The 144,179-nt window shown below is 39.9% G+C and overlaps 3 protein-coding genes and 1 non-coding gene across 7 annotated transcripts in view; 3 read left to right on the plus strand and 1 right to left on the minus strand.

The window, feature by feature from the left end:
- Window positions 1-5,075: 5,075 nt before the first annotated feature.
- On the minus strand, window positions 5,076-59,666 carry TRMT2B (tRNA methyltransferase 2 homolog B). 4 transcript variants are annotated; one of them, XM_059157566.1, is made up of 15 exons: window positions 59,382-59,664; window positions 57,420-57,646; window positions 51,872-51,986; window positions 50,046-50,315; window positions 49,288-49,342; window positions 46,494-46,628; window positions 45,598-45,697; window positions 44,522-44,592; window positions 20,987-21,133; window positions 18,258-18,352; window positions 17,528-17,742; window positions 17,052-17,153; window positions 16,137-16,253; window positions 15,591-15,690; window positions 5,076-5,705 (listed from the first exon to the last, which is right to left on the minus strand). In XM_059157566.1, exons 4-15 carry the CDS (start codon window positions 50,309-50,311, stop codon window positions 5,579-5,581), a joined length of 1,530 nt encoding a protein of 509 aa, XP_059013549.1. In that variant the 5' UTR covers window positions 50,312-50,315; window positions 51,872-51,986; window positions 57,420-57,646; window positions 59,382-59,664; the 3' UTR covers window positions 5,076-5,578. The 4 variants fall into 4 exon arrangements, with proteins under 4 accessions (XP_059013549.1, XP_059013550.1, XP_059013552.1 ...); XM_059157568.1 differs by having other exon boundaries at window positions 5,565-5,705; window positions 16,127-16,253; window positions 59,382-59,666; XM_059157567.1 differs by lacking the exon at window positions 46,494-46,628.
- Window positions 27,862-27,965, plus strand: LOC131822357 (U6 spliceosomal RNA). The gene has a single exon (XR_009350229.1). It is a non-coding gene; the product is annotated as a U6 spliceosomal RNA (small nuclear RNA).
- Window positions 59,667-77,617: 17,951 nt separating the features above from the next.
- TMEM35A (transmembrane protein 35A) lies at window positions 77,618-90,193 on the plus strand. Its single transcript, XM_059158289.1, has 2 exons — window positions 77,618-77,878; window positions 88,383-90,193. Exons 1-2 carry the CDS (start codon window positions 77,759-77,761, stop codon window positions 88,788-88,790), a joined length of 528 nt encoding a protein of 175 aa, XP_059014272.1. The 5' UTR covers window positions 77,618-77,758; the 3' UTR covers window positions 88,791-90,193.
- Window positions 90,194-91,718: 1,525 nt separating this feature from the next.
- Window positions 91,719-144,179, plus strand: part of CENPI (centromere protein I) — a 77,300-nt gene continuing 24,839 nt past the window's right edge. The window contains exons 1-19 of the mRNA XM_059158128.1: window positions 91,719-91,790; window positions 93,889-94,115; window positions 95,120-95,257; window positions 99,288-99,406; window positions 99,693-99,800; window positions 117,821-117,869; window positions 118,133-118,179; window positions 122,873-122,962; window positions 123,511-123,639; window positions 123,863-124,030; window positions 124,176-124,296; window positions 125,786-125,877; window positions 128,355-128,472; window positions 128,559-128,623; window positions 134,418-134,512; window positions 139,890-140,025; window positions 140,933-141,057; window positions 142,477-142,525; window positions 142,641-142,859. Of these exons, the coding sequence (XP_059014111.1) occupies window positions 93,902-94,115; window positions 95,120-95,257; window positions 99,288-99,406; window positions 99,693-99,800; window positions 117,821-117,869; window positions 118,133-118,179; window positions 122,873-122,962; window positions 123,511-123,639; window positions 123,863-124,030; window positions 124,176-124,296; window positions 125,786-125,877; window positions 128,355-128,472; window positions 128,559-128,623; window positions 134,418-134,512; window positions 139,890-140,025; window positions 140,933-141,057; window positions 142,477-142,525; window positions 142,641-142,859 (2,082 nt within the window). The 5' untranslated portion in view covers window positions 91,719-91,790; window positions 93,889-93,901. The remainder of the gene's footprint in view (window positions 91,791-93,888; window positions 94,116-95,119; window positions 95,258-99,287; window positions 99,407-99,692; window positions 99,801-117,820; window positions 117,870-118,132; window positions 118,180-122,872; window positions 122,963-123,510; window positions 123,640-123,862; window positions 124,031-124,175; window positions 124,297-125,785; window positions 125,878-128,354; window positions 128,473-128,558; window positions 128,624-134,417; window positions 134,513-139,889; window positions 140,026-140,932; window positions 141,058-142,476; window positions 142,526-142,640; window positions 142,860-144,179) is intronic.

Raw genomic sequence — 144,179 nt, forward strand, 5'->3', positions numbered from 1 at the left:
AAGCCAAGAAACAGACTCTTAATGATAGAGAACAAACTCGTGGTTACCAGAGGGGAGGAAGGTAGGGGTGGGTTAAATAGGTGATGGGGATTAGGGAGGGCACTTGTTGGGACGAGCACTGGGTGGTGCATGGAATTCTTGAATCACTAAATTGTACACCTGAAACTAATATTACATTGTATATTAACTAACTGGAATGAAAATAAAAGCTTTAAAAAATGGGGGTGCCTGTGTGGCTCAGTCGGTTAAAACCTCTGCCTTCGGCTCAGGTCATGATCCCAGGGTCCTGGGATTGAGCCCCACATTGAGCTTCCTCCTCTCTCTCTGCCTGCCTCTCCCCCTACTTGAGATATCTGTCAAATAATAAAAATCTTTTTAAAAATGTACCAAAAAAGGACATGGGAGCCAGCCTCAAGGGACTATCACTGGACAAATGAGAAGATTTGAGCCAATATTACAAAAAAAATGTCTGAACTGAGTGTATAATACTGAATTTAAATATGAAAAACACTGAGTCAAGTGACATGAAAATAAGTCAGTAAAACTAGCTACTACTGGAACTATTACATCAACTTCTTACTCTGAAAATTGGTGTTCAAGGAGAAAGAATAAGGTTTTTACTTCCCCTTTTTGATTCATATTCCACAGATGAGGAAAATCTCATCAAAACACAAGAAACACAAAACACAAAACAGCTAAGAAATATAGACTGGGTGACAGAATTAGGAAATCAACATTTTCCAACTCCACTTAAATCACCAAGCCAGGGAATACATTTTAAAAATCAGAAAACCAAATTACTAAATAAGGAAACAATAACCAACATATGATGCTAAAATCTTTAGTTTCTGGGGGACAGGACAATCACAGTATACCAAAGTAACACCCCACAGATTTCTTATTAATAACAAAGAGAAAATCACATGGAAAGTTCAGAGGGCCACCACCTAAATCATCACCCTAAGAGTGGACAACTGACACTACGTGCCTCCTGATAAGATGTGACTGTCATAAAGCACACAACATTGCTTATGAAGAATTCTTATCAAAATATGGTTTAATTTAATCAAATCAAGCTTCTGAGCCCAAGTACTTCACATTTATGGGAAATTCAGGGGCTGGAAGGAAGAGCTAAAGACCACCATAAGGAAACAAAGCATCCTATCCCGGGAGGGATATAGGATCAGTCCTTAAAGCAGGACAGTCACAGAAAAACCAGGATGGCTGGTGACACTACAGTCATATTCCTAATGTGGGGCAGAGCCAGTCTCTAAATGCTAGTACCATTAAAAAAAAAAGTGGAGAGACTGTTGTAAATTAAAAGAAACACCACACCCAAATGCAACCTATAAACTGGCTATAAAAGACATTTAGGAGGGTGCCTGGGTGGCTCAGTGGTTGAGCCAAAGGCAGCTTTGGCTCAGGTCATGATCCCAGGGTCCTGGCATTGAGCCCCACATTAGCCTCCCTGCTCAGCGGGGAGTCTTCTTTCTCCCTCTCCCTCTGGTGTGCGTGTACTCTAATAAATATATAAAATATATATTTTATATATTAAATAAAATATATAAAATAAATTTTTATATATTTATCTAATAAATATATTAAATAATTTTTTAAAAAGACATTCGGGGTGCCTGGATGGCTCAGTCAGTTGGGCACCTCCCTTCAGCTCAGGTCATGATCCCAGGATGGAACCCTGCCTCGTTGTTAGGCTCCCTGCTCAGTGGAGAGCCTGCTTCTCCCCTCTCCCTCTGATGCTCCCTCTGCTTGTGTTCTCTCTCTCTCTCTCTCCCTGTCAAATAAGTAAATAAATATATACATACATACATATACACATAAATACATAAATAAACTAACTTAAAAAAAAGACATTTAGGAGACAGCTGGGGTAATGTGAATACAGAGCAGTGCTACTCAGCCAGCCTAGAAATGTAAATGAACAATGTCACTAAGAACATTGTTTTTTTTTTCAACTGAATTTTTTTGTGACAAAACTTTCTCAGTGAAGTAGGCAGCGCATTGACTTACTACAGTTCAAGCTCCTTAACTCCCTGTGTACCATCAGGTAGTTTGCAAACCATACTTCAGGAAGCACTGGTTAGATATTAGACAATATTTGCAAAGATTGGTGAGGCAAAAATAGGTGAGGTGAAAGACCTGCGGATCCCCTTACCCAAGAATTCAACACTGCCACAGGATGCAAACAGCAAGAGGTTCTTTATTGTTTCGCAGGCGCCTGCAGGTGGTCAGCAGCTCCTGCTAACTGAGCACACCAGGCTGGGGTAGTGCAGGATTTTTATGGACAAACAAGTTTCGGGAGGGGCTGAGCTGACTGATTGATAGCTTGAACAGGCATACTTGGCGTCAGTGGAGTGGATCAGGGGACCCACGTGCGAAAGCAGACAAAGCAATCTTACAGAAGCAGAACTGGCCAGTTAGCCCACGCATGCGAATGAAAGCACTATCAGGATATTGAAGGCCTGGTTACTATCAAGCCAAGGCCATTTTCCCTTTAATGAGGTCCTAACATAAAGACAATTGGGAGTCTCCTGGTGAAAAGTTACATTCTTGCTATCAAACGTAAGGTAACTTCTTTGTTGTAAATCTCAAGGACATTTGCAAACCAAGGGAGACTCCTACCCTGCAGGACTGTGATTTCTGCAAGTTAACTATTTATAATGCTACACATATGGAGGGGAGCGGGTGAAGGGGGGGGTGCAAGGCGCCAGCTTTTGCTTTGTCCTCAGCCAGCCTCTTGCTCCTTAGAGTTGAGGGTTTAAGCAATTTTTCATTTCTTAGCAAAGCATTAGAAGCATTATTATACAGAAGCCAGAAACAGCCGGGTTAAACACAGATTTTCGCTATTCGTTATCCTGTTATGCTGCTTGCTGACTCCCTTATCTATCGTCAGCTAGCTACAGTTTCTCAGCATAAGCTGGTTATAAAAAGAATGTTAAAACTTATAGGCTATAGTATAATTCTGACCTGGGGTCCTTCAAGGTACAGTTAATTTCTTTCAGCTGTGCTTACAGTATGATGTATCATAGAGTTACACAGAAAAAGGTCCTGCTTAGAAGATGCATGCTGAGGGATTAAAGGTGAAATGTCATGTCTACAACTTACTTTCAAATAGTTTACCAAAGAGCAGATACACAAAGCAAATATGGCAAAATGCTAACATTTGTTGAATCTCGGTGAACATACTGGTGTTCGTTGCACTAGTCTTCCAACTTTCTTGTCTATTTCAAAGTTTTCAGGATAAAGATGACAGAAGCATGATTCTAAAATCATCTTACAAGATAATGACACCAACAAAATTAGCAGGAAGCTGATTATTTACAGCTAATTCTATATTCCTTGGGGAATACCTAAGTTAAAAACATAAAGATAAGTAAAATTAGCCAGAATAGGCAATGAAAAGTGCATTCCAAGCTGAGGAACAGAGTATGAAAAGGACCAGAATAGAAGAAATTTATCTTTTCCAGGGAAAGGAATTTAATGCATATAGAAAAATGAGGCTGTTCAGATTATGAAGGGGTGTTGAGGGTGCATCAAGAATTTTGGACTTTTGGGGCACCTGGGTGGCTCAGTGGGTTAAAGCCTCTGCCTTCAGCTCAGGTCATGATCCCAGGGTCCTGGGATTGAGCCCCACATTGGGCTCCCTGCTCAGCAGGGAGCCTGCTTCCTCCTCCCTCTCTGCCTGCCTCTCTGCCTACTTGTGATCGCTCTGTCAAATAAATAAATAAAATCTTTAAAAAAAAAAGAATTTTGGACTTTTGGTGGCACCTGAGTGGTTCAGTTGGTTGGGTGTCTGCCTTTAGCTCAAGGTCGTGGTCTCAGGGTGCTGGGATCAAACCCCCCCAGGGTCAGGCTCCCTACTCAGCAAGGAGTCTGCTTCTTCCTTCCCCTCTGGCCCTACCCCTCAATCATGCTCTCTCTCGCTCTCTCTCAAATAAATAAATAAATAAAATCTTAAAAAATTTTTTGGAAAAAAAAAAGAATTTTGGATTTTTTAAAAGCAGTAAGAAGCCAATAATATTTTAAGCACTGGAGAAACACAATGACATTGGCATTTTAGAAAACGCACAACGGCTGCAGAGAATGGAATGGATGGGGGCAAGAGTGGATAGAGCAGCAGCAGTTAAGAAGATGGCCTTCTGAGGGGTGCCTGGGTGGCTTGGTGGGTTAAACGTCTGCCTTCGGCTCAGGTCTGATTCCAGAGTCCTGGAATTGAGTCCCGAGTGAGGCTCCCTGCTCAGCAGGATGTCTGCTTCTCCCTCTTCCTCTGCCCCCAGCTTGTGCTCTCTCTCTCTCTCTCTCAAATAAATAACAAAATAAATAAAATCTTAAAACAAAGAAGATAGCCTTTTGGGCAATAATGTAGTAAGAAATTATGGAAACCTACAGGGATGGAGATTTGGTAATATGTTGGGTGGGGGAAGGAGATAGAGAAGAAGGACTCAGATATAATTCCCAAGTTTTCGACTTGAGTGACTGAGTAGATTGGTATATTCATCAGGACTGGGAATGTAGGAGCAAGAACAAGTTTGGGGGACAGATGTGAAGCTTGCAACATTAGACATTGAGTTTGGAGTATCTAGAAAATATCCAGGTGGAACCCCCTTTGTAGGCAGTTGGGTATGAGACTGAGAGCACTAACTCTGGTTTCTGGCTTAGATAATTAATAGATAGTTTTTCCATTTACAGATATGGCCAACAAAAGGAGAAGATAAAAGTCGTTGTCCCATTACATAAAATGAAAAATCAGGCAATGAAAATAAAACATCTGACTTCCATAAGTCAACACTTTTTTTAAATCACTTTATTTCCTTCTAGCATTTTTAAAAAATGGATATGTATATAGTAGCCTTAATAGCCACATTTTTTTTTTTGAGAAGGAGCCTTCTCCAGAAGTGTTTAGGATTGAGAAAAATACTAGTTGACCCAATATCATTTTGTAAATCAGATTTTTGTACATGTCCTTAGGCTATTAAAAGATTCAAAACATAATCTAAATTGTTGGGGAAGTAACCAAGGACAACTCTAGAGCTGAAGAAATTATGGACCAGAGAATGTCAGTTTCCATATCCAGTTTATTATAGTATATACTGGATCATTAGGGGATTCTGGAGCTTTCTGTGTTCACACTACATAGCACAATTATAGGTATTCAGTCTCTTCTTTGAAGATCTTCTTTCCCAGTGTCTCTACTATAACCAATTCTCCTTCCACAGTTGAGAGCTGATTGGTGCTATTGTTCCTACCATTTTTAAAGGGTATTCTAGAACTTTAAAGCCTAGAAAACCCAAAGGAATGAAGCTCTGAGATCATGCAGTCACCCCACAATCACATTATAGCTTACTCTGCTTTTTTTTTTTTAAGCTAGATTTTGGGTTACCTGGGTGGTTCAATGATTAGGCCTCTGCCTTTGCCTCGGGTCATGGTCTCGGGGTCCTGAGTTCGATCCAAAGGCTGGTTTCTCCAATAATGCTCTGAGGATCTACAATGTAGCAAGATGCCAAACCCGGAAGGAACTGAAACTTCAGCCTTAACAGCCTGCAGTCCCGCAGGAGGCTGCTTATCGAGTGAAGAGGAGCACCAGCTCACAGTGTGGGGTGTGGGGGAACAGATCCACAGGCACAGCTTTTCTCAGGACAAAAGGCTCACCAAGAAGCTTCTTAGCCGAGTCTGGAGGACAGCACAGCCTAGAGAAACAGAGCATAATAGCAGTTTCTCAATACCAAGGAGAACCTATAGGAACACAACTTCTTAAAAATTAAGCCGTTCCGGGGCACCTGGGTGGCTCAGTTGGTTAGGTGTCTATCTTCAGCTCAGGTCATAATCCCAGGGTCCTGGGATGGAGCCCCACATCAGGCTGCCTGCTTCTCTCCCTGCTTGTGTGCTCTCTCCCTGCCACCCCCCATCAAATAAATAAAATCTTTAAAAAGAAACTTAAGCCCTTCCCTGTATTCTGACAGTCCCTTATGTTTCTCTCAATAATAGCATTTATCATATTTAGTGTAACTAACCTGGGTTTTTTTTTTAAACCTTCTTCTTCAGTGGACTATAACCTTTTCAAGGGTGGAAACAAGGCAATAACTGCTTATTATTCATCTCTGTGTTCCCAGTTTGTGATACAGAGTTCAGTAGTGAATGGAGCAAGCTGTCTAAGTCATATATGCTTCTGTATAATTTGTATATGAAAGGTAATTAACAGATATTACTTGATTAAATTATTCTACTGAAATGTTTCAAAGCAGATTACTCTTTTCACTTATCTCAAAGATAGTCAAGTAAAAATAAGCACAAAAATTCACCTATAAACTCACCAAGAACCACTGCTGACTTCTCAGGATGTATCTTTCTAAATATGTATATTTAAATTGGTTTCTTAAAATGGAGTCACACTGTACATATTGTACATAATGCTTTACAACTAGTTTCTTCAGTTCATCATAGATCATGTCCATCTTTCCACTACATGTCAGGTTACCTCATATTTATTGGCTATATGGTATTCCATTAAATGTGTTAATCATAGTTTATCTGCCTAATCCCTAGCTACTGGAAATTTAAGCTGTTCCTAACACTTTGCTATTTCAAAAAGTCCCTCCATGAGTATCCTTAATAGTTACATCTTTGCATACGTTTTTAGTTGTTTAGTAGAACTGCTGAGTTGAAGGGCCTATATGTTTGTAAGGCCCTAACATATATACCACTAAACTGTTCTAAATAAAGGTTGTAGCAATTTATTCTCAAACCAACAAAAGAGAAGAGTTCTTGTTTCCCTGGGTGACTCTCAACAGTTTAAATAGCACTGTCCCACTGAAATCAGAATAAGGCAAGATATTCACTATTCCTTCTATAATGGAACATGTTCTTTAAAAATTTTTTTAAAGGTTTTCCTTATTTATTTGAGAGAGAGCCCAATGTGGAGCTTGATCCCAGGACCCTGAGATGATGACCTGAGCCAAAGGCCAACCCTTAACCAGCTGAGCCACCCAGGTGTCCCTAAAATGCAACATTTTCTTATCCAATGTAATAAGAAAGAAAAAACGTATTGGAAGGAGAACTGGTTTTGGGATGGTGGTCACATGGCCAGCTACCAAGCAAGATGATCAACTAGAAAACAAATAAAATGAATAAAAGAATGAGGAAGCTGGACACAAAGTTGGCAATAACCACTTAGAAAAAGTAATGAAAAAGATCCCATTCATAATAGCAATAAAAACTTTACAATATCTTATATTAACCTTAAGAAGAAAAGACCTATATTGGAAAAAATTAGAAAAAGCTTTATCTATCTAAATAAAGATATATAGATACAGATATAGATACAGATATAGCTTTAGAGAATTATGTAAGACTGGAGTAATTCAGGGTGCCTGGGTGGCTCAGTGGGTTAAAGCCTCTACCTTCAGCTCCAGTCATGATCCCAGAGTCCTGGGATGGAGCCCCGCATCGGGCTCTCTGCTCAGCAGGGAGCCTGCTTCCTCCCCTCTCTCTGCCTGCTTCTCTGCTTACTTGTGATCTCTGTCTGTCAAATAAATAAATAAAATCTTAAAAAAAAAAAAGACTAGAGTAATTGAAGAGACATACCATATACTTGGACAGAAAAAATACTGTAAAGATTTCAATTCTCCCTAAATTAATAAGTTCAATGTACTTCCAATTACAATCCCAAAAGGATAGTTTTGATAAGTTGATTCTAGAGCTTTCTTAGAAAACAGCTGAAAATGTTTAAAGTAAATATCCTTTTTTTAAAGATTTTATTTATTTATTTGACAGAGAGAGAGAGATCACAAGTAGGCAGAGAGAGAGGCAGAGAGAGAGGAAGGGAAGCAGACTCCCTGCCTAGCAGAGAGCCCGATGTGGGGCTCAATCCCAGGACCCTGGGATCATGACCTGAACCGAAGGCAGAGGCTTTAACCCACTGAGCCACCCAGGTGCCCCAAAGTAAATATCCTTTAACTTAGCAACTCCACAACAGGAATTTATCAACTATACATATTATCACATACACTTACTCATCACTTATAATACCTACATACTGCATATTATGTACACAAGGATATTCATTGTAACATTGTGGTAACAACAGAATAGAAACAATCTCAAAATTCATAAGCAAAGGACTAGTTAAATGACATATTTAGGTAAGTTAAAATTACATAGCCTATTTAAAAAATTAAGTAGACCTGTAAGTATTGATGTAGATTCTACATCATTGTAGAACAATCTCAAAAATCTAATGTTAGTGAAAAAAAGTGAAAAGCATGGTGCAGGCGTGCCTGAGTGGCTCAGTCGGTTAAGCATCTGCCTTACGCTCAGGTCATGATCCCAGGGTCCTGGGATCGATAATAAGTCAAAATAAATAAAATAAAATAATAATAAAAAAAGAAAAGCATAGTGCAGAATAGTGTTTTAGTCTGTTTCTATTTGTTAAAAAAAAGAGGATGGTATGTATACATACACATATGTGTACAGACACACATACACACACACAAACTTGTATAGTCACACAATCTCTCTGACAGGCTACACAAGAAACCTAAGAGTAGTGACATCTGAAGGATTAGGGGTCAGGAGTAAGAAAGAGAGCCATTACTCACTGTATATTCTTGTATTATTTGAATTTTTCTACCATATGCACATACTGTCTTTTTTTAAACAAATATTTTATTTATTTATTTGACACAGAGAAAGAGAGAGAGAGAGAGAGACAGCAAGAGAGGGAACACAAGCAGGGGGAGGGTAAGAGGGAGAAGCAGGCTTCCTACTGAGCAGGGAGCCCAATGAGGGGCTCGATCCCAGGATCCTGGGACCATGACCTGAGCTGAAGGCAGATGCCCAGTGACTAAGCCACTCAGGCGCCCCATATACTGTCTTTTCAAGATAAATTTTTCTTACCTTTTTGAGGTCATGTTTATTGTTTTACTCACTATGTTAGCAGAATGCTAGCTTTACTCTAAATCATTACATTTTTGAATTTATTGTCTTGCATAATAAATATTTTCATTATATTAAAAAATGAAATAATAGGTATTCAGTGAAGTCTCCTTCCCAGCTAGGACACCCATCTTCACAGTTCTCTCTCACCATGGATAGCTACTATTATCAGTTTCTTATATAAATTACCAGTTTCTCTATGCCGATACAAATATAAATCCATATTCTCCTAGTCTTTTGTATTTTTTTACAAAGACAGTTTACAATTATATAAACAATTCTGCACACCTTACTATTTCCACTTAGTAACAGACCTTAGAACCAAAATCAAAAGCTACAAAAAAAAAACAACAGTCTGGACATACTGAGAATTAGTATTCTTGGGGTGCCTGGGTGGATCAGTTGGCTAAGAATCTGCTTTCAGCTCAGGTTATGGTCCTGGGATCAATCCCCGCATCAGGCACTCTGCTCAGTAAGTCTGCTTCTTCCTCTCACTCTCCCTCTGTGCAATCTCTCTCAAATAATTAAATAAAATCTTAAAAAGAAGGAAATTAATACTCTATGCTTCAAAGGACATCACCGAGAAAGTGAACAGAGAACCCACAGAATGGGAAACAATTTTGGCAAATCATGTATCCGATAAGGGAGTAGTATCTAGAATATATTAAGAAATCTTAAAACTCAATAATAAAGAGACAATCCAGTTTAAAAATGGGCAAAGAATCTGAATAGACATTTCTCCAAAGGAGATTTACAAATGGATGACAAGCATATGAAAAAATGCTCAACATCATTAGCCACTGGAGAAGTGGAAACGAAAACCACAAGGACATACCACTTTTTATCCATTAGAATGAATATAAAAGACAGACACTGACAAGAGTTGGTGAGGATGTGGACAAACCGGAAGCCTAACAGGCTGCTGGTGGAAATGTAAAGTGGGACAGCTCTTTGGAAAAGAGTCTGGCAGTTCCTCAAAAGGTTAACATAGAGTTACAACATGACCTAGCAATTCCACTCCTAGGTATGCATCCAAGAGAAATGAAAGCAAACATCTACAGAAAAAATTGCATATGAATGTTCGTAGCAGCCTTATTCGCAAGAGGTAAAAGGCAGAAACAACTCAAATGTCCATCAATTAACACATGAATATATAAAATGTGATATATTAGGGTGCCTGGGTGGCTCCCTGGGTTGGTTAAACATCTGCCTTCAGCTTGGGTCATGACCTCAGGGTCATGGGATCAAGCCCCGAGTTGGGCTCCCTGCTCAGTGGGGAGTCTGCTTCTCCCTGTCCCTGTGCCCACACCCCCTCTGTTAGTGCTCTGCCTCTCATTTTCTCTCTTGAATAAAAAAAAATCTTAAAAAAAAAAGAAAATGTGATATATCCACAAAATGAAATATTCAGCCATGAAATAATATCCATAAAGACATAAAGTAGATTAATGGTTGCCTAAAGCCTGGGGCTTGGGGAAAAATGGGAAGTAACAGGTGAGAGGTACAGGGTTTCTTTCTGAAGTGAGGAAAATATTCTGGAAATAGTGGTGATGGCCACACAAGTCCAAGAACATACTAAAATCCACAGAATTATGCACTTTATTTATTTATTTTTTTTAAAGATTTTATTTATTTATTTGACAGAGAGAAATCACAAGTAGATGGAGAGGCAGGCAGAGAGAGAGAGAGAGGGAAGCAGGCTCTCTGCTGAGCAGAGAGCCCGATGCGGGACTCGATCCCAGGACTCTGAGATCATGACCTGAGCTGAAAGCAGCGGCTTAACCCACTGAGCCATCCAGGCGCCCCGAATTATGCACTTTAAATAGATGAATTTTATATGTGATTATGTCTCAATCTGTTTTAAAATAACACACCTTAGAGATCTCTCTAGATCTGTACACAGAACATCTGTATTCCTTTTTATAGCAGCACAGTATTGCACTGTATGGATAGAGCGTTGATTTTAACCAGTTCCACACTGATGGACTTTTAGGATATTTCATCGCTTGCTGCTTTAATATTGCAATAAATAACTTTGTATCTATGTCATTTTAGGTGTGTGTCAGTACATTTGAAAGAACAAGTCTCAGGGAGACAAACCGTAAGACTCTTAATCACATGAAACAAACTGAGGGCTGCTGCGGGGTGGTGGGGTAGGAATAGGGTGGCTGGGTTATGGTCATTGGAGAGGGTATGTGCTATGGTGAGTGCTGTCAAATGTGTAAGCCTGATGATTCACAGACCTGTACACCTGAAGCAAATGATATATTATATGTTAATAAAAAAAAAAGAAAAAGCCTCAGGAATGGAATTTCTGGCTTAAGGGGTATATATACACATTTACAATCTATATAGCTAAATTTTCCTCCATAAAGATGCTGCCAATTTACATTTTGACTAGTAATTTTTTAGAATTCATGTTTCCTCTTAGGATTGCCAACAGTGTATTATCAAACTTTTGAACTTCTTTCTGCCAATCTGAAATATAAAAAGTGGTATCTCGGGGTCCATTTAATTTGCATCTCCATTATAATAAAAGAGACTGAGCATCCTTTCATAGTTCATAAATTTATATTCTTTCTTCTGTTCATTTTTCTTGTGTTTTCTTTTTATTTCAAGCTTTTATTTAAATTCCAGTTTGTTAACATATAGTATAATATTAGTTTCAAGAGAATTTAGTAATACATCATTCACATTCAATACTCAGTGTTCATCACAAGTGCCCTCCTTAATCCCCATCACCCATTTAACCCATCTCCCTGCCCACCTCCCCTCCAGCAATCCTGTTTGTTCTTCCACAATTAAGAGTCTCTTTTATAGTTTGCCTCTCTTTTTTCCCCCATGTTCATCTGTTTTACTTCTTAAATTCCACATATGAGTGAAATCATATGGTATTTTGTCTTTTTCTAACTGACTAATTTTGGTTAGCATAATACACTCCAGCTCCACCCATGTCATTGAAAATGGCAAGATTTCATTCTTTTGGATGGCTGAGTAATATTCTCATGTGTGTGTGTGTGTCCATGTGTATATATTCACACACATATATACACACCACATCTTCTTTATCCATTCATTGGTCAATGGACATTTGGGCTTTTTCCAAAATCTGGCTATTGTGGACATTGCTGCTATAAACATCAGGGTGCATGTGTCCCTTCAAATCACTACTTTTGTACCCTTTGGGTAAAAACCTAGTAGAGAAATTGCTAGATCACAGAATCGCTCTATTTTTAACTTTTTGAGGAACCTCCATACTATTTTTCAGAGTGGCTGCATCAGTTTGCATTCCCACCAACAGTATAAGAGGGTTCCCTTTCCCCACTTCCTTGCCAACACCTGCTGTTTCTTGTGTTGTTAATTTTAGCCATTCTGACAGGAATGAGGTATTATCTCAGTGCAGTTTTGATTTGCATTTCCCTGATGATGAGTGGTGTTGAGCATGTTTTCATGTGCCTGTTGGCCATATGCATGTCTTCTTTGGAAAAATGTCTATTCATGTCTTCTGCCCATTTCTTAACTGGGTTATTTGTTTTTTGGGAGTTTGGTAAGCTCTTTTTTTTTAAGATTTTATTCACCCATTTATCAGAGAGAGAGAGAGAAAGCACAAGCAGGAGGAGCAGCAGGCAGAGGGAGAAGCAGGCTCCCCACTGAGCCAGGAGCCCAATGTGGGACTTGATCCCAGGACCCTGGGAGCATGACCTGAGCCAAAGGCAGCTGCCCAACTGACCGAGCCACCCATGCATCCCAGTTAAGTTCTTTATACATTTTGGATACCAACCCTTTACCAGATATGTCATTTTTAAAAATCAATCTCTAAAAGTTTATTATAAATTAAGGAAAAAATTCTTTATGATATAAACTACAACTATTTTTCCAATTTGTATACTGTCTCCCATCTTTGATTTTGGTGCTTTTTATCATAGAAGTTCTTGATTTTTTTTAACAGTTTGAGATTCACATACCATGCAGCTCACTCATTTATACTGTTCAGTGGTTTCTAGTATACTCACAGAGTTGTCCATCTACCAGAACAATCAATTTTGGAATATTTTCCTTAACCCAAGAAGGCATCATGCACTCTTTAGCCCTCCATCCCCATTTCTCTGCAACCCTCCAACTCTCAGCCCTAGGCAACCACAAATCTACTTTCTCTCTCTTGATAACTGCCTAGTCTAGACATTTCCTATAAATGGAATCATGTAAGATGTGGCCCTTTGTGTCTGGCTTTTGGATACCTGTCCTTTATTATAAAAATGATTTGCAAATGTTTCCTCTCATTCTATGAGTTGTCTTATCACTTTCTTAATATTATCATTTTGTAGCACAAAAGCTTTTTTTTTAACTTTGATGATGTCCAATTATACACGCACACATCCGATACATGTATTTTTTGCTGTTACTGTTGTTGCTTGGGTTTTTTTTTTTTACTTCTTTTTTATACTTCTTTTTTTTTTTTAATTTTTGTTGCTTGGGTTTTTGATGTCATATCTAAGAGAGCTTTGCCTAACCCAAGGTCAAAAAGATTATTCCTGTTTCAACTCTTACATTTAGTTCTATGATCCATTTTGAATTCATTTCTGTGTATGGTGTAACAAAGGGAGAAGTTATTTTTTTTATGTTGGCAAACTTAACTACCTTTCACTATATGGCTTTTGAATGTTCATAGTTAGAAAGGGTACTGCACTCCAGGATTATAAAGAAATTCTCTGATTTCCTAGGGTACATTTATGGTTCTCCTTTTTACATTTCAATTTCTGACTGCTTTTTCCTGGTGTAACAGGTGTGAAATACAGATCCAACTTTTTTTCACCCTCACTACCCAGTTGTCCATCACCATTTATTGAACAGTCCATTTTTTTTCCCATTGGTGTGAGGTGCCACATTTATCATACACTCAAAAACATTTTTAAATAGTATAACAAAAATTAAAGTAAAGGACAACTGGAAGAGGTAAACACGTAAGAATAGACAAGGAAATGAGACTGTGAAAATACATGGGCCTGTGAAAAAGCATGGGCCATGCTTTTATTTTGGGTAAAAGCTCTTTGACAACTTTCTCAATTCTTTTCCATGGTTACCAATCTGTGTAGGTTTACTTACATCCTTTGCAATTAATAGTATCCATTTTCATTTTCCCAGAAAATTGCCCACCTAGGTTTTCAAATGTATTGTAAGCAAGATGTACAAAGTACTTTCTCATTATTTTTAAAAATTTCCTCATAGCTGTAGTTCTGCTTTTTCTCATTTAAAACTTTCTATTTTTATGTTTTATTCTTTTATATTCTTGATTAGATTTATATATTTTTTAATTTTCTTCTTCTAATCTTCTAAATTCTTCTAATTTATTTTTCATCTTTTAATAACATCTTCTTGCTTATTTGTCAAGTCTACCAGGCTTTTTTTTGTTGGGTAGTTCATTCATTCATTTCTGGATTTTATCTAACATTAATTTTTCCCTTCAGTTTCCTTTAGGTTTATTACTTTTTTCTAGATCACTGACTTGACAACTCGGCAAACTTAACTACCTCAACAGCTCAATTCATTTACTTTTTTTTAAAAGATTTTATTTATTTATTTGACAGACAGAGATCACAAGTAGGCAGAGATGCAGGCAGAGAGAGAGAGGGGGGGAAGCAGGCTTCCCACTGAGCAGAGAGCCCGATGCAGGGCTCGATCCCAGGACCCCGAGATCATGACCTGAGCCGAAGGCAGAGGCTGTAACCCACTGAGCCACCCAGGTGCCCCTCAATTCATTTACTTTTAATTCTCACTTATTTCATCCAAGTATATCACCCCTACTTCATATCCACCTATGTTGCTCAAATATTGCAAATTGTATTGCTTATGTAAAAGGGAGAGAGAGGGAGGGAGGGAGGAAGAGAGAGACAGAGAAAAGGGAAAAAACTTTTCAAAATTCAAAAGAATTGACCAGGGTCAGAACTGGAGTGAAGCAAGAGGCATTCACCTTGGGTGCAAAATTTAAGAGGGTGTCAAAAAATTCAATAATCAAAACAAATAATATATTTTAATGCAACATTTTAGAAAATAAAATTGGAAAAAACCTGCAGACAGACTCCCTGCTTTTTAAAATAAAGTTTTATTGGAACCAGGACCAGGATTAGAGTAAGGTGAGTGAGACAGGGTTTAGCAAGCACAGGAGTGGATCTTGCTTTTTTTTTTTAAAGATCTTAATGTGTTTTTCATCATGGATTTCTTGGGACTAATTTTGACTTTTGAAAGTGATGTATTATAAGTATATCTTAATTACCGAGATTTTGTGCACCCTCTCACTAAATTTTCCACCCAAAGTAAGTGGCTTTACTTGCCTTACTCAGGACTTGGCCCCACAACTAACTGTTGATGTAGTATAATGACTTCCTTCTGTTTCTCAGGAAAAAATAATTTAAAAAAGAAGTCAATCGGGGGTGCCTGAGTGGCTCAGTCATTAAGCATCTGTCTTAGGCTTAGGTCATGATCCCAGGGTCCTGGGATCAAGTCCTGCATAGGGCTCCATGCTCGTGGGGAGTCTGCTTCTCCCTCTCCTCTCTCTCCATCTGTCCCCCCTTCTCGTGCTCTCTCTCCATAAATAAAATCTCTAAAAATATTTTTAAAATATAATTAAAAAAGAAGTCAAGACTCACTCAATGATATTCCTTGTGGCTTCACCATGGGGCTTGCAGGAAACAAAAATCAGTGTGTGGATAGCCCTGCAGTTTCGAATGGCTCGAACCACCTGATAGTCTGAAGGAAGAAACACATTGCTATTACTATAACTATTTTTGTTTTGTTTTGAAGATTTTGTTTATTTGAGACAGAGAGGGCGACAGAATGAGCACAAGTGGGGGCGGGGAGGGGCAGAGGGAGAAGCAGGCTCCCCACTAAACAGAGAGCCCCACATGGGGCTCCATCCCAGGACCCTGGGATCATGACCCGAGCCAAAGGTAGACACTTAACAAATGGAATCACCCAGGTGCCCCGCTATTAATGTAATTAAACTATCATGGTCCGGGTTATCAGAAACTACCACCTGGCTAGCACCTAGGATTGGTTAGGAATAGAGAAGTAGGTTCAGAGCCAGCCCACTTGGAGCCCCTTTAGCACTGTATGGGAGAGTAAGGGACTAAAGACGGTGGACACCATAAGAACACCCAACTAGCTGTGTTAACAGGAAAGCTACCCATTCTTACGCAGTCCTGCCCGAGCTGGGTTCACCACAGCAATGACCTGCCCATCTTCCTTTGATTTTAGTAGCTGTGGTAAAATCTTCTCTGCTCGACCAGTGTGGAATTCACAGTTGGTGATGCCTATAGAAGAGAGGTCCACATGACAGAATTCAAAACTCAAGCCCAACAGTGAGGGAAGGGGTGGGGGGGGTGTTTCAGCTTTACAGAAATGTACAGGAGCCAGGGCTCTGCCATCTTCCCTTTGGGTCTGGCACACCTCTGAATGACAAGGAAAAAAACCCACTTTGGACCTGCCTCATTGTTGCTAACACACTTTCTTTTCCAGTATCTTAGTAGGCCTTTCAGCTTGAGATACTAGAACATGGTATTTTAAAGCTTAGCAACTTGTAGCATGTAAGTACCTATACCAAGAAGAAAACCTTGACTTTTACTCAAGTGCTCTTTCTGCCAAATTAGAGAATTTCAGAGCCTCAAGGGTTGTCTGGAGGTAGGGTAGAGGAAACAAGGAGACCTGTTTTCTACATCAGAGTTTGGCATATGATTTTGTTCAAAGAAAAGGTTCTGTTGCTAATAGTTGTTTGAAATCTACTGTATTATGTTATAATGCCTCATGAGTCTAATGTCATGAAGGCTCTTCTATGTTCCCAAAGTTTTGCTAAGTTCTCCTCCTATCATGTAGGCCTGTTCATTGCCTCAGGCTCTTCTTCTGGACAGAAGAAAAAAAGGGGGGTGGAGATTAGCTATTGGGACCTCTTTTAGAAAACCTTTAGGACCCAACTCTAATCACTCCAAGACACCCACCCTCCCTCCCTCTGCACAGGTCATGGATACAGCCAATACCCTTGCCCACACAATCCTTTACACAGCACAGAAACAACTGCAGCTCTTCATTTTGTCTCCAGAATGTGAGCAATGTACCATTGAAGGCTGCAGTCCACCTGGCATCCTCTACTGCCTGCTCCACCAACTCAATCCCAAGGATCTGGGAGGCATACTGAGCCAGAGACAAACCAATCACACCTGAGGAAGTAAGAGGATAAGAGGAGGGTATTTTAGGATTTGTTTCTTTTATTTATTTGTGAGATAGAGAGAGAGAGAGAGAGAGCACACAAGTAGGGGGAGCAGCAGACAGAGGGAGAGGGAGAAGCAGGCTTCCCACCAAGCAAGGAGCCCAATGCAGGACTTGATCCCAGGACCATGAGATCACAAACTGAGCCAAAGGCAGATGCTTCGCTGACTGAACCACCCCCCCCCCCCCCCGATGTCCCTATTTGAGGATTTTAAACCAGTGATGGTGTGTCTGCACCATCACCATCGCCTCCCCACCTGGGCCCTGGCTGCTGGGTGGATGGAAGCTAAGCAGCATGTAGATTCTGCCCTGAGCTGTCACTTGCCGGTTCCACAGCAGATATCAAGGAGAATGGTGTTAGAGTTCACTCTGCTCAGCTCCCCCACTGTCCTATACAGCACCTCTGCACCAGCAGTGTTAATCTGGAAAAAGGCATCTGGAGAGATGCGGATCTTCAAGCCCAGGAGATCTTCAAATAGGTGGGGTTCCCCAAACAGGAGTTGATAGGGGGACTGCTGATGGCTGCAACGTGTCACAGTGCTGGAAAAGAATCCTTTTTAAAGATGTTACTTATTCATTTGAGAGGGAGAGCACAAGCAGGGGGCAAAGGGAGAGGGAGAAGCAGACGTCCCGCTGAGCAGGGAGCCCGATGTGGGGTTTGATACCAGTACCCGGGGACTACAACCTGAGCCGAAGACAGCCGCTTAACCAACCGGGCCACCCAGGCTCCCCTGGAAAAGAATTTTTAAAAAAGCATTTTGGAATAGCAGGCCGTTCCCTCTCTAGTGGTTTGGGGGGTGGGCAGCATCTCCGTGCAAAGATGCAGCCTCCATGGCATGGCCCTGAGAGGTCTGGAGGAATTTCCTCTCAGAGGATAGAAGTATATGCAGATGCCCTCTCATCTAAATCCAGCCTGGCTTCCGGGACCTGACTGGTGTACAAGAGCTGGGATCAGTTAGTCCAGTTCCTCCACAGTCAGAAGCCCTCCCCTCAGTAAGCCACAACTCAGAATATGGCAAGCCATCCTGCTTGCTGTCTGGCTACCCCAGGTTTACCTTTCCTGGAAGTAAAGTGATGTCAAGTCGCAGACAGCTCCTGGCCCAGTGGTGAAAAACTTCTTTATAGCCTCCTTCTGAACCCCAAGCTCCTCCTGCTCAGATCACAAAATCAGAGGAGTCAAGCAAAGACTCATCTCAGACAAATTTTCTCTCCAAGCTCTACAGCAATTAGCTCTGCAGTAGTCAAACAAGAAGGCACATTTCTCAAGTCCTATTATAAATAACACAACATAAAGCAAGGTTCTGTATGACAGAAAAAAAAAAAAAACACAAAAAACGATATTTTCCCATCTTGGCAGAGACACTGCTTTGCTTATCAGCTTTTGACAAATCCTATACAGTAGACATAGTGCTTTCTCTAGTTTAAGCCTCCTTAATAGTTTTCTAAAGAAAGTGTGAGAGTCATCCCTATTGTAAACAAGGAGCTAAACTAAGCTTTTGTCTCATTATAAAGAAGCAATAACTTTTCAATTTCCTTTATACCTCTCTACTTCAAATATCTCAACCACCCACCCAAACACCACCTCAAAGAAAAGAAAGAGGGCATGGAAGGGAATGATCATGGTAACTAAATTCTTTCTTTGGATTCCAAACATTTTCAAATTTTTGAAATTTTGAAATTTGAAATTTTGAGCCTAAACATTAGCTTGACACAGGATATACCACAATAAACTATGTCGGAGTTCTAGAGTTAAAAGGCCATGAATTGTATTTTGGGGATAAATACCCAGTAGTGTGATTACTGGATCATAGGATATTTCTATTTTTAACTTTTTGAGGAACCTCCACACTGTCCATACTGTTTTCCACACTGGCCATACCAGTTTGTATTCTTACCAACATTGCAGTACCCTTTTCTCCACATCCTTGTCAACACTTATAGTTTCTTGTATTTTTAGTTTTAGTCATTCTGACAGGTATGAGGTGATTATCTCATTGTGGTTTTCACTTGTATTGATGAGTGATATTGAGCATTTTTTCACGTGTCTGCTAGCCATCTGTATGTCTTCTTTAGAGATACATCCATTCATATCTTCTGCCAATTTTTTAATTCAAGAATGCTAATTCAAAGGGATACATGCACCCTGATGTTTATAGCAGTATTATTTACTATAGCCCAATTACAGAAGCAGCCCAAGTGTCCGTCAATGGATGAATGGATGAAGAAGAGGTGGGGGGTGTGTGTGTGTGTGTGTGTGTGTGTGTGTGTGCACGCGCGCGCAATGGAGTACTATTCAGCCATCAAAAAAGAATGAAATCTTGCCATTTGCAACAATATGGATGGAGCTAGACAGTATAAATGCTAAGTGAAATAAATCTGTAGGAGAAAGACAAATCACATATGATTTCACTCATATGTGGCATTTAAGAAACAAAACAAATGAGCAAAGGGAAAAAAGAGAGAGAGACAAACCAAGAAAACACTCTTAACTCTAGAGAACAATCTGATGGTTACCACAGGGGAGGTGGGTAAGAGGACAGGTGAAATAGGTGATGGGGATTAAGGAGTACAGTTGTGATGAGCACTGGTGGTATGTATGGAATTGTCGAATCACTGTATTGTACACCTGAACCTAATATAACACTGTATGTTAACTACACTGGAATTAAATAAATGAATGAATGAATGGGTTTTTTGACATATGTAAATTAAACTTACTAATATATTTTATTGTTATCTCACCAGTACTTATTGAATCTCCCATTAAATTAACATTGTATATTTTCCTGTAGTTCTCTCAGCTATTAGGTGTATGTAATTTTAAATTGTTTTATTTTCCTTTTAAATTGAACCTTCTAGTCTTCTTTTTTTTATCTCTAGTAATACCTGCTGCCTTAGAATCTACTTTCATATTAACAGTTCTGTTTAAACAAATATGAATATTTGCATATGCATAAAAATATGCATAAAAATAAAAGGCCAGGGATGGTGTCAACTATACTCAATTTTTTTAATTACAAAAAAAAAAAAAGGTCAGAAATCAATGACGTGGGTTTATGCCTCAGCTTGGCTATTCACTGGCTCTTCAACCTTGGGTACTTCATTTTTTTAAAAATATCTTATTCATTTATTAGACAGACACACAGAGAGAAAGCACAAGCAGAGGATGCTGCAGAAACAGAAGGAGAAAAGGCTCCCTGCTGAGCAGGGAGCCCCACATGGGGCTTGACCTGAGCCAAAGGCAGATGCTTAATGGACTGAGCCACCCAGGTGCCCCAAACTTGGGTACTTCTATGCCTCCATTTGCTCATCTAAATGAGGATGACAATACTTTTCCTTCTCTTGCCTACTTTACAAATGGGTTGAGATGATCACATTAAGTATAGGAATACTTTAACATAGGAATGTTTGAAAGCCCTAAGTGAATTACAAATGTAAAGTATTATTTGAGTTATGAAACTCTGACTATATTCTCCTCTCTTTAATTGGCTTTTAGAGTCAGTAGAATACCTACCAACTTCCACTTGCAAAGTTCTTTTGAAAATACTTGGGAGTCCTTACCTGATAATTAACTTGGTAACCTCACCTCAGTCTGTGGTTTCATTATGCCAGCAGTGCCATTAAAGAGTATCCTCGCTATCTGCTCCTCCTCACTCACTACTCCTCTTCCCAACCCACACATATAGTCTGTGGATGTGTAGTTTCTGCTGTCTGACCTGAAACTTCCCAAACCAACTGTAGGATAGTGTAAATAAGCTGCCCCTTACCATTCTGTGAGTCTCACCTGTTTTAATTCCTGGGGATGGAAAGTGATGATGGCCATTGTGTGCCCTTGGCTATTGGTGCGCACTATGAGCTCACGCCAGTACCCACCTTCATGAAACAGAAGGCAGGGTTCCAATGGGGACTGCCGAAGGAATACTTCATAATACTAGGAAGAAAACAGTATTGTTACACAGACAAATCTAACAAGTTTCACAGCTGATTATTCCTGCTGAGTGATTGTTATAGGCTAAATGCAACCAGCCCATGTGTATGTTGAAGCCTTACCCACTGTATCTCAGAACATGACCATATTTGGAGATAAGGTCTTTAAAGAGGTGCTTAAATTAAAATGAGGCCCTAATACAACTGACCGGTGTCCTTTTAAGAAAGAGAAAATTGGGACATACACAGAGACACCAGGGATGCCCAAAGAGATGAAAGATCATGTGAAATCACAGAAGATGGCCACCTACAAGCCAGGAGGCAGGCCTCAGAAGAAACTTCTATCTAGGACTTCTAGCCTTCAGAACTGTGAGAAAATACCTTTCTGTTGGTTAAGCCACACAGTCTGTGGTCCTTTGTTATGTACCTGGCAGACTGATACACATTTTGGTACCAAGAAGTGGCATGCTATTGTAAAAAATATCTAAACCTATGGAAGTGGCTTTGAAACTGGGAATGGGTAAAGGCTGGAAGCCTTTTGAGGTGCATGCTGGAAAAAGCCTAGATTGTCTTGAAGAGACTATGGGTAGGAATATAGATATTAGAGGTGATCTGGTGAGATCTCAGGAAGAAATGACAAGCATGCTATTGGAAACTTGACCAAAGTTGATTGTTATAAAGTGAAAAAGAACTTGGACGAATGGTGTCCTAGTGTTGGGTGGAAGGTAATAATTCTAAGTGCTGAACATGGATATTTTTTTTTTAAACTTTTTTTTTTTTTTTTTTTTAAAGATTTTATTTATTTATCAGAGAGAGAGAGGGGGAGAGAGTGAGCACAGGCAGACAGAATGGCAGGCAGAGGCAGAGGGAGAAGCAGGCTCCCTGCTGAGCAAGGAGCCCGATGTGGGACTCGATCCCAGGACGCTGGGATCATGACCTGAGCCGAAGGCAGCTGCTTAACCAACTGAGCCACCCAGGCGTCCCCTGAACATGGATATTTAGCTAAGGAGATTTCTAAGCAGTGTTGACGGTGTGGCCCGGTTTCTGCTTACTGCTCATAGCAAAATGTATAGAGAGGAGAAAAATACATTGAAGAAGGAATTTTTTTAAAAGATTTTTATTGGGACGCCTGGGTGGCTCAGTTGGTTAAGCCGCTGCCTTCGGCTCAGGTCATGATTCCAAGGTCCTGGGATCGAGTCCCACATCGGGCTCCTTGCTTGGCGGGGAGCCTGCTTCTCTCGCTGCCTCTGCCTGCCTCTCTGCCTGCTTGTGTGTACTCTCTCTCTCTATCTCTGGCAAATAAATAAAATCTTTAAAAAAAAAAAGATTTTTATTTATTTATTTATTTATTTGATAGACAGAAATCACAAGTAGGCAGAGAGGCAGGCAGAGAGAGAGGGGGAAGCAGGCTCCCCGCTGAGTAGAGAGCCTGATGTGGGGCTCAATCCCAGGACCCTGAGATCATGACCTGAGCTGAAGGCAGAGGCTTAACCCACTGAGCCACACAGGTGCCCCTGAAGAAGGAATTATTAAGGGACGCCTGGTTGGCTCAGTTGGTTAAGTCGCTGTCTTCAGCTCAGGTCATGATCCCAGGGTCCTGGGATGGAGTCCCGCATCAGGCTCCTTGTCCAGCAGGGAGCCTGCTTCTGAAGAAGAAGGAGAAGAAGAAGAAGGAGGTGAAGGAGGTGAAGGAGAAGAAGGAGAAGAAGGAGAAAGGAGAAGAAGGAGAAGGAGAAGAAGAAGAAGAAGAAGAAGAAGAAGAAGAAGAAGCAGCAGGAGGAAGAGGAGGTGAAGGAGGTGAAGGAGAAGGAGAAAGGAGAAAGGAGAAGGAGAAGGAGAAGAAGGAGGAGGAGGAGAAGGACGAGGAGGTGGTGGTGAAGGAGAAGAAGGAGAAAGGAGAAAGGAGAAGGAGAAGGAGGAGGAGGAGAAGGAGAAGAAGAAGAAGAAGAAGAAAAAGAAGGAGGTGAAGGAGAAGAAGGTGAAGAAGGAGAAAGGAGAAAGGAGAAGAAGAAGAAGAAGAAGAAGAAGAAGAAGAAGAAGAAGAAAAAGAAGAAATAATTATTGAGCAAAAATGAACCAGAACTTGAAGATTTGGAAAAATCTCAGCTTATCCATATAATATGAAGCCTGTTCCGCAGGCAAAACTGAGGTTAAGGCTGGACAATCTTTTTTTTTTTTTTTTTTTTTTTTTTTTTAAAGGCTGGACAGCCTTTTGATAAAGACATTACAGGTGTGACTCATGGATCCAATCAGCCATCTCAGCAGAACCCAAGAATACAGAGAAGTCTGACCAACAGAAACTGCTAGCTTAGACTAAAGCAGACATAAGGTATAATGAGGACAGGCATAAGATATAATGAAGGAAGGCTATCAGACTTCTGGGATTCCACTAGACAGGACAATAGACCTATCTGACTGCCAACAGGTGTTATCACTCAAGAAAAAAGAATGACCCCCAAGGCAATTCAGAGATCAGGAGGGCTGAGGCTGATGCTGTGCCCAGAGGGGACAGGCCCCAGGACAGCAAGGCTGTATCCTCACTTTCAGTGGGCCAGACTGCCAATGTCCAGGGCCTGAAGCATCAGCCTGACACATCAACGCACCAGTAGACCAAAGGACAAAGCATCAAGCCAAAAATTCTAATTGAGCCTTAAAATCTAAAGGAATTTGCACTGCTAGATTTCAAACTTGCTTGGAACCTATAATATCTCTCATCTTTCCAATTTCTCCCTTTTGGAATGGGAATGACCACCCTCTTGTCTATCCTACCTTTGTATTTTGGAAGCTGATAACTTGTATGGTTTAACATGTTCACAGCTGAAAAGATTTTTAAAGATTTTATTTATTTCAGAGAGAGAGAGAGAGAGCGAAAGAGAGAGCATGAACAGTGGGCAGGGCAGACAGAGAAGAAGCAGGCTCCCCACTGAGCAGACAGCCCAACGAGGGGCTCAGTCCCAGGACCCTGAGATCATGACCTGAGCCGAAGGCAGACACTTAACCGAATGAGCCACCCAAGTGCCCTTGAAGGTTTTTGCCTTAGGATGAATTATACCTTGAGTCTCATCCACATTTGATTTAGATGATATTCAGATAAGGCTTGGGATTGAGGGTTGATGTTGTAATGGGTTAAAAATCTGGGGCTGGGGGTGCCTGGATGGCTCAGGTCATGATTCCAGGGTCCTGGGATTGAGCCCTGCATTGGGCTCTCTGCTCAGCAGAGAGCCTGCTTCTTCCCCTCCCCTCTCTCTCTGCCTGCCTCTCGGCCTACTTGTGATCTATGTCTGTCAAATAAATAAATAGAGTCTTTAAAAAAATCTGGGGCTGATCAAAAGAAATGAAATCTTGCCATTTGCAACAATGTGGATGGAACTAGAGTGTATTATGGTGAGCGAAATAAGTCAATCAGAGAAAGACAATTATCATATGATCTCTCTGATATGAGGAATTTGAGGGAGGGTTGTGGGGGGTAGGGAAAGAAAAAATGAAACAAAATGGGATCGAGAGACAAACCATAAGATACTCTTAATCTCACAAAACAAACTGAGAGTTGCTAGGGGGTGGGGGTAGGGATACAGTGGCTGGGTTATGGACATTGGGGAAGGTATTGCTATAGTGAGTGCTGCAAAATGTGTAAGACTGATGATTCACAGACCTGTAGCCCTGGGGCAAATAAATACATTATATGTTAATTTAAAAAATTAAAAAAATAAAAAATCTGGGACTGTTAGAGAGACCTGCCTGGCACATGACTCTTAATCTTGGGGTCATGAGTTCAAGCCCTATGTTGGGTGTAGAGCTTAAAAAATTAGGAGCTGTTGGGAAGGGGTGAAGGTCTTTTGCATATAAGAAGAGCATAAATTTGGAGGGTCCAAAGGATAGAGAGTTATAGGCTGAATTGTGTCCCCCTAAAATTCATATGTAGGAAGTCCTAATCTCCAACACCTCAGAATGTGATTATGTTTAGAAATAGGGCCTTTAAAGAGGTGATTAAGTTAAAAAGAGGTAGTTAGGGGGTGCCTGGGTGGCTCAGTCATTGAGTGTCTGCCTTCGACTCGGGTCATGATCTCGGGTCCTGGGATCGAGCCCTGCATCGGGCTCCCTGCTCAGTGGGAAGCCTGCTTCTCCCTCTCCCACTCCCCTTGCTTAAAAAAAAAGAGGTAGTTCAGATGGACCCTAATCTAATCTGACTGTTGTCCTTACAGGAAGAGGAAATTTGGACACAAAGTCACCAGGTATGCAGGTGTAAACAGAGAAAAAAGACTGTGTGTAGAGACATAGTGAGAAAGTGGCCATGTGCAGGGCAAGGCAAGAAGCCCAGAAGGATCCAAACCTGCTGACACCCTAATCTTAAACTTCCAGCCTCCAGACTTTGAGGAAATGAATTTCTGTTGTTTAAGCTGCCAAGTCTCTGGTATTTCGTTATGGCAGCTCTACCAAACTAATACAGTGGTGTAAGAAACGTGATCCCTGCCCTGCGACCTTACAGAGGAATATTACCCATTGTATTCCAAACACTAAGTTCCATGAAGGCTTAGAGCTGTAGCCTTAGTGTGGCACACAGTAGGTGCTCAATAATTGTTATTCAAAGAAAGTATGACTGAATGAACAGGAAAGGTGTTTCTATGGAGAGTCTCAATTTATTCTATATAGAGTATGAATCACAATAATCTTCTATTTCTGTGAATTCTTCCTGGAAGCAATTCCTAATATAGCACTAGGTTGCCATGATTCCACTCTTACTTATAATTACCTGATAGAAACCCATCATTTCTATATTCCGTCAGATAACCAGGTACCAACTACACCACGGCTTATCTGGATGCTTCATTTCCTCCTTGTGAGTACAAGTCAGAGGCAATCCTGATTTAGTGGTCGGGAGAGCAAAAATCCTTAAAGCTAAACTTTTTCAAACACAAGCCAGTTGCTATCACAACAAGACACATGTGTTCTAGTTCCACTGTATTTTCAAATATAGCCCAAGTGATACATGGAAGGAGGAGTTATACCAAAAAAATAATGCTGCCTGAGAGGGTAAAATCAATTAAGGCTGCACTTAATCACTTTTGCTATGCTGTCACATACATGCAATAGAGGACACACTTAACTACACTGAACATATTTTTCAAATTTTGAGGTTGGTGACTTGAAAAAAGACTGGTTCATCTGTTTGTTACTGGCTGGTTAGAAAGCAATGCTTTCTGGAAGCAAGATTCAAAGGTCACTGGGGTCCTGGAAGGATGGGAAATTGAAAAACTGAATCTGACCTAAAAGATAATGGTAAATAGATGGGAAATACAACTCCGCCACTGTATGAACTGAGACCTTGGTTTCTTCATTTATAAAATGGAGACTGAAACTCCAATTCCTGTATAGCAATCCCAAGGAATAAAGAATGAGAGGGACTTCTGGTTAAAATAACAGAATAATCCTCATAGAAATCCTACTAAAATGGGGTTGCCTGGGTGGCCCAGTCAGTTAAGTGTCCGACTTTTGACTGTGGCTCAGGTCATCATCCCAGGTCGTGAGATCGAGCCCTGCATTGGGCTCCATATTGGGCAGGAAGCCCGCTTAAGATTCTCTCTCTCCCTCTCCCTTAGCCCCTCCCTGTCCCTGCATGCAAGTGTGCTCACTCGCTCTCTCCTAAAGAAATCCTACTAAAATGAAATAAAAGAATAAAAAAGACAAAAGCCTATTTAAGCTCATTACTTACCAATTCTCCCTTCTCTTTCTCCTGCACCATCATTTTCCTGCCATCATGTTCCTATAGAACATCTCCATAAATATATAAGCATGCTCTTACTCTTCCACATTTAACAAAGAAGGGGAACTTCCTGACCCCACTTTCCCTACCAGTCACTGTTACATTTCGCTGTTCATCTTTGCAGAAAAACTCAAAAGAACCGTATATATTCACTGCCTCCCACTCCTCTCCTTCTGTTCACCCACTAGAATCGGGTCCCCACCACTCCACCAAAATGGTTCATGTTAAGGTCACCAATGATGTCCTTGTTATACAATTCAACATCCATCCATCCCACCACTACCATCACTGCTCTACATCATCTCTCACTTGGATTACTGCAACAGCCTCCCAACTGGTCTCTCCTTGTTTCGATCCTTTCCTCCAATAATCCATACACAACACAACAGCCACAGTGATTCTATAAAACCTAAATCATATCATGACATAACCCCCACACCAACAAAACCTCCCATGGCTCAGAATAAAAGTCAAAGTCCTTACAATGACCACCCCGGGGCACTACATAACCTTGCCTTCATTCACCATCTCACCCCATGTCCAACACTTCTGGGCCTACTTTCAGTTCCTCTAAAAAGCCTGTCATGTTCCTACCTTAGGATGGGTTTTCTCTTTTTCCAGAAAGCTCCTCCCTCAGACCTCTACATAGCCCACACCCTTTCAGCCTCTAAGTTTTAAATGCAAGGTTTCCCATCCTCAGCGCTACTGACATTTTGGGTTGTCTGATTCTTTGTTGTGAGGAGCTGTCCCATGTGCTGGAGGACGTTTAACAGCATCTCTGGCCTCTACCCACTAGATGTCAGTAGCAATGCCCAATCATCCCCTAGTGATAAAAACCAAAAATGTCTCTAGAAAATGCCAAATGTCCTATGCAAGGTAAAACTGCCCCTCCCCGGTTGAGAGCCACTGCTTTATTCAAATATTGTCTTCTTCATGAACCCTACCCTTGACCCCATCTAAAATTACAACCCATGCTCGCTTCAGGAGTATATATACTAGGATTGGAATGATATTGAGATTAGCATCGCCCCTGTGCAAGAAGGACACACAAATTCATGAAGCATTCCATATTTTTATCATCACAAAGGATAAACACTGAATAGAATCAAGATTTAATGCTCTACCTCTTCTCTAAATAAGCTTACTTAGTATTTTTAAGTTCTAGAACAACAACAAAATTACAAGCTATGCTTCCGCTAACCCTAGCATTTCTTATCCTCCTGATACTGCTGTACTTTTCCCATGGCACTTGTCTTAATCTGGCTGGGCCCCTATAACAAAAACAATGCAAACTGGGTGGTTTATAAACAAGAGAAACTTATGTCTCACAGTTCTGGAGGCTGGGAAGTCCAAGATCAAGACGAGACGCTGGCAGATGCAATATCTTACAAGAATCTGTTTCCTCACATTCCCTGCATATTTTCAGGCCACAATGGTTTGAAACTTGAACTCAATCACAAGAAGAAATTTGGAAAGAACTCAAATACATGGAGGTTAAAGAGAATCCTACTAAAGAATGAATGGGTCAACCAGGAAATTAAAGAAGAGATTTTTTAAATGTGTGGAAACAAATGAAAATGAAAACACAACTGTTCAAAACCCTTGGGATGCAGTAAAGGCGGTCCTAAGAGGGAAGTATATAGCAATACATGACTTTCTCAAGAAATAAGAAAGGTCTCAAGTACACAGCCTAACCTTACACCTAAAGGAGTTAGAAAAAGAACAGCAAATGAAGTCCAAACCCAGCAGGAGAAGAGAACTTCTAAAGATCAGAACAGAAATCAATGAAATAGAAACCAAAACAACAGTAGCACAGATCAGCAAAAGTAGAAGCTAGTTCTTTGAAATAACTGATAAGATCAATAAACCCCTGGCCAAACTTACCAAAAGAAGAGAGAAAGGACCCAGATTAATAAAATCATGAATTAAAGAGTAGAGATCACGACCAACACCAAGGAAATACAATTATAAGAACATATTATGAAGAACTATATGCCTAGAAATTAGACAATCTGGAAGAAATGGATTCATTCCTAGAAACATATAAACTACAAAACTAAGACAGGATGAAATAGAAAACCTGAAAAGGCCAATAACCAGCAAGGAAACTGAAGCAGCAATCAAAAAACTCCCAACAAATCAGAGTCCAGAGCCCGATGGCTTCCCAGGGGAATTCTACCAAACATTTAAAGAAGAATTAATACCTATTCTTCTGAAGCGGTTTCAAAAACTAGAAAGGGAAGGAAAACTTCCCAACTCTATGAGGCCAGCATCACCTTGATCCTAAAACCAAAGTCCCCACCAAAAAGGAGAATTGCAGACCAATATCCCTGATGAACATGGATGCAAAAATTATCACCAAGATACTAGCCAACAGGATCCAACAGTACATTAAAAGGATTATTCATCAGGACCAAGTGGGATTTATTCCTGGGATGCAAGAGTGGTTCAACAACAGCAAATCAATGTGATACATCACATTAATAAAAGAAAGGACAAGAACCATATGATCCTCTGAAAAGATGCAGAAAAAGCATTTGACAAAATACAGCATCTTTTCTTGATTAAAACTCTCCAGCATGTAGGGATAGAGGGAACAAACCTCAATATCATAAAAGCCATAAACAAAAAGCCCACAGCAAATATCATTCTCAATGGAGAAAAACCGAGAGCTATTCCTCTAAGGTCAGGAACACAACAAGAATGTCCACTCTCACCACTATGACCCAATATAGTACTAGAAGTCCTAGCTTCAGACAACAAAAGAAATTAAAGACATCCAAACCAGGAAAGAAGAAGTCAAACTCTCACTCTTGGCAGACGACATGATATTTTATGTAGAAAACCCAAAAGACTCCACCCCAAAATTGCTGGAAGTCATATAGCAATTCAGGAACGTAGAAGGATATAAAATCAATGCAAAGAAATCAGTTGCATTTCTATACACTAAAAATGAGACAGAAGAAAGAAATCAAGGAATTGATCCTATTTATAATTCTACCCAAAACCACAAGATACCTAGAAATAAACCTAACCAAAGAGGCAAAGGATCTGTACTCAGAAAACTATAGAACACTTATGAAAGAAATTGAGGAAGACACAAAGAAATGGAAAAATATTCCATGCTCATGGATTGGAAGAACAAATATTATTTAAATGTCTATGCAACATAGAGCAATCTACACATTCAATACAATCCCTATCAAAATATCATCAACTTTTTTCACAGAGCTAGAATAAATAATCCTAAAATTTGTTTGGAACCATAAAAGACCCCAAACAGCCAAAGAAATGTTGAAAAAGAAAACCAAAGCTGGTGGCATCACAACTCTGGACTTCAAGCTGTATTACAAAGCTGTAATCATCAAGACAGTACTGTACAGGCACAACAACAGACACATAAATCAATGGAACAGAACAGAGAACTCAGAAATGGACTCTCAACTCTATGGTCAACTAACCTTCAACAAAGCAAGAAAGAATGTCCAATAGAAAAAAGACAGTCTCTTCAAAAATATGGTGTTGGGGAAAATTAGACAGCCATAAGCAGAAGAACAAAACTGGACCATTTCCTTACACCATACACAAAAATAGAGTCAAAACGGATGAAAGACCTATATGTGAGAGAAGAATCTATCAAAACCTAAAGGAGAATACAGGCAACAACAACCTCTTTGACCTCAGTCACAGCAACTTCCTGCTAGACACATCTCCAAAGGCAAGGGAAACAAAGGCAAAAATGAACTACTGGGACTTCATCAAGATAAAAAGTTTTTGGCCAGCAAAGGAAACAGTCAACAAAACCAAAAGACAACAACGGGAGATATTCGCAAATGACTTATCAGATAAAGGATGAGTATCCAAAATCTATAAAGAACTTATCAAACTCAACACCCAAAGAACAAATAATCCAATCAAGAAATGGGCAGAAGACATGAACAGACATTTCTGCAAAGAAAATACAAATCAAAGCCACAATGAGATACCACCTCACACCAGTCAGAATGGCTACAATTAACAAGTCAGGAAACAACAGATGCTGGCGAGGATGTGGAGAAAGGGGAACCTTCCTACACTGCTGATGGGAATGCAAGCTGGTGTAGCCACTCTGGAAAACAGTATGGAGGTTCCTCAAAAAGTTGAAAACAGAGCTACCCTATGATCCAGCAACTATACCACTAGGTATTTACACCAAAGAAACAAATGTAGTGATCCAAAGGGGCACCTGCACCCCAATGTTTATAGTAGCAATGTCCACCATACCTAAACTATGGAAAGAGCCCAGATGTCCATCAACAGATGAATGGAAAAAGAAGAAGATATGGGGTGTGCGTGCGTGCGTGTGTAATGGAATAGTACTCAGTCATCAAAAAGAAAGAAATATTGCCATTTGTGACAATGTGGATGGAACTAGAGGGTATAATGCTAAGTGAAATAAGTCAATCAGAGAAAGACAATTACCATATGATCTCATTCATGTGTGGAAATTAAGAAACAAAACAGAGGAACATAGGGGAAGGGAGAAACAAAAGATAAAATCAGGGAAGGAGACAAACCATAAAAGACTCTAAACCATAGGAAACAAACTTAGGGTTGCTGGAGGGGAGGGGAGAGAGGTGGGGGGATAGGGTAACTAGGTGATGGACATTAAGGAGGGTACATGATATAATGAGCACTGGGTGCTATGTAAGACTGAAGAATCACTGAACTCTACCACTGAAACTAATATTACACTATATGTTAATTAATGGAATTAAAAATTAAAAAATAGAAAATAGGGGTGCCTCAGTGGCTCAGTTGTTTAAGCATCTGCCTTCGGCTCAGGTCCTGAGATGGAGCCTCACATCGAGCTTCCTGCTCTGCAGGAGCCTCCTTCTCCCTCTCCCTGCCACTCCCCTGTTCGTACTGGCTCTCTCTGTGTCAAATAAATAAATAAAATCTTTTAAAAAATTTTAAAGTAAAAAAATAAAAATAAACCTGTTTCCTCACTAATGACTGTCTTTTCACATAACCTCCCATGGAGGAAAGGACAAGCTAGCTCTCTGGGGTCTCTTTCATAAGGGCACTAATCCTAATCATAAGGGCTCTGCCCTCATGACCTAACCACCTCCCAAAGGCCCCACCTCCTAATACTATCACCTTGGGTGTTAGGATTTCAACATATGATACTTGGGGTCACACATAGTTTCAGACCACAGCCACACTTATCACCTTCAAACATACCATATAACTTATTTTATCATGTATTTTAAAAGTCTATCTCTCTAACTAAAATGTAAGTTCTACAAGGGAAGGGATATTTTCTTCATTATTATACCCTAAGCACTTGTAGGTACTCCACAGTACTTGTTGAATTAATACATGAAAGGAAGAACAAAGATAATGATAGAGTAGAAAAGAGCAAAATAAAGTCTTAGGAGATGGAAAGCAGACTCAAGTGCCAACCGAAGCAAGATGAAGGAAACAATATCCAGACTGCCCTACAAAGGGGGACCTGATGAGATATAAGGCTTATCTGCTACATACAACCCTGGAAAGTCTCAAACTGGAAGGTCCAATTAAGGCACAAGGCTTGAAAGAGGGTATGGGGCAGAGCCTGGGTGGCTAAGTCGGTTGAGCCTCGGACTCTTGAGTTCAGCTCAGGTCATGATCTCACAGTCCAGAGATGCAGCCCCATATCACACTTCATGCTCAGCGTGGAGTTTGCTTGACTCTCTCCCTCTGTTCCTCCCACTGCTGCTCTCTCTCTAATAAATAAACAAAATAGTTTTAAAAAAGAGGGTGTGACTGAAAGTCTAGACACAAAACTGGTAAACACCCTCATCCTACCAAGAACATCCATCTTCCTGTAGCAAGAGACTGGAGATCTTTTTCTCAGGAGAAAATGAACCCACAAAAGCCCTGAATTTGGAGGTACCAGGCATTGTTGTAGTAACAGAGGGGTGGGAACAGGCAGATTCCATTAAGTCCGTAATCTGAATGGTGGAGATCCTACCCCTTTTCCTTGCCTTAATTCTAAAAGCCAGCAGCGAGGCAAGAAACTTCGAGATAACTCTCTCAAGAAACAAAATAGCTCCAGAGGAAGGATCTCCTTAGACAAACATATGGGGACACCCCAACATAATCACCAACAGTAAAGACAAGAATCAACAAACCCACTTATGCTGAACTACCATTCAGGTTTTTAAGACCTCACTCTTAAATAATAGTCAAGTATCATCAGCTCTTTGGTTAAAGTCTCCATTGTGAAAGACAATGACCAAAACAGGAAAAAATTCCTGAAGGAACAAACAATTCAAAGAACAGAAAACACACACACACACACACACACACACACACACTACATTACTTAATTATATTACGAAAAAAAGTAGTTATAGAAAAGGATCAGAGAACAAGAAAAATCTTTTGAAAATTAAAGGTAGGATAATGGAAAACACTTCATTAAAGATGTTGGCTTTTATATTAAAAAAATTTAACAGAAAGGAAAACAAAAAGGCAGAGATAGAAAATAGGAGAAGAATGAGAAGCAGATTACTGGCTCAATCCATGATGTCCTAAATTCAAATAATAGGAGATATAAAGAAAATACAGAAAATGAAGTAAGAAATAATACAGGAAAAATTCCCACATCTGAAAGCATTAGCTTCCAGATTGACAAGTCCTAATTTGTACCCACCAGAATGAATGAGAAACAAAGGCCCACTAGGTCATGAAGTTTCAGAGATAAAGAGATTCCCTAAGAGCTTTTAGAGAAAAAGAGGAGAGAAATTACCTACAAAGGATCAGGAATTAAAGTAGCATTTAGACTCACACAACACTGGTGGCCAGATGACAAAACCGTATCTTCAAATTTATAAAAGCAAATTATTCAAACCCAAATCTAGAAATCTAGAAAAAGTTTCAGTGAGATGTCAGGGAAGAAAAGACACTTATAGACATGAAAAGATTCTAAAACTTTACCTCCTAGGCACCCTTCCTCAGGAAGCTAATAGAGGTTGTATTGTGGAGGCCAAGAAAAACAAGGCTGTACCCACCTCGAGTCTAGCCCTGACAAAGTGCAGCCATCTTGATGTTCCAGATTATCACAAAATATTTCTTGGGTTCTGATCTACTCAGGTTAGCACTTTAAACAGTCTCTCTCTCCTTTAATGATTGATTTTAACCCCTGGATTCAGCTGCCTCTATCTTTCATAACTCCCCTACACATTCCTTAACTGATCAATGTTGACCCAAGTAAGTAGGGACAACTCTACACCCCTACTCAGCAGGAAGAAGTTACAGAAGATGAGACCTTCCACCTTCAACAACCTTAAAGATTTAAGGGTCAAAATTGTTCGGGGGAAATGTGGAGGCCGAGAAAATTAAGGCCATCCCACCTCAAGTTTAGCTGATGTGGGAAACAGAGGCAGAAGAAAATCATTAAAATTCCTCACCTACTGACAAGCCCTTGAAACAGACAGAGTGGCTCTCCCCTGGGGACTTAACTGCCCTCACCTTGAGGTTTTGCTAAGAACAATCCTAGCCTGACCGACCCCCTACTCCAACAGGTCCGACCAGAATCCTGTAAGTCTACTTTAACAATTCCTTTAGAAAACTTTATCTCTAAACCTCCAAGATAGTGTGGCGAATCATTCCCAAGTATATGGCCCACTGATATACATCTAAAGGGTCTCACAAGAAGATTTTTATTATTGGTAATAAATAACCTCTCTCCCAACAATAGCTAGCCCCTCAAGGTCCTGGAGACCTTGTTTCCGAAAGTCCTTAGAGACTTACACTATCCCTAATCCCCTTTGTCCTCACCTACCGCCAAGTCCACCCCTACTCTGCCTTTAAAAACTCTGACTGTAATCTGGTTCAGGGTCCAAGTCCCTACTCCGCTGTGTCAGGTATACTTGGGCCCAAGCTTATGCTTGTCAAATAAACCCTCATGTGATTGCATCGGTGTTTGGCTCCTTGGTAGTCTCTCGGATGCGAAAACTCGGGCACAACAGTATTCCAGCCAAATGGGGGTATAAACCAGAAAAAGGAAGACAGGAGAGCAGCAAAAGGAGTCCTGGGATAATAGCCATGCAGAAGGCCTCAGGAGCCTAGGATGGAAGATTCTAAGAAAAAGGTCTTTAGGGAAAAAACAACTCAAGTTTTTGAGCATATGGAGAATGCAGATGAATGTTTGACAGAACTTTTAGAGTACTTGGAAAAAATTAGCAATTAGGTTCTAGAAAACTAAACCAATGGAAAAATAGGGCAATTATCTATGCCAATAAAAAGTTCTAAAAATCCATTATACCAAACAGAAGCATGCGGCTATTAAAAAGGGGGGGGGGAGTGCAGCGGTGCCTGGTTGGCTCAGTTGGTTAAGTGTCTGCCTTTGGCTCAGGTCATGATCCCTAAGTCCCAGGACTGAGCCTGGCATTGCGTTCCCTGTTCAGCAACAGGGCATCTGCTTCTCCCTCTCCCTTTGTCCCTTCCCCCACTCATGCTCTCTTTTTCTCACTCTCGCTCACTCTTTCTCTCAAATAAAAAAATAAAATCTTAAAAAAAAAAAAAAAAAGAAGCGCAGGGGCGCCTGGGTGGCTCAGTGGGGTAAGCCTCTAACTTCATTTCAGGTCATGATTTCAGGGTCCTGGGATAGAGCCCCGCATCGGGCTCTCTGCTCAGCAGGGAGCCTGCTTCCTCCTCTCTCTCTGCCTGCCTTTCTGCCTGCTGGTAAATTCTGTCAAACAAATTAATTAATTAAAAAAAAAGAAGTGCAATATTACAAGAAAAAAATCAGGTACAGGGACGCCTGGCTGGCTCACTCTACTCTTGATCTCAGGGTTATGAGTTCAAGCCCCACATCGGGTATAGAGATTACATAAAAATAAAACCTTAAAGGGACACCTGGGTGGCTCAGTCTGTTAAGCATCTGCCTTAGGCTCAGGTCAGGTCCCAGGGTCCTGAGATTGAGTCCCTCATGGATTTCCTTGCTCAGCAGGGAGCCTGCTTCTCCCTCTGCCTGCTGCTCCCTCCCCTTATTTGTGCTTTCTCGCTCTCTCTGACAAATAATCTAGAAGGAAAGGAAGGAGGGAAGGAAGAAATCCTTAAAGAATTTAAAAAAACCACAGGTGCAGAAGAGGGCCCACATTAAACTCTTTCAGCTAAGAAAAGCTTACTTTTTTAAAAAATAAGCAAAATCAAAACTTGTTACTTATAGAAGGAAGGAAGGAACAGGGCAGAAGGGACAGAGATGAAAGCTAGACCTCTATAGACCTTATTTTGTAGATCTGACTTTGGAAATATGTAAATATTTTACAAAGTTGTAAAATTAATCAAAATGAAAAAGAACTTAACCTCTAAAATGTGAAAATAAGCAAAATGAAAAAAGTTAAAAAAGAACCTGTGTATCAAGTATCAAGTTAGTGGCTTTTTTTTTTTAAAAAGACTGTATTTATTTAGAGAGAGAAACAGACAGTCTGAATAGGGGGAGGGCAGAAGGGGAGGGAGAGAATCTCAAGCAGACTCTGCACAGAGTGCAGAGTCCAACACGGGGCTTGATCCCAGGATGGGGCTTGATCCCAGGACCGTGAGATCATGACCTGAGCTGAAATCAAGAGTCGGATATTTGACTGCCTAAGCCACCCAGGCACCCCAAGTTAGTGACTTAACTACAAAAAAAGGTAGTATTTCAAGAGGCACAATAATGTGACAAAAAGAACTGGATAGGGCGCCCGGGTGGCTCAGTGGGTTAAAGCCTCTGCCTTCTGCTCAGGTCATGATCTCAGGGTCCTAGGATCGAGTCCCACATCGGGCTCTCTGCTCAGCTAGGAGCCTGCTTCCCCCTCTCTCTCTGCCTGCCTCTTTGCCTACTTGTGATCTCTGTCTGTCAAATAAATAAAGAATTGGGAGGGAGACAAACCATAAGTGACTCTTAATCTCACAAAACAAACTGAGGGTTGCTGGGGGGAGGGGGGTTGGGAGAAGGGGGTGGGATTATGGACATTGGGGAGGGTGTGTGCTTTGGTGAGTGCTGTGAAGTGTTTAAACCTGGTGATTCACAGACCTGTACCCCTGGGGCTAAAAATATATGTTTATAAAAAATAAAAAAAAAAGAAAGAAAGAAAACCTTTAAAACAAAATCTTGAGCTCTTTTCAGTTATCACTTATTGGTAAGTAATATTGGTACTCACATTCTGAAATTGTTATATATATATGGAAATATATATATATATATATATATAGTAGGATAGAATAAATAATTATGTTAATGTCAGGACTCAAATTTTCATTCTTAAGACAAAAGATAAAAATATAAAAATCAAAAGATTTCAGTAAAAGTTCTGTCATTCTAAATTTGATTTTAATATATCAAATGAACTAACATTTTCTCCCTAAAAAATATTCCCTGGCTCTGCCCACTAGAAGGCCTTAAAGTCTTACCAACCCAGTATAAGTAAGCACACCTAGCAACCATACTGTGCTTCCAAATACCATTTCCCACTAAGAGACAAGGATTCTTTGAAGAAATGGCTGATTCCCAGTCTCAAGCAGAAAAGACTAGATGTGCTAGAAATATCTTATCATTCCAGAACTACCAGGGCCATCCAAGGCTGAGACAACTTAAAGCAGTTCCAGTTGGCTAAAAATGGAACAATTTGTGTACCAAAAAATAATAGTAAATTCAGTGGACTAAAACATATCAAGTATGTTAAAAATCCATGATTGCAGGGCACCTGGGTGGCTCAGTGGGTTAAGCGTCTGCCTTCAGCTCAGGTCATGATCCCAGGGTCCTGGGATTGAGCCCTTGGTCAGGCTCCCTGATCAGTGGGGAGGTTGCTTCTCCCTCTCCCTCTGCACTGCCCGCCCCCCGCAGTTTGTGCTCACTCTCTTCTCTGTCAAAGAAATAAAATCTTTTTTTAAAAAAAATCCATGATTTCATAATGATACTGAAACAAACAAATTTAACTGAACATCTTCTGAAGAAGGTGAAAGAACCTAGGATTTAGGGGCACCTGGGTGGCTCAGTGGGTTAAGCCTCTGCCTTTGGCTTAGGTCATGATCCCAGGGTCCTGGGATTGAGCCCCACATCAGGCTCTCTGCTCAGCGGGGAGCCTGCTTCCCCCTCTCTGTCTGTCTCTCTGCCTACTTGTGATCTGTCAAATAAATAAATAAAATCTTTTTTTTAAAAAAAAGAACCTAGGATTTACCCTGTCTTGATTGTATCAGTACATCAAAGTAACCAAACAGCTGATAAGGAAAAGTCATTTTTAGAAGAATTCTAACTAATAAATGAAGACATGATAGTCAATGATCACCAATGACTCAAAACTATTAGGTGAAAATCTGATAGGAAATTTTTTAATGAGTGGATCAGGCTGATGACACTGAATTGATGATTCAATTTTAACATCACTGAAAGAGAGCCCATCAGACATATATGTATTAAAAAATTTTCTCACCTCAAGTTAAATCTGAATCTAACGATGTAGATCTACCAGTTTATAGGAAATAGAGAGGACAGAGGAAAAACATTAAATGACATCATGAGAATTCAGTGAGCAAAATCCAGAACAAGAATTTCCACAGGAAAACCAACCAGTTTCTTCAAAAAATAAATTGCAAGGACAAAAAAATTAAGAGGGAAGGGTACTTACAAATTAAAAGAGAATGAAGAGACATGTTAGTAAAATGCAATGTGTATGCCTTCTTTGAATCCTGATTTGAATAAACCACCTATAAAACTCCAACTATTTATGTGATACATCAGTGTCGGACCTAAACATTTACTGGATATTTGATGATATTATGGGATAAATTTTTATTTCTGGATGTAATAATGGTATGAAGTTATCTTTATATTTTTTTAAAGATTTTATTTATTTATCTGACAGAGAGACAGAGAGCACAACTAGGCAGAGTGGCAGGCAGAGGGAGAGGGAGAAGCAGACTCTCCACCGAGCCAGGAGCCCGTTGCAGGGGATCATGACCTAAGCTGAAGGCAGCCACTTAACTGACTGAGCCACCCAGGAGTCCATTTTTATTTATTTATTTAAAGATTTTATTTATTTATTTGACACAGAGAGAGAGATAGAGACAGACACAGAGATAACACAAGCAGGGGGAGCAGCAGAGGGAGAGGGAGAAGCAGGCGTCCACTTAGCAGGGAGCCTGATGCGGGACTCCATCCCAGGACCCTGAGATCATGACCTGAGCCAAAGGCAGATGCTTAACAACTGAGCCACTCAGGTGCCCATGAAGTTATGTTTAAAAAATTAAGTGGGAATGCAAGCTGGTGCAGCCACTTTGGAAAACACTGTGGAGATACCTTAAGAAATTAAAAATCAAGCTACCCAGGATGCCTGGGTGACTCAATCTGTTAAGCAACTGCCTTTGGCTCAGGTCATGATCCCAGTATCCTGGGATTGAGTCCCACATTGGGCTCCTTGCTCAGCAGGGAGCCTACTTCTCCCTCTCCCTCTGCCCTAGCTCATGTGCACTCACTCTCTTTCTCTCTCTCTGTCAAATAAATAAATAAATAAGTAAAATCTTTAAAAAAAAATAGAGCTACCCTATGACCCTGCAATTGCACAACTGGGTATTTACCCCAAAGATACAGATGTAGTGAAAAGAAGGGCCATCTGTACCCCTATGTTCATAGCAGCAATGGCCACAGTCGTCAAACTATGGAAAGAACCAAGATGCCCTTCAACAGAGGAATGGATAAAGAAGATATGGTCCATATATACAATGGAATATTATGCCTCCTTCAGAAAGGATGAACACCCAACTTTTGTATCAACATGGACGGGACTGGAGGAGATTATGCTGAGTGAAATAAGTCAAACAGAGAGAGTCAATTATCATATGGTTTCACTTATTTGTGGAGCATAACAAATAGCATGGAAGACATGGATAGTTAGAGAGGAGAAGTGATTTGGGGGAAATCAGAGGGGGAGATGAACCATGAGAGACTTTGGACTCTGAGAAACAAACTGAGGGTTTTGGAGGGGAGGGTGTCGGTGGTTGAGTGAGCCTGGTAGTAGGTATTAAAGAGGGCACGTAAAAAAAAAAAAAAAAAGGCACGTATTGCATGTAGCACTGGGTGTGGTACATAAACAATGAATCTTGGAACACTGAAAAAAAATTAAATTAAAAAATATTAAGTTTGTTCTTTTAGAACTCACACTGAAGTATTCACATTTTATATGATATATAATATCTGGAATTTACCTCAAGCTAATCCAAATGGTTTGGTAGAATGTGGGATGGGTGAGAGTATAGATAAAATTAAGACTGGACACATACTGATAGTTGTTGAACCTTGGGAATGGGTATATGGAGTTCATTACACCATTCTCTACTTTTATATGTTTGCAATTTTTCACAATATTAAATGAAAGGAAAATTTTTACAATGAAGGAAAACAAAATCTTAGTACATGTACTTGGCTCAGGAATGAATCTATGACGATCTACGTGGTCATAACAATAGAAACAATAAATATTAATTTAGCCAAGAATTGTGCTATAAATATCGAAGAAGGGCACTTCAGGAAGAGAAACAAAGTAAGGGAGAGAAATTCTTATATGCCATAACTGGAAGTCAACAAATAATAATATGTAACTTGGATAAAGCAAAACACATCAGAATAATGTACTACTTAGAAATAAGAACAACAGGGCTCCTGGGTGGCTCAGTGGATTAAAGCCTCTGCCTTCAGCTTAGGTCATGATCCCAGGGTCCTGAGATCAAGCTCCACATCGGGCTCTCTGCTCAGCAGCGAGCTTGCTTCTCCCCTCTCACTCTGACTGCCTCTCTGCCTACTTGTGATCTCTCTCTGCCAAATAAATAAATAAAATCTTTAAAAAAAAAAAGAAATAAGAAATAAGAACAACAGAAGAAGTACCTAAAATAAATGCTGTGGTTTCTGGAAAGCAAGACTCAAGAGCAAGGAAGGGTAGGACAGAGGAGCATCACTTTTCCTTACTAACCTATTACTATTTGACTTTTTTATTTTATTTATTTGACAGAGAGAGAGAGAGGCAGGCAGAGGGAGAGAGGAAGTTGGCTCCCCACTGAGCAGAGAGCCCTATGTGGGACTCCATCCCACGACCCCGGGATCATGACCTGAGCCAAAGGCAAATGCCTAACCGACTGAGCACCCAGGCGCCCCTACTATTTGACTTTTAAAATTATGTACTTGTATTTCCTTGATAGCATTTTATTTATAAACTGCTTCTTAGGTCTTGGAGCTCTGGCTATCAGCTCCTATAAAATTTGTATTTTGACTCAAGACTCAACAAGAGATACTGAAACCTCAAATCAGGGCAAACTGGGGTTATCCTGTCATCATAATGGAATGCAATGTCACTACCAGGCACGAGGAAAGAGAGATCAAGGTATTTAAAAAATGAAAACAACCTAGAGCTATTCATATGGTATTATTTTTATTCCAGTGGACATCTGGCCTATATTTGAGTACCTACTAGATTGGTTCTTAGATCCCAGTGCAAATTTTGCAGGGAAAGGGAATCCCTCTGGATAGATGTGGAGGGTAAACAATTTGCCTCACAGAAGCTGGAAGGGCTAGCAACTGGGACAAATATTGCAAAGAGGTATCCATTCACCAAACATTTGATGAGCACCCACTATATGTAGGAATCTATGCTAAGTGCTGGGCTACAAAATTAAATAATACACAGTGGCTACCTCTGCAGTCTTGTGTGGGAAGCACTGACACACAACAATGCAATCTGATGTAACAAATGCAACAATAGGAGATAAGCAACGGGAGATTAGATGAGGGTACAGAAAAGGGGGAGGCCTAATCAGACTGAGGAGTCAGATCAGGTTTTCTACAGGATCTAATGCTTTAAATGAATCTTTGAACATAAGCAGAAGCCAAGGGGAGAACACTGAGGGCACCGTGGAGAAAGGACAGGTTCAGGCAGGAGTGAGATAGCTCAGCAGGGTAACTTGAGTTCCACACGAATGGAGAGATGAAAGCAGATGAGGATGTGGCAGAAGATGAAGCTAGGGAGCTTCTCATGAAGATCTGTCAGTGCAAAGACAACAAATTTAAGCTTTATTCTAAAAGCTATTTGGTAACTACTGAAGAATTTTAAGCAACATTGTGGTATGATTTTATCGGCATTTTAAGGACACCTCCGGCTGCATTGTAGAGAATAAACCAAGGTAAGGGGCTGGAACTAGTGAGACCTCTGTAGTTTGTTGTAGTAGTTTAAGCAAGAGAAGATGGTAGCTTCGAATTGAGTGGTAGTGGTGGTAACGGTGGTGGGAATAGAAGAGGATGGAGTCAAGGTATTTTTAGAAAGGAAAAATGAGGGGACTTTGAGACTGATTAGATATGGCTGGAGGAGGAAGGTGAGGATTAAGACAGAGGAGTCTAGGATGACGTGTTTCTAGTACATGGTACTACCATTTCCTAAGGTGAGAAAAAAAGAAGCAGATTCTCAAAGAGGATAAATTTGGTTTAGGGCAGTATTTCTCAACTAGAGGCAACTTTTTCCCCCAAGAGTCATCTGGAGATATTTCTGGTTGTCACAACTAATGACATCTAATGGGTAGAGGCCAGGGATGCTGCTGAAATCCTATAATGCACCTAACAGCTCCACGCAACAAAAAATGATCCAACCCAAAATGTCAATAGGGCGGAAGTGGAGAAACCATGATCTAGGGCAATGCTGATTTGAATGTGTAGGCCAGTTAAGTAAGGAAGTTTGAGAGACTTTTAGAAATGCACCTCCCAAAGTTCAAGAGGGAACCAGAATGCAAATATAAGTTTATCGATTTGTAGATGGTCATTCCACCTACAACTCTACTTGGGTACAATCTCCCATGAATGTTTTGAAAAGAAGGTTAAGGACAGAGTCCTGGGGGGGCTACCAATGCTTATAGTAGGAAAGGAGAGGGGGAAAAGATGACATGGGAAAGACTAAGAAGTGGCCAGCAAGACAGGAGGAAAACCTTCAGAGAAAGAAATCAAAGAAAGAAAATGTTTCAAGGAGAGAAGAAAGATAAATTAGTGTCAAAGGCAGAGAAAAGTTGAGTGAGTTAGGGAAAGTTTCCACTGGAGTTGGCAACAAAGAGGTCACTGATGACTTTAACAAGATCAGTCTCTATGGGGTATTAAGGGCGGAAGAACCATGAGATTTTTTTTATAATATTTATTTATTTGACGAGAGAGAGACAGCAAGAGAGGGAACAGAAGCAGGGGGGTTGGAGAGGGAGCGAAGGCCTCCCACCAAGCAGGGAGCCCAAAGCAGGGTTCGATCCCAGAACCCTGAGATCACGACCTGAGCTGAAGGCAGATAAGAACAGAGCCAATATGGGTCATAGGGAAGGAGGTACAGAAACAGGAGAAAGAGGGTACATAATGAAGGAGCAAGGATCTAATGGAGGGGGGAGATGAGTCCAAAGTGGTGTTTCAAGGAAGGATAGACAGACTTAGGGAAAGGCCAACCTACCTCTTTCACTGAAATAGGAGAAAAAGAGGGATAAGATTTCAGTAAAATTGGTAGATGTTAGAAGAAGCCAAGAGAGCTTTCATGTGATACCCTTAACTTTTCAGGGAAGAATGAGGTACAATCATCTGCTAAGGGCAAGAGCAGAAGTGAAGGGGAGGGAATTGAGGAGAGGTAAGGGTTTCACTGAAGAGAATAGGAGAAGAAATTTGATGAGGCCCATATAGAAAGACTTCTGGAGAGCAATTCTAAAAGGAAGCTGCATCCTAGCAGCAAAATCTTGGAGGTCAAGATGTGTCTTATTAGAAGGCACCACCCAAGTGTCAGGAATTTAAATCACTAGGAGGGTGGGTGCTGGTAAGAACCAATAGGGAACAAGAGTGTCAGCTGGGGAGTGCTGCTCAGTCCTCATGAGCAAGGCTTTTGACTTGCTTTTTTAAGTTCCACAGGGGCAGGTACCATGCCTATGTGAGCAATTGGATCCCCAGCACCTGGCAGAGTGCCAAATGCATAACAGGCTCTCAATAAATAGTAGGTGCATGAAAAGGGAGGATATAAAAATGTCTTAGAGGCCAACCTCACCATGTAAATGCCTTACCACTTACATCTCCCATGATATTTCTCAGTTCTGCTCTGCCAAAAACAGTAGCCTTCCAAATATTTCAGACACTTGTCACCTATTAGAATGCCCTCACCCGTACCTCTTTTTCCTAATACTTCCTTCTTATTAAATTCCTTGGATGGGGCAGTTGGGTGGCTCAGTCGTTAATCGTCTGCCTTCAGCTCAGGTCATGATCCCAGGGTTCTGGGATCGAGCCCCCACATCGGACTCCCTGCTCAGCAGGAAGCCTGCTTCTCCCTCTCCCACTCCCCCTGCTTGTACTCTCTTTCTCACTGTGTCTCCTTCTGCCAAATAAAATCTTTTAAAAAATTCCCTGGATGCCTGACATGTGCAGTAATGGATGAAGTTCTCTCTCCTGCTCGCCACCCTCCCTAAAATGAAACCCTAGCAATATTCTCTCTGTGTTATAAGGTTCACTTTCAGAAGACAGCCCCTCCTCCCCTGTAGCACCAGAGGCCGCTCTATTATTAAAATGTCAGGGACATTACTGTTACAGATTGCAATGCCTAGGGTTATCTTCAGCCAGCCCTTGTTTTTCATTACCTGTGCCACTTGACTGTGTTTCTCAGGGATGTTTTTCAGATGGTTAGACCGTACACAGACGATGCTTCTGTCTAAAGAAAGAAAACAAATTTGATTTATATGGTTTTCCTGATGAAAGATTATTTAGAAATATCTGGCCATTCAAATCCCCTCCTTCAGAGAGGCATATGCAGATTTAAGAAGTACCTAATTCAAGCTCAAGTTCATTTTTCAGAGAAAACCTGTTTCCTAGTCTAGCCATTACAAAACTGATTCTTAACAGAGCTAGTCTGCAATATTTTCTCTCTTGCCACAAATGCACAGTATGACAAGGTCTGCTTTCTGTTCAGATTTTAAGAGGGAAATAAAATGTAATGGGTTTTGTTTTTGTAACTGAATAATAGAACACTGATGTCATATACTCATTTAATGGAGCACATGATTGGGGGGGGGGACAAGTGCCTGCCCTAATGAACTGTAGTTTAAGGCATATGGGTATTAAAAAGTGTGACTAATAAAAAAAATAATGGTGTTTCAAGTGTATTTATTGAAAATGGGCAAATGGAAAGTTCAGGAATGGAATCTGGGAATGGGTATAGGGATTAAGTCTCGGAAATATGCCACTGTGAACTCCCTTACCACCACTCACCTCCTTTACCAGTTACTTTAAGGCATATTTATCACAGAAAGCTCTAGTTTTCAGGGATATGGAGATATGAAATAGAAAAGGCAACTCTCTAATAAAGAGGAGACTGCTCCCAGTACGGAAAAGGAGCATAAAATGATGATGAGGACAATGGTGAGTGAGCAGTGGCAACATTAACACTTACTAGGTGCTAACTGGGCTTCAGGCATATGACTTTTAGAGGAAGAAAGGGTGAAAGTTGTGATTCCCACTACTACGTGACAATGGCCACCCTCTAGAAGGCATTCAAAATTAACTTTGTGATCCCGTTCTACATCCATGACTTCATCCTTCTCCTTCAAGGCTGCCGTGTTTTCCACTCCTCTCCACGCCCACTGATGCTGTTACCGCACCTTCCCTCTCCTCACAGCCCTTGGTTTGCTATTTCTACTAGTCATCGCCTTCAACTGACCTCTCCAAGTTCCCAGGTAGTACCCCACAGTCTTTGGGTTGCCATCTGGACCTCGGTTCACAGAGAAGGTGGACTTATTTCGGTAGCCATTGATGACAGGCTGAAGAAGGCAGGGCAGGAGAAGCACAACAGGACAAACAAAACCAAAGAGAACAGCAATAAAAGGAACGTGAGAATGTTCTCTGGATAAGGACAAATAAATGGTGCTTGTTCGGAAGGTGTGGTATTTGTGAAAGTGCATAGCTGAGGTCAGGACACTCCACAGACACTCCATAGTGGAAAAGAGTTTCAATCTTGCCGTGAAGCAGGGGTCAGCAAACTTTCTCAGTAAAAGCCAGATAACAAGTTATTTTAGGCTTTACAAGTCATATGGTCCTTATCACAACTACTTAACTATGCCATGCAGTGCAAAAGCAGCCCCAAACAATCCATAAACAAGCAAGTTCAGCTGTGTTCCAATAAAACTTTACAAAATAAAGCAGGGGTGGGGGGACAGATACAGCCTAAGAACCATAGTTTGCCAACCTCTGCCATAAATTAAGTTCTGACTCTTTGAGGCCTCATTAGGTTTCCAGTCTGAAATCTTTCTACAGAGGTAATACTGTAGTGGTTGAGACAATGAGCTTTGCATCAAACAGACCTGAGTGTGAGCTTCAGCTCTAGCACTTTCTAGATGTGTGTCCTTGGGCAAATTACTTAATCTCTTCGAACATCAACATCTTTATCTGTAAAACCATAGTGTCCACCCCTTAGGGTGCCTATAAACAGTCAGTGATAATGCATGCTAATCACTTAGCAGAGGGCCTCATCCCCAGAAAGTGCCCAGTAGGTACTAGCTGATATTATTAGCTATTAAGGGGACTTAGTAGATGAAGGATAGGGAAGTGATGGCTTACAGAGGGGATAATAGGATGGAGAAGACAAGAGAGCCCCTCAACTCTGGGTGCAGATGTTGTCACATTGACTCCATTGAGCTTCTGGAGGTAAGACTCCAGTCTCTGTAAAATTTTCTTCTGAGCTTCAAATTTAACCTGCAAAAGAATGTATGTAATGAAACAAAGAAACTTATGCAGTATCACCACAAATGGAAAACAAAGAGGAAAAGAGTGAGCTCTTGTGTAAGCTCTTCATTTTAACGGATCTTTCAAGATTGAACACCCAAGCTGTAGGTCAGTGCTGTGATAATAGAAATGTTTTATGCTGGTATTATGTGCTATATAATTTAGTAACCACTAGCCACATGTGGCTAATGAGCACTTTAGATGAGGCTCATGTGACTGAGGAACTGAATTTTTAATCTCATTTCTCTTTTTTAAAATATTTTATTTATTTATTTTGACAGAGAGACACATAGGGAGAGAGGAAACAGAAGCCAGGGGAGTGGGGGAGGGAAAAACAGGCTTCCCGCCTAGCAGGGAGCCTAATGCAGGGCTCGATGTGGGGCTCGATTCCAGGATCCTAGAATGATGACCTGAGCTGAAGGCAAATGCTTAACAACTGAGCCACCCAGGCACCCCTTTAATCTTATTTAATTTTAGCTAATATATACAGTCAGTCACCTCTGCTGAAACAGGACATATGCATTTCTATGCTATGCTATGCAAAATCACATGAAGGAAATTACAGGGCATTAAGAATATACTTATCTTGATGAGCACTAATATACAGAATTATTGAATCACTATACTGTACACTGGAAACTAATTTAATGCTATATGCTAACTATACTGGAATTCAAAATTTTAAAAAAATCAAAGAGCTCATGGGAAAAATGGGGTTAGGCACACACATTCCACAACTTTATCAGTAACGCACATAGAAAGGATAGGAACCTAGCAAAAAGGGTAATACAGTTTTACACATTAAATGGCTAAGAAATGAGGCACCTGGGTACCTCAATTGGCTAAGCGTCTGCCTTCGGCTTGGGTCGTGATCTCAGGGTCCTGGGATAGAGCCCTGCATCAGGCTCTGGGCTCCCTGCCCAGTGGAGAGTCTGCTTCCCCCTCCCCAACCCTCCCACTGCTTGTGCACTCTCTCTCAAATAAATAAAATCTTTAAAAATAATAAAAAATTAAAAATTAGGGGTGCCTGGGTGGCTCAGTCATTAAGCATTGTCTTCAGCTCATGTCATAATTCTAGGGTCCTGGGATCGAGCCCCACATCGGGCTCCTTGTTTGGTGGGAAGCCTGCTTCTCCTTCTCTTACTCCCCCTGCTTGTGTTCCCTCTCTCACTGGGTCTCTCTGTCAAATAAATAAAAAATATTTTTAAAAATCTAAAAATTAAAAATAATAAATGGTTAAGAAATGTATAGATACATACTACAGTAAGAATGGTCCTTTACCCTGACAAAGACCTGAAGTTTGCTTGTGGAGGTGGCTGTCCACTTGTGAATGATCCTGAAGCAGTGAAAAGATGGTTATGTGTCACACACAGAAAGATCTAGCAGCAGACATGGATGAGAGTGGCCCATGCCACATTCAGTGAACTATGGGAACCTGTAGATGTTTGAGACGTGTGCATGTGTTCGTTTTATGTATTCTGTTTTTTAAGATTGTATTTATTTATTTCACAGAGAGAGAGAGAGATCACAAGTAGGCACAGAGGCAGGCGGAGAGAGAGGGGGAAGCAGACCCCTGCTGAGCAGAGAGCTGGATGTGGAGCTTGATCCCAAAACCCTGTGATCATGACTTGAGCGGAAGGCAGAGGCTTAACCCACTGAGCCACCCAGGCACCCCCATTTTATGTATTCTTAATGCAGCTAGTTCTGCTGAGTACAGTTTGTTTCTTTCATCTGGTGTTTCTTGTGGACAAAAAAAAAAAAATCACTTGTAAGCCTCTGTGAAATTTGCATTATGTTCAAATTGTTCCTTAATCTATCAATCCCTTGGAACAAATTTGTATTTTTAAGATAAGCATTATAGCAGAATTGACTGTATTTGAAATCAAATAGCCACATGTAGCTCATGGCTACCAGGCTGGAAAGTGCAGCTACGTATAAAGCAGCAAGAGTACTTACCACTCACATATACAGAGAATAACAAAAAAGCAAGGAAGAAAGGAAACAGGCATTTCCTGATATGCCTTCAGAGTTTGGAAGACCTAACAGGTGTAAAGTTAAAATTTCAGATCCATATTACTCAGCCACCAAAAAGAATGAAATCTTGCCATTTGCAATGACATGGATGGAACTGGAGGGTATTATGCTAAGCAAAAATCAGTCAGAGAAAGACAAATAGCATATAATTTCACTCATATGTAGGATTTAAGAAACAAAACAGATGAACAGAGGGGAAGGGAAGGAAAAATAAATTAGGATGAAATCAGAGAGGGAGACAAACCATAAAAGACTCTTAACTCTAGGAAACAAACCGAGGGTTGCTCGATGGGAGGTGGTGTGGGGATGGAGTAACTGGGTCATGGGCATTAAGGAGGCCACTAAGTGATGAGCACTGGGTGTTGTTTGCAACTGATGAATCACTAAATTCTACCTCTGAAACTAATAATACAGTATATGTTAATATAAAGAAACAATTGCATTTGGAAAAAAAAACTTTTCAAGATTCATTAACATACTGATTTTAAGCACCTGTTGGGGCATCTGAGTAGAGCTGTCCAGTCAAGCTTCCTACAAGGCTGGCACCATTCCCCCTGATGGAATCAGGGAATGAAAACGTAAGCTGGGTACCAACCTTGAGCTGTTCCTCGTAGCTCAGCCTCCAGAGTGGTGTCACAACGTCAGCTAGCCTTTAAAAAAAATAATTCAGGCACTTCATTCATTATATAAATATGTACTGAGCACCTACTATGCATAAGTACTTCCTGCCACCATTTTCTCTGGCATTTTACTTATTCAGGAAACCTAACTCTCATGCCCCTGGGGAGATACAGTCTGGGAGAAGAGCCCATTTTGGTGCTGTCTACTTAACAAAGCAGAACAGATGGGCAAACTTAATATAAGAAAAATCCAGATTTATCAGGAGGTAATTAATCATATTACAAAAGGCTTCACTGTTGGGTTCCTTTAAATAGCTCACCTCCCTAATGCTTTTAAAATATAATTTGATTTAGAAAATACATTTGTTGCATAAAATGAGGTATATTTGTGTTTGCATGGTTGCAACGGGACTATTCATTTGTAAGCCATCTGATCGCTCCCTGGATTCCTGGTTTTCAGTGTATCTGCCCTGGACCTTTATAGAGACAATGTCCCAGTTTAATATCTCATTTCTGTGAAAAACATACTTAGAGGCAAGGAGAATATTTTCTGCCATCACAAAGCATTTCCACCAACATTATTCAGGTGTCTTCAAAGTTGCCCTGGGTATCCTATCTTAGGCGCCCCCTTGAACACTTGCAATGCCATATTAGTTGCATCAGGAATACAGAATTTCATTAGGCCCAGAGATTCAGACTTGCTAATGGAAAACGGTATCTGCCTGGACCTTACCTTTCCTGCCAGGAACTATCAAGTGGTCCAAGGTAGCTTGGTTTCTTCTGACTTTTCTGTCCTCTTTGACACTTCTTGGTTATCACGTTGGTGAAGTTTCCCCCACATGCTGAGCCCAAAAAGAGCTTTGACCAACCTGGGTGTTTTGTGGCACACCAGGGGAGCAATCCTGGTTTGGAGAGGGGACCCACCCTGGAGAGGAAAGACCTCGGGCTATGCATTGGGACTCTTCTTTTAATCTCTGCCAACCACAGAAACACTGACATTCACCTGCATGAAAGGTAAACAAACAGAAGTTGGGAAACAGAAGCACAACTCCCAAACCCCTTCATTCATTTACAAACCCTTACAGAAGCTCGGCACCCAGCACAGTGCCTGGCACGGAGTCAACACTGGGTAAAAGCAGGCCTGCTGAATGGAACTGAATTACTGCATATCAGGTACTGGCTTAGGTTCCCAAAATAAAAAGATAAGGAAAATATACACTTTGTCCTCCAGGGAAGAGTTTAACTCTCTGTATACACTCCAATGGCTAGACCCACTCCATATTCTACCCTCCGACCCAAAAACCAATCGGTGAACTACTATTCAGTAAGTGCTATGTGCAAGACATCGTGCCACACAAGATTACAATCTAATAGAGAAGATCAAGTCCAGATGCAGGAAAAGATGACAATAAATAACACAATGTGATTAGTTCCTGACAAATGCCCAGGAAAAGCTTCCCAGAGCAAGTAAGCCTTGTACCAGGTCTTAAAGGATGGTAGGGAGGAAAATCAGATATTTATAGGACAATGGCTAGACCAGTTTGGCTAAAACAGTAATTCATTTTGGGGAACAGAGGAAATGAAGTTGAAAAGTTATATCAAAGTGAAATCTAGAAGAAAGTTAATGCCTGAATTATTATATTAATATTATAATAATACTAATTATTATATATTATATATTATTACATATTATATAATATATGATATATAATATGATACAGCATTTATTACATACAATATATATTATTATATATTAATATTATTATTTATTGTGAAGGCAACAGTGAGTTGATGGAGGCTTTATATAGAGAAACAAAGCTGAAATAGGGAGGTTAATAAAAAGAACTTCAACAGGATGTCCACTCTCACCACTGTTATTCAAAATGGAACTAGAAGTCCTAGCCTCAGCAATCAGACAACAAAAAGAAATAAAAGGCATCAAAATCAGCAAAGAAACAGTCAAACTGTCACTCTTCCCAGACAAAATGATACTCTATACAGAAAACCCAAAAGACTCTACCAAAGAATTGCTAGAACTGATACAGGAAGGGGCGCCTGGGTGACTTAATCGGTTAAGCAGCTGCCTTAGGCTCAAGTCATGATCCCAGGGTCCTGGGATAGAGCCCTGCAGCAGGCTCCCTACTCAGCAGGGAGCCTGCTTCTCCCTCTCCTTCCTGCTTGTGCTCTCTGTCGCACTCTCTCGCTCTCACTCAAATAAATAAAATCTTCACAAAAAATAACTTCTTAAAAAAAAAGAACAGATACAGGAATTGAGCAAAGTTGCAGGACATACAATCAATGCACAGGGGTGCCTGGATGGCTCAGTCGTTTACGCATCTGCTTTTGGCTCAGGTCATGATCCCAGGGTCCTGGAATTGGACCATGTCTGGTTCCCTGCTCAGCGGGAAGCCGGCCTCTGCCTCTCCCACTGCCCTGCCACCAGCTTGTGTACTTGCGCGCTCTCTCTCTCTATGGCTCACTCTGTCTCTCAAATAAACAAATAAATAGTCTTTTAAAAAAATCAATGCACAGAAGTCAGTTACATTTATATATACTTACAATGAGGCAGAAAAAGAGAAGCCCATGGGGTGCCTGGGTGTCTCAATCAGTTGGGCATCTGCCTTCAGCTCACTTTGCCTGCTGCTCCCCCTGCTTGTGTGCTCACTCTCTCTCTCTGTGAAATAAATAAATAAAATCTTTAATAAAAAAGAAAAAGAAATAGAAATCAAGGAGTCCTTCCTATTTACAACTACACCAAAAACCTTAAGACACCTAGGAATAAACCCAACCAAAGAGGCAGAGGATCTGGGGGCGCCTGGGTGGCTCAGTCATTAAGCCTCTGCCTTTGGCTCAGGTCATGACTCCAGGGTGCTGGGATCAAGCCCTACATCAGGCTCCCTGGTCCAAGGGAAGCCTGCTTCTCTCTCTCCCACTCCCCCTACTTGTGTTCCCTCTCTTGCTGTGTGTCTCTCCATCAAATAAATAAATAAAATCTTTTTATTTTTTATTTTATTTTTTTTAATAAAATCTTTTTAAATAAAGAGGTAGAGGACCTATATTCAGAAAACCATAGAACACTTATTAAAGAAACTGAAGAACACACAAAGAAATGGAAACATTCTATGCTCATGGATTGGAAGAAGAAATATTGGCAAAATGTCTATGCTAGGGTGCCTGGGTGGCTCAGTCTTTAGGCACCTGCGTTGGGCACAGGTCGTGATCCCAGGGTCTTGGGATCAAGGCCTGCATTGGGCTCCCTGCTTGGCAGGAAGCCTGCTTCTCCCTCTCCCACTCTCCCTGCTTGTGTTCCCTCTTTCTCTGTGTCTCTCTCTGTCAAATAAGTAAATAAAATCTTTAAAAAAATAAAACAAAATAAAATGTCTATGCTACCTAGAGCAATCTACACATTCAGTGCAATCCCTATCAAAATATCATCAACTTTTTTCAGAGCTGGAACAAATAATCCTAAAATTTGTATGGAACCAGAAAAGACCCCAAACAGCCAAAGGAATGTTGAAAAAGAAAACCAAAGCTAATGGCATCACAATTCTGGACTTCAAGCTGTATTACAAAGCTGTAATCCTCAAGACAGTATGGTACTGGGCCAAAAACAGATACATAGATCAATGGAACAGACTAGAGAACCCAGAAATGGACCCCCAAATATTAGTTGACTATGGTCAACTAATCTTCTACAAAGCAGGAAAGAATATCCAATTTTAAAAAGACAGCCTTGGGGTGCCTGGGTGGCTTAGTTGATTAAGCATCTGCCTTTGGCTCAGGTCATAATCCTGGGGTCCTGGAATTGAGAACCACATCAGGCTTCCTGCTTAGTAGAGTCTGCTTCTCCCTCTCCCTCTGACCCTCCCCCTTCCTTGTGCTCACACCCTCTCTCTCTCTCAAATGAATAAAATAAATAAAATAAAATAGTCTCTTCAACAAGTGATGTTGGGAAAACTGGACAGCCACATGCAAAAGAATGAAACTGGGCCACTTTCTTACACTGTACACAAAAATAAACTCAAAAGGGATGAAAGACCTAAATGTGAGAGAGGAATCCATCAAAATTCTAGAGGAGAACACAGGCAGCAACTTCTTTGACCTTGGCCTCAGCAACTTCTTGTTAGACGTGTCTCCAAAGGCAAGAGAAACAAAAGCAAAAATGAACTATTGGGACTTCACCAAGATAAAAAGCTTTTGCACACCTGAGGAAATAGTAAACAAAACTAAAAGGCAGCATACGGAATAGGAAAAGATATTTGCAAATATCTTATCAGATAAAGGGCTAGTATCCATAATCTGTAAAGCACTTATCAAACTCAACATCCAAAAAACCCAAAAAAATCTAGTCAAGAAATGGGCAGAAGACATAAAGACATTTCTACAAAGAAGACATACAAATGGCCAACAGACACAAGAAAAAGTGCTCAACATCACTCCAAATCACTCCAAATCACACACAAATCAAAATCACAATGAGATACCACCTCACACCAGTCCAAATGACTACAATTAACAAATCAGGAAACAACAGATGTTGGCAAGGATTCAGAGAAAGGGGAAAGTTCTTAAAATGTTGGTGGGAATGGAAAGTGGTGCAGCCACTCTGGAAAACAGTATGGAGGTTCATTAAAAGTTGAAAATAGAGCTACCCTATGACCTAGAAATTGCACTAGATATTTACCCAAAGATAAAAATGTGGTGATCCAAAGGGGTACCTGCACCCCAATGTTTATAGCAGCAATGTTCTACAATAGCCAAACTATAGAAAGAGCTAAGATTTCCACTGACGATGAATGGATAAAGAAGATGCAGTGTGTGTATATGCACAATGGAATATTACTCAGCCATCAAAAAGAATGAAATCTTGACATATGGAATGACATGGATGGAACTAGAAGGTATTATGCTAAGCAAAATAAGTCAATCAGAGAAAGACATATACCATATGATTTCACTCATATGTGGGATTTAAGAAACAAAACAGATGAACATAGAAGAAGGAAAGAAAAATAAAGTTAAGGTGAAAATAGAGAGCAAGGTAAACCATATGAGATGCTTAAATCTAGGAAACAAATAGAGGGTTGCTGGAGGGGAGCTGGGTAGGGGAAAAGGTAATTGGCATTAAGAAGGGCACTTGAAGTAATGAGCACTGGGTGTAATATGCAACTGATGAAACATAAATTCCACCCCTGAAACTAATTAATACAGTATATGTTAATTAAATTGAACATATAAAGAATTTAAATCAAGAATTTAATAAAACTCTATTATTCTAATCTAATTCTAAATCAAGAATTTAATTAAAAAATAAAAATAAGGGGCGCCAGGGTGGCTCAGTGGGTTAAAGCCTCTGCCTTCGGCTCAGGTCATGATCCCAGGGTCCTGGGATCGAGCCCCGTATCAGGCTCTCTGCTCAGCAGTAAGCCTGCTTCCTCCTCTCTCTCTGCCTGCCTCTCTGCTTACTTGTGATCTCTGTCTGTCAAATAAATAAAATCTTTAAAAATAAATAAATAAAAATTAAAAATAAAAAAGAGGGGGAAAAAGTGAGCTCAGGAGGGCCTGGGTGGCTCACTCTTGGTTTTGGCTCAGGTCATGATCTCATGAGTCATGGGATCAGGCCCTGCATCAGGCTCTGCACTCAGTGGGGAAACTGCTTAAAGAATTCTGTCCCTCTACCCCTCCTCCTACTCACATATGCTCTTGCTCACACACTCTCTCTCTCAAATAAATAGATAAATCTTTTTTTTTTTTTAAAGTAAATTCATGTTTGAGGCATGTGTTTTCAATGGTAAGGAAAATACCCAAATGGAAACATCTAACAAGTAGAGAAGCAATACTACGAGTCATGAGAGAAGTTGGGATTAGGGATTTGATTGAGTGTCTGTAAGTACAAGTTGTAAGATTTTTTTTTTAAAGATTTTATTTATTTATTTGACAGGCAAAGATCACAAGTAGGCAGAGAGGCAGCAAAGAGAGGTGGGGGAAGCAGGCTCCCCGCTGAGTAGAGAGCCCGATGCGGGGCTCGATCCCAGAACCCCAGGATCATGACCTGAGCCAAAGGCAGAGGCTTTAACCCACTGAGCCACCCAGGCGCCCCAAGATTTTTTTTTTTAAGAGCTTTCAGGGGCACCTGGGTGGCTCAGTTGGTTAAGCGTCTGTCTTCAGCTCAGGTCATAATCCCAGAGTCCTGGGATCAAGCCCCACATTGGGCTTCCTGCTCTGTGGGAGCCTGCTTCTCCCTCTCCTTGCCACACCCCCTGCTTGTACTATTTCTCTGTGTCACATAAATAAAATCTTTTTTAAAAAATTTATAAATAAATAAATGCGAGCTTTCAGTAAAAAGAGCAAAAGACCAATGACTACACCTGGGAAAAAGGCAGTATCAGGAGAACAAGAAGAGATGCTTGTGACCCAGGAGAATGTGGAGCTTAGAGGCCAAGGAAGATGGCTTTAGGTAAGACCCTGACATATCCAGTAAGTCCGAGGCCAAAGAAGGGAAATAAGGCAGTACTAAGTGGCAGACAGGAGGACCAAATGAAGGTCTGAGATCTTAGGCATGTAGACCCTAGAGTCAGGCAGACCTGAGTGGTTCCCTGACTCCATCACTTACTAGTTAAGTGAGCTTTGGCAAGTCAATTATTCCCCATGGCTTTCCTTTTTTTTAATCTGTAAAATCAAGATAATAGTAGTACCTACCTCATATAGTGGTTGTAAGAGTTAAATAAAGGATAATTAATAAAAAGTACTCAGCAGATTAAAAACAGATGATGAACAAAATACATACACATACATACATACAAATGATGTTTGGTAAGCTCTGAGCATAGCACCCAGTACCTAGCGAAAACTCAGTTAACTGTCATGATGCTTAAAGACAGTAGACGACTGGGTGGTGGTGGCAATACTGATGGGGGGGGAGGTCAATGAGGAGTAACTATAAGACAAAAGCTGCAAGAACTAGAACAGGTGAGGGCCACACTTTGGAAGGAGGAAGGGATCCCTTTGCCTCCAACACAGGAGTCAGTGCTGTTGCCTTTTTACTTTATGGTGCCTGATCATGGCTGTGTAACTTGTTTGGGTACCAAGGACATGTGAATGGACTTGGCTGGACACCTTAATGATGAGCTATGAAATTACCTTTTTGCCCTTGTCCTCTACATTGGATTATATTCCAATGTTAAGTCATACCTTAATTCAGAACACACACACACACACACACACACACACACACACACACTATCCCCGATGTATGTAACAGATTTATTGACAGAAATTCCCCTATGGCTTCCTCTTATTACTGTGAAATTCGTATGCTATGTCTACTGGGTACTTAAAGGATACTGACCTGGGTGCTATAATATTTAGCCCATATACCATTATGTGTGTTTACCAAACACTAAAGAAAGTAACTGTCACAACATGGAGGCATTTGCAGGGTGCAGGGGGGCACTTCACAAATTTCTAACAAAACAGATTTAAGCTGCTCAAAGTTGAGGTGTTCATAGATAGTACCCAGGAAAAGGCAAGTTACTAAGAAAATAGGCTTTAGGTGCGCCTGGGTGGCTCAGTCATTAAGCATCTGCCTTCAGCTGAGATCATGATCCCAGGGTCCTGGGATCCAGCTCCCCACACTGGGCACCCTCCTCAGAGGAAGGCCTGCTTCTCCCTCTTCCACTCCCCCTGCTTGTGTTCTCTCTCTCGCTGTGTCTCTCTCTGTCAAATAAATAAATAAAATCTTAAAAAAAAAAAAAAAAAAGAAAATGGGCTTTGGAGCCATATTCTAATCTCAGCTCTGTTGCTCACTAGCTATGTGACTTTCCAGCAAGTTACTTAAGCATTATGAATGTCAGTGCCATCATCTATCAAAATAGGATGAGAACCAGGGTGCCTGGGTGGCTCAGTGGGTTAAAGCCTCTGCCTTCAGCTCAGGTCATGATTTCAGGGTCCTGGGATCAAGCTCCGCCTCGGGCTCTCTGCTAAGCGTGACGCCTGTTTCTCCCTCTCTCTCTCTGCCTGCCTCTCTGCCTACTTGTGATCTTTGTCTGTCAAATAAATAAATAAAATCTTTAAAAGAAACAAAAAAAACAGGACGAGTACCACTTACCTTTCAGGGTTGTGCTAAAATTAAACGAGCTCGGACACCTGAGCTCGGACACCTGCTGGCTCAGTCCGTTAGTTATGCATCTGCCTTCGGCTCAGGTCATGATCTCAGGGTCCTGGGATCCAGCTCCCCTCACTGGGCTCCCTCCTCAGAGGAAAGCCTGCTTCTCCCTCTTCCACTCCCCCTGCTTGTGTTCTCTCTCTCGCTGTGTCTCTCTCTGTCAAATAAATCTTTTAAAAAAAAGAATTAAAAATAATAATAAATTAAATTTTAAAAAAGAATTAAACAAGTTCATATATACAAAGTGCTCAGGACAGCGCCTAACAGCAGGAATTTGATATGTGTCATTATCTCTCCTTAGGCTCTGATTCAAAGCACATCACTTGACTTCTTTATGCCTCCATGTGTCCGACCTACAAAACTGGCGAGATGTAATAAAGCATGTGAGTGCTGCTAGGATAAGTAAAATATGCGGGAAACTTATAAAACAAAACACAAACAAGACAACTTTCATAACATTCTGCTTTAGTGCCTGCTGGAGTGTGGTGGACTTAAGGCCTGCCCTGGACCACCTATTAATACCATCAAAAGTGTGTGATCTGTGACAAACATTTTTCTAAAGTGAGACAAAAGTATGTATTTGATATGAAGAAAAACAAAAACTGGAGAGAGGAAATGAGTGAAGAGGTAGGAGACAAAAAGAAGGACGGGGCAGAGTAGAGGCAGACTGAAGGGGGAGGGTGTGCTGCAGGCCCATTTAGGGGTTGGCAGAGGAGGGACAGGGGAGCTGAGGACTGAAGACAGCTATCTGTACCCCACAACATTCAGACTTATTTTGAGTGTGTGGAGTCCTCTCACTGGTGAATGCCACCATGACTGTGCTCCACTTGCCCTATATCCCAGCAGAGGGGTCTTAATGCATCTATGTTTCTTCCTCCAAATTATCAGATATGGTCTAAAATAGGACCCTACTATTGCCAACAAGTCACGGCTCCTGGTAAAGACCTTTTTACCATATTTAGTAATTTCTGTAGTGAAATATATTTTTCAAGGCAGCATAATAATACCAAAGTGAATTATGTTTCTTTGTTTCTTGATGTCAGAGGGGGCATTTGCCCACAGAAAAGTCTGGTTTCATTTCAGAGATTTTCCTATCAAAAAAAAAAAAAAATGCCCACCAAGAGGCCCAACACCCTCTTTTAGGTGCAAAGCCTCTGTGTGTCTCCAGTTCTGCCCGAATAAACTTCTTGGGAAAACCAGAAAAAAAAATGCTAGGGTTAAAAAAAAAAAAGTGTGTGACATCTACTCAGTTTCTCCTATAGGAATTAATCGGAAAGGGACTCTGGGTCCAGAGCTGCCAGATAGGAATGTAGACTAAGTCTCTAGGGTTGGAATAGCTAACCTGCCTGAAATGCTCAGAGAGGTTCCAATCCGAGACTATGTGGTCGGTCCTGATGCGTGTGAGGCCAAGGAGCTTCTTGGACCAAAATGTTTACACACAGACCAGGGTCCTGCTTACATTCTCTGTTCATCCTTCCTTCAGCTGGCCTGGCCCCCGACAAGGTTCTCGGCAAAATGAGACGGACATAGGGGTGTATTGCAGAGTCCTCACTGCATTGCACGTTCAATCAGGTCCTTCCCCCACCAGACCCCTTCACCAGCCCCTCCATCCCCCTCTTCTTCGGGGAAATTCTACCCACCATGTCTGCAGGAAAGACTATCACTGAATTTGGGCCAAGAGAGGGCTGAGGTCACATCACAGGCGGACGCCAGGCTGGCCGCAACCTTGGACAGCTAGCGTTCTGTCCCGTCCGTTCCCACCTCCTCCGGCCTCAATTCTCCGCCCCGCGGGCAATTGGGTTCACTAAACAGTTTTCTCTACCGTAAGGGTTCCATCGGGCTTTCTGAGCTCTTCACGTACCCCCCTCCCCATACCTTTGCAACCAATAAGTCCTCTTAACAAACCTGAGGCGGCACACGAAAAAGCCAGCGGGCGGCCTGGATCGCTGCCGCTGGGGAGAGTCACTTCCTGGTGCGGCACCGCGGCTCGACTCCCTACGCACACGCAGCCAGACCCGGGCAGGCGCAACAGGACGCGGGGCTCCTCCCAGGCGCGGGTCAGCCTGCCCTGCCAGGGCAGCTAGTTTCGGGGAGCCCTCCTCCCTACTTTAACGTGGCCCTTCTCTAGAGACCTTTTCAAAATCACCCAACGCCCTGTTGCCCCCTCACCCCCCAATCCCCCCCGCACCAAGGTTTCTCCCCAAGGTGCCCTCTCCTCCCCTCCCAGCGACCCCGCCCACCGCCTGCTCTTCTCCCCGTCCCATTGGTGGATCTGGATAAGCCTAAAAAAAAAAAAAAAAAATCACAAAGAAATTTGAACTACAGTGTGAATAGTGGTGCCCATCTCAGGGTGCTCGCGATTTAACTCAACCAAAATTATGGGCTCAGATCCATGATGGATTGGTTGGAAGATTGGGAGATGAAGGGTAGGGCGGTTTCTTCAAATCGCAACTTTTTTTTGAGTTGGCCTTCCTTGGGGCCCTAGGGACTTTCCAGCATTCGTTCTCCCTCTATATTTTACATTGCTTCAGCAAAGTGTTACATTCTTATGACAAGGTAAACCTGGTTTCTTAAGTGGATCCCACGCGGGGCTACTAAATCCTCAGGGCAAGAATTGCTTTTCAACTTCAAAAGACAGAGGAGACTAGCTACTGATGTGGAGAACAAAGGCAGAAGGAAATGCAGATAAAATTAAATATCCTTATAACCCGAAGCCCAATGACAAATACTTGAGGCAGGAGGAGTATAACCTTTCTCCAGGAAGCTTCCAACTGTCTTAAAGTAAATGCCTTGCTAGAGGTGAAAACAACCTTAGTTTGACACCACGGAGGTCTCCAGGACCCTGTCAATCTTTGTTAGCATATGAAAATCCTTTTAGAATTTCCCTTATCTTTACTTCCCCCAACTCCAAAGTATATAATCTGTCCTCCTCACAACCACCCCCCCCAACAGCAGCTATTTCTGCTGGCGGGTCCAGTCCCATGCTTTAGTAAAACAACCTTTATGCATCAAAGATGTCTCAAGAATTGTCTCTAGGCCATCGGCTCTGGACCCCACCAACACAGCACTACTCCAAAAATACATCAGATACCAATAATTCATTTACCAGCTCCTGGACTACATTCAGTGATTCCTCTAATTTTTAGAGGGATCGGGAGCCCAGCCAAATGAGTAAGAGAATGTTGAAATATACACACATGCGTGTGCTGTAAAAAAAAAATGTTTTTAATAAAATTAAAATTTACAGCAAAGTAAGTCCACATTTAATGACACTTAATTTTTATTTTTAATAGTAATTAGACTTTAGTGGAAAGCACTTTATAGCTAAAATTTCAGTTATTTATTCAAAGCATAATATGCCTGTTATGTGCAAGGCAATGCATTAGCCCTAGTGAATGCAGCAGTAGGTTACACATGGCCAAGTGCCTCAAATAACAGCAAACATTAAGTCAGCCAGACCAAAGTTCAAAGTCTGACCTGCCAGATAGAAGGTGTGTGAACTTGGCAACTTAATTGCTCAATGCCTCAGCTTCCCCATCTGAAAAAAATGTCCATAGTAATTGCACCTATCTCACAGGGTTGTGATAGAGTAAATAGGTTAATAAAGTACTTAGAACAGAGTAAGCACACACTCATTAAGTGTTAGCTATTACCAGCCAAAAATAATTTCATATATTGTATAAGTATACACACTTGCACACTCATACATATATACCCTTTAAAAAAAAGAGAGACAGAGATCTTTTACTCCCCATTCCAAAGGCTTGAGCAGGTAAAGGCTTGACTCAATTTATGGCCCTTCCTTTTTTTTTTTTTTTTTTTAAGATTCTTTTTTATTTTTTTTCACAGAGAGAGGCACAGCAAGAGAGGGAACACAAGCAGGGGGAGTGAGGGAGGGAGAACAGGCTTCCCGTGGAGCAGGGAGCTCAATGTGGGGCTGATCTAGGACTGTGACCTAAGCCGAAGGCAGATGCCTAATGACTGAGTCAACCAGGTACCCCCGATTTATGGCCTTTCCTAAACACTCTAACAGTTCTTAAGTACTATTTTAACTCAAACCATTGCTTTATATTTCTAGGCTTGCACATTGCTATCAAGTGAGACCAGGCTGGAGAATGCACCTTTGGTTCTCTTCTCCCTTTCTCTCCTCTTAGACCCCTTTTATGCAGATAGACAGCTTTATTCCTTTCTCCACCTCTTCTTTCCTTTTCTTTTCCTTCCCACATCCTTCTGCTCCATTATCATTTCTCATCTTGGCATTCATTATTGTGCCTAGTACTGAGCCAGGTGCCCTAATAGAAGCTCCGTGAATATTTGATGCATTGAATTGAATCCTTCCCTTGTCTATTTGAAAGGGAAGGGCATCCCCCACCTGTTCTGAGCATCCAAGTGAACTCCTTTAAAGCAAGTCTGTCATTTGAGAAGGCAGAGAACCCTGAGGGGTAAAGAGAGAAAAGAAATTAAGGAAGCTATAATGTAATTATTTAGCCATTAACCCTTTTATACTTATTTAATCTAATAAAGCATGTTCTTCTATAAAAGAAAAATCATCACATTTGTAAGAGGAAAAAGAAATATCCCATATTAAAGAAAAGGTTAGACTCTTCAACTGGAAAAGTCAATAAATGGACATGTCATAGGTGACAAGCAATATTGTTTAATTAAATAAGAGTTGAAGCCTAGATAACCTTTGCTTATCTGGATTATCAGCAAACCAAATCACAACAACGTGAAGTTTCTGAAAATTTGTCATTCTTGTTTTGATCTAGAGGAGATTTCAGAGAGGCTACCGCATAAGCTTTCAGAAATAACATGTATTAAAATCACTTCCATTAACCACATTTCTTCAGGTGTGACCACCATAGAGGCTGAGAGGAATAGATGCACAGGCCACGCCCTCTAAATTACGTTACCCAATGGGAAGACTCAAAAGGGAAGAATACACAACAATGGGCTTTGCTAATTCTAGCAAAGCAGGGGATCTTCCCGGTAGTGAGGGAAGGAAAAGAATGTGAGGATTGAGTTTAATGCTTAAGATTTGAATAACCCGAGAAGAGGTAGAAGCTGCAGCAGGAAAACAAGAATGAGCAATTTGTGTTCAAGGACCAGGAGGAGGCAGGTCAGGCTAGATGGGAGGGTTGTGCTGAAGTCGTTAGCGTTCTAGAAGGCCGATGAGGTCACTAGGTCAGGAAGGATAATCCTGGAGTGCTGGATGAGAGGTTTGATTTAGTTTTTTTAACAATAGGCAGCTAATGAAGAGTTTTTCAGGAGATGTTTCTGGAACAGAACTCTAGATGCTGTGTGTAGGATAGATTTTAAGGTGTATTGTCTTGGAAGCTGAGGGAGACTGCTGCAGTCATCCAGATGGGAGGCATTTAAGTCTCTCTCTGTACCAAGGCAGGTTACACTGCGTTCTATTTTTTTTAAGATTGCATTTATTTATTTGACACACAGAGAGAGAGACATCGAGAGAGGGAATTCAAGCAGGGGGAGTGGGAGAGAGAGAGCAGACTCCCCGCTGAGCAGGGACAACCCCCTCCCATAGGACTCCATCCCAGGACTCAGGTTATAGCGGAAGGCAAACGCTTAACGACTGAGCCACCCAGGCGCTCCTACACTGCGTTCTGTAAGAATTTCTTAAAATGTGTGGGGCACCTGGGTGGCTCAGTCCGCTATACATCTGCCTACCGCTCTGATCTGAGTCCCGGGTTGGAATCCTATTGGGGGGAGGGGGGGGGGAATCCCTGCTCAGCGGGGAGTCTGCTTCTCCCTCTCCCTCTGATCCTCCACCATGCTCATGCGCGCTCACTTTCTCTCTCTCTCTCAAATACATAAATAAAATCTTAAAAAAAAAAGAATTTCACAAAATATGGACAAGGGCTCATCTACAATGTAATTAGCTGGGGTGACTGTAACAAGTACTCGTTCATGAGCCCCACCCTGTAACTACAGAATCAAAATCTCAGGGGAATAGAACTCAGAAATATTTGGGTTTTTTAAGATTTTATTTATTTATTTGTCGGAGAGAGAAAGCGAGCACAAGCAGGTGGAGAGGCACACAGAGGGAGAAGCAGGCTCCCTGCTGAGCAAGGAGCCCCATGTGTGAGTCCCAGAACCCCGGGATCATGTCTCAAGCCCAAGGCAGACTCTTAACGGACTGAGACACCCAAGGCACCCCATATTTGAGTTTTTAACAAGCACTGATAGTGATGTTTATCAAATTTTGAAACTTACCGTCACGCATCAACTGAAATATTAGATGATTAGTCAAAAGTTCAAAAAACTCAAATTATGAAAGCCCTAAAATAGAATATAGATAATTATGCATCTGAAACCTGGACATAGGAGGACTTTCTAAACTGAAAACCAGTAGGGAAAAAAAAACACCAAGTAGGTAGAGTTTACTACATAAACCCTAAGAATTTCTATATGACAAAGATATAATGAACAAATTAAAAAATATATACAACAGACAGAAAAAGATATACAAGTATGGCAAAGGATCATTATCTTTATTGTATAAAGAGCTTATATAAATGGATAAGAAAAACATAGGTCCCTAACAAAGACCTTGGCAAAGGTTTGAGGAGATAATTCATTCACAGGAAGAGAAACATAATTGTTCTACCTCACTAGTAATTACAAAACATGCAAAGTATATAGATGAGCAAAGATTTGAAAAGATCTGTTATTCCTCGAAGTAGACCATGGACAGTGAGGCAGATGCTCTTGCGCACTGCTGGTTGGATTATAAATTGATATAAAATTCCTGGAAAGCAATTAGAAACAAGAATCTTTTTTTAAAGACAGTCTCTTCAATAAATGGTGCTGGGAAAACTGGACAGCTATATGTAGAAGAATGAAAGTCGACCATTCTCTTACACCATACACAAAGATAAACTCAAAATGGATAAAAGACCTCAACGTGAGACAGGAATCCATGAGAATCCTACAGGAGAACATAGGCAGTAATCTCTTTGATATCAGCCACAGCAACTTCTTTCAAGATATGTCTCCAAAGGCAAAGGAAACAAAAGCAAAAATAAACTTCTGGGACTTCATCAAAATCAAAAGCTTCTGCACAGCAAAGGAAACAGTCAAAAAAAACAAAGAGGCAACCCACAGAATGGGAGAAGATATTTGCAAATGACAGTACAGACAAAAGGTTGATATCCAGGATCTATAATGAACTCCTCAAATTCAACACACACAATACAGGCAATCATATCAAAAAATGGGCAGAAGATATGAAGAGACACTTCTCCAATCAAGACCTACAAATGGCTATCAGACATGAAAAAATGTTCATCATCACTAGGCATCAGGGAGATTCAAATTAAAACCACATTGAGATATCACCTTACACCAGTTAGAATGGCCAAAATTAACAAGACAGGAAACAACATGTGTTGGAGAGGATGTGGAGAAAGGGGAACCCTCTTACACTGTTGGTGGGAATGCAAGTTGGTGCAGCCTCTTTGGAGAACAGTGTGGAGATTCCTCAAGAAATAAAAAATAGAACTTCCCTATGACCCTGCAATTGCACTCCTGGGTATTTACCCCAAAGATACAGATGTCATGAAAAGAAGGGCCATCTGTACACCAATGTTTATAGCAGCAATGGCCACGGTCGCCAAACTGTGGAAAGAACCAAGATGCCCTTCAAAGGACAAATGGATAAGGAAGATGTGGTCCATATACACTATGGAGTATTATGCCTCCATCAGAAAGGATGAATACCCAACTTTTGTAGCAACATGGACAGGACTGGAAGAGATTATGCTGAATGAAATAAGTCAAGCAGAGAGAGTCAATTATCTAATGGTTTCACTTATTTGTGGAGCATAACAAAAAACATGGAGGACATGGAGAGTTAGAGAGGAGAAGGGAGTTGGGGTACATTGGAAGGGGAGGTGAATCATGAGAGACTATGGACTCTGAAAAACAATCTGAAGGGTGCTCACTTTGGCAGCACATATACTAAAATTGAAAAACAATCTGAAGGGTTTGAAGTTGGGGGGATGGGAGGTTGGGGTACCAGGTGGTGGGTATTAGAGAGGGCACAGATTGCATGGAGCACTGGGTGTGGTGAAAAAATAATGAATGGCTCCTGGGTGGCTCAGTGGGTTAAGCCACTGCCTTCGCTGCCTTCTGCTCAGGTCAAGATCTCAGGGTCCTAGGATCAAGCCCTGCCTCGGGCTCTCTGCTGGGCAGGGAACCTGCTTCCCCCTCTCTCTCTGCCTGCCTCTCTGCCTACTTGTGATCTCTCTCTGTCAAATAAATAAATAAAATCTTTAAAAAAAAAAGAAAGAAAATATAATGAATACTGTTATGCTGAAAATAAATTAATTAATTGAAAAAAAGAATCTTTTTTTTAAAGATTTATTTATTTATTTGACACAGAGAGAAAGATCACAAGTAGGCAGAGAGGTGGGGGGAGGGGGAGGGGGCCTTCCTGCAAAGGCTTCCTTCCCAGGCTCCCTGTGAAGCAAAGCACCCGATGCAGGGCTCCATCCCAGGACCCTGAGACCAGGGCCCAAGCCCAAGGCAGAGGCTTAACCCACTGAGCCACTCAGGCACCCCAGAATCAAGAATCTTTTAAATTACCACACTATTTGCCCCTGAAATTTCATCTCTGGAGTTTATTCTAAGGAGATAGAGATGTGAACAAAGATATGCCTAAAGGGTCTCACAGTTAAAAATTTAAAAAGCATCAGGGCATCTGGGTGGCTCAGTCAGTTAAGTGGTTAAGCATCTGCCTTCTACTCAGATCATGATCCTAGGATCCTGGGATGGAGCCCTGGGTCAGGGTCCCTGCTGGGCAGGTAGCCTGCTTCTTCCTCTCCTCTCCACTTGTGCTCTCTCTCTCTATCTCTGTCTCTCTCTCAAATAAGTAAAATAAAATGAAATAAACAAAAAAGCATCTTTAAGGTCCAACATTAGAAAACAGGGAATGATTACCTAAAATATGGTCTATCCATAGACAATTTCAGAGATACTAAAAATGACACCCATGGTATGGTGTTAGAAGTCAGAATGGCATTACCTCTAGGGTGTGGAGAGTAGCTGGCAGGGGGAATGAGGGGTATTCTGAGGTGCTGATAATATTCTATTTCCTCATCTGGGTGCTGGTTATAGAGGTGTGTTCACTTTGCAAAAAATGATCAGTCTATACTCTTGATATGTGCACTTTTCTGTATGTGTGTTACACTTCAGGAAGAATTTAACTTAAAATTGTGTCTTTGAAAAGTTTGTAATGACATCAAAATATGTGTAGAAGGCAACCTTAAATGAAAAAAACAGGATAAAGAATTACCCGTTCAGTACGATATTATATGTATAAAGCAAAAAATGCATTGGAAGGCAATACACCAACTATTTATAATTGTTGCCTAGGAATGAATCATTTGTCAGTTTCCTTATCATTTCTGTACTTTTCAAATTTTGTTTTACAATAGACAGGCATTACATTGATAATAAAAAAAAAAGAGTAAAATATCAGAGAAAAAAGCAAATGGATGCATCTTGGTAAATCCCCCATAGTCCAGACTGTGAAACTGAGAACCAGATTTTATCAGTTCCTATGAAAGTGATTTAGACTCTGAAGGACTAACATACACGAAGCAGATTTGTAGGATACTGGTTTACAAGCCAGTTTCTAGTGACTGAAATATTCATATCTCCTATCTAGGGTTATAACTATCAACTATATGTACTGGAGAAACCAAACTAGCAATCAGAAGGTCACTTGCAATTTAAACAGACAGAGATGAATGGTTTTGAGAGAGGTCTTCGGGTTAATTGTAACATGCTTTCCAGACTGGTGTTCCTGTTACTTGAACAGTGTTGGATAAACACTGACTCTCCACTGTTCTTTTTTCCATCACATCTAACTACTTACCAGAATTTTCTGTCATTACAATATTACCTGCCTCCTATCCTCATGTCACAGTTGCCAAGGTAACAGCTCATCTTACATGAATTACATTCTGGGTTGGTTGCTCCCAGGTGAGATATTGGGAAGCATCTTAATCTCATCTGCACTATATCTACAAATTATATTTACAAGAAGTTGCTTCAGATGGTTGACAAGAGTCACAGATGGTTAGTTTCATTCACTGTGAGCTTTTAAAAAAAATTTTTTTTTCAATTGAAAAGTCTATCATTTCCCGATTTATGTTTCTAATTTTTTCTAAACTGTATCTCTTAGGTTTGGAAATACATATTACTTTTGGGGCCCTTCAGTTCTCTGATAAACATCACGGGTTTTTGAAGAGAGTACTTAGGAGAATGGCATTGGTACTTACAAAAATAGGGAAGTCAGAAAGGGAGTTTTTTTGAGAGAGAGAGATGATAGTGGAACATTGAGTGAGGGTCCTGTGGGCTTGTAGAGAAAGAGTTAACGTAATAGGAAAGCTCTCATGTTGTATGTGGGAGGAATTACCCTGGAAACTGTCACCAAAACTACCTAGCTACCTTTATCTTCTGGTTTCTAAGGTAACAAAGATACTTACTACCTCGCATTTATATGGCTGGTGCTGATGTTCATTTTCTCACTTAATAAGGTCCCAACCCTTTGCTTTTTATAATGTTGGAATTTGCAATTCAATATTAGTAGCATTCCAACACTGGCATCTCTTCCCTCAAAGCTAGATATAGAGAAATAACATGGGGACACCTCTCCCATGTCCTGATCCACATTGGAACATCACGAGTACATGAGCCTCGGCTTCATGCCTCGGACGCAACCCAAGGACACAAATTCTACAACAAACTAGGGGTTAGAGTTTCCATGCTCTCCAAATCACCATCTCTAGCAAATCTTCAATAATAATGACACTCATCTCTACTTTCTTTTTCTGATGCTATATGCCTATATTTCTTTCAAAAGCCACTATCAAGTTGAATGGAATGGTAGGACTAGTTTATTCTTAAGATACTCCCCTATGCTTTTATGTTTCGTGATTCTGCGACGAAAAGTACCTGAAATACTTTCTGTCCCGTCCCCACTGAGTTGTTTAAGAAACTTTGTTTGGCTTCTGATCTTTTATTAAGATCTTTTCCAAAGGAATCCAATATGTTGGAAATAAAAGTGATTTTCCAGAACAGCCCTAATAATAATAATAATAATAAGTATTCAACATGTATTGAATCCTTATTCTGTGCCTCACTCTGTGCTTGGTGTTCTATGTGCGTTATCCTATGTAGTTACCTATTTTACAGAAAAGAAAATTGTAGCTGTATTTTACAGATAAGGTAACTGACATTTAGTGAGGAAGAAACAACTTGCCCAAGGTCACACAGTAAATGGTACAACCAGAACTTGAATTCAGTTGTCTGCTGTCTGTGTCTCCACTTTTAATCTTTTAGCATTTCATTGGTGGTTCTCAAATTTTAGTGTTCCTCCAAATTCCCTGGAAGAATTGATAGAACAGATTGCTGGGGCCCCTTTCCAGAGCTTCTGATTCAGTGGGTATAGGGTAGGGCCAGAAAATTTGCATTTTTAAAAAGATTTTATTTTATTTATTTGACAGCTATCACAAGTAAGCAGAGAGAGAGAGAGAGGAGGAAGCAGGCTCCCCGCTGAGCAGAGAGCCAGATGTGGGGATCCATCGATCCCAGGACCCTGGGACCATGATCCAAACCCAAGGCAGAGGCTTTAACCCACTGAGCCACCCAGGCACCCCAGAAAATTTTGCATTTCTAACAAGTTTCCTAGTGATGCTGTTGTTGCTAGAGCAGAGGACCTGTACTCTGCCCTCTATGGCCTTCCATCAAGGACAGGAAAGCCTCTAGCTATAAGGACAGGCAGAAATCTTGCTTGCTCCACATGGCTCAGTGCTCAAGGACCCTGGGGATGTTCTGAACTGCAGGTTCTATTCAGGGATCAGCCTCTCCAGGAAGACCAGACAAGAGATTCCACCACGGAGGAGAACTCAGTGCGGGGACTGTGCTCACAGAACATAGGATTGCTGGAAATGGACACATCCTGGATTAGGCTCAGTTTTTTTAACTTGGTTCTGACAGCTGGTTGTCTTTTGGAAGTAACTCAAAGAGCTGCATTTGCTGACTATAGCTACCTGTCAGTTGGGATTTTGATATAACTGACACATTCAGTCCAGTGCTGTAGAGGGTCTCGATTAGCACTACTTGCGAAGCTGAGGAAAGAGCCATTACCGTGCAAGCTGTCCTCAGAGTTCGTTGTTCACACCTGCCTTATAAAGATCATATGTTGCCTACAGTAGACAGAGGCACTCACCCTACCATAACCTTGTTTCTCTTTTCACTTTTTGCTCTTTTCCCACCATGTGCCTTGTGTTTCCCTGAGACACCACTGAGGTCGCTGAGTTTTGAGGCAACAGAGTCCAGGGTTCATTAGTGTGGTCCCACATAAGAATCAGCTGGAAAGCTTTTTAAAAATACCAGGGCTGGGGACCCTGCTCCAGACCAATTAAATTAGAATCTCTGCAGATGCCTTAAAAAAGAAACTTCCAGGTAATTCTAAGGCCAGCTAAGTTTAAAAACTAATAATGGTCCAAAAAATAGGCTCTGCTGTTAGGCATACTCTATTTCTAGCTCTGCCACTCATGAGAAGAGGACCTTGAGCAAATGGCCTAACCTCCTTGAGCCTCAATTTTCCCATCTATAAACATTGGCCCAATAACAGAACTCACTGGACAGAATTTTCAGAGCATTCGGGGATCACTATACAAAAAAACTTAGTATCTGTTGTCTAATGTCTCATGAGATTTACATATTAACATGAACTCTTCACCCGCTGTAGGCATGTGAGTTCATGACCCCTGGTATAGTCACTACCGAGAGTCCTCCACAGGTGGAGCAAAAACCTACAAATATGCAAATGATAGGATATAAGGAATGGTATAGATCAAGAATAAAATTTCTTTTGGTGCCTGGTGGCTTGGTCGGTTGAGCATCTGACTCTTGGTTTCAACTCAAGTCATGATCTCAGGATTCTTAGGACTGAGCCCCACATGGGGCTCCACGCTCAGTGGGGAGTCTGTGGAAGATTCTCTCTCCCTCTCTCTCTAAAAATAAATAAATAAATATTTAAAAAGAGAATAGAATATCTCATTCCCTAAGAGACAACAAGGAGGGCCAACTCTCTCTAGGAACCAGGCATTGGATCTCAGTTCAGTTTCAAGTTCAAGTTTAAAAAATCCAGTATTCTGGGGCACCTGTGGCTCAGTGGATTAAGCCTCTGCCTTCGGCTCAGGTCATGATCTCAGGGTCCTGGGATTGAGCCCCGCATCGGACTCTCTGTTCAGCGGGGAGCCTGCTTCTCCCTCTCTCTCTCTCTGCCTGCCTCTCTGCCTACTTGTGATTTCTCTCTCTCTCTGTCAAATAAATAAATAAAATCTTTAAAAAAAAAATCCGGTATTCTATTTTGCCTCCAGAGCCAAATGAAGATAAAGAATCATCTTAAACCAACAGCTTACATTATGATAAATGATAAAATAGGAGTTAGCATGATGTAGCCATTAATAAAATGGACTTTTTCAGACATACCTGGGTTTCAAACAGTAACATACCCAGCTCAGTAACATACAGACATGTGACTTTGAGCAAGTTACTTAGCCAAACAAAGCCCAGTAATGATAGTTCCTATTTTGGGGCGTTGCTATAGGGAATGAATGAGATAATGTATGTAAAGCACTTATAATGGCATTTGACACATGGTAACCCCTCAGTGAATGATAACTATTACTAAAAGCATTCTTACTAGGATTGAAGACAAAGCTAGGCTGCTGCCATTTTAAAGTGCTTAGAAATGTTCTAAGTGGGCACCTGGGTGGCTCAGTCATTAAGCGTCTGCCTTCAGCTCAGGTCCTGATCCCAGGGTCCTTGGATCTAGCCCTGCATCTGACTCTCTGTGCAGGAGGAAGACTGTTTCTCCCTCTCTCTCTCTGCCTGCTGTTCCCTCTGCTTGTGCCCTCTCTCTGACAAATAATACACACAATCTTAAAAAAAAATGTTCTGAGTAACCAGTACTATTCTCAGACCGGGGCAAGAGGGGCTTCTGCTCTGGCACCCATAATTTGGAGGGTCACTCATATTACATACACATAAAAATAAATGTATTTAAAGACATGGGCATCTGTGTCACTCAGGATCCAATGCTCAGTGTGGCAGAACACATAATCCTAACCCTCTGCTCTCATAATTAACATCGTTCAAATGCAAGGGCAGTACTTCATATTGCTTGCCCTGTGTACTAGAAACAAAGGGCCAATGCATCCAAATGCCGTGAAGGTTTGTGTTATGCGGCTGCTTATATCAGACACTGCTTTAGTGTGCAGGGAGAATTTGAGCAACAGAAGTGCTTAGTAAGAGAAAAGATAAATCAACTTGTCAAGCCCTTCCTCTCTCAATAGCAATAAATTCTTCCATAACAATGATTGTTTCCCAGTAGTAACAAGCATTGGCTTTCTGGCTTCTCTTTACTTTCCAAGTCATGGCTCCTTGAGATGTGGTAAGTGGGCCTCCATTTGTACTCTTGGCCCAGGCCAGGCAAATCTTAGAAGCTAGCCTGTAGCTAACACAGTCAGATGTGAAAAAGGAATGAGGTATAACTATTGGAAAGGAAACAAAACCCACCATTATTTGTAGCTGATGCGTTTGTCGCTCCAGAGAGTACCCAAGGGAATCAGTTGAAACACTCAGATTTAACTCAGGAAAGAGAGTTCAGGAAAGAGTTCTGCAAAGTGGTGGAATGAATGGCAGTCAATAGTTTTCCTGTAAGACAGCAACAACCGGTCAGAAGATATAATGGAGGAAAAAAATCCATTTGTGATGATGACGAAAAATAGTATAGAATCCTGAGAAATAGCTTTTTAAGACATTTTATTTATTTATTTGACAGAGAGAGAGTACAAGCAGGGGAGCAGGAGGGACAGGGAGAACCAGGCTTCCTGCTGAGCAGAGTCTAATGTGGGGCTAATTTCAGGACCCTGATTGATCCCAGGACCCTGAGATTATGACCAAGCCAAAAGCAGACGCCCAACTGACTGAGCCAGCCAGGTGCCCCTAGAAATAGGCATATGCTCTACACAAAGAAAACAAGGATATTTGTATATCTCTGAGCAACTAGGATTTGAATAAATGGAAATTGATGCCATATTTCTGGATGGGAAAGCTAAATTTTGTAAGATGACAGCTTTTAAAAATTAATTATATGTTTACGTCAATCCAGTCAAGATTCAAAGTTATTTTACAGCGATAAAGTGATTCTAAGTTCACCTAAAAGAATAAATAGAGAGAATAGCAAAGAAATTTTCAAAAAAAGAACAATGATGAGATACTTGGCTTACAAGATATTAAAATGTATACATAAGTTATAACACTTAAAACATTATTATCGGCACCTGGGTAGCTCAGTTGGTTAAGCCACTGTTTTGGGCTCAGATCTGGATCCCAGGGTTCTGGGATCGAGTCCCACATCGGGCTCCTTGCTCGCCAGGGAGCCTGCTTCTCTCTCTGCCTCTGCCTGCTTGTGCGTGCTCACGCTCTCTCAATCTGACAAATAAATAAATAAATAAAATCTTTAAAAACAAAACAAAAAAACACATTATTATATTGTCACAAGAATCAACAAACAAATCAATGGACTAGAAGCCTTCAGACAGACCAAGTAAAAAGGTAAGAACCCGATATACAATAAAGGAAGCATCACAAACCAACAAGAACAGAATTCATCAACATATGAAATGTGGAAAAAAAAAAGAAAGAAAGCATAAAACAGCTTTAAAAAGTGGAAGCAAGGGGCGCCTGGGTGGCTCAGTGGTTTGGGCTGCTGCCTTCGGCTCGGGTCATGATCTCAGGGTCCTGGGATCGAGCCCCGCATCGGGCTCCCTGCTCCACAGGAAGCCTGCTTCCCTCTCTCTCTCTCTCTCTCTCTCTCTCTGCCTGCCTCTCTGCCTACTTGTGATCTCTGTCTGTCAAATAAATAAATAAAATCTTTAAAAAAAAAAGTGGAAGCAAATGTTAAATTTTGAGATGGGGAAGAATTTTCTAAACAAAAAAGCAATGGAAAAGCCATAAAAGTATTGTTAAACTTGACTCCATTAAATTTATTGGCAAACATAAACTGGGAAAAATATTTATTTATTATTTTTTAAAAGATTTTATTTATTTATTTGACAGACAGAGATCACAAGTAGGCAGAGAGGCTGGCAGAGAGAGGGGGGGAGGCAGGCTTCCTGCTGAACAGAGAGCCCTACTGGGGCTCGATTCCAAGGCCCTGGGATCATGACCTGAGCCTAAGGCAGAGGCCTTAACCCACTGAGCCACCCATGCACCCTGGTATTTATTTATTCTTAAAAAAATTTTTTAAAGATTTTATTTATCTATTTGACAGAGAGAGAGAGAGAGAGACAGTAAGAGAGGAAACACAAGCAGAGGGAGTGGGAGAGGGAGAAGCAGACTCATCCCTGCTTCTCCTCATCAATGTGGGACTCCATCCCAGGACACTGGGATCATGACCTCAGCCAAAGTCAGATGCTTAACGACTGAACCACACAGGGCTCCTAGGAAAGATATTTAAAAGATAATCCATGTCAGTATGATATAAAGGGCTCTTATGAAGTGATTAAAAAACGCCAATGCAGGGCACCTGGGTGGCTCAGTGGGTTAAAGCCTCTGCCTTTGGCTTAGGTCATGATCCCAGGGTTCTGGGATTGAGCCCTCATCAGACTCTCTGCTCAGTGGGGAGCCTGCTTCCCTTCCTCTCTGCCTGCCTCTCTGCCTACTTGTGCTCTGTATCTGTCAAATAAATAAATAAAATCTTAAAAAAAAAAACACCAATGCTCAAAATAAAAATGGAAATGGAATAAAAATGGAAAAGGACATAAACAGAAGGTATACATTTGACCAATGAATATATGAAAAGATGTTCTAATGCTAATAATCCACAAAAGACAAACTTTTATGAATGAAATTGGTGAGGATGAAAAGCACTGAAGTCCTTAATGCAGATCAGATGTGGTGATGTGTACATACTTCTAAACTGCTGATGGGAAGGTAAATTTCGCTTTTGGAAAGCCCAAAAGAGTCAAGAGTCTTTTAAACATTCGTATCTTTAAATGATTTAAAGGAGTAGCAACAGTAAATGGAGGAACAGCAGAGGTTTAAGTTGAATACCCCAATAGGTGGTGGCCCTGCTCTGGATCTGGGGAGCTGCTTCACTCCTTGCTTCATTTTCTCATTCATAAAATGGAGGGAATTAATAGTACTAATCTCACAATATATGAAGTCACTTAGCATAATGTCTGGCATCCTTTAGGTGATAGGTTAATGTTAGCCATATACTAAATATATACATATAAAAAAGAATATGCACATATAAAAAGATCATAATTTTGACCCATCCAACTTCTAGAAATTTATCCTAAGGAAAAATTCAAGAATTTAGACAAAGATTGATATATAAGGGTATGCACTGAAACTTCATTTGCAGAAACAAAAAACATGAAAACAATACCTACCAATAGGAGAATAGTCACATGAAATATATATAGTACATTCCAATGATGTTGAAGTATTATACAATCATTTCAGAAAGATTTTTTTAAAGATTTTATTTATTTTTGAGAGAGAGAGAGTGTGTGCATGCCTGTGTACACAAATGGGGGGTGGGGCAGAGTGAGAAGCTGACTCCCCACTGAGCAAGGTGGGAGCCCAATTGGATTTGATACTCCATCCCAGGACCCTGAGATCATGACCTGAGCTGAAGGCAGACACTTAACTGACTGAGCTACCCAGGCGCCCAGAAAGATAATGTTTATGAAGATGGTTTAATGATATGGAAAAATGCTAACAAGTGAAAAAAGAAAAGCAGAGTATAAAACTGACTCTATAGTAAGATCAAATTTTGAAAAACTAATTTGTATATATTTTGTACATAGAGAATATTTAAGGAAAAGGTCAATTAGAATATTGACCAATCAGAATAACAATGTTCATTTCAGCATGTTGGGGTCAGGAATTATTTTCCCCTTCTATTTATTAGTAGTATTATTATTCAGTATTTTGTTCATTTTATGAGGAATATTATTATTCCCATTATCATGTAATTTGAAAGCAAAATGGTATATAATTCCTATAGTGCCTAATTCACTTGTATGTGCATTGTAGAACTCAGTAATTTATAGGTCGAAACATAACCACAAAGGCTGAAAATCTTTCACAATAAGATGTAAATGATTGCTAAACCTTCAAGTGTTACCACTTCCAGGGATAATATGTGTATTTAAATTTCTTCAGTTCCCCCTCCAAGGAAAATTTATCAGGATCTGGTGCACAAAAGACATTGTTTTAGGTATTATGGGATATAGAAAATTTGTTCCTACCTTTGAAATGCTTATAAGCTAAACTGTGGAACAGATTAGGAAGGCAAAAGACATAGAAGGGAACTACATCATTTTATGTTAGACACTGTGCTAGGCGACTTACTTATATCACATTCTTACCACAAACTTTTGAGGTGGAATTTTCATAGACATTTTATAAATGTGGAAATGGAGGCTCAGAGAACTTAAGTGACAAGTTTACAGAGTTAGTGGCAGAGCTGGCATTTAAACCCTGGACCTTCTGGACCTGACTCCAGACTATTATCTCACTTAATGAACACTGCCTCATCAAAAAGGTGTGTGTGTATGTGTGTGTGTGTAATTATAGTGCAAAGCAGAATCAGGTCAGTGCCATACTTACAATGCAGAGTATGAAGTATATGGGGAGACAATAGAGCAATGGTTAAGAACCTGGGCTCTTTATTTTATTTCATTTTTTTAAAGATTTTATTTATTTGACAAGGAGAGAGAGACCCGAGGGGGAACACAAGCAGGGGGAGTGGCAGAGAGAGAAGCAGGCTTCCTGCTGAGCAGGGAGCCTGATATGGGGCTTGATCCCAGGACCCTAGAACCATGACCTGAGCTGAAATCAGATGTTTAACAACTAAGCCACCCAGGCGCCCCTCTTTTTTTTTTTTTTAAAGATTTTATTTATTTATCTGACAGAGAGAGAGAGAGCATAAGCAGGGAGAGAGGCAAAGGGAGAGGGAGAAGCAGGCTTCCTGCCCAGCGGGGAGCCCAAGGCTGGGCTCCATCCCAGAACCCTGGGATCACAACCAGAGCCAAAGGCAGACGCCCAGTGATTGAGTCACCCAGGTGCCCAAGAACCTGGGCTCTTAACCCAGGTTAAGACTGCTTAGGTTTGAATTCTGGCTCTCCACTTTCTAGTTAGCATATACTCTTGAGCAAGTTATTTTCCTGTTCCTCAGAGGTCCATCCATAAAGTGGGAGCTCATACCTAGCTCACCGTGTTGCTGTAAAGACTAAATGAGTTAATACAGGTAAAGGGTGGTTGTCTGGCACTTAGTAAACTTAGTAAACAGATATTGGTTATTATTACAGGAAATCAGAGGAGGGAGAAACCATATCCAGCTGGGAATGGATCAGGAAAGTCTTGAAGGAAGAGATAACATTGAAGACAAGATTAAATGTTAGAGAAGAATGATGGCTTAGAGAAAGGGAACGTAGGGGAGGTGGGAAAGCTCAGGTTGTCTGGGGCCCAGAGGAGATAGGAGAGAGAGGGTGGCATGGGAGCTATTGGAAGATAAACTTCCAAAGAGAGGCAGAGGTCAAAATGCCAAATTTAAAACTCTGGAGTTAATCGCTGGGCAATGGGAGCCACTAACGGTTTTCCAGGAAGAGAAAGATAAAGTTTTCTTCAGTTGCAATGGAGCCTGACAACTTTGTGGTTTTATCCTCGAGTGTTACCCACTGCAGAAACAAGCAAACTGAGGACTCCTGTTTTGACTGAGGGAAAGGAAAAGGGGAGAAAAGGAGGGAGGTGGCAAAAAGGGAGTAAATAACTTAGAGATGAAAAGTGCGCCTGGTGGGAAGTGGTGGGAAGGAGGTATTCCCTGATTCCTCATTCCAGAGGCAGCCCAGGAAGCATAACCTAGTTTTCCCCCATTTTAAGACGTGAAATTCCCACCTCAGTTTAGATCTTCTTTAACTTCCAGACTGTGCTTTTGGCCAGGAGTAAGAGTAGGGCATTAGGACCCAGAAATTGTTGTAGTGAGAGAGGTTGAATCTCGATCTCTCAATTTTTCTCTCGAGCTCCCTCCTCTCCCTTTGTCATTCTAGCTGCCTGCTGCCTCCGCAGCGTCCCTCTAGCTCTCTCTGTGCTAACTGCCTGCGCCTTAGACAGACGGGGTGCGCAAAGCAGAAGGATTAGTTGGGACCTGCCTTGGTGACCCCATGGCATCCCCCAGAACCGTAACTGTTGTGGCCCTCTCAGTGGCCCTGGGACTCTTCTTTGTTTTCATGGGAACTATCAAGTTGACCCCCAGGCTCAGCAAGGATGCCTACACTGAGATGGTAAGTAAAGCAAAAGGGTGACGAGGGACGCACCCCCCAGGGACTGCGAGTACCTCTCCCCTTCTTTCCTTCCCAGTCCATGGTCCCGTCCCCTTAACCCCTACCCCCCCCCCCCCAGACCTTACCTTCTCCCCAACAACTTTGCAGCTTCAAAGGTGCAGCTGGACAAGAGCGATTTCATTTGTAGGCTATGCTGGGAGCAACTGTTTTGTAGCCACTGGATGCCAGTTGGGGGAGGGGTTGCCCAGCGAGTACACCCCCACCTCCAAGTAAACCAGAAGGCTGAGACCTGCGTAACACCTGTCATTGGCAGGAATCCTTCCCACCTTCTAGCACACCCAAAGTCCGGGCAAGCAGTCTGCAAGTCTGATTCCTTCCCTTGGAGCTAAGAGTTTAGAAGGCTGGAGAGTTTATTTATCTTAGGGAAGAACAAAGGGGAAGGACGGAAAGAGCTGGGGGGAGAACAGGCTACTAAAACAAGCCTTTCTTAGGGGCGGGAAAGGCACTCCTCATCCCTGGCTGAGAGCTGATCCCTAGCTGCCTGGGTGTGTGTGTCTCTATCCTTGAGACAAAGCAGTCTTGGCCCAAATAAAGGTCATTGAGTGCCTGCTTCTTTCTCTTCTCTCAAGGGAGACCTTGATGTTTTGTTTTGTTTTGTTTGTGGGCTAATCTGCAAAATCTGCAAAGTCTGCCTCTGCTCTCCTGCAAAATAGTCCATAATCCCCACCTTGCCTCTTGTGGATGCCCGGGGTCAGGTCCTCTGCAGTTTTTCCCCTCTGCAGAGTTGGAATCAACAAAGGTGACTGGCCAAAACATTTCCTCTGCAACCTGGGGGCTGGGCTGCTCTCCCCAGTTCGGCGTGAAGAGGACTTGTTCCTATGCTGTAGAGTGTGAGGAGATGGCAGGGTATGTTTCCAGCACTTTCGGTCTCCGTCTCTCCCCCTGTCACTTTGCCTCTTCATTTCCCCGCCCCGGCTGAAGAGAACCTGCTTCTCACTGCCTTTGCCTGACTGCCAAACCCATTACTGGGCTCTCAAGGTCAAGAAGGAAAGAAGCTTAGGGGAGGAACAGGAAGGGAGAGAGAAAAAAGGGAAGAGGGTCTCTCCATTAGGGCTGAGTCAAGGAGGAATAGCCCCACACGTTGAGAGGAATAAATAGCGCTCTCCTAGAGCCAACTGCGGAGCCTTTCAGAGTCCCTCAATGTGAGCTGCAAATAGATGGAGACTGGTGAATTGTAGATGCTCAGAAAATGTTTGCAGACAGCTCTGGTTTCTGACTCAGGGTTTGAGCTGGTGCTTTCTGTGTCTCTCTCACCAAAGGATCACCCTGGGGGTGGGGGAGGGTGGCTGGGACTCCAGCGCCAGTGGCAAAGGTCTAGCCCCAGTGGCAAATACTAATGTATTTCTCCTTCTCCCTTCCCCTCCTCCCAGCATGTTTGGCCAGATGGAATTGAAATCAGGTCAAAATGAGAATCCAAGGCAGCCTACTGGGGAGGGGGGGGAGGGGGGGTAGCAGATGCCACCAAATGCAGAGGGACCGGGTGGAGGTGAAACGCCACTATATTTTGGTTTCAGTGTAGTAGTTTAGCTTAGATTACAAGTAAATGAAATGCTATTGCTTTACTTTACTTTTCAGATATACATGTATTAATATGTTTGTGTGTGAGCCTTAGGTATTTTTGACTTTTCCTTTTCCTTAGGACATAGTAGCCTTCTTCAGTATACTCCCTGGCCCCCAGACCCTCCTCAGCTGAGTTAGAAGTCCCCCCAACCTGTACCCTAAGTACACTGTTAGGATCTGCAGGAAATCCAGCTAAAATGGAGTCACCGGGAAGCTTCTTACTAGCTTGGCAGGAGCTCACGAGGAGGATCAGCCACAAATGGGTTTACAGTAGGTTTCTTCCTAGGGAGTGGAGCTGTGTTTTGCAGTCTCCTGAAAGGCAGAAGAAACCAATGTCAAGATTTCGTATCATACAAAGGAACATATTTATATATAAGTATACGCTAATACAGCAGTATAGAACCATTGTGAGTGAGTGAGTGTGTGTGTGTGCGTGTGTGTGTGTGTACAGGCACAATTCTGTGCTTATGTGTTCAGGGGTATCTGGAAAGAATGGAGGAACTATATCTAGCTGGGAGGTAGACTTCACAGTAGTATGAAGCTTGAGGAGGATTTTCAGATTGCTTTTTCCAGGGTCCCCTCCTGCACTGAACATTGGCTCCAGGCTGGGGAGGGCTGTCCAGCATAGGGGCCACTGCACCAGTTCTGGGCTGGCCAAGCTTTATTCTTAAGTCCAAAGGAAATGGGAAAAATTCAGTTCTAGTACGAAGAAGGGACTTGATTTATATTTGTTGAATGGATGAGTGAATGAATGAGTCATTGGAGCATTGTCTTGGCTGGTCACCACCCTTCAGAGTTGTCTGGTTGGATCTTGATTATGTAGTTCAGGAGCCATTTCTTGCTCTCAGAAGGCGGTATGGCCCCTTAGGACCCCAATTCTAGATCAGCTAGGCTGATTATCTGGGATTTTCTGTTTTCCATTTAGGAGTGATTCCTCTGCATTGACAGTCATTCATTGCCTGCGGCAGCTTTTCTTACAAGATCTCAAAGTGTTGTTGTTTAAAGATTATTTGTTCTTTAAAACATATCAGTGAGTTAAATTCATCTTATTATTCTTATTTTACTGATGGATCAAACTGATCCAATATCATAGGGTACGCTGTTGTGGGAGCAGAGATTAGAAACCAAGTCCATGACTGAATCTTCTCAGTAGAGGGGTCATTAATGATTACAACTGTCTTTTTGGATGTCAGAACTTGCAACTGATTCTTGAACATATCTGGCACATTCTTGCTTCTTTTTTATAACCGTTCAACTACACCAATTCAAACCTTTACTTTGAAACCAATTTCAAATTTTAGATTTTGGGGTTTTTTTCTTTTTCTCTTTTTTTAAATTTTTCTTGTTCTAAAACCATTAGTGTTATGCTTACGTGTTGTCCCCTCTGTGAGGAATCATGGCTGAAAACCCTACGGACCAATGACTATTAACTTCTTTCCTGTATACTGCAGAAACCAGGAATGGTTAATGGAAAGAGCACATACTTTCAGTCATATAGGTTAGTGCTTGAGTCCTGACATTCCTAGTGTCTCAGTTTCCTTATCTGTGAGATGAGGATAATAATTTTTCCCTTAGAAGGTTGTTGTAAATATTAGTTGAGATTATATATGGAAGCATCTGGTACAGTGGTAATTTACATATAGCCAGTGTTCAAGAAATGTTGCGGGTGAAGTGATGGTAATAATTGATTCTGCATTATGCAGGGGCTTCCTGACTAATCTGAACGGTCAGTTTAAGGGATTGAAATCAGGCACTTACAAGAGCAAGATGCTATTTTCATGTGCCCTGGTGAACAGACCTTTACGCAATTAGCTAATTTTGAAAGCTCCACACTTGCTGCCTGTTAATGCACAGTGGATTCCATGCAGAACTTCCAGATGTCTCTCTGAATTGCCCATTTGGTGTGTGTCGCCCCATACCTCCTCCAGATTTAGCAAATGTCATTATAGAGTACTCTAAAGCCCACATGAACTCAACATGACTGATCACTCCCTTGACTAAATGCCTTCATTAATTCACTTAAAATTGGGAGACAGCACATACAAATGCTGCTAAGCAGTTTCCTGGGCAGTGATGGGGAACAAACAAATGGTTGACTTGCTCTAAATTTGGTATTCAGCTCTTTGAGGCAGTGGTTCCATTCTGTAATCAAAAGGGGCTACATGCAGAATGGTGAGAAAACACCAAAATCCCATCACAATGAAGCCGAGGGATTTTGGCGCTAAAAAGAACAGGGCAAGGCTCTGCTTCTTCTAATCCCCTCAAGTGACGGTTTGTTATTTGGTTGATTGGCTTATCTTGAGTTAAATGCCCTAGGGTTTGTATATCCCTGGGGAAACACTCCAGATGTTTTGGGTAGTTTATTTAATATCCTTAGGTAATCTTTTATGCTTCCAATCACTGCCATTAATTGCTTTCCAGCTAGGTAATAAGATAGTAATTCACTGATGCTTAGACTGCTCTCTGAGGTGGGACAGTACATTTATTCCATCGGAGAGGAAACTGACCCTGAGATGGAAAGTGACGTTGCTTAATTCATACAGTCAACCATCTCAGGCTAAACTCCACTGGAGGTGATGCCAGGGAACGTGTAGCTTCTCAATGGCCAAGAGTTATGCTTGTTTCAAAGTGACCTTTGACGAATAGTTGAAGTCTTCTGCCCTAAAATGCAATCTGGGAAGGATCCACTTTGGTCAGTAGGACGAGATTCGCCAGCTTCCTCTGTAGGTTGGTACTATATGACAGCAGAAAGTGGACTTGCCTAAAATATGTTTATAATTCACATGGATATTTGGCAATTAAACACGTGATGGCTTTTTATTGCATTGAAGAAATAATCAGTAACTCAGATTTGGCTTTTTCCCCTACAAAGATGCAGGGAAATCATATTCGAGTCAGTAAACTTTGCAGAATTTATGAACCTTTATGGTCTAAGATATCAACGAAGCTGAAAATTTTAGCCAAAATGTATTTTTGTCAGTGCCCTCTTTGGCTTTCATAGTTTTTTTTTCTCTGTAAATTTTAGTGAAGTGTAACATACATTCTGAAATGTGCATCTAACGTAAATGTACAGCTCAAGGAATTTTCAGAATACTCCTGTGTAACCAGCACCCATTATCAAGAACACACCAGCTCTCCTGAAACCCGCCCCCCCCATGGCTCCTTCCAGATACTACCTCCCCAAGGGTTATTATCTTCCTGACTTCTAACAACATAAGTTAGTTTTACTGTTTTTGAACATTATATAAATGGAATTTATAGTGGATTAGCCATTTTTTTTTTTCTTTACCTAACTTGCATAGGTGTACTGAAGTGGATCAAACCACTTGGTCTCTGTTCCCATTTGTCCTGTTAGCTGACTTGGATCAGTAATTAACTGCAATTGAAGATAAATGCAATTAGATAGTTTTGAGCTCTTCAAATAAATGTCATTAATATGAGATCATGGACCCTACGGTGTTCTGAAGAGTAAATGACAAAAAGAGAAAGGGTATGACTAAAGAAAGGCTCCATATGCTTTTTTTTTTTAAGATTTTATTTATTTATTTGACAGAGAGAGATCACAGGTAGGTAGAGAGACTGGCAGAGAGAGAGAGAGAGCGGGAAGCAGGCTCCCTGCTGAGCAGAAAGCCCCATGTGGGACTCGATCCCAGGACCCTGAGATCATGACCTGAGCCGAAGGCAGCGGCCTAACCCACTGAGCCACCCAGGCGCCCCTCCATATGCTTTTGACTCATGTCTGAATCGTATCTTCTCATACCATAAGAATGGACCTGTTTGATTCACTGCTATTATCATTAAAATAATCACCATGGTTTGCTTGCAAATGCACGGACTTCTCATTGTATGGTTCACTGATAATGAAATGTGTGTGTGTGTGTCTGTGTGTGGCCCTTGTCTGATACCATGATGTTATGATTTTTTTAACTAAATCTCCAAAATGTTCATTTAATTTACAAAAGGGGAAACCCAGATAGTAAAATGCATAGTGATTTTCTCTAAGCAATTTAGGGGCAAAACTAAAATTGAAATTAAGCTTATCTTAAGAATCTCAGCCCAAGGAGGGGCGCCTGGGTGGCTCAGTCGGTTAAGCGGCTGCCTTTGGCTCAGGTCATGATCCCAGCATCCTAGGATCGAGTCCCACTTCGGGCTCCCTGCTCCACAGGGAGCCTGCTTCTCCCTCTGCATCTGCCTGCCACTCTGCCTGCCTGTGCTCTATCACTCTGACAAATAAATAAATAAATAAATAAATAAAAGAATCTCAGCCCAAGGATATTGTTGGACAATTGCTTTCTATGAAAGGGATTTGAAACATTTGACTAAACACTCTTCTTCCCTGCTTCCTTGCCCTATAAGGAAACTAAGGTTACAGGGTTTGGGTCATTGCAGTGGAAGGGAAACAGACCTAACAAAGTGAATTGTGAGAGCCTTTTGGGAGAGTGACTCAGTCAACTCTCTTTATTCTTACCATCAGGACAATTAAAGTCTTTAGAGCTCTAGTTACTATAGATTCAAGACATGTGACCCTTCTATTGTTAGAACTGATGTGGCACAGACCAAACACTGATGGGGCTGGCAATAGTAGGATTCTTTTGATGTCTCCATCCTACTCCACAGGAGAAAGAATAAAAGCCTTCCTATAATGTCAAGACTCCATCCAAGCTTAGTACCATTTCTAACAAATTGAACATTCCCTGTCTGGAGTCCTGGAGAATAGATGCTATCTGTACCTACTCAGCTTTGCACTAAAGATTTGATGAAATGGCTTATCCATTTTCTCCGCAGTTTCCTCTGGAGAAAAAAAGGGAAAGAAAAAGAGGCAACAGTTGCATTAAAGATCCACAGTGGTAGTTTAAGAAGTTAGATAAACAACTGAAAAAGTAATATGGAGTTACACCAAATGTAAAGAAAAAAAAAAAAAGATCACAAGTCACGGGAACTTGATTTAAAGACCTGGAATTTGGCCCCAGGCTATGAATTCCACTATAGTATAGTTAAGAATCTATTCTTGAATGATGGGTGGTTAGCCTTAGCCAAAAAAGGAGCGTTTCCAGAAGCCACTCATCCAGCAACTGGAAGTCTTGGCTCTGAACTGACTGTAAGAAACTCATCTTGCCTCCTGCATTCATCATGTCAGAAGCTTACATTTACGATTTAGGAACTGCCTCTTGGGAAGCTTTGTGTTGTTAATTAGAAATGGTCCTCATTTAAAAGTGTTGAAGAAGACTTTTGTGTCTAGACCTCTTTCCCTGATGTTACCCTGCTACTCTCACTAGAGTGCAGAGAGGGAAAGAGTAGGCAGGTGGCATCTAGTTTAATAGTGAGAGGAAATGGGTACACTTCTCCTCACCACCTCTGCTCTGCTCCATGTGGGTCTCCCGCAGTTCAACCCAGGGTTTTACTCTGCCAACTCATCAACATCTCTCCTAATTTCTCTGGGACTCCCTGATTTAACCTAAAATGGGAAGAGGGAGGAAGAATGACTAACCCTCTATGTTTCTTTACATGCTCAGGAATAGGATAGGGACTAGGGTGAGGTGAAATTTTAAAAACAGGATCTGACAAGGCCAGGACTGGGAAGAGATAAATGACGCAGGGTTGTATAAATGCAGAGCTGGATCCTGCCTTTATCTGAAGCTTTGATATTTTGCTCATTAATGATATCATCATTTACCTTACTCAAGAAATCCTTTTGGTGCCCTCTTACACCTTTACACTCAAGGCAAATAGCCTGGCTCATTTCACTTTATTCTTTTTTTTTTTTTAAAGATTTTTATTTATTTGTCAGAGAGAGAGAGGGAGAGAGAGAGAGCACAGGCAGACAGAATGGCAGACAGAGGCAGAGGGAGAAGCAGGCTCCCTGCCGAGCAAGGAGCCCGATGTGGGACTCGATCCCAGGACGCTGGGATCATGACCTGAGCCGAAGGCAGCTGCTTAACCAACTGAGCCACCCAGGCGTCCCATCATTTCACTTTATTCTTAACCCTGCTCAGGAAAATGAGGCTCAGAGAGGTCAAATAATTTGCCTATGGACACCCCACTAGAAAGTGACAGAGATGAGATTTAAAGCCAAGTCTGTCTGTATAAAAATTATGTTTTTTTCCCCCACTAAACCATTGGTCTTTTAACAGTCCTCATAGAGGATTATCTTGTGCCACTTATGATAATTAATCCATGAAATAAGTTGCATCCACTGATCCAGAAGTGAGAGAGATGACGACGTTTGTTCCAAATCTAGAGTGTGTGAACACTATTCTAAGTGCCAGATGCTTCTAAGAGGTCAAGTTGGCTTTCTGCCTGATTCTTATGATACTTGCCTTGCATCTGGAACTTTTGACTATTCTCTTCTTGAAAACCTTGGCCCCCATGACCCTGTCTTTCTTGGTTTTTCCCTCTACTTTTCTGACCACACTCTCTTCTGTCTGCTTTGTGGACCATCTTCCTGTTTCTATTTCTTAAATGTCAGTCACACAATTTTTCCCTCTGTATATATACATTCTGCTGTATATATATATAAGTACACATACATATATATACACATATACTGTATATGTATATATACATATATGTATACTGCTGTATTTATACTATATATATATACCTTCTGCTGTATATAGACTGTATATATACATACTGATGTATATATACATCAGGATGGATACTGATGACTATCCATTCTGTATCATTATTCTAGACCTCTATTACTGAGCTGCCTACCAGACATCTCCACTTAGATGTCTTAGAAATACTTCAACTAAAAAACCCAAATTGAATCCCTTACTCCTTCCTACCCCTTGCCCCACTCCCAATATGATCTTCCAGATGCATACCCAAACCTGGTGAATGGTAACACCCTTCTACCCACATACCCAAGCCAGAGACCAGAGAATCTTTCTTGACTTATCCCTTTCCCCCAGTGTCCACATCCAGTATAACAATAAATTCTATGATTTTGCATTAAAAATATTCTTGACTCTGTCCCCTTCCCTCTATCCCTCCTATCATTAATCTAAGTCTTTTATTTGGTCTCTTTGCTTCCAGGCATACTTCTCTCAATGCACCCTCCACACTATTTCCAGAAGGACCTTCCTCAAAAGCAAATTATGGTGCTCCCCCTGGCTTATAGGATAAAACCCACCTCCACAGCACAAGATCTTTCTCCAAGATCTCCTGGTGACACATATATAGACATATATAAGAGGATGTATATAGTTCTCATGATCCATGATTCATATCTATCTCCCCTGTTTCATGTCTCACTCTCACCCTTCCCTCTCCCAACCTATGCTGAACTGGGGCGGTGTTTGAAACACACAAGTCTGTTTTGTGCTTCAGGGCCTTTGCTCACCCAGTTTCTTCTGCCTGCAATGACTTTTGCTTATTGATTTGCCAACACCTGCTCTTCCTTTAATATTCCACTGTAGCTTTTCTCTATTTCCATCTAGGGAGACTTGACCACTCTGGTATGCCTCCACTGTTTCTACTGCATAATTTTGTTTGGCACCCATAACTTCTCTTCATATAAACTCAAGCTTCAGGAAAGAAGAGCCTTTGAATGATTGATATCTGTATCCAAAGTACCTAGACAGTGCCTAGTGCAAGGAAGCACTTAATAAATATTGAATGGGTTATTGGATACTTACTGAAAACAAAGCAGTGGGCCAACCTAATAAGACACTTGATAAAATCTCATCGATTTACTACAAAACGAGGATCAGGCCCATCTGAATACAGTGAAAAATATGATTATCTATTACCCTAAGGTCAATATAACCTTATTACTTTGTAATATATCCTGTGACTCCCTCCTCTGTTGTATGATGTCTCCCTTTAGGCTACAGTTAGACCTTGTACAGATGTCTATTATGTGTCCTTAACCATATTGCTTTATACTGGCGATTTGTGTATCCATTTCCCCTCACCAGACCAAGAGCTTCTTGACCCTGGCTTATTTACCTTTTTATCTCCATTGCATAATCCATAGTAGGTGTTCAATATATATTTGTTAGATTAAAATTAATGAACTTGCACCAGGCTAACAAAGTAGCATCTTGTAAAGGCCTGGGACTTTTATCTCACTGACCATGAGACTAGTTTTTATCTTACTGTATTTTAAAGATATATAAGGGGCTAATATTTGCACACATTTTAATTTTTCTATTTACTTAGTACTCACTTTTTAATTTTTGCAGATTCTACAAGTGTAAACTCCTGCTCAGTTTTTTTTGAATTATCACAGATTCCAAATTTGGGAAGTCCAAATTAGTGAGGCTTTATCATACTGTGCTTTGCCTTGTTTCATTTTTGTTGTTGTTCGTATGCATCTGGGTTTGAACGAGGCAGGCACTAGAAAATGTGAATGTGGCTAATCTGTAACAGATTTTATGGGCCCAATAAATTTTCTTATAAATGCTTTTAGTGTTGTTTATGATTTATAATCAGAAAATAATTTTTATCTATAAAGCCAAATTCTCTTTGGTGTTGTTACTAAGTTTTATTTATTTATTTATTTTAAAAATTTATTTTAGATAGAGTGCGAGTGGGGGGAGGAGCAGAGGGAAAGGGACATGCAGACTCTATGCTGAGGGCAGAGCCTAGTCCCATGGCCCTGAGATCATGACCTGAGCTGAAATAAAGTGTTGGAAACTCAACTAACTGAGCCACCCAGGTGCTCTGTTGTTACCAAGGTTTAAATCATAGGGATCTCAGAAAATAGCTTGTTTTTTTTCTTATCTTCATTACAAGGCTTTTATTTAGGAGTTACAGTAAAAAAAAGGGGGACGGGGAATCAGGTGGGGACAGAAGGAAGCCCTTTCTTGTATGTTCTCCATTCTAATGTTAAAATCAACGTTAATGTGGCATTCCTTGTGGTATTTCACTCTAGAAACGTGCTTACAAGAGCTATGTCCGAGCCCTCCCTCTGCTGAAGAAAATGGGGATCAATTCCATTCTCCTCCGCAAAAGCATTGGTGCTCTTGAGGTGGCCTGTGGCATTGTCATGACCCTTGTGCCTGGGCGTCCCAAAGATGTGGCCAACTTCTTCCTACTCTTGCTGGTGTTGGCTGTGCTCTTCTTCCATCAGCTAGTCGGTGATCCTCTCAAACGCTACGCCCATGCTCTGGTGTTTGGAATCCTGCTCACCTGCCGCCTGCTGATTGCCCGCAAGCCTGAAGACCGGTCTTCTGAGAAGAAGCCCTTGCCACTGCCGGGGCAAGCGGGGAATGCTGGGAATGCAGAGGAGCAGCCCTCCTTATATGAGAAGGCCCCTCAGGGCAAAATGAAGTTGTCATAGGAAAGCAGAAGTGCAAAAAGTGGACCTTCCAGGCAGTTGCCTCCATGACACCCAGGAAGATGTCAGTGTGTGTGTGTGTGTGTGTGTTTTCATTTATTTATCTTGAGGGAAAGGGAAAAATATAATCTGCAAGTTAATGGTCTTATTGGCTTGTGTACACCTATACCCTAAAATGACCTCCCCACATAGACATATGTGCACCACCTTTAATCACTTTGGGGCAACTCACATCTTGCTGCATGTACATGTATATGGCTAACTGTTGAAGTGTATTTGTGAGATGGACTCCAGCAAGCATGTGACAATAAGATTATGTGTGGGAAAATGTATTTACTGTGTGTGTGTGTGTGTGTGTGCGCGTGCGCGCATACATGCGTGCACACTTGTGCACGCAGGTGTGAGGATAAGGCTCTGATCTTGAACTAATCCTGCACAGGTATCCTTCCCTTTACAAACTGATTCTAGTGAGGGCAGAATAAAATAAACCTCTTCTAAAGAGAATCCTACTTACTTCTGGTATTAATCAAGTGATGTATTCCTGTGGGATGAGGGAAATTGAGCTGAAAACTTTAATTTACCACTTTAGGAGACAGTTGCTTCAATTCGAGACACTGAGTTATACTGGTTAGCCTCCACTGTAACAGTTGTTGAAATTTTAAATACTCCATATTGAGTTTAATTAAAATAAGGGATATATGCAGTCAATACATAATCTAATTCAAGTGATAAAATTGTAAGTTTCACCTTGCCTTTGCCCCAACTCAACCTACTAAGCGCCTTTGCTCACAGTTTGAAATTGAAGCAGTAAACCTTTACCAGACATCTTTTTTGGATTTTCTTAAGCTAAAAGTTGCCTCACTTCCTACTATTCTCAGCAACTAACCAGGATTTGGCAGCTGCTCCATTACAGTTGAGGGAGCAGGGATTAGTTCCATTAGAAATTTGTGAATCTCAAACTCTAGTTACTCTCTTAAATCATCTGAAACTTGACAGAGGAGCTGTATCCAATGTTTCCCTGCCAAACAGATTCATTACTCCTATTGAATCTTCACTGAACTTTGCTAGTGTAAACCGAGATCGCAGTTACTCCTGTGGTTGTCTCCTCTACACCTCTTTATCATTACAGTGGCTGGAGTCTAGTTGGGGGAAGGATATTTGATATGGGTTGGTTGGATTGAGCAGTATGAAACTTTGCTTTCTTCATTCAGTACTGCTGTTTCTCCTTGTTTGATGTGCTTTGATGGTTTTACTATTGTGCCAGGGATGGGGAGAGGGGTGGGGCATTGTGTGTGGGGGGAGTACATATTATTGTATTTTCTTCAGTGCCATTGTTCTTGTTAATTGATACCTCTGTCTTATTTCTCTCATTCTTTCAAAATAAACATTTTTGAAATTTGGAGGAAACTGTCTGGACAGGTAATGAAATCTGGGAAGAAAAGTTTGTATGAAGGAATTCATGCCATTTTATTTTTGATTCTGGATGAGGAAGTGAAAGAGAAGGAATTGTATATCACATAGTATACTAACGAGGTTACCAACTTTCCAATCTCATTTAAGTTCCCCCACACTTCGGTAATGTCAGCATATAAAGACAGAAAGCCAGAGCATTAGATCAATACAATTTTCAGGTTTAGGGAGTTCTGCTTCACTAGGTGACGCCAAGGGAAGGTGGAAGAATGAGTTCAGAGAAAATTGCAGGTCTAGGAAACAAAGGCGAACCAGTGCTCTCTCAATATGTGTATCCACAAACTGGCACATGTTCCAGTGCCACATACGTGTCATGTTAAGCAAGTTATTTCACCACTCAGAGCCCCAGTTTCATCATCTACAAAAGACAAGGGGATTGAAGGCTTAAAAATCCCTTCTAATACACAGTTGAGTCTATGAAATCATTAAGAGTATGGAAAATGACTCTTGAGAAATTTTCAGTTTTCCTAGATAAGAGCAGTTTATGTACTAGATAAAATCTCAAACATTCAGTTCTTTTGCTTGATTAAACAAAAGTTCATTGAAGTACTCTGGAAATCATATAATATGTGGTAAATAGTAATTTCTGGTGTAGTCTTTCCCAAATATAACAACTTAATCTTTGATTCTTCATTTCTCCCTGATTGCAATTTCCTTCTACAGTTTTGCTCAGTTCATGGGTATGTTTTGGCCTCAAAAAATCAGTGAGAGCCATTTAATTTACCTTTCCTCTTTAATTCCTACCTAGTAAGAGATTAAAGTAGGGACTAGGCTCAGGTCTCAAACTAAACCCTTGTTGCTGTTTCAGCCAGTTTTTTAAAGACTCATTGATTCCTCAAAGTTAGAAATCTGTATGTGTTGCCTGGTAGGTTACGTGAAAGGTGCCACATCTAGTTTAAGACGCAGGTTTTTGGCAAATCCTGTAAGATATGTATGCCCGCCCTCGGTGAAAAGAGGGCATATCCAGCCGTCCTTTCCTCCCACCCGGGAACTTTGCCTGGGAAAAGCGATGGCTTCAGAAGTCATAGACTCAATAACCTAAATCTCTTGTTCAGCAAGAGATAAGCAGCCCTTATTGCGAAGTTTACAGTTTCATATTTTCCTATAAAGTTCTGATACTTGAGGGTCAATCTGAGCAAAATTATCACTGTAATTACTCTTGTTAAACTCAGGAATAAGGACACTAATTGCCTCAAAGTACGCAAAATGACGAATGCGAACATTATTAGGATCGTGGGAACGCCAGCCAATCAGCTAGCTCCAGCAGCAACCGTCCACAAACCGTGCGTCCCCCTACCCGGGGCGGGCGGGGCAAGAGATTCTCGGGATTGGATCTGCGTCATCGTCGGCGCGCGCGCGCCTCCTCGCGCCGTTGAGTTGTAACCCAACCAATCAGGCTTCAGCATAGCACGCCGCTCTGCCTAGGGCAGCCTGGGTCTCTGAAGAAGCGCATGCGCAGGGCGGGGCCCGGTCTTTTGAATCCGAGAGGCGGCGTTCGGATTCCTGAGGCTTTGCGACTGAGGAGTGTATTAGGTGAGGTACTTTTACTTTTAAAGACCGCGCGAAGTGGGGACTCTCAGAGCAGAGGGACTCTCCTGATTTCTGAGTAACTCTTCTGCAAGATGTGGCAGGGATTGGGCTTTTTCCCCAGCTCAGATAACTGTCCAGTGGGTCGATCGTCCTGGCCGAGTTTGCTCTCGCTCTCTGCAGTGGCGGTCTGTGAGGGGCTGGGTTTCTGGGAGGCGATGGGACAGTTCAGCTGGATGGGGTGAGAAGCTGCTCTACCGTTCCTTTTTCGGACCCCAGGAAACTACTTGGAACTCGGAACCTCCCATTGGGTTAGATACACATATCGCTCTCCAGCTCTGGCCTCATGTTCTAGGGAGGTGTGATTGAGGAACTGTCATTCCAACGATTTCCTTAGTTTTTCCCATTTGAACCCAAAACGTAAGTCTTTCTGGGTTCCTCTCTTTCCTTTTCCGTACATCCTGTTCTTTTATCACGGCCTTGCCCAGTATATCTCCAAAGCTTATCAGTCATTTTTTACGTTGTCCACCGCTATCTTAGGCCTAGTTCAGACTACAGTCATATTTTTTCTGGAATGGTGAAGGCTTTTAAATTTTAACTAATTTTTTTTTAAAGATTTTATTTATTTATATGACAGAGAGAGACAGCAAGAGACGGAATACAGGCAGCCGCTTAATCGACTGAGTCACCCAGACGCCCCCATACAAATTTTTTAAAAAGACTGCGGGGCGCCTGGGTGGCTCAGTGGGTTACCATCTGCCTTTGGCTCAGGTCATGATCCCAGGGTCCTGGGATTGAGCCCTGCATGGGGCTCCCTGCTCAGCTGGGAGCCTGCTTTTTCCTTTCCCACTCCCCCTGCTTGTATTCCCTCTCTTGCACTCTCTCACTCTGTCAAATAAGTAAGTAAAATCTTTTTTAAAAAATAAAAATTCATCTGTTTTCACTCCTTGACTCCCAACATTCTGTTCTCCACACTGCAGCTACAAAGTCTTAAATCAGATGGTGTTACTCCCCTCTCTCACACTCCTCCCACCCTACTCCCGTAAGTTTCAGGAGATCAGAGACCTTGACTGTTTTTTTTTTTTTAATCCCTAGTAACTAAAACAGTGCTTTGCTTTTGATGATGTTCAATAATTATTTACTGGATAAATGACTTAATTAATGGGGAATGATTCTGTTGTGAGAGTCCTTAGTTTGGTCACCAGTTTCATTTTTTTTTTTTTTTAAAGATTTTACTTATTTATTTGAGAGAGAGACAGTGAGAGAGAGCATGAGCGAGGAGAAGGTCAGAGGGAGAAGCAGACTCCCCGTGGAGCTGGGAGCCTGATGCGGGACTCGATCCCGGGACTCCGGGATCATGACCTGAGCCGAAAGCAGTTGTCCAACCAACTGAGCCACCCAGGCGTCCCACCAGTTTCATTTTTGAACTAAGCTGTTTTAACAGCACTCATGAAGTGGAGAGTGTAAAAGATTAAAAACAAAATCGGGGTGGGGGTGGAGAAAAATAGGAGTGAGTGGAAAAAGTAAGATTGAATGTATGAGATGGATTAGTTTTGGACTTGATTTTGTGGTAGAGCCATTTTAAGAGAACTTGCTATGTTGCTTGTGCTTGATTTTTTTCCACAAAAGGGGCGCCTGGGTGGCTCAGTGGTTTGGGCTGCTGCCTTCGGCTCGGGTCATGATCTCAGGGTCCTGGGATCGAGCCCCGCATCGGGTTCTCTGCTCCGCAGGAAGCCTGCTTCTCTCTCTCTCTCTCTCTCTCTCTCTGCCTGCCTCTCTGCCTACTTGTGATCTCTGTCTGTCAAATAAATAAATAAAATCTCTAAAAAAAAAAAAAAAAGAAGAAGTCCTGTTCAACTGGTGAATATTACCCTGGAGAGTTGTTTCTCCCTATTCCTGTTTAGGTCAAGGACTTCTGTGAAAGTTAGCCTTCTTGTTGCCTGGATGTTTGTTAGGGTTTTTGTGTTTGTGTGAGTCTGTATTGTTTGTATCCTAGGTATTGTGTACTAAATGTTGGGAATACAAAGCAGATATGCTTCCTGTCTTTGTGGAGTTAAAAGGGATGGTTTTGTTTAATGGTAACTTGACACTTGTTTCTGTATAGAGCGTGTGCAATAATGTCATCTCAAAAGAGAGTTAAGGACCCTCAGGCTCAAAAGAGGACTTCACAAGTTAGTGATAATTATCAGACTAATCTGGCGGGGGAAGAAAAAGACCTGGATGACTCAAAGCACAGCTTGAATGATGAACAAGACAGTCCAGAGGATTATGGACATGCTGATGATCAAGGAGAAGATGCTCTGCAAATAGCAGTGAGATACTTTGAGAAGGGTAAGACAGATAATTTTCCTTATGAAAGTTCTATTGCTGTAAAAATGTCCTAGACTTTTTCTTAAGGATTTTTAAAGGAAAGCATATTTTTGCTCAATTCATGCTTTTCTTTATTTAATAGGCATTTATTAAGTGCTTCCTAATATCAGCATTCTGGGTACTGGGGATACAACAACAGAGAAAATTCTTGGCAAGGTAGTTTCCAAGCTGTTGCACATTGGGATTATCTCGGAATCTTTTTTTTTTAAAGATTTTATTTATTTATTTGACAGACAGAGATCACAAATAGGCAGAGAGGCAGGCAGAGAGAGAGAGGGAGAGAGAGACGTGGGGGGAAGCAGGCTCCCCGCTGAGCAGAGAGCCCGATGCAGAGCTCCATTCCAGGACCCTGGGATCATTACCTGAGCGGAAGGCAGACGCTTAACCCACTGAGTTCCCAGGAACCCCCTATCTCGGAATCTTTAAAAAACACTGATGCCTGGCATCCACTGTAAGACATTCTGATTTTATTGGCATGGAATGCAGTCTGAGCATCAGGATTTTTAAAAGGCTCCCTGGGTGATTCCAATTTGCAGGGAAGTTTGGGAACTACAGTCCTAGTATTGAATCTGCTTATGGTCTAAGTTCAGTACTTTTAGTTAGTTTAGAGCAGACATGCCAGGACATGGTTCAGTTTTCCTTAATGAAGGTGCTGTTCCAATATTGCTGTTAAATATTCTAGAATTTTAAAGGCTTTGAAAGGTTTTGGGGAAGGCATTTTTAACATAGATCTATTTGTTTAGGAGCACCTGGATGACTCAGTTGGTTAAGTGTCTGGCTCTCGATCTTAGCACAGGTCTTAATCTCAGGGTTGTGAGTTCCAAGTCCCATGTTGGGTTCCATGGTGGGTGTAGAGCCTACTTAAAAAAAAAAGATTTCTTTTAAGTATCCTAAGTTGTAACTGTTGGAGTTGAGGACTGAAAAAATTTTAAAGGTCCCACTATTTAATATTGTTCTTTTTCCAGATTCCGCTAAAACCTCACAGAGTAAAGATAAAATCTTGGAAAAGCACTTGAAAACTGTGGAAAATGTGGCGTGGAAGAATGGATTAGCTCCAGAAGAAATTGATGTTCTATTAAATGTGGCACTCAGTGGCAAATTTGGTATGATAAAGGGATACATTTGTCATTAGTTTGCTATTAATTTTGCCTTCCAGACTTTGAAATAGATTATTGGAATTAGTTGCAGTACTTTGTTTGTATTATTTTCTTCATAAAACCAATCTGGTAAGGTCATAAAGTGGGCCTTTTTTGTGTTTAAGTTATCTTATGAACCAGAAGTTTCTGTGTACATATATTGAGAATGGTTAGTTATTACATGTCTTTACAAATAGAATGTATAGACTCTTGTCACCAAATACATGGGAGTCATTTTTAGTATTTCTCTTAAGAAGCATAGATAAGACCGCTTAAGAGATCACTTAGTCTCTTTCATTGCTTTCAGGATCACTTACTATGGCAAGTCCCTTTTGAAACTGTCTCCATTCTATTGTGTTTGACCTTAACAGTAAAGATGCTTTTTCTTTTGTGGAAATGCTTCCTTTCCTGTTCTAAGTGTCTTGGGGAGGACTTAATGGAGAGGGAGACGTTCTTAGAAAGAAAGAACACCTGGCCAGTATTCTTATTATTAATTTTTTGACTCAGAAGGTATTTTAGGCCTTGAACATCTATTCTCATTTTAAAGGCGAGGAAACAGAGACCCAGAGTTGTTAGAGACTTGTTTAATGTCAGCTAGAACTGAGGAGCTCAGATCTCCTAACTCCCCTTCTATGTTTATACCACATCATACTGCTACCGGGTTTTCTACTGGTTATTTTTTTTTTGAAATATTAAGACATCTATCAAAACTGGATGATTTATATACTCTTTCCTGGGTCTTGCATATGGGGTTCCTTTGTGTATACCCTAACATCATGTTTTGCAGGGGTGTGTTAAAGCAATAACACATTACTAGCCGAATTCAAAATATGACTCTCAGGTATTTTAGTTCTCTACTTTTACTAGATTAGTTCTCTGTGTTTTCCTACAAAGTGAAATTTGAATTGGCTCTTAAAAGTGGTTTCAGATTGTTTGGTTCTGTTATCTTCCCAGGAACCCATGTTTAACTGATGTGTCTATTGAGAATTTTCTCCCTTCTCTTAAAACATGTATGGGATATACAAGTGTTTTCTCTATTGGAATTTCTCTTTTTTGATATCTCAGAAATGAATGGTTAAAAGGTTTTCAGGATGTTTGCCAGGTCTTGTGGCAAATGCATGCCTCAGCCTTGGAAACTTATATATGACAATTTTAAACATAATCTCTGGCTTTTTATTCTTACTTTTCATTTTTCCCTTAAGCTGGAATTGGTGATGTCAGATAGGGCCCCCTTAATTGTTTATCTCCTTTTAGTTATTTCTGTGATATCGTCCATCACCACTGTATCTTTACCTGTAGATCTTTTGCTAAGTTTAAATTCATATTCAGAGGCAGGTGTGTTTGAAATGTCATATTAAGTACAAAAGGACTTCAGACACTTTAGAAGTTAAAAAGTCACTGGGAAGTAAGTATTTAGTCTGTATTGAATTCACCCCTTGAATTTGGTACATGTATGAATTGTTAGTGGTCAGACTGTTTTAAGCTTTAGAAGGGTTAGGGGATGGGAGTGGGGGAAAAAAGAAAATGAAAACAAGAAACCATGGTGGAATATAGAAATTTTTATTCTTATGATTCATTACCTGCCATTACTGCTTTCTTCCTTCTCTGCAGAATAATGGGGTAGAAATTGAGAATGTATGTAGCATGAACAAATTTCTCTAAATTTCTCTAATGTACAGCATGATGATTATAGTTAATAATACTGTATTGAATACTGGAAATTTGGCAAGAGAGTAGATTTCAGGTGCCCTCACCACACGAAAAATGGTAACAACGTGAGGAGATAATATGTAAATTAGTGTGGCTATAATAATCATTTCCACTATGTATATGTATATCATATCACGTACATCAGAAATATAAATTTTATTTTTTATTTTATTTTAAAAAATTTTAAAATTTAATAGCATTTATTGAGTCTATAATATATAGCATTGAGCTAGGAAATCTGGAACATCCTACTTATCCTTGACTGGATAATAACAGTAGCTACAGTTCCTTAGGAAATTACTATCTCATAGTCAGTCATAGGCTGAGTGATGGACATTTACCATTTCACAACCCTAGGAGGTAGATACTTTATCCCCATTTTACTTATAGAAAAGCCAAGGCTCAGATGGCTGAAGAACCTTGTTTAAGATCACACAGCTTGTCAAGATGTGTAGCTAGAATTCTTTTCTTCTTGATTTTAGGTAGTTTTTTTGTTTGTTTGTTTGTTTTACGTTTGGCAAAGTTTATTCATTTTTCTTTTTAAAGATTTTATTGTTGGAGAGAGAGAGTGCGAGCACGCACAAGTAGTGGGAGCAGCCGGCAGAGGGAGAAGCAGGCTCCCTGCTGATGCAGAATTTGATCCAAGGACCCTGGGATCCTGACCTGAGCCAAAGGCAAACGCTTAACCTACTGAGCCACCCAGGCTTGCCTACACACTTTTTATTTCAAAAATAAAAAAATAAAGAGAAGTCTTTACCCTCAGGGGGAAAAAAGATGTGTGTAAGATGTTTCTGAGAATGCTACTTGCAGGCAAAGTTAAGATCAGTGCTATTTCAGTGAGTGGATGTGATCATCATGCTATAATACATATAAAACAGTATTTACAGACACATATATTTCTAAGAATGCTACTTGCAGAAGTTGAGAACAGTATTATTATAGTGAATGGATGTGATCAGCACACTGTAATGCATGTTAAACAGTGGTTAAAGATGCATGGATCCAAGATGTTTTTGAGAATTATATTTGCATGAGAAGTTGAGAAAAATGTTTTTTCAGTGAGTGGTTGTGATCACCACATTATAATGTAAATGAAACAATGCTTACATACCAAAAATATTGATGAGATATACATTTAATTCTTGGAGACTTAATAAGCAGAAATTGATACAGGGTGTATAAAAAGTTATTTGCAACATCACTTCTATTACCAGATGGGAGAATTCCATGGAAGCCCAGAGAGTATGATGGAAAGATTGGACAGTATAAAATATTATTACTGCTAGCTAATTCCAAGAATAGCTATTCCATTCTGCTATCCTCCCCACTTTTTGGGAGGGATGGAGAATACAAATGTATTTCTTTAGTTTATTTATTCTTAAATGAACCAGCTCATGCAGGATGTCTGTCAGTAGTTTTAAATAAGTCAGAATCTATGGTGCCATTAAAAAATAATAACGAAATAAGAAATAATCTTGGGATTCCTGGGTGGCTCAGTTGGCTAAGCATCTGACTTGGTTTTGGCTTAGGTCATTATCTCAGGGTCTTGGGATTGAGCCCCCTGTCAGCCTCTGCCCTCAGTAGGGAGTCAATTTGAGGATTTCTCTCCCTCTCCCTCTGCCCTTCCCCTGCTCTGGCACACACGTGCTCTCTCTCTGAAATAAATAAATATATCTTTTTAAAAAACCTTGAAATTTTCTTAAGATTTTTTTGAAGTATAATTCACATATAGAATTCACTTTGTTTTTTAAAAAAAGATTTTATTTATTTGACAGAGAGAGAGATCACAAGTAGGCAGAGAGGCAGGCAGAGAGAGAGAGGGGGAAGCAGGCTCCCTTCTGAGCAGAGAGCCCTATGTGGGGCTCGATCCCAGGACCCTGAGACTATGACCTGAGCTGAAGGCAGAGGCTTAACCCACTGAGCCACCCAGGCACCCCTGAATTCACTCTTTTAAAGCATGCAATTCAGGATATTTTTTAGCTTATTCACAGAGTTGTACATCCATCACCACTCTCTAATTCCCAAACATATTCATCATGCCAAAAAGAAACCTTGTAGGCATCCTTCCTTTTTAAATAGAAATACAGAGCCTAAGAATTTGTTTTATTGTTATATTAGAACTTAAAGATACATTTTTTTTGAAACTATTTTGTAAAGATGATAAGAGATACCTAATACTACTTTTTTATTGCCTTTAGTATAAAGTGAGATTTTAGGACTAAGTGAGTAATAGTAAAGGAACAATCAAGTTTCTAAAATGTAGTTTAATTTGGAGTTTGCTTTTTAGGGAGTGCTGTAAACACTCGGATATTGAAGTGTATGATTCCAACAACTCTAATACCAGAAGATTCTGTGGTTAAGGCGGTCTCCTGGCTTTGTGTGGGCAAGTGTTCTGGTAGCACCAAGGTAATCTTTTTAAATAGTTTGATGATAAGCCCTTCAGAACCACTTAAGGGCTGGCAAGGAAAAGCCACTTATGGAGTAATGGCAGTGGCCTTTTGTGCAAAGGCTGTAGTTTTGGAACAATATAGCTTGATGCAGGGACTTTGCTCAAGCATAAATTTTTACTGAGAAATAAAATCTATTATCCTACTTTGTGCTAGAATCTTCTAAAACAGCCCTGAGTGGGGAATTAAGCTCTCTCCTGTGCCAGTTTTATTTCTCTAAAGATAAGCATTTTGTCTCTCAATAGGTACTTTTTTATCGTTGGCTGGTTGCAATGTTTGACTTCATTGATCACAAGGATCAAATTAACTTGCTCTATGGCTTCTTTTTTGCTTCATTGCAAGATGATGCACTGGTAAGTAAAAACTGGACAACACCATATTATCAGTCAAATGGCATGTTCTTGTATGTTGACATACCATGTATACTTCAAAGAGCCACACAATGCATTTTCCCTTATTTTAAAATACATCAAACATATAGAAAAGGAGAAAGCATAACATAACAAACACTCTTACACCTCTCATATTAACAAATGTAATGTTTTTATCATATTTATTTATATCTTCTTTTAAGGAAATAAAAATGTTATGGATAGAATTGACTCCACATTGGAGTCTGCTAATTTAGAGCAATGATTGCCATCTTTTCTCTAAAACCACTTCAACAGGTCCTATGGGTCACTTATTCTACATTTTCTTGATTAACACTGCAAAAACCTCATCAGAATTAATGAGAAAGAGAGGATTGCTTTTGATGAGATGCCAATGGGCTGATTTTTATTAAATAGCATAATTATTCCCATTGAAAACATTAATAACTCTAAGAAATTAGTCTAGTGTCCACCTGGAGGACTTTCAAGAACCATCAGTAGTTCATAGACCATGTGAATCATTCATCTAACCAAATTCCTCTTGCCTTTGGAAAGGGAATTCATTCATTGATTTCATTTTTAAAAACTGGTGTTTTCACTCTGCTTGTTACAATGTACTAGGTGCTGTAGAAGACTCAAAGTGCTGGGGCACCTGGTAGCACAGTTGGTTAAGTGTCTGACTCTTGATCTCAGCTCAGGTCTTGATCTCAGGGTTGTGAGTTCATGCCCCATGTTGGGCTCCACACTGGGTGTGGAGCCTACTTTAAAAAAAAAAAAAAGAAGTTTAGCAGAGTGTCTGTGTTCTAGGGTTTTTAATCCAGTTGGTAGATTAAGGAAAGCATGTAAAGTTAAATAAACAACTCAGAAGTTAAATTATCAAAGACAGTATATGATAATGTGAGGAGAGTAATTGTGGTGATATTTCCAGGAAGGAAGCACTGTAAACTAATGATTAGAAAAAGTATCATAAAGTATTTGGGCATTGAGCTAGGCCTTGAGATGGAATAGGATTTAAGATTTGATAAAAGGAAATAGTATTTTATGTAATGGGAACATTTCAAGCAAAGTTGTGAGCTGTGTAAATTTTGTTTCCAGAGACCTTAAATAGATCAGACTGACTTATAGTTGTGTCTGGGAGTGGTGGAAGGTAAGGCTGAAAAGGTTAGATGAGGAAAGATTGTAGAGGTCTTTGAAGGTGATGCTAGCTGATTTGAACTTTATCCTCTATCCAGCGGGGGAAATCACATAATTTTTGGGCAGAACATGTTGAAAGCGGAATTGTAAGGAAGTTGTGTTTAGTAATGCCAAACAATATGAATAAGGAGAGAGGCTAGTGTTGGGAAAAATAGGAGACTAACATGATGGTCCAGGTATAACTTGATGAAGTCCTAGACTAGCAGTTCTCAAATTTGATCTGTGCACCTCTTGCAGCTCTCTGATACAGGAGTTCTGAGAGGTTAAAATTATTTTCATAGCAATATCGAGATATTATCTGGTATTTTCATTGAGTTGACATTTGCACTGATAGCGCTAAAGTAGTGGTGAATAAAACTGCTGGTGCCTTAGCAAGAATCAGGGCAGTGGGGCCAAACTGTATTAATGGTCATTTTATTCTTCGCTATAGTTTAAAAAAAAAAAAAAGCTAGTTTCTCTCAGTGTCCCAAATGAAGCAGTAAAAATTCATTAATTTTATTAAATTTCAGCCTTTGAGACATGTCTTTAATATTCTGTGTGATGAAGTGGGGAGTACAAATAAATCCCTTCTTTATACTAAACTGCAGTTGTCCTTAGGAAAAGCACTTGTGTTATTGAGTTGTGAGCTAAACTAGCTGCCTTCTTCATGGGAGACCATTTTTACTTGCAAGAATGACTGACATAAACTATGATTATCCACACATGGGTATTTGGCAGACGTTTTTTTCAAAAATGAAAAGCCAGCCCGTCATTTCAAAGAAAACAGCTCACAGTATTTGTTGCCAGTGATAAGATTTGAGCTTTCAAGTGAAAATTATGAGGTTGGAAAATTTGTATCTACCACTGTGAACTTGACAACTTCCCAATACTTAAACTTTTCAAATGAAATTGGTAACAGTATTAATGAATGTGATTTTTAGATATTGTATAATGAAATGTGTCAATATTTGGAAGGTTGGTGTAACTCAATGAACCAATATTTTCCAGATGACCAAGTATGATGTTGTAAAATTATGAATGGGTAAAAGATCAATTCACAATGAAAGATATATCAATGAATTTTATGTAGGTATGTGTGTATTTATTTAACATTTTTTTTCAGTAGACTTTAATTTTCTATAGCAATGAACTGTAATGGAATAGTACAAAGAGAGTCCATTGGTAAGGTTTCAGATTCTACATTGTGGCTAACCCTTAAAAGACTACCATTTATCAAGACTAATATACAGTTTTCTGAAAAAGCTACTAAAATACTGCTTTCTTTTCCAACTACACATATCTTTGTGAGGCTGGATTGTCTTCATGTACTTCAATTAAAACAACATAGGAGGTTTAGTGCTAAAGCAGAGAATCCAGCTGTATTCTTTTAAGTCAGAAACATTAAATAGATTTTAGAAATGTAAAACTATGTTATTCTAGTCATTTTTTTTTGGAAAATATAGTTTTTCATCAAATATGTCATGTTAACATGTATTGGGTTTATTATTTTTTAATGGATTAATAAACATTTTTAAGTTTCTCAGGGTAAATTGGGGGAGAAGTTATAAAGGAAGAATTGACGGGATCTGATCCCTAAACTGGATTAAGGGAAGGGTCAAGAGAAAAAGATCTGAGGTTTTTAAGTCAGTATGGCCCAGAATGATGGTATCTTTGACCATAAAAGGAAGTTTGTGAGAAGAAGGTAGTTTTGGAAGGCATATAATATATTTGGATTTAGATGTACAAATGTCAGAGGGTATCCTGTAGAAGTTCACTTAATGAATATTTATTAACTGTGTACTATGCCTGACAGTGGATTTAGTATTGGGAATGGAAATATGAGTAAGCCATAATAAATAATTTATGTGAGGCCTATATGCCAGGTACTAGGTGCTTTATATACACAGTTATTTTATCAACTCTAAGGTGCCATCAGTTATAAGATGCATCTTTATCTTTTGAACCACTACAAAACAGTACTGTCATTGAAACTCTCAAATGACATCAATTATAAGATTATTATTTTCAGAGATGTTAAAATGTAAAAAAAAAAAAAAAGTGTTAGACTTTGTAAAGTTTTTTTTTTTTTTTTCTGGTCCTGGCATTCTGAAAGTTCTTTGTGTTCTGATACCAGTATTCTTTAAAAATTATTTATTGGGGAGAATTCTCCTGGCTGCCTCAGTCCGTAGAACTCAGTAGCAACTCTTGATCTTGGGGTCGTGGGTTCAAGCCCCATGTTGGGTGTAGAGCTTGCTTTTATTTTTATTTTTATTTTTTTTAAAGATTTTATTTATTTATCAGAGAGAGAGTGGGAGAGAGCGAGCACAGGCAGACAGAATGGCAGGCAGAGGCAGAGGGAGAAGCAGGCTCCCCGCCGAGCAAGGAGCCCGATGTGGGACTCGATCCCAGGACGCTGGGATCATGACCTGAGCCGAAGGCAGCTGCTCAACCAACTGAGCCACCCAGGCGTCCCTAGAGCTTGCTTAAAAAAAAAAAATTTATTGAGCACCTACTAGTTTCTGTACTTATGCTCTCCAGAATGGTAGCCATTAATTTCATGTTACTAGTGAACAATGGAAATATGGCTGGGCCAAACTGACATGTGCTGTAAGTACAAAATACACACTTGATAAAATGTGGTTTTAACCCATTTAAACCTCTTGGCAACCTTGTGAAGTATACACTTCTATCCCTATTTTATTTTATTTTTTTAAAGATTTTATTTATTTGTTTTTTTAAGGTTTTATTTATTTATTTGACAGAGAGAGAGAGAGGGAGAGATCACAAGTAGGCAGAGGCAGGCAGAGAGAGTGGGGGAAGCAGGCTCCCCACTGAGAAGAGAGCCCGATGTGGGACTTGATCCCAGGACCCTGAGATCGTGACCTGAGCCGAAGGCAGCGGCTTAACCCACTGAGCCACCCAGGCATCGCAAAGATTTTATTTGTCAGAGAGAGAGAGAGCGCACAAGCAGGGGAAGGAGCAGGCAGAGGGAGAAGCAGGCTCCCTGCCGAACAAGGAGCCCAATGTGGGACTCAATTCCAAGACCCTGGGATCATGACCTGAGCCGAAGGCAGACGCCTAACTGACTGAGCCACCCAGGCATCCCTAACCTAGAAGATCTTTTAAATATAGCAGGGGAGAAGATGAGTACAGTGTGATAAATCCTATGATAGAATACCCAGGGTTCTGTGAGAGTATAGAGAAGTAGCAAAATAAGACTAGCAATCAGAGTTAAAACTATAGGAATTTAGGAGTGCCTGGGTGGTGCAGTGGGTTAAGCCTCTGCCTTTGGCTCAGGTCATGGTCTCAGGGTCCTGGGATCGAGCTCCGCATCCAGCTCTCTGCTCGGCAGGGAGCCTGCTTTCCCCCCTCTCTCTGCCTGCCTTTCTGCCTAATTGTAATTTCTCTCTCTGTCAAATAAATAAATAAAATCTTTAAAAAATTTTTCTTAAAAATTATAGGATGATAAAATATATATATATTTTAAAGATTTTATTTATTTATTTCACAGATACAGATAACAAGTAGGCAGACAGGCAGGTAGAGAGAGAGAGAGAGAGAGGAGGAAGCAGGCTCCCTGCTGAGCAGAGAGCCCGATGTGGGGCTTGATCCCAGGACCCTGGAATCATGACCTGAGCCAAAGGCAGAGGCTTTAGCCCACTGAGCCACCCAGGCACCCCAGGATGATAAAATATATTTTGAGGAGACAGTATAAATTTTGAAATAGCTCCTGATGGAGATGGGAATAGGAGATGATTAAAGACAAGTTTTGAAGGCCCAGATGCGATTAGAGAACATGGATATGTGATGTTACTAACATGCAAGGACAGGCAGTCCCTCTAGGGTTGGACAAGGATGCATGAGAGTGATTGGGTTGAAGGACCAGGGAGCTGAGACTGAAAAGGGAAGAAGGTGAAGACAGAAGATTGCAGACTGGGAACATACACATACAGCTGAGGTTTGGGATGCCTTGGTGATTGTCACAGTATGTAGTGGGATTAAAAGATGGACTAGTATGAAATTACAGCTTTGAAATTTAAGATTTCAGGAGGGGATTGTTCAATGTAATGACAAGATTCAGAGTGACCATGGGGTGAGAATTGAAGTAGAGTGAGGAAATGAAGATTACTGGAACTGAAAATTTCTGTTTTCTTATGGATTTGTTGTTGTTGCTACCCATCTACCAATTACTGAATGAAAATGTTGAAAATCTCCCAGTGTGAAGTATTTGTCAATTTTTCTTCAAAGTTTTGTCAATTTTTGCTATATATTTTGAATCTGTTATTAGGTGTGTACACAATTAGAGTTTTCTTACACTTCTGATGAATCATACCTGTGATCGTGGAGCAACTCTGTTGTTAGAAATGCTTTTTGTTTTAGTCTGTTTTGTGCAGGATTGACATTACTATTCTGGCTTTATTTTGGCTGGTAGCTACTTGGTATATTTCCATCGTTTAGGGTTTTATTTAATCTTCTTTTGTCCTCATGTCTTTTTAAGATAGTTTATTTATTTATTTAACAGAGAGAGAGACCACAAGAAGGCAGAGAGGCAGACAGAGAATAAAGGGGAAGCAGACTCCCTGCTGAGCAGAGAGCCCAATGTGGGGCTCGATCCCAGGGCCCTAAGATCATGACCTGAGCCACCCAGGCATCCCATAGATGCCTCTTTAAATAGCGTATAACTAGATTTTATTTTTAAATCCTGTTTGAGGATTTTTCCTTAACCTGGAGAATTACTTTATTTACCTATGTAGTGATTATTGAAATAATAAAAACAAATTCAAATATCTTTTTTTTTAAATTTTTTTAATTTTTTTTAAAGATTTTATTTATTTATTTGACAGAGAGAGATCACAAGTAGGCAGAGAGGCAGGCAGAGAGAGAGGAGGAAGCAGGCTCCCTGCTGAGCAGAGAGCCCGATGCGGGACTCGATCCCAGGACCCTGAGATCATGACCTGAGCCGAAGGCAGCAGCTTAACCCACTGAACCACCCAGGCGCCCCTCAAATATCTTTTTTAAAGTTTTTTTTTCAAATCTCTTATTTTGAGCTTTCTAAATGATCTGCTTTTTTTCTGCCTTTTCTCTTCTTTCTCTCTTATTTTTGGATTGATGCCCCCTATTCTAGTTTGGAACTAAGTTATACATTCTGTTAATGTTCTTTTAGGTGTTACTGTGCGTATTTTAACATGCTAAATATTTAATGTAAAAATATACAAAAATGTCACTCTTCTTACTATTTTTATTTTAGCAGATATAGTTATTTTTCATAGAATATGTCATTTATGCTAGCATGTCATGGGTATATTATTTTTTAATGAATTATTAAACATGAATTTCTCTCAGTTTTAATTTCTTTTTTTAAAAATTTTTAAATTTTTTTATAAACATATAATGTATTATTAGCGCCAAGGGTACAGGTCTGTGAATCGCCAGGTTTACACACTTCACAGCACTCACCATAGCTCATACCCTCCCCAGTGTCCATAACCGCACCACCCTCTCCCGACCCCTTTCCCCCAGCAACCTTCAGTTTGTTTTGTGAGATTAAGGGTTTCTTATGGTTTGTCTCCCTCCCGATCCCATCTTGTTTCATTTATTCTTTTCCTACCCCTCAAACCTGCCACGTTGCATCTCCACTTCCTCATATCAGGGAGATCATATGATAATTGTCTTTCTCCGATTGACTTATTTCGTTAAGCCTAATACCCTCTAGTTCCATCCACGTTGTCGCAAATGGCAAAATTTCATTTCTCTTCATGGCTGCATAGTATTCCATTGTATATATATTCCATATCTTCTTTATCCATTCATCTGTTGATGGACATCTAGGTTCTTTCCATAGTTTGGCTATTGTGGACATTGCTGCTATAAACATTCAAGTGCACGTGCCCCTTCAGATGACTATGTTTGTATCTTTAGGGTAAATACCCAGTAGTGCAATTGCTGGGTCATAGGGTAGCTCTATTTTCAACTTTTTGAGGAACCTTCATGCTGTTTTCCAGAGTGGTTGCACCAGCTTGCATTCCCACCAATAGTGTAGGAGGTTCCCCTTTCTCCACATCCTCACCCGCATCTGTCATTTCCTGACTTGTTAATTTTAGCCATTCTGACTGGTGTGAGGTGGTATCTCATTGTGGTTTTGATTTGTATTTCCCTGATGCCGAGCGATGTGGAGCATTTTTTCACGTGTCTGGTGGTCATCTGGATGTCTTCTTTGCAGAAATGTCTGTTCATGTCCTCTGCCCATTTCTTGATTAGATTATTTGTTCTTTGGGTGTTGAGTTTGCTAAGCTCTTTATAGATTTTGGATACTAGCCCTTTATCTGATATGTCGTTTGTAAATAACTTCTCCCATTCTGTCAGTTGTCTTTTTTTTTTCTTGACTGTTTCCTTTGCTGTGCAGAAGCTTTTGATCTTGATGAAGTCCCAATAGTTCATTTTTGCCCATGCTTCCCTTGCCTTTGGCGATGTTCCTAGGAAGAAGTTGTTGGGGCTGAGGTCGAAGAGGTTGCTGCCTGTGTTCTCCTCAAGGATTTTGATGGATTCCTTTCGCACATTGAGGTTCTTCATCCATTTTGAGTCTGTTTTCGTGTGTGGTGTAAGGAAATGGTCCAATTTCATTTTTCTGTGTGTGGCTGTCCAATTTTCCCAGCATCATTTGTTGAAGAGGCTGTCTTTTTTCCATTGGACATTCTTTCCTGCTTTGTCAAAGATTAGTTGACCATAGAGTTGAGGGTCTATTTCTGGGCTCTCTATTCTGTTCAATTGATCTATGTGTCTGTTTTTGTGCCAGTACCATACTGTCTTGATGATGTAATAGAGTTTGAAGTCTGGAATTGTATTGCCACCAACTTTGGCTTTTGTTTTCAATATTCCTTTGGCTATTCGAGGTCTTTTCTGGTTCCATATAAATTTTAGGATTATTTGTTCCATTTCTTTGAAAAAAAATGAATGGTATTTTGATAGGAATTGCATTAAATGTGTAGATTGCTTTAGGTAGCATAGACATTTTCACAATATTTGTTCTTCCAATCCAGGGGTATGGAACATTTTTCCATTTCTTTGTGTCTTCCTCAATTTCTTTCATGAGTACTTTATATTTTTCTGAGTATAAATTCTTTGCCTCTTTGGTTAGGTTTATTCCTAGGTATCTTATGGTTTTGGGTGCAATTGTAAATGGGATTGGCTCCTTAATATCTCTTTCTTCTGTCTTGTTGTTGGTATAGAGAAATGCAACTGATTTCCATGCATTGATTTTATATCCTGACACTTTACTGAATTCCTGTACATGTTCTAGCAGTTTTGCAGTGGAGTCTTTTGGGTTTTCCACATATAGTATCATATCATCTGCCAAGAGTGATAGTTTGACTTCTTCTTTGCTGATTTGGATGCCTTAATTTCTTTTTGTTGTCTGATTGCTGAGGCTAGGACTTCTAGTACTATGTTGAATAGCAGTGGTGATAATGGACATCCCTGCTGTGTTCCCGACCTTAGTGGAAAAGCTTTCAGTTTTCCTCCATTGAGAATGGTATTTGCGGTGGGTTTTTCATAGATGGCTTTGATAATATTGAGGTATGTGCCCTCTATCCCTACACTTTGAAGAGTTTTGATCAGGAAGGGATGCTGTACTTTGTCAAATGCTTTTTCAGCATCTATTGAGAGTATCATATGGTTCTTGTTCTTTCTTTTATTAATGTATTGTATCACATCGATTGATTTGTGGATGTTGAACCAACCTTGTGCCCTGGAATAAATCCCACTTGGTCGTGGTGAATAATCCTTTTAATGTACTGTTGGATCCTATTGGCTAGTATTTTGGTGAGAATTTTCGCATCTGTGTTCATCAAGGATATTGGTCTGTAATTTTCTTTTTTGATGGGATTCTTGTCTTGTTTTGGGATCATGGTAATGCTGGCCTCATAAAATGAGTTTGGAAGTTTTCCTTCCATTTTTATTTTTTGGAACAGTTTCAGGAGAATAGGAATTAATTCTCCTTTAAATATTTGGTAGAATTCCCCTAGGAAGCTGTCTGGCCCTGGGCTTTTGTTTGGAGATTTTTGATGACTGTTTCAATCTCCTTACTGGTTATGGGTCTGTTCAGGTTTTTCATTTCTTCCTGGTTCAGTTGTGGTAGTTTATATGTCTCTAGGAATGCATCCATTTCTTCCAGATTGTCAAATTTGTTGGTGTGGATTTGGTCCTAGTATGTTCTTATAATTGTTTGTATTTCTTTGGTGTTGGTTGTGATCTCTCCCCTTTCATTCATGATTTTATTTATTTGGGTCTTTTCTCTTTTCTTTTTGATAAGTCTGGCCAGGGGGTTATCAATCTTATTAATCCACTCCAAAACTGCTAGCACATGTACAGGTATTTCAAAGAACCAGCTCCTACTTTCGTTGATTTGTTCTATTGTTTTTTTTTGGTTTCTATTTCATTGATTTCTGCTCTGATCTTTATTATTTCTCTTCTCCTGCTGGGTTTAGACTTTCTTTGTTGTTCTTTCTCTCACAGGGTATCAGAATGGATAAAAAAACAAAACCCTACAAGAAACTCATTTTAGCTACTTTAGGTGTATGGTTAGGTTGTGTATTTGAGACCTTTCTTGTTTCTTGAGAAAGGCTTGTATTGCTATATATTTTCCTCTCAGGACTGCCTTTGCTGTGTCCCACAGATTTTGAACTGTTGTGTTTTCATTATCATTTGTTTCCATGAATTTTTTCAATTCTTCTTTAATTTCTTGGTTGACCCATTCATTCTTTAGAAGGATGGTCTTTAGTCTCCATGTATTTGGGTTCATTCCAAATTTCCTCTTGTGATTGAGTTCTAGCTTCAGAGCATTGTGGTCTGAAAATATGCAGGAAAGTATCCCAATCTTTTGATACCTGTTGAGACCTGATTTATGACCCAGGATGTGATCTATTCTAGAGAATGTTTCATATGCACTAGAGAAGAATGTGTATTCTGTTTTGGGATGGAAGTTCTGAATATATCTGTGATGTCCATCTGGTCCAGTGTGTTATTTAAGGCCTTTATTTCCTTGTTGATCTTTTGCTTGGATGATCTGTCCATCTCAGTGAGGGGAGTGTTAAAGTCCCCTACTATTATTGTGTTATTGTCGATGTGTTTCTTTGATTTTGTTATTAATTGGTTTATATAGTTGGCTGCTCCCACGTTAGGGCCATAGATATTTAAAATTGTTAGATCTTCTTGTTGGACAGACCCTTTGAGTATGATATGATGTTCTTCTTCATCTCTTATTATAGTCTTTGACTCAAAATCTAATTGATCTAAGGATTGCCACTCCAGCTTTCTTCTGATGTCCATTAGCATGGTAAATTGTTTTACACCCCCTCACTTTAAATCTGGAGGTGTCTTCCGGTCTAAAATGAGTTTCTTGTAGGGTTTTGTTTTTTTATCCATCCTGATACCCCGTGTCTTTTGATTGGGGGCATTTAGCCCATTTACATTCAGGGTAACTATTGAGAGATATGAATTTAGTGCCATTGTTGTGCCTGTAAGGTGACTGTTACTGTATATTGTCTCTGTTCCTTTCTGATCTACTACTTTTAGGCTCTCTCTCTGCTTAGAGGACCCCTTTCAATATTTCCTGTAGAGCTGGTTTGGTGTTTGCAAATTCTTTCAGTTTTTGTTTGTCCTGGAAGCTTTTTGTCTCTCCTTCTACTTTCAATGATAGCCTAGCTGGATATAGTATTCTTGGCTTCATGTTTTTCTCATTTACTGCTCTGAATATATCATGCCAGTTCTTTCTGGCCTGCCAGGTCTCTGGATAAGTCCGCTGCCAACCTAATATTTTTACCATTGTATGTTACAGACTTATTTTCCCGGGTTGCTTTCAGGATTTTCTCCTTGTCACTAAGACTTGTAAATTTTACTATTAGGTGACAGGGTGTGGACCTATTCTTATTGATTTTGAGGGGGGTTCTCTGCACCTCCTGGATTTTGATGCTCTCTCCCTTTGCCATATTAGGGATATTCTCTACATAGTTATCTCCAATATACCTTCTGCTCCCCTCTCTCTTTCTTCTTCTGGAATCCCAATTATTGTAACGTCGTTTCATCTTATGGTGTCACTTATCTCTCGAATTCTCCCCTCGTGGTCCAGTAGTTGTTTGTTTCTCTTTTGCTTAGCTTCTTTATTCTCTGTCATTTGGTCTTTTTTTATCACTAATTCTTTCTTCTGCCTCATTCATCCTAGCAGTAAGAGCCTCCATTTTTGATTGCACCTCATTAATAGCTTTTTAAATTTCAACTTGTTTAGATTTTAGTTCTTTTAATTCTCCAGAAAGGGCCTTTATCTCTCAGGAGGGGGTTTCTCTAATATATTCTATGCCTTTTTTAAGCCCGGCTAGAACCTTGAGAATTGTCATTCTGAACTCTAGATCTGACATATTACCCATGTCCGTATTGATTAGGTCCCTGGCCTTCGGTACTGCCTCTTGTTCTTTTTTTTGTGGTGAGGTTTTTTTGCCTTGTCATTTTGTTCAGATAAGAATATATGAAGGAGCAAATAAAATACTAAAAGGATGGCAAAGACCCAGGATAATGTGCTTTAACCATATCAGAAGAGACCCTAAACCATGGGGGGAAAAGGGGATAAGAAGAAGTTCAGAAAAAAAAAAATTAAAGAAGGAAAACAAATAAAGAAAAAATATAAAAAAGAAAAATATATATATATTAGACTGGTGACTAGAACAGGGTTACCCACTTAATTTTGGGAGTATTTTGGTCTCTTAGAAGAAACTACCTCCCAAAAAATTAAAGAATGAAAAACATATATAAGGGTAAACACAATGAAGTGATGGAATATGCCTATAAAGATGAAAAATTTTTTAAAAAAAATTTCTAAAAAAGGAGTTGATAAAGTGAGTTGGTTGGGAGTATAAAGAAAAAGAAAGTGGAGAAAATTTGCTCGGGCTAGAGACTAGAACAAGCCCAGAACTAGATTTAGGGTATATTCTATTAGAAGAAGTTGTACCCCAAATTTTTTAGAAGGAAAAACCTTAGGTGTATACAAAAAATAAAGTTAGGTACAATGAAGGATAAAATATGACTATAATAATGAAGGTTCAAAAATGATTATTAGTTTTTTAATGAAAGGTATTGTTAAGGTAAACTGGTTAAAGAATGTTAAAAGAGGAAAGGGTAAAAGTAAAGAAAAATTTAGCAGAAGAAAAAAATAAAATTAAAAAAATAAATTAACTGCAAGACTAAAGAATCATGGGGAGAAAGCCATGAATTCCATGCTTTGCTTTCTCCTCCTCTGGAATTCTGCTGTTCACCTTGGTGTGAACTTGGTCTTGGCTGGATTTCTTGTTTATCTTCTGGGGGATGGGCCCATTGTAATGATTCTCAAGTGTCTTTGCCTGGGAAGAATTGCACCGCCCTTACCAGGGGCCAGGCTAAGTAATCCCCGGGTTCGCTTTCTGGAGCTTTTGTTCCCTGAACGCTTTCGTAGAGTTCCGGAGGTCGGGAATGAAAATGGTGGCCTCCCAATGTTTGGCCTGGAGGAACCGAGAGCTTGGGGTCCCACTCCTCAGTGCACCCTCAGAGAAAAGCGCTCAATCACTCCTATTTCCCTGTCCTCTGGCTGCACTCCAAGCTCACCCAGGCTGTGACCAAGCATCTCTGTCTCTGACACACAGTTCCGCCTGCAGTCTCCAAATCACGCAGGTCCCTGAGCTCTTCCGGGGGGTGTCTCCCTGGATCTTGTGGGGTCCCCACTCACAGAGCAGTGGCCTGTGCCATGGATTACGGTTCAAGGTAACCCCAAGTTGAGAGCTCACTCCTCGGCTCTGTCTCTGTAGCCGGCTTCCCCGTTGTAATACCTGCATGCTCTGCAACACTCAGACACCCCCGATCCTTCTGTGACTCCATGGGACCTGGGGCCACGCTGACCCTGCATGGGCTTCACCCCGGTTTAGCCTCTGGAGCGATGTCTTTCAGTGGAGCAGACTTTTGAAAGTCTTGATTTTGTGCTCCGATGTTCCACCACTTCCTGGGAGCCAGCACCCCACCCTGCGGTATATCTTCCCCTAGCTTTGGATTCACTTCTCCGCCAGTCCTACCTTTCAGAAAGTGGTCGATTTACTGTTTCTAGAATTGTTGCTCCTCTTCTCTTCGATCTCCTGTTGGATTTGTAGGTGTTTGCAATGGTTTGATAAGCTATCTAGCTGATCTCCTGCGACCTGATGTAGTCTCAGCCTGCTACTTCTCTGCCATCTTGACTCCTCCCCCCTCAGTTTTAATTTATAATATGGTTTTTCTTTTTTTTAAAAAAGATTTTATTTATTTATTTGACACACACACAGAGAGAGAGAGAGAGAGAGAGAGATCATAAGTAGGCAGAGAGGCAGGCAGAGAGAGAGAGGGAGGGGGACGCAGGCTCCCTCCTGAGCAGAGCGCCTGATGTGGGACTTGATCCCAGGACCCCGAGATCATGACCCAAGCCAAAGGCAAAAGCTTAACCGACTGAGCCACCCATGTGCCCTAATATGGTTTTTCTAGGGTGTAAGGGTAGCCAGTATCTTTACCTTCATCTTAAATGAGGCAAGGACCTTAGAATGCTTTAGCTTTGATCACAGCCCTCCGAGATTGCATGCTATTATCTTGTTTTAGTTCTAGCTGGTTCTTCTCCATCCTTCTCCACATACAGGTGAAGTAGGCATTGTTATTATCTTCACAGTTTGTTTCTGTTTTGATTTGCCTACATATTTACCAATATCTTTGCTTACTATTTATTTTTGTATCTTAGACCTTCAGTCTGAGATCATTTTTCTGTATAGAAATATATACTTTAGAATATTCTTTCAGTGAGAATTTTTTGCTAGTAAATTATCTTTGTCTGAAAATGTCTTTACAATGCCCTTGTTTTGAAAGTTGGTTTTGCTGTGTGTAGAACTCTAGGGTAACAGTTAAATTCTTTTTGGACATTGACAATATTATTCCACTGGCTCCTTTCCACAGTTGTTGATTCAGTCTAATTGTAATCTGTCATTTTTTCTTTTCTCTCTGGATACTTTTTAAGAACAGCTTTATTGAAATGTAATTCATGTATAATACAATCTACTCTCTTAAGGTATACAATTCAGCTGGATTTCAGTATGTTCACAGATACGTGTAACTATGAGAATAGTCAATTTTAGGACATTTTCATCACTTCAAAAACCCCAAACCCTTTATCATTCCCCTATCTTCCTATTCAGCAGTTCCTAAATAACACCTAATGTTTTTTCTGTCTTTAATGATTTGCCTATTTTTAATCTATTTTCTGTCTCAGAGATTTGTGTATTCTGGACATTTCATTTAAATGAAATCATGTAGTCTTTTATGACTGGCTTTGTAACATAATGTTTTCAAGGTTCGTCCATGTAGCATATAACAGTGCTTCATTTTTTAACCTGTTATATTGTTTCATAACTTAAAATTTACCACCTGAACTAATTTTTATTATATATATATATATATATATATATATATATATATATATATATATTTAAGATTTTGTTTATTTATTTGACAGAGATCTCAAGTAGGCAGAGAGGCAGGCAGGGGTGGAGGGAAGCAGGGTCCCTGCTGAACAGAGAGCCTGATGCAGGGCTTGATCCCAGGACCCTGGGATCATGTCCCGAGGTGAAGGCAGTCACTTAACCAACTGAACTGCCCACGTGTGCCTGTTCCAAGGGTGGGCCCTAAGCTTTACCATCAGCTACCCAGCTCCTATCTCCTTTTGTAGCTATTAAAGCTATAAATTCAATATTTATAAGGTTTGGTAGAAATTTTAGGGAGAGAGCTTGTTCAGTATTCAGTGTTTCCTTTTAAACTTTGTTTTTGGGAACTGCAGTTTCTTTGCACTTAAACAACTGGTTACATGGTTTAAAAAAACATTGCTGAGTTGGCAAGAAAGGTAGGGTCATTCAGGTTGTCTAATATACATTATTTTTATAAATGGTAATCAGGTGAGAAGGTCAGTAAGTTCTAAGGCCAAGGTGATTTGTTGATATAGATATTAAAATATTCTGGCATGTTATTGGGATTAGGATTAGAGTGGAAGACTGGATCAGATGCCTAAGCCCTGTGTGAATTTTTGGAATTTACTGAGAGGTTAGTAGTGAATAGATAGGGTGTAGGTTGGTTGGAGGAAGTGAGGTTAGGTGGACTAAGGAAGTCTCTTTGTATACGAGAATGAAAGAGTAGTGCCTTGAAGTAGCAAGAAAAAGTAAGGATGCTCATCTCTCCTGCTTGCCCTGTGATACACAGGAATGGATGAATGATGAATAGTATGTGATTGACTCCTCCTTAACTTTGACATCTCTCTTAACCTCATATTTTCCTTTTAAGATTATTTATTTATTTATTTTTAAGATTTTATTTATTCATTTGAGAGAGAGAGGCAGAGGAAGAGGAAGAAGGAGAAGCAGACTCCCCACTGAGCCTAGAGCCTGATAAGTGGCTCAATCCCAGAACCCGGAAATATTTATTGAAGTATGATATATGTAAAGAAAGTAGCTTGTATCATAACTGATCAGCTCAATTAATTATCCTAAACTGAATGCATTTGTATAAATATCACCCCGATCAAGAAGTAGGAAACCTAAAAAAAAAAGAAGTAGGAAACCTAACTTTTAGAAGTGTTACTTTTAATAACATGCCAGACATGCCAGAAGTGTTACTTCATAAAGTCATTTTCATGTAATTTTTTGGGAGCCTGACTCTTTAGTGACTCAGAAGCAGTGGTTACTATTTGTCAGAAAGGCAGTTGTAAAGTCTTAGATGTGTATGATGTGATTAAAAGAGAACATCAGATTTACTATAATGCTGGAGCCTAGAGCAAGTGATTGTGTGACACTCGTTTTATATCCAACATGACAAATTTTGTTGCTAATGGTTTATATTCTAGGGATGTAAGGTTGTGAGTTTTTTTACTGATAGTTAACTGTATTTTGTGTAGAATATATCAAACTTGGTCATAGTATATGTTCTTCTCTTTTAAAAAAAAATCCTGTATCTAAATTCATGCTTCTTATAAGTATGTCCAGAATCTGAAAACATTTCTAAGTAGAGGATAGGCAATATAGGATGCTGTACTTTGGACTTTACAGTTTAGATTCATGATAAAAGTTTGTATAAAGAAAGTCTTTGCTTTCATTGTCTTCTCTGGTTCCAATACATAATTTACTTTTTTGATTTCCTAACATCTAAGGCAAGTGTTGGCAAATTTTTTCTTAAAGTGCCAGGAAGTAAATATTCAGATATAAGGGCCATACTATCTCTCACAACTACTTACTCCACTGGTGTAGTATGAAAGCAGCTATAGAAAATACATAAACAACTGAGACAGTGTTCAATAAAACTTTATTTATAATAACCAGTGCTGGGCTGGATTTGACCCACAGGTTGTTTACTCATCACTGTGGTAGAGTATTTCCTTGTCTGATAAACAGGTGTTCTTAATTTAATGATCTCTAATTTATGGAGGGCTTTTCTTTTATGTTTTATTTTGTGGCTGTCATTTTCTTTTCTGAAAGAGAAAAACTGCTACCCTCTGGTCATAAAGATTTTCTCTTATGTTTTTTTCTAGAACAGGTAGTGGTAAACTTTTCCTGTAAAGGGCCAGATATTAAATATTTTAGGCTTTATGGGCCATAGAGTCTGTCACAACTCTGTCACAACTGTTACTCTGTCACAACTCTTACTCTGTCACAACTACTAAGCTCTGCTGTTGTAGTCAGAAAGCAGCTATAGATAATTCATAAATGAATGCGTGTGGCTATGTTCCAGTAAAACTTGATTCACTAAAACATGAACTGTAGTTTGCTGACCCATGGTCTAGAATAAAACCTCAACAAGTGGACCCTCAAAATGAAACAGTACAAAGGAACCAATCATTCAGTAACCTAAGTAACAAATTTGTTGCATGTGTGTTTTTTGCCAAACAGAGCTAAATGGTTAATTAAATTATAGTGTATCCACTCCCTGGAATACTAACATCACTGAAAATGATCATTTGAAGACTAAACAACTTGGGAAAATGCTTTTTTTTTTAGATTTAAAAAAAATTTTATTTGACAGAGAGAGAGAGAGAGAGGGAGAGATCACAAGTAAGCAGAGGGGCAGGCAGAGGGAGAGGGGGAAGCAGGTTCCCTGCCCAGCAGAGAGCCCCATGTAGGGCTCAGTCCCAGGACCCTGAGATCATGACCTGAGCCGAAGGCAGAGGCTCAACCCACTGAGCCACCCAAATGCTCAGGAAAATGCTTTTTTTAAAGATTTTATTTATCTGACAGAGAGAGAGAGAACAAGCAGGAAGGAAGAGCAGAAGGAGAGGAAGAAGCAGATTCCCTGCTGAGCAGGGAGCCTGATGCAGGGCTCTATCCCAGAACCCTGGGATAATGACCTGAGCCAAAGGCAGACACTTGACCAATTGAGCCACCCATGCGTCCCAGGAAAATGCTTTTAATTAGGGAATCAAGATAAAAGTTTTAAGTTTATGTCATAATAAATATGGATTACTGGAGGGGGGAATACATGAATTTTTGTTAGATTGTAGGATCTTTTTCTGTTTTTCAAGTTGTCTGCAGTGTTTCTATATTCCAAAAGTACCTTAAAATGGTATAATGAGATACCAATGAACACTATTGGCTTTTACCACTATGTTGTAGTATGAAAAACAGAAGCTTTTAGAACTATTGTTCAACAAAATCCTGAAGCCTTTTTACTTAATCAGTAGAAGATTGACATTTGAGGAAAATGTGTTGCCACTCTGTTCAAGATATATTGTCATTTCTCTTTTCAAATTTTTCATATTTTAACAGTGCCCTTATGTCTGCCATTTGTTATATTTGCTTACCAAAAAAGAGAATGGTGAGTATTTTCATTCCAGTTGTATTACATTTACTCTGTAGAATTAGCGTTTGTATTGGCCTTTACAAAGTTAACTAGTAGCATTAGTTCTATGTCAAGATTTTGTGGGAATTGTATTTGAGTACTTTTAGAGTATCTGCTTACTGGTTTAACTGAAGAGGGTTGTTTATATTTTTGATGTGTTGTAAGAAGGTGCTATATGAGCCACATAGTTTGTTTTTATTCTGAACCCCATGTATTGTACTTTTCTTTACCTTTTCTAGTCAAACCATTTCGGGTGAGAAAATTGCTTGATCTTCAGGCCAAAATGGTGAGTATTAAAAAGCCCTAAAATTGACAAGTGTACTCTGTGTTACTGGGCTTTGGGGAATATAAAATTGAATGAGCCATGATCTTCAAGGAACTTACTATCTGGGGAGCTTAGTCAATGGAATAAAAAATCAGTAAGATTGGATTCAAGAAGGAGTGGTGATGCTTGAGAGAAATTTTAAGGAATTAATATGATTTAACTAGGCCAAGAAAGAAGAGAAGGGCAGAGGGAACAGCATAAATAAAGACACATAGATGGCAAACAGTAAAACTGTTTAGGGAACTGTGTTGCCACGGCTAGAAAACAAGTGTCAGGGAGTAATTAAAAACTTCCTCTATTTAAGTAACATGGTTGGTTTGTTTGTTTGCTTAAGTTTTTGTGGATATGATCTAGGAAAGCATTCCTTTCTAGACACATAAACTTCAGTATATTCCCTGACTGTTATCTCTTGTCCTTACAGCTTTCTTACATTGTTATTTCCACTACACCTGTCAGGTAACAGAAATCTATGAAGCTTTGAGTATGAAACAGTAGGAAGTTGTAGTGTCTATCCTAACTGTTGGAGCCTGCATGATCTACCTGAAGGCATTCAAATTTAATGAAAAGCACAAACACATGTGCACATTCATGCTTCTCCAGTGCATGTAACATGCTTTGCTGTTAGGACAATTCAATGATCATTCTTGTTTCATAGCTCCCTGTTTTGGTTCTATCAGTGCAATATCTTCTCTAAGCTCTCTGAAGATGTCAGTGATAATGTTTCTGTCCAAATTGAATTGTATGTCACAGTAATATGAATGGTGAGGAAGTTGTACATTTTTCCATGTGAATAGCAAAGTATTTCAGAGGACTACTGAAAATTCTTAGCATAAATAAGATCTTACTGATTGTTATTAACTGAAACAACAGCATATGTTCAAGTTTAGAAAATGATTTAGTACATGATTGTATAAAAATTTTAAACCCAGACATTGAATGTATGACTTCATTAATAACATTTTATATAGTATATTAGTAAATTATCCCATTATCAATGGCCATTTATAGAGATGCATTTTTAAAAGATTTTTAATTCATTTGAGAAAGAGAGAGCAAGAGCATGGACAAGGGGGAGGGTCAGAGACAGCAGAAAAGCAGCCTACCTGCTGAGCAGGGATCCCGACGTGGGGCTGCATCTCAGGCCCCTGTGATCATGACCTGAGCCAAAGGCAGACGCTTAACCAACTGAGCCACCAAGGCACCCCTATAAAGATGCATTTATAATTGTTTTAATTAGCTGAATTTTGGTGAATTTGATTAAGTCCAACAATATCAAACCAAGAAGGAATAGTGTGCTTACATGTAACCCAACATGTCTAGTGGCATAATCTGCATGTTAGAACAAATAAATTGAATATGTGAATTTCTGACACCTGCAATGGCATGTATCCCCTCTATACCCATTCATACCCTATAATTCCTGATCCATGAATGAAACAAAATACAGAAATTGTCTTTCTGGAGGCAAACATGAATGGTGGGAAGTGGAGCAGACATGTTGTTATCATACATACACCAGGCTCTGTTGAGACCAATCTTTGGAACAGAGGTGGGGAGTTAGCTCTTCCCTGAGGGTTGGTAAGAATGGTTTCTAGGATTCTCCTCTCTGCCTAGCATGAGCCTAAGTGACTTGGGCTATGATTTTTCCCCCCTATTTCCAGCTTTGTCTCTGCTTCCTCAGAATTCCTTTCTTTAGTTAGTTTGGTCTTTCATAGTAGAGGCCTTCTCAAATGCCTGGCAAACCTTGTTTTTCCATATTTAATAGTAAAGAACTAAAATGGTGATTGGAAGGTTTTGCATGTGAGCAGGACTTGTTCATTGTAGGATCTTGATGTTTCACTAGGGAGCCCCATAGATGGCTGTGTCACTTTCCCTGGAGAAGAATTCTCTTATTTCCTGCCTAGGGGTTGTATTAGGCTTCTCTGGAGAAACAGAACCAATAGGATACATGTATAGATATATAGAAGGGTATTTATTATAAGGAATTGACTTGTATGATCATGAAGCTAACAAGTCCATAGTCTGTTGGGGGGCCAACAGGCTGGAGACCCTGGAGAGCTGATATTTCAGTTTGAGTCCAAAGGCAGTCTGCTGTAGAACCAGAAAGAGCTGGTGTTACAGATTCTTTTAAGTAGGCTGCTGGAGAATTCTTTCTTGCTTGGGGGAGGCTGGTGTTTTTGTTCTATAAGGGCTTTCAACTGATTGAATGAGGGCCACCCACATTATGAAGGGCAGTCTACTCAAAGTCCATCAATTTAAGTGTTAATCTCATGTAAAACACTCTCACAGGAGCACCCCAAATAATGTTTGACTAAATATCTGGGCACTCTGGGACCCAGCCAGGTTGACATATAACATTTACCATCATAGGTTATAAACTTGACTACTAGCCCCATGGGATGTAAGCAGTGAAAGGGGGTGAGGAAGGAATTTGGGGCTGTATTTCTTTTTTTTTTTTTAAAGATTTTATTTATTTGACAGACAGAGATCACAAGTAGGCAGAGAGGCAGGCAGAGAGAGAGAGAGAGGGAAGCAGGCTTCCTGCGGAGCAGGGAGCCCGATGCAGGGCTCGATCCCAGGACCCTGAGATCATGACCTGAGCCAAAGGCAGCAGCCCAAACCACTGAGCCACCCAGGCGCCCCGGGGCTGTATTTCTTACTTAGGTTTTCAACCAGTCCTATTTTCTGCTTCTCTTGTACTTCTGCTACTTCCACTTTTCAGAGGTATCTGGTCCCTCAAATTCCTGAGCCTTTTTGAGAGTTCTCAAACCTGAATCTGCTGCTTTTGAGCCTTTTTCTGTTGCTACTTTAGGTTTTGTTTTCTCTGTTTTGCTAAATTCACAACTCTTTGTCCATTTTCTTTTCATTCTAGGCTCTAAAACCATTTAGGGATCTTTTCATTTGCTGTTGTGTCTCTCTTGTTCTCTTTGAATGTGTGCTTTATGCCTTTTTCATTCCCTTAGTTTTCACTGGGGCTTTGGGAGGACCCAGAGTTAAATCCATATGTTCAATATGCCATGTTTAACTGGAATTATTTTTAAAAAAGCAGAGAATGTTAACTTTTTAACAACTAAGATACATTCATTTAACTAGACAATAAATGCTACAGGTCTTTCCTCTACTAAATATTTGCTCTATCAAAAAATGTCAAAACAAACACTGATACTAATTGACAGTGAGTATAGAAATTAGAAGGTATTTCAGCATAGATAAACTGGATTATTTTGGTTTTGTTATAACAAATTTAATTTCAAGAAGCTGTTATGGGGCGCCTGGGTGGCTCAGTGAGTTAAAGCCTCTGCTTTCGGCTCAGGTCATGATCCCAGGGTCCTGGGATCGAGCCCCACATCGGGCTGTCTGCTCAGCAGGGAGACTGCTTCCCTCTCTCTCGCTGCCTGCCTGTCTGCCTACTTGTGATCTCTGTCAAATAAATGAATAAAATCTTTAAAAAGAAGCTGTTATAAAAATAAGAATACTGTATTTCTAAGCCCCATTTCTGCCTTCCTTGTTTTGAACAGTATTTGATTCAACAAAATTGTAATATAATAAAAGAAGTTTGGTTATTTTCTTGGAATTCATTTTAGTGGTATGCTTTCTCTGGATAGCCAGATATATCTAACACAGGTATCCAGCAGTAATGACTTCTGTCATTATAATATTAATGTTTATATTAAGACTTGTTTTAGTTCTATCAAGGTGCTTGACCACTGCAGTTGTTGGATTTCCTAGTTAATTTTCCAGGAACTATGATAATAAGATTTGAATATTTCTTTTTTTTTTTTTTTTTTTTTTTTTTTTTTTTAAATTTTTTTTTTTTTTTTTTTTAAGGATTTTATTTATTTATTTGTCAGAGAGCAAGCGAGAGCGAGCACAGGCAGACAGAATGGCAGGCAGAGTCAGAGGGAGAAGCAGGCTCCCTGCGGAGCAAGGAGCCCGATGTGGGACTTGATCCCAGGACGCTGGGATCATGACCTGAGCTGAAGGCAGCTGCTTAACCAACTGAGCCACCCAGGCGTCCCGATTTGAATATTTCTTTTGCCCTGTTTTCTTGGCTTCCTTTTTGTCTTCCCACCTTTCTGTCTAAATCAAGAATGAATCAACTTTGAGTCCTGAGTATGCTACCAGTGAACGTAAGCCATGCTAGCAGTATAAGTGGTAGACCTAAGGCATGGACAGAGAAGAAGAGAGAAAATATAAGAAGTAAAGTAGGAGAAAAGGTCATAAAAGAGAAGTCCACAGGCTGGTGAGGGCAGTTTTATGATCATTGATTTAAATGTCTGGTTATTTACTCTTTGATTTCTTTTTTTAAAAAAGATTTTATTTATTTATTCAACAGAGAGAGACACTGTGAGAGAGGGAACATAAGCAGGGAGAGTGGGAGAGGGAGAAGCAGGCTTCCCATTGAGTAGGGAGCCTGATGCAGGTCTCGATTCCAGGACCCTGAGATCATGACCTGAGCCAAAGGCAGATACTTAATGACTGAGTCACCCAGGCACCCCTATTCTTTGATTTTCTATATCATCTTCCTATACCATATCACATAGTAAAATTAGGGTCTGAATATACACTTAATATGTTTACTTTATCATTACTTTTTTTCCTTATGCCATAGGGTTGAAAATTGAAAATTTTCAATTTTCCTATTTCATTTCAGGGAATGCAGCCTCACCTCCAGGCTTTGTTGTCGTTGTATAAGTTCTTTGCTCCTACGTTGATTTCTGTATCTTTGCCTGCAAGGAAGAAGGTAAGGGATTAAGGAGTAGTAAGTCATATTGAGATTGAAATGTGTTATTTTTGATTAAGTCAATTTGCAGATTTGAACTGAAATGTTTACAGCATACCGTTTTAAGATCTAGTATTGCAGGGATGCCTGGGTGTCTCATTCGGTTAAGCATCTGCCTTTGGCTCAGGTCATAATCCCAGAGTCCTGGGATCGAGTCCCATGTCGGGCTTCCTGCTTGGCAGGGAGGGAGCCTGCTTCTCCCTCTGCTTGCCATTCCCTTGCTTCTGTTCTTTCTATCTCTCTGACAAATAAATAAATAAAATATTTAAAAAAAAAAAGATCTAGTATTGCAGCACTGTTTCTGGAAAGTTTTTTTTAGGGATTGGCACTTTGTTTTGATTCTATTTGATGTATTTAATAGATTCTTGATCAGAAAAAAACCTAAATGGATTTGCATGGCTGCAAAATGTTTCATAATTAATATGCTTTCAGTTAATGAAGAGTTTGGGATTTTATATTGCTTTGGGTTATGGGTACCTACTCATGGACTTTAATCCAATTTTTTATAGATCTATTTTAAGAATTCAGAGAATTTGTGGAAGACAGCTCTATTTGCTGTGAGGCAAAGGAATCAGGGACCCCCTCCTGAACCTCTAAAATTGATGTTAGGTCCAGGTCAAGTCTGTCCTCTAAAAAGAGTAAGTATTTAATAGTGCAGATGATTTGTGCAATTTTTTTTCTTAAATCCAAACAATAAACATTCAGATGTTTGAAGAGATTATAGATATTTAAATGCATTTCAACTGCCCAGGATTCTATGCAAACCACATTCAGACCTTATTAATTGAACAAACTCAACAGTTGCTTTTACATTTAGTTTGTAGTCTATTGATAGATTGTTTTATTGTCTTTCTTCTTTAGAAATGGAATTCCTACTCAGTTATACCAGTGCTAAATTCTAGTAGCTGCATTAAAGAATGTGGGAAAACGGAGATGACTCTTTCTGATTATCTCAGTAGCAATGAATCGTTTCCACTAGAACAGCTTAAAAGCTTCCCTCAACTCTTACAGAACATCCACTGCTTAGAGGTATGTGACTGGACCATGTGCTTATCTGCATTTTTCATTTGATTTTCATACCCTTTATTTTTGTTATATATTTGCTTTCTGATGATTTCCTTGTTGCTATAACCTACTTTTCATATACTTACAGTTGACTGATTTCTCTTTGCAGCTGCCTTCTCAGATGGGTGCAGTGTTGAACAACTCTCTGTTACTTCACTATCTTAACTGTGTCAAAGATGAGTCTATCTTACTGAGGCTTTATCACTGGTTGAGTCAAACATTACAAGAAGGTAAAAATTGTTACTTAAAAGCATTAGGTGAATGAGGAAGGAACAAAATAATTCATATCTTTTATAAGGGTAAGAAATTCTAAATAGGAGGAGGCTTTGTATGCTGTAACTATTTCTCTGATAATCATATATTTAGAGCTGGTATTCTTTCCTTGTAATTTTAGGAGACAATAAGAAAGGAGGTATGTTGTTAAGGAAACATTGCTGGATGGCCACCTAAACTCACTGCATGTCTCCATTTTAATGACCATCACAGTCCAAAGCCTCTTCATCTATATATGTCTAGAAACTTACTGTTCAGGCCCCAGAATCATCGGACTAGTGCTAAACACACTCAGAGAAGACCAATATATAAGTCAGAATATCAACTTACTATTTTATAATAGAAGTAATTCTTTTTGGTGACCAAAATGTTCATGTCTGCCAACAATAGTATCTCCTCTTTGCCATCAGTATAGATGAGAGCCAAATTAGTCATTAGAAGATTTCTTAATTACAGAATTGAAGGAAAGAGCAATAAGGGAGTTTTTCATCCAGGCCATAGTAAATAAAGCCTGCTCATTGTATTCCTCTAAGGGGGACAGTTTCTCTAGAGATCATATTTCTGTTGACTGGATTGTTTCTTTCTTGGGTAAGCAACTCCTGACTCTTGAAGTATTTATTTACTTATTTATTTTTAATTTTTTAAAAATATTTTATTTATTCATTTGACATAGAGAGAGAGAGACTACAAGTAGGCACAGCAGCAGGCAGAGAGAGAGGGGGAAGCAGGCTCCCTACCAAGCAGAGAGCCCGATGTGGGGTTTGATCTCAGGACCCTGAGATCATGACCTGAGCTGAAGGCAGAGGCTTAACCCACTGAGCCATTCAGGTGCCCCGTCTTGAAGTATTTAAAGTTGGTTTTAGTTCGTTCCAGGCTAATTCTCCTTTTCCTGCTCAGTTTTTCTTTAGATTGGATATGATATAATTAGATTACCACTTACTAAAACTCATACCTATATAGTCTTTTGGACTACTGTGTGACTTAAGCTAATCACATTTATTTTTTTTAATCTTTTATTTATTTATTTGAGAGAGAGACAGTGAGAGAGAGCATGAGTGAGGCGAAGGTCAGAGGGAGAAACAGACTCCCCATGAGCTGGGAGCCCAATGTGGGAGTTGATCCTGGGACTCCAGGATCATGACCTGAGCTGAAGGCTGTCACTCAACCAACTGAGCCATCCAGGCGCCCCGCTAATCACATTTATTATATATCAGTTTTACTAGTTTATTTTTTCACTGTAAGCTTTCCCTATATCATTAAGTTCTTGAGAAACATCTCACTATGACTTCCACCTACCTGTGTTACAGTCTGTAGTGCAAGTTGGTTAGGGTGTATAAGACTAATTACTTGTTTGTATTTGTCACGTCACTTTAGAATAGTGGTAATTATTTGTATAGTTTTTATTGTTATTCACCCAGATACTTATGTTTAATATTTCTGTTCCAGAGTGCATTTGGTACAAGATGAATAATTATGAACATGGAAAACAATTTACCAACTTCTTAGACACTATCATCAGGGCACAGTGCTTCTTACAAGTAAGATTCCACTTTCTTCATATATACTCCACCACCTCTTACTAAAATTTATTTAGATATCCACTGAATACCCTTTGTTGGTGTGTGGCACAATTTGTAAACAGTATTTGCTCAGTTCAAAGCTCGTTATAAATAGAGTTGAGTTGAATTGACATTTATCTCTATACTGTTGGGTTTGAGGAAATAATTTGTTAATTTATGCAAATAAGGTCTATAAGAGAATAAACTGAAGATGTAATTGAATGCATTCAACTAATTGAATTAGCTGGTAACATAGACCTCATAGGGTTAATAATTGTGTTCTCATAATCAACAATATTTTTTAATGTTTTAGCCAATTAATTATTTGGTGTACGTAAGTAACCCTAGTTGTACTTTAAGCTGCAGCTCATTTATCAGCACCATCAAGAAGCCTATACTCATTGCCCTAGTCTGGTTTAGATGTTTATATTATGTGCTTCCTTAGTTCACTGTGCTTACCTGTATTATGGCACTTTCAGTATCTGTCTTCCCACATATTATGAGCTCCCAGCCAGTGGGAACCTTGTCTAACTTTTCTTCCTGTACAAGTGTTAAGCTTGGTACCTGGTACAAAAGAGGTGCATAATAAATGACTAAATCTTAAGGATTTGATGTGAAACCATTGAATTGGAAGTTGGATGTATATTATGGTAATGATGATAAAGGGATACTTTTAGGTTGACTTTTAGGTTTCCTGCTTGGCATTTGGTAAGAAAGAGGATATAGAAGGAACAGTCTTGGAAGGAAAGAATTTTGACTTATGTTTTTGCAGATTTTATTTATTTGAGAGAGAGAACATGAGCAGAGGGAGGGGTAGGGGACAAGCAGACTCACTGCTGAGTAGGGAGCCCAATACAGGCTCGATCCTAGGACCTTGGGGTCATTGAGGTGAGCTGAAGTCAGATGCTTAACTGAATGAGCCACCCAGGTGGCTCAGAAATTTGACTTAAGAGATGCCCATGGGATATCTGAAAGGTCGTATCCAATAGATAGATAATGAGTCTAGAGCTGAGGAATGAGATTTGAGCTAGATATATAGCTTTAGGACTCCTCGTGATACAGGTGGTGGTTTTAGCTATGTTGTAGATGAGATTATCTAGAGAATTCATGTCATGAAAAGAAAGTCTAGGATGGAGTCCTGATGCATGCCATTCTTTAAGGGTCAGGGAAACACAGGGAAGAAAAAAGGAAAGCCCTAACTAAATCTTTGGTGAAAATATAAGCAGTCTACACATTCAAGTGTTCCTTCAGATGGAGCTGCCCAGAGTTTGGATTTGGTCTATGGCCTCTAAAGAAATTATAACCCTATTATAACATTGCATACGTTTTTAAAAGGATTTTATTTCTTTGAGAGAGAGTGAGTGAGCAGAGGGGAGGAGCAGAGCAAGAGGGACAAGCAGACTCCGCACAGAGTACAGAGCCTGACATTGGGAGCTTGATTCCACGACTCTGAGCCAAAATCAAGAGCTGGATGCTTAACCGACTGAGCAATCCAGGCGTCCAAACATTGTATACATGACTGCATATACTCCAGAGTAGTACCATTTTATTTATCTTTAAAAATGTTCCATAGCTTGGGCGCCTGGGTGGCTCAGTGGTTAAGCCTCTGCCTTCGGCTCAGGTCATGATCTCAGGGTCCTGGGATCGAATCCCGCATCGGGCTCTCTGCTCAGCAGGGAGCCTGCTTCCTTCTCTCTCTCTCTGCCTGCTTCTCTGCCTACTTGTGATTTCTCTCTGTCAAATAAATAAATAAAATCTTTAAAAAAAAAAATGTTCCATAGCTTGACTTTTTACCTTCTTTCCAATTGCTATTTTATGGTATTTGAGAAGTATGTTGATAAAGATGGTAACATATTCAAATGTTAACCATCTGGCCCTTTTTGTGAGAAACTCTGGACCTAACCCAAGGCTTTTATTATATTGATGACAAAAAATTTAGTCTAAGAGTAAAACAACTATAGCACAGAATAAACAGTTTGTTTTAATTTTTAAAAGACTTTTTATATATTTATTTGACGGAGAGAGACATCACAAGTAGGCAGAGAGAGGGGGAAGCAGGCTCCCTGCTGAACAGAGAGCCAGATGCAGGGCTCAATCCCAGGACCCTGAGACTATGACCTGAGTCAAAGGCAGAGGCTTAAGCCACTGAGGCACCCAGGCGCCCCTAAACTGGTTGTTTAGAGAGTAGTTATGGACCGAGGAGTTTCTTTTCTTTTTTTTTTTTTTTAAGATTTTATTTATTTATTTGACAGAGAGAGAGAGCCAGAGAGGGAACGCAAGCAGGGGGAGTGGGGGAGGGAGAACAGCCTTCCCGCTGAGCAGGGAGCCTGATGCAGAGCTCGATCTCAGGACCCTGGGATCATGACCCAAGCGGAAGGCAGACACTTAACGACTGAGCCATCCAGGTGCCCCTTGAGGAGTTTCATATGAGTTTTTACTATTGACTTTTGTTATAGGAGGGGTTTTATTCCTGTGAAACATTCCTGTACAAGAGCCTTCCTCTCTGGGATGGCTTCTGTTGTCGATCACAGTTCCTTCAACTTGTGACCTGGATTCCTTTTAGTAGCTTCTCTGGTATGTACCATGAAAATTTGGGGTCTTTTAACTCAGTGTAATATTAATTAAAGGAATCTTGAATAATCTTTTTTTTTAATTCCTAGAGATGAAACCACTTCTTTTTGACCATCTAGCACAGCTCTTCTTTACATCAACCATTTATTTCAAGGTAAAAAAAAACTGTCTTGTTTAAATTGAATAGGAAGTACTGTTTTATGGCCAGTGGTACATGATTCCAAACCCATACTGAAGTGGTGGTTTTTCAGCAGGATTCTCTTGGACCTGGACTTGAGGTACTGCATTACTCAGATCAAAGTAAATGCACAGAATTTTCTGTTTTAAAGGTTTTGTTGCATATAATTTTCCTGGACTATTTTCACTTGTAGCAGAAGACAAAGTGAATGGACAGGTGGCAAATTTGTGTTAATAAAAAAAAAAAAGTGGGAAGTGCTTAACCTTACTTTGATCGTTGTGGTTGATATTTTTATAGATAGACTTATTTTACAGATATTTATTGAGAACCTACCATGTACTAGATGCCCTTCTTGACACTGGGAATACAGTAATGGCCAAAGAAAACAAAACCCCTGTGACATTCATATTGTATATTTATTACATACTCATTTTCTGCTAATAACATTGTTCCAACCTTATATGATAAAATTAAAATGTGTTGCCATTTTGGGGTATTCCCCAAAAAGACCACTGTGGCTTCCAAGAGTTTTACCCAAGTTAGTTTGAGAACCATTTTGTATAGAATGGTTATTCCTATTCCAGAAGAATGACAATAAAAGCCATGTTTCTTTTGTAACATTGTTTTCACCTTAAACCACTTACTGTTGGCCACATTTATAGGAAGATGTTTTGTCCTGGTTAGTGTTTGTCATGTTCAAATGGCACTTTACTAATTACCTGTTAAAATAACTTGGATTTGAGGTTTAATTATATTACTTGTACTTACAACCTGACCAATAGCATCATTCATGTGACAGTACATACCACTTCTCCAAGCTAATGCATTTTTAGGGACTTCATTTTGCAGCCTTTTGTGATTTTCTTCCTATCTTACAATTGGGTTATTTTTTTCTTTTCTCTTACTCCACCAGAGAGCTGTTTATCTATAAATATTAGGTCAGACCATACGAAATTGCCATTTTTTGAAAGATTTGTATTTATTTATTTGACAGGGGGTTGAGGGAGGGAGAGGGCAAGCACAAGTAGGGGGAGTGGCAGGCAGGAGAGAAGCAGACTTCCTTCTCAGCAAGGAGCCCCATGTGGGGCTTGATCCCAGGAGCCCAGTATCATGACCTGAGCCAAAGGCAGTGGCTTAACTGACTGAGCCACCCAGGTGCCCCCGAAATTGCCATTTTTATAGGTCAAAGATATTTGATCAATGGCAATTTCATATGGTATAACCGAATAACTATGTATACATTTATACACATATACATATATTTGAGAACAGGAGTCTGAGGAGAAAAAGGGATAGAGGCAATTAAATAGTTGGTGGGCCAAGGACAGAACTCGGGAATACTCAGTATTCTTAGCTAAAAAGATGAGTCTGTGAAAGAACCTTCTCAAGAGGTATGAAAAGAACCAGAAGAACAGTAGTGCCAAGGAAAAAAAGGGAATATAGGATATCAAGAAGTAGTGAAGGAATAATGTTGCCATATATCCCAGGAAGATCCAGAAAAATGAGGACCAAAGAAAGTTTCTTTTGAAATCGATAATACAGAAGTTTTGTGCTACCTTTGTGAGCAGTTTTAATGGAAGGTGGGGGGCAGAACCAGATTTCTTTTTTCTTAAAGGGAGAGTCATTCTGATTTTATATTTACCTTCTCAAGGAAGAGGCTTATATTCTCATGTTAGCAGTGGGAAGCAAGGGCAGTGCTTACCTCCAGATGTTGAAGTGAAATAAGAAAATATATTCAGAGAAAACAGTGTCCTTGGGTGTTGAGGGAGAGTCAGGATATGACTATAATAAGACAGAAAGCATACTTTGAAGAATATTGAAGCTATAGGTTTAGATTACCATGGAATAGAAGTTCTGGAAAATGTAATTGACGATGAACATTTTTTCATGTGTCTGATAGCCATTTGTATGTCTTCATTGGAGAAGTGTCTGTTCATATCTTCTGCCCATTTTTTTTTTATATGATTGTCTGTTTTGTGTGTGTTGAGTTTGAGGAGTTCTTTATAGATCCTGCATATCAACCTTTTGTCTGTACTGTCATTTGCAAATATCTTCTCCCATTCTGTGGGTTGCCTCTTTGTGTTCTTGACTGTTTCCTTTGCTGTGCAGAAGCTTTTGATCTTGATGAATTCCCAAAAGTTCATTTTCACTTTTGTTTCCTTTGCCTTTGGAGACATCTTAAAAGAAGTTGCTGTGGCTGTTATCAAAGAGGTTACTGCCTATGTTCTCCTGTAGGATTCTGATGGATTCCTGTTTCACATTGAGGTCTTTTATCCATTTTGAGTTTATCTTTGTGTATGGTGTAAGAGAATGGTTGAGTTTCATTCTTCTACATGTAGCTGTCCAGTTTTCCCAGCACCATTTATTGAAGAGACTGTCTTTTTTCCACTGTATATTTTTTCCTGTTTTGTTGAAGATTATTTGCCCATAGAGTTGAGGGTCCATATCTGGGCTCTCTACTCTGTTCCACTGGTCTATGTGTCTGTTTTTATGCCAATACCATGCTGTCTTGGTGATCACAGCTTTGTAGTAAAGCTTGAAATCAGGTAACGTGATGCCCCGAGTTTTTTATTTTTGTTTTTCAACATTTCCTTAGCGATTCCGGGTCTCTTCTGATTCCATACAAATTTTTAGATTATTTGCTCCAGCTCTTTGAAAAATACCAGTGGTATTTTGATCGGAATGGCATTAAAAGTATAGATTGCTCTAGGCAGTATAGACATTTTAACAATGTTTATTTTTCCGATCCAAGAGCATGGAATGGTCTTCCATCTTTTTGTGTCTTCTTCAATTTCTTTCATGAGTGTTCTGTAGTTCCTCGAGTACAGTTCCTTTACCTCTTTGGTTAGGTTTATTCCCAGGTATCTTATGGTTCTTGGTGCTATAGTAAATGAAATCGATTCTCTAATTTCCCTTTCTGTATTTTCATTGTTAGTGTATAAGAAAGCCACTGATTTCTGTACATTGACTTTGTATCCTGCCACATTGCTGAATTGCTGTATGAGTTCTAGTAGTTTGGAGGTGGAGTCATGTGGGTTTTCCATATAAAGAATCATGTCATCTGCGAAGAGAAAGAGTTTGACTTCTTCATTGCCAGTTTGGATACCTTTTATTTCTCTTTGTTGTCTGATTGCTAGGACTTCTAATACTATGTTGAACAAGAGTGGTGAGAGTGGGTATCCTTGTCATGTTCCTGATCTCAATGGCAAGGCTGCAAGGTTTTTCCCATTGAGGATGATATTTGCTGTGGGTCTTTCATAGATAGATTTTATGAAGTTCAGGAATGTTCCCTCTATCCCTATAATTTGAAGCGTTTTAATCAGGAATGGATGCTGGATTTTGTCCAATACTTTTCTGCATCAATTGAGAGGACCATGTGGTTCTTCACTCTTCTCTTATTAATTTGTTCTATCACATTGATTGATTTGCGAATGTTGAACCATCCTTGTAGCCCAGAAAGAATTGGGAAGGATGAGAAGGGGGAAAGAAGGATGAAAGGGTGAAAGAAGCACAGAGAAGTACAGAGTATAAGAAAGGATAAGTGATGAAAGGGGCTTTCATTTTGGTAGGTGGCTAAGGATAACAGCAGTGTGACATGGTAGTAGAATTAGCTAGAGACTCAGTTAGTTTATGAGGCTTTTATTATTATTATTATTGTTTTAAAATCATATGGGAGGAGGAGCAGAGGAAGAGGGAGAGAGAGTATTAGCAGACTCCACGCTGTGCGCAGAGCCTGATATGGGGCTCTATCGCACCCTGACTGAGATCGTGACCTGAGCTGAAATCAAGAGTCAGACGCTCAACTGAATGAGCCACCCAGTTGGCCCAGTTTATGAGGATTTTAAAAGGTAAAAGATTTATATGATCTGAAGAGGAACCAGAGTATAGTTTATGAGGATTTTTAATGACTTACTATTATTTTAGCTGTTGTATAACTTGATTATTTAGCTTAATATAACAAATAAATAATATTTTTAAAAGTCTGTTAAAACATTTTCAGTGCTTTTGTTTGTGCTTAGCTGGTTGTGTCTATCAGCAAACAACTTTTCTCACTGAAGAATTATGAATGAGAAAATTCTACAAATCTACTGTAACTATGCTATTTTCATTGTGGCATATTAATTTTCTCATTTCTGTCCACATTGATTTATGTCTCCTGTATAATTACAAAAAGAGTGTACATAAATTTAAAAACTGGGATGCCTGGGTATCTTGGTCAGTTAATCGTCTGCCTTTGGCTCAGGTCATGATCTTGGGGTCCTAGGATTGAGTCCCATATTGGGCTCCTTGCTCAGCAGCGTGTTTGCCTCTCTCTCTGCCTGCCGCTCCTCCTGCTTGTGCTTTCCTTCTCTCTCTGGCAAATAAATAAATGAAATACTGAAAAAAAAGTAAATTTAAAAACCAGGATACAAGATTTGTCAAGTATAGTCAAATCTATTCATGGTCCATAGATGTTATACCACAGTGAATTTTTTTCTATAATTATTTCTAATTTGTTTCTTTGTAGGAGTAGATAACTATGTTGATCATCTTCATAATACAGATTTCTTCATTCTTTTGGCATACATTTCCAGGAATGAAGTTACTAGATGAAAGGAGAGAGTTTGAATATTTTTCATGACCTTGTTACATGCTGGTATTCCTTTGCCATACAGAGTTCTTTGAGGGCAGATGGATATAATGGGTAGAGTACTTAAATAACAAGGGTCTGGCAGCCATGGAGAGAGAATTGGGGTTTGGAAGACGAGACTAGAGTAAAGAAGACTGACTAGGAGGACAAAGTAATCTCAGAGATGTGAAGGCCAGGGCAAGGGTAGTTACGGTGGGATTGGAGACGGAAAAATTGGACATTTTGAAAAGAAAGAAAAATGATAGGATTTGGAGACGAAGAAAAGCATGAAGGACACAAGATGACTTTTATGATTTCTACTTTGGTATAGTAAAGGAAGCAGGGATATTTTGCCTGGAGGAAAATGACTAAGATTTTGTGCGTCATTTCAAATAATTGGTGGATTAAATTCAAGGTGTCAGTTTCTTTAAAAAGTATTAATTGAACTGTTCTGTGAAGTGAGCATCCTATCACTGGAGATACTCAGATAGCATCTAGGCCAGTATTTGTTAAGGATATGTAATAAAGGTTTGCTGTATTAGGTTTTGGGATGATGTGGAGAGCTTTCAAATTTATAGATTTATCCTCATGAATGCTCTGAGCACATTACTGTTAAGACTGTGTTTCTATGTAAATGAGGCCCTGAGAAATCAAGGCAAAGCCTGAGAAAGGAAAGACTAGAATTGTTTGTTTTCCAGTTACAGAAGGTAAGATAAATTTTTTGACTATCAAAAAGGGAGTAAATTATAGTTGTGACACAGGGTGAAAAGGATAGGCAGCTCATTTCCATAGCAACTTCAAAGGATCTCTGAGGGGAGATAGTAAGTAGTGGGTGATACTGTATTTGAAGATGTGATATATATTATAAATGAATGTAATTTAGAGAAACAAGAGTCTGTTCCTGGGCTGATAAGCTGGGGGCAATCTTGTAGCGAAAACAGCAGTAAACTTGTACTCGTATTCATCTATCTCTTGGAGACTGATCAGGCTGGAGTAGTAGCTATTGGGCTCTGATGCAAGATGCAATAGCTGGATGCAATCATCCCCATGGTCCCTTCCATCTTTAAGCCTCTGGTTTAATTTGTTAGTTCTCAACACTAAAGTGTGTCTGAATGATTTTATGAATGATTTTTTTTTTTTTGTTTTCTTTTGCCTTCTCAGTGTAGTGTTCTCCAGTGTCTGAAAGAACTACTGCAGAATTGGCTGTTGTGGCTTTCTGCAGATATCCACATGAAACCTGTGATGAACAGTCCTCTGTGAGTCTTACAACACTCCACAAGAAACTATCTGTACAAAAATGTTTGCATGTAGAGTTTAATAGTGTGTCATGAGACCTTATTGTAAATGCTTAATCATAGTTTTCTAAAAAAAATTTTTTTGTAACTTTTTGCTCTTTTTCCTACAATCCTGTGAGGAAGGGTAATTCCACAAGTTCAGTTCTGTAAATCAGTAAACAACCCTTAAGCCTCTTAAGTGACTTGCAAGAGTTATTGTAGCAAAATATTGGAGAGGTGACATTAGAACTTCATATTTGACTTCCATTCAGTTTAGCTCACTTTAGAAAACATGTTCTTACTTATATGTAAAATCAGTCTGATAATGGCTAGGAAAATCTGTAATTTTGCAGTACAGTTTTGGGTTTTTTTTTGTTGTTGTTGTTTCTTTGATGTCTTTTGATTATATACATTAATCAGTTAATTGCTTGATTATGTATAGTATTTTCACTTTGGAATAAAGAGCCCCAGATTTCCATTATGTTGATTAATATTAAAGGTGTGTTTTGACTCTTTCTACTAAAATCCTCGGTTTCCCCTATATTAGCAGCCACATTATTCTTTAACATTTATTTTTAAAAATCCTCTATTGTAGAAAACTGCAAACATAATCAAAAGTGTAGGAAATAGTGGGATTCTTTCCTTCTCTGCCCCTCCCTCTGCCTCTCTCCCTCTCTGCTCCTCCTCCCTCTCTGCCCCTACCCCCTTTCTAAAATAAATACATCTTTTATTTTATTTTTTAAAGGATTTTATTTATTTTTGTGAGAGCGAGAGAGAGTAAGCGGGGGGGATATGGGTGGTGAGAGGGAAAAGCAGACTTCCCACCTAGCAGGGAGCCCAATGTGGGACTTGATTCCAGGACCCTGGGATCGTGACCTGAGTGGAAGGCAGACACTTAACCAACTGAGCCACCCAGGTGCTCCCAAATAAAATCTTTTTTAAAAAAGTATAGAAAATGATACAGTGTTACCCCTATATGTGCATCATCCAACTTAACAGTTACCAGGTCATGATTAATTTTTTTAAAGGTTTTATATATTTATTTATTTGAGAGAGAGCGAGAGAATGCACACACACACAAGCTGGGGGAGGGCCAATCAGACTCTCCACTGAGCAGGGAGCCTGTCATGGGTCCTGATCCCAGGACCCCGAGATTATGACCTGAGCTGAAATCAGATGCTTATCTGACTGAGCCACCCAGGCACCCCTAATTTTTAAAAAGTTTCTAACACTCCTCACTTTCTTCTTCCTCTGTTCCAGATTTTTTTCTTTCTTTCTTTTTGCAGCATATCTTTTTTTTTATTGTGTTATGTTAGTCACCATACGTCATTAGTTTTTGACGTAGTGTTTCGAGATTCATTGTTCTAGATTTTCTTAAACCTTTTTTTAAGATTTTATTTATTTGAGAGAGAGAGAGTGAGAGAGCATGAGAGGGGAGAAGGTCAGAGGGAGAAACAGACTCCCCATGGAGCTGGGAGCCTGATATGGGACTCGATCCCAGGACTCTGGGATCATGACCTGAGCTGAAGGCAGCTGCTTAACCTACTAAGCCATCCAGGCGCCCTGTTCTAGATTTTCTTAAGCAAAAAGAAAAACCCAGATATCATTTCAGCTGTTCAAAAATGATAACCAGTATAACACCTAAAGAATTAATATCTTTATTTTATCATCATTTTAAAAAAGTTCTAATTTTTTTAAAGATTTTATTTATTTATTTGACAGAGAGAGATCACAAGTAGGCAGAGAGAGAGGAGGAAGCAGGCTCCCCGCTGAGCAGAGAGCCCGATGCAGGACTCGATCCCAGGACCCCGAGATCATGACCTGAGCCGAAGGCAGTGGCTCAACCCACTGAGCCACCCAGGCGCCCAAAAAAGTTCTAATTTTTTAAAAGATTTTATTTATTTATTTATTTGAGTGAGAGAGAATGAGTAAAAGTACAAGCAGGGGGAGAAGCAGAGGAAGAGGGAGAAGCAGACTCCCCGCCAAGCAGGGAGCCCAATATGGGGCTTGATCCCAGGACCCTAGGATCACGATCCGAATTGAAGTCAGACACTTAACCAACTGAGCCACCCAGGTGCCCTAAAAACATTTTTTTAAAGATTTTATTTATTTATTAAGCAGAGAGGCAGGCAGAGAGAGAGGGAGATGCAGGCTTCCTGCTGAGTAGAGAGCCCGATGCGGGACTCAATCCCAGGACCCTGAGATCATAACCTGAGCCGAAGGCAGAGGCTTAACCCACTGAACCACCCAGGCACCCACCTGAAAATATTTTTAATTGAAATACAGTTGACATGCAATATTATATTAGTGTACAACATGGTGATTTGACAATTCTATATACTACACAGTACTAACCATGCTAAGTATAGTTGCCATCTGTCACCAAAGTTATTGCTATATTATTGACTATATTCCCAATGCTGTTCTTTTCAACCCTGTGACTTATTTTATAACTAGAAGTTATCTCTTAATCTCCTTCACCTTTTTTGTCTCCCCCTGCCCCCACCACCTCCATCTCTTCGGGCAGCCATTAGTTCTCTGTATTTATGAGTCTGTTCGTTTTTTTGTTTCTTTATTCATTTGTTTTTCCACATATAAGTGACATAATATGGTATTTTTCTTTCTCTGATGTATAAAAAATAAATAGTTCTTAATATCTTTAAATATCTAATCAACATTCAAATTCCCTATATTATCAGTCATAATCTTAATCTTATTTATACATAATCTTACATAATCTTCCTTATACAAAGTATAAGGAGCCCTCAGCTTCAGTTGCATGTAGTTAGTGGTTAGCTTGGCTAGATTAGCTCCTACTTTTCTTTTTTTTTTTAAGATTTTTATTTATTTATTTATTTGACAAAGAGAGATCACAAGTAGGCAGAGAGGCAGGCAGAGAGAGAGGAGGAAGCAGGTTCCCTGCTGAGCAGAGAGCCTGATGTGGGACTCGATCCCAAGACCCTGGGATCATGACCTGAGCCGAAGGCAGAGGCTTTAACCCACTGAGCCACCCAGGTGCCCCAAGATTAGCCCCTACTTTTCTCTATGTTCTTACCCCCATAGTGATCTTTTACTTTGAGATGAGCATGGTGAATAGAAGCTTCTTGGGAGTTGCCTGGAAATTGTTTTAAGTTCTTCATACTCATTTTTGCAGTGTGTCTGTATACCTTGTACATCTTTTACTTTTAGAAGGAAATGGAGCGTTATGAGTGTTAAGAGCATCTTGTAAGGCTGTGCTTCTCAAAGTCTGGTCCCTGGACCAGTAGCATCAGCATCACTGGGAACTTGTTAGAGATACAAAGTCTCAGGCCTTAACCTAGACCTACTGAAATAAACTTTGGAGGTAGGACTTAGTAATCTATGTTTTAACAAATGCTCTCATGATTTTGGTGCTAGCTAAAGTTTGAGAACCATGATCATAAATTAATTTAAATGTTTAGCCTCTTCAAACATCTCAGTTCTATTAAGAAGAGTATGTTTGAGTTTATAATCTTTGGGAAATTTACAATGTGAGTCTTAAGGCACCCTGATATAGGAACTTTACAATTCCTTTATTTCCAAAATTCCTAGTAGCCTTTTAAAATTAGTGCCATAAATTTTGGGAGGGCATTTATTTATTTATTTATTTTTATTTAAATTCAATTAACATATAGTGTGTTAATTAGTTTCAAAGGTAGAGTTCAGAGATTTATCAGCCCTATATAATACCCGGTGCTCATTACATCATGGCAGGGCATTTTAAAAGGAGCTTTGTTAGGCACTTGGGTGGTTCAATCAGTTGAGCGTCTGCCTTCGGCTTGGGTTATGATCTAGTAGTCCCAGGATCAAGTCCTGCATTGGTCTCCCCGCTCAACAGGGAGTCTGCTTCTTCCTCTGACCCTCACCCTGCTCATGCTTTCTCTCTCTCTCATTCTCTCTCTCAAATAAATAAATTTGAAAAAAAATATTTAAAAAACATAAAAGGAGCTTTGTTTTCTAAAATTCTTAAACAAATGGGCATAAATGTAGATAACTTTAATGTCCTAATACCATTTGGCATTATATAATACAGGGGGTTTTTTGGGGTGTAAAATGGTGGTTTTATTAAAGAGCAGGGACAGGACCAGTGGGCAGAAAGAGCTGCTATCTATAATACAGTTCTTAGGTTCTCAGTAACTTCTTTTATTTTGGACATATTGATGTAAGGCCATGTCCCTCTCATGACCATATGCCACATGACTGTCAAAGGGAGTGAATTGTAGTCGTATAATGTAGGGTAGGAAACCATTCTCAGAAGTGGTCCTTCATTGGGCATTTTTGGTTGGTACAGTGAATGGGAAGAGTGTGATACCAGTATTTAGTAGGTGGAGCCAAGGATGGTAAATGTACTACTGTGGGTGGTGAGAGTAGGAGGCAATCCTGAATAGGGAATTGTTTCATCCAAAATGCCTCTGGTGTCCTGTAGAGAAAGACTTCAAAGGAAGCTGTTCTGAGCAGTCATCATTGTTCAAGTTATTTTAGACACATTTGCCAGGTGCTACCAAAAATCATAGTTAAAATATAGTTTTCAAATGGCCAGCTGAGTATATGGATGCCCACCTATGTGAATGGTCTCCTAATCTTTCCTGCTCACTCTGGCACTGAGCCATTACAGTAGTGGGTAGTGGTAGAGTCATCATTTCTCTGGCTCTAAGACTATATGATGTTCTTTATTTCTTGTGCATAACCATTGTTGGCTACCTAGATCAGAGGATAAAGCTGTGAAATCACATTTCTAGATCTTTTCCTAATCCACTCAACAGTGGATTGAAGGACAGGGGTGAGTAGATGGATAAATTGAACCAGTTATACCCAGGTATAATTTAAAGACACACAGTTCATTGGTTTGGGAAGAATATGACATATCTACATTTGGTTTTTAGTGGAAGATAGAAAGATGCCAAAAATTTTTCTAATTCAGTTTTTGGATTGAATTGAATTCCAGTTAAAGTGAAAATATTTTTAATAGCATTTCAGCTCAGGAATTCAGCTAAAGTTGGGTCTTGATTTGTATACTTAGAAACTAATTTGCTAAATGCTGTGGTTCCTGGACATAGGGAATATTATCAAAAGTCTTTGTGGAGCTTAATACTTTATTTCTCTGGTATTTAGTAGAATAGTTGCTGAAGATGTTCTTTGAGTAGATCTTAATGATCCCCTGGAGGGCTCTGTAGTTTTATGGTTGATCACTGTGGTTTTTAAAAAAGTCAATTATACATTGGAGCACTGATTGTTTTCTGAAATCCTTAACAATTTTTTGCTATGTGTTATTTACCTCTAGCTTGGAAATTGTGAAAACATTTGCTAATATGGATCTGAATGTCATGATTTCTTATTTCAGAGAGACAACTTTAGGTGGATCTATGAACTCTGTGTCTGAACTGATTCACTACGTGGGGCAGCTGTCTATTACTGGAATGCGCTTGGAAAACAACAGTACTTTCTTACTGCACTTTATTTTGGATTTCTATGAGAAGGTAGTACACATCCCATTTTTTTCTATTTAGATTTTTGTGATGGTGGTCTGCTTTACTGCTCTATTATTTAAATTTTATATATGACTCATAGTTGGGTTTTGACCTTATTAGCATAGTTAAAATAAGCTACTTATTTTGAAATTAATGATCATATTCTCACCTGAATAACTGACTTTCATTAAGTGGAGAAACAAGTGCTTTTTGTGAAGAGTTCAGGTACTGCTTTAATAGACATTCCCCGGAAGAATGCAGACCCTAGACAGAAGTCTGTCTCTTAGCATCACTTTTTGCTAATTCATTGTACATCCCAGACCCCTGGCAAAAACACAAAAATACCCTGTTGTTTCTTCAGCTCTCCACTTCCACCTTTCAACTGCCTTATTTCTCATAGTACCTATAATTCTGGTCTTCTTCAATTTTTTATAGTATTTGATGTAAAGAGAACTATTATCCTAGAAGTACCCACTAATCCAGTTTTCCTGGCTTCCTCCCTGTACTGATTGTTTTGTGTTAGATATTTATGTAGAAGTATGCTCCTTTGTTTTCTAGCTTGACAGCTAACTAATATGACAAATCAGTATTAATGGGACTTAAGGTGAAAGAAGCTCTCCCTTCCTCTTTCTTCCCAATTCAAAGATCTCTTCCCAGAAAAAAATGGGATATTTTAGTAATGACCTTGTAGAAACAATCCTCTACGGCAAGTGTGATGTTTAGTGAGGTATATTTTTAAGCAGGCTTATGGCTCCCTACTTTATGAATTATATTCTATTATGAATTATATTATGAATCAATGAGGCCCAAATCTAGTGTTCTATTATTGCTTATTCTCTATTGCTTCTTTGGGTGAACTTGGTTCAGGAGTTCTGGGGAATAATCTATATCCTGATGTTATCATTCTTTCCAAAAGGTGTGTGACATATATATAAATTACAACCTTCCATTAGTGGTGTTGTTTCCTCCGGGGATCTTCTATTCTGCTCTCCTCAGCCTAGATTCCAGTATCCTGAATCAGCTATGTTATATCATGCACAGGTACAAAGCATTTCTTGTGTTTTTAAATGAACACATCATACTTCTGTCTTTGTTTTTCAACTGTACAATAAATTATAATTTATAAATACACTATAATAAGCTTTATATAAGATGTAATAAAATATTAAATACAATAAAACTATTTCCATTTTATGCCAGAATCTATGGAAATAGGAAACATGTCTTTCTTTTGGTAATGACCTTCCAAAAGGGTCTATTTTAACTGTGTTTTTGAGGTGTCACTGTGGGGGATATGGATTTTAAAAATTGATAGTTAATGGGAATAAAAGGCACAGCAAAGGGAATATAGTCAGTGATATTATAATAACATTGTATGGTAACAGGTGATAGCTACAGTGAGTGGTGAGCATAGCATAGTGTATAGACTTGTCAAATCACTGTGTTGTACACTTGAAACTAATGTAACATTGTATATCAGCTAACACTCATTTTTAAAAATTAAATATTCATAGTTAAAGAATTTTTTGTGCAATGGTAGTGGTGCACTCAGCATTTTTCATTCTTATTGCTGTGTCTTAAAGAAAAATTAGTCATTTACTGACAACCGATTTGGGTCTATGTAGTTTCTCTGATAAAACAAACATTTTTTGGGAGATTGGGGAAACTATTTTATTGCCAATTATATGAAACTAAGTATTATTTCTATTCCCCTATAGTTCTTTCATTTATAGGCTTAAATTACACTTTTTAGTCCACAAGTGTTGTAGACCCTTTTGGCAAAACTTGTAGGAATATGCCAACGTTAGAATTTTGTAAACTAATTAAGTAATAGTTCCTAGGCAAGAAAAAAAAATTATAAGTTTCTCCTTTATCCTTTCTACTGTACCTTTTTTTAACATTAAGAAAACATGTTTTAAATCAGTGACTGCTCTTTTTTAAAAAAAGATTTTATTTATTTATTTGAGAGAGAGACATAAAAAGAATGAATGGGGGGAGGGGGAGGGACAGAGGAAAAGGGAGAAGCTGACTTCCCCTTGAGTGGGGAGCCCTAGACAGTGCTCCATTCCAGGACCCTGAGATCATGACCTGAGCTGAAGTCAGTTGCTTAATCTACTCAGCTACCCAGGTGCCCCATCAGTTTCTGGTATTGAGTCTCTATTAATTTTTTTATAATGAAACATTAAAAGCATTTTCTTCATTGTTTTTTATTTTTTATTCAGGCATAATTTACATGCAGTCAAGTGCATATCTTAAATATATAACTCAATGTTTGAGTCTCTATTAATTTTTATTCTTTGAGAAGAGTGTAGCACAGAAGAATAAAATCCTTAACTAGACAGCTGGGTATTTGTGTATGTGTACATCTGCATATATTTACATTTAAAATGTACACTTTTGTTTATGTTTACATTTCAAAAACATTTAAAGTTCAGAATTTCATTCTGTTCTCCCTTTTAGGTATCGTAACAATTTGACAGCTGCCAAGAAAAATGAATTGGTACAAAAGGTATGGATGATTAAAGCTCTGTATTAAATCACCAGTGTTTAAAAATTATGATCTGGGAATAAGAAGGAAAGGGATGCTAGGTGGTAATGAGAATATTCTTTTTCTTTCCCAATAGACAAAATCAGAGTTCAATTTCAGCAGCAAGACCTATCAAGAATTTAATCACTATTTGACAGCCATGGTTGGTTGCCTATGGACATCCAAACCTTTCCAGAAAGGATTATATATTGACCCTGAAGTCTTAGAAAAAGCTGGAATAGCAGAGTATAAAAATAGTTTAAATGTAGTTCATCACCCTGCTCTACTGAGTTATGCTGTTTCCTTTCTGCTACAGGTAAGGATATTTGAAAGATTGTTAGATTTTATATAGGAATACTACAATAGCAGAAATATGAAGTGCCGTAAATTTAGTGTGTCTGAGTTGTAAGACATGTTCAGTCATTCCTTTTTAAGTGTTAGCTTGATTTTGGGTATTGTGCTAGGTTCTGGAGATTTAAAGTTAATTTAAGTTTCTGCCCTCTCAAGAGCTTGGGCTTGTGGCAGAGTCAAACTTGTAAATGTTACTATAATACAGAGAGGTGAAGTGAGGAAAGGTATAGTCGTGAGAAAGCTGGGGGAGTGATTATTAATTCAGTTCTACATGGGTAGAGATGGTACCAGGTAAGATAAGGCTGTGGAGAAGTAGAAGGTCTCAAAAATCCTTCTAGACAAGACAAAATGTAGGCTAGATAATATTATAATTAGAGTTGGAATCTTTACCAAAGACTGCTGACCTAATGGATATCAATATTCTGGAAGGGAGGGAGTGTGGTCTTCTCAGGACTTTATCATCAGCCCAGTCATTTTCATTCCTTACTGTAGTGTTAGATCTTTGTTACTTCATTCCTTTATCAGTGACTTGAGGAATTCAGATGGTGTGCTTATCAAACATGTGGATGACAAAACAGGACGAGATTACAAATATACTGATAGAATCTAGATTCAGAATTCCCTTAACAGATCGGAACATTGAGGAATCAAACAAAATGAAAAAGAAATGTACAGAATGGGGGAGATATTCATTGAATAATTGCTTAATATGTACATGCAATAAACCAGGCACTGTGGTGAGTAAGACACATTTGGGTGTTGTCCTCACAGAGCTTACAGTCTAGTTGGGGATGTAGTCATTAAATAGACATCATAGAATAAATACTGATGAGTAATAAAGGGACAGTACAGAGGATGATGATAAAACATATAGGGATGCTCACCCAGTTCAGGCTTTAGAGAAATAATGCTAATCAGACCTTTGAATGATGAGCACAATCCTGTTAAGACAGGAGAAGTATTTGAAGAAAAGTGCAAAGATAGAGCAGGAGACAGTAGATTTTTTCTGTTACATGGCTAGGCGGTAAATATTTTCGGTTTTGTAACCATGTTGTCTCTGTCAGGACTACTCAGCCTGGCCAGTGTAGTGTGAAAGTAGCCATAGACAGTGGATAAACAAATGGACAGAGTTGAGTGCTAATGAAAGTTTATTTACAGAAACAGGTATTGGGTTGGATGTGAGCCATGGGCTATGGTTTGCTGGCCTCTATTTAGAGCTTGTCATGTTTGAGGAACTGAAGTAGTAACCATAGGGTTTGAGCAGGGGTTTTACCCTAGCTGAGCA

This window comes from Mustela lutreola, chromosome X, assembly GCF_030435805.1.
Source record: "Mustela lutreola isolate mMusLut2 chromosome X, mMusLut2.pri, whole genome shotgun sequence".
NCBI lineage: Eukaryota > Metazoa > Chordata > Mammalia > Carnivora > Mustelidae > Mustela > Mustela lutreola.

Excerpts from the sequence above, each read along its gene's own strand:
- TRMT2B (XM_059157566.1), bottom strand. The coding sequence starts at position 50,311 with ATGTCAGTGTTTCTGTGGTTGGCAGAGATTAAAAGAAGAGTCCCAATG. Across the intron at positions 17,154-17,527 it reads TGATATCTGCTGTGGAACCG|GTGTGATTGGTTTGTCTCTG; the intron begins GCAAGTGACAGC and ends TTACTTCCTCAG. Across the intron at positions 15,691-16,136 it reads CCCAGCTCGGGCAGGACTGC|ACTATCAGGTGGTTCGAGCC; the intron begins GTAAGAATGGGT and ends TTCTTCCTTCAG.
- TMEM35A (XM_059158289.1), top strand. The coding sequence starts at position 77,759 with ATGGCATCCCCCAGAACCGTAACTGTTGTGGCCCTCTCAGTGGCCCTG. Across the intron at positions 77,879-88,382 it reads AGGATGCCTACACTGAGATG|AAACGTGCTTACAAGAGCTA; the intron begins GTAAGTAAAGCA and ends ATTTCACTCTAG.